This window comes from Lycium barbarum, chromosome 3, assembly GCF_019175385.1.
Source record: "Lycium barbarum isolate Lr01 chromosome 3, ASM1917538v2, whole genome shotgun sequence".
In the NCBI taxonomy this organism is placed as follows: domain Eukaryota; kingdom Viridiplantae; phylum Streptophyta; class Magnoliopsida; order Solanales; family Solanaceae; genus Lycium; species Lycium barbarum.
In genome coordinates this window covers 135,456,180-135,574,156 of record NC_083339.1, presented here as the reverse complement: position 1 = coordinate 135,574,156, position 117,977 = coordinate 135,456,180, and the positions used below count along the sequence as shown (strand labels likewise).

Here is a 117,977-nt window from a genome sequence, read left to right as displayed (position 1 = left end):
TCTTACAACCTTCCTAAACAATTTTACACTCTCAAACACTATTCCAAACTCAAATGCAGACATCTCACAGTCTTCATCATACCAAACGTTTTTGATTTTTTCTTCTGGAAGGTATATCTACTCCCCTAACAACATCTGCATCAAGTTTTTCATCACTGTTCTCAGTCCAACAATCACTTCTATCAATATATTCGTCATCTCCACCCAATTTCCCAGCATATTTGTTAGCTTTGTTTCTCCCAATATCCTCAAACCCCCTGTCTATACCACCAGCCTGTCCAACTGGTATTTCTTCGGTTGTTGTAGGCTTCTTCATCTGCTTTTTTTTTTTTGTTCTTCTTTCATTTCTAAAAGCTCTCAACTCCTCATCAACATCTGACCCATTTTCTGGTGGTATTTCTCCTAGATTCGAATCATTACTCATATAATCAGATATATTACCATCTACATCAATATCTATTAGGTTAGATGCCTCACCATCTTCACCTAGGTTAACACCCTTTTCAGCTAGGTTTGCAGGCTCATCATCCCCACCAACACTCTCTTTAGCTAGGTTAGCATCCTCACCACCCCGACCAACACTCTCTTCAGCTAGGTTAGTAGCCTCATCAGCCCTACCAACACCCTCTTTAGCTAAGTTAAGAGACTCACCAACACCAACACCCTCATTTAATGACCCAGTTTGACTATCACTAACTTCTGGACCAGTAAAAAAACCAGTAAGACCCTCACTGTCAATTAAAGCTTCATCCAATGAATGAAGGACAAATACTTCAAAGGTGTCCTCATGTTTTAAATCTTTTATTAGGTCCAGTAGATGTAGGTCAGTCTTAATCACATGGAATTGTTTAGTTTTTGCATCTTGGTAATAAAATCCATCGACTTGTAAACACTCAATTCTCTAATATAATAAAGTAGCTCTATTAGTGAAAATAGTCCTTTTCGATATATCTGCGGGCTGGTACACACTCTCTAACATAAGTGGGGACAAGAATGCAGGAAAAGGTCCCCTCATGGTCAATGTTGGTAATTATGGTCTCCTCCATGGTCAATTGTTAGTGTAACCCTGAAAATATAAAACAAAACATTATTATTTTACGGAATATACTTACACCACCCACCCACCAGCTCCAAAAAACTAAAAAGCAATACTTTAATGCTTAATCACTGAAATGGTAAGGAACTATTAGGAAAGGACGAAATATTCTCGAACACACAACCCCAAATATAGAAATAAAAAAGCCCTAACCTTGTAAACACACTTTATGAAACGATTATGAAATGATTAAGCAATAATTAGATGGATAATTGAGTTTAAGACACTTAAAATCAGTCGTTGCTTAGCCGTGAAATGAATTGTCGTTAGAGAGATTGGGTCGGGGAGAGAGAAATGATTTGGGATTATGTTGAACGATTAGGATTTAGGATTTTAAATTGACCCTTTTATTAATTTACCACATGGATTGGGCTTTTTTTTTTTTACAAAAAAAAATAAAATCAATATACCATGTGGATTTAATATTTACAAGTGAGAAGTAATAAATGGAAGTCTATTCCACATCAGTGGCACTTATATACACGCGCCTGAGTCTTAATACAAAATGGGAAAAAGTGCTTAATTGGTACAAATCCATAGTCGTTTAGGTGTTCAATTGGAAAAGATCTTAATTGAGGTGTCTAAATGGAATCTGCGAATAAGTTTAGGTTGTTGTCGATGACTTTGGCCTATTAAGAACAACATCAACATTACTTAAGTAGTGCAAATTTACTCACTAAATTAGAAAAAAGATAATATATCTAATCTTCTCCACTCAAAAAGCAGTATAATAAATACATATAAAAACACCGTAAATTCATTTTGTATTTCTTTTAATGGTACCGCAATTAAAACCTCTTTCTAAGCTAGAAGAGATAATATTGGAATTGTTATCACCAAATGCAATGGCAACAGATAAGAAAATAGCACACTCCTTAATAAGCCTTAATAAGTAAAAGTGGAGTGGACTTTTACTTATTCACTTTTGACTTTTCACGTTCTTTAAGAAACTGATTTTTTTTTCATGTATACACGTATGCACTTCAATTTTGATTCTCCGATACATTTATTTTCTTCCTACACTTTTACTTGTTCACTTTTGACTTTTCACGTTCTTTAAGAATTAATAAATAAAGTACTCTCCCCGTCCCATATTACTTGACCACATTATTAAAAATATATGTCCAAATTACTTGTCATTTACAAAATTAAGATAAAATTAATCAAATCTTCCCTATCTTACCCTCACCGTCCCATATTACTTGGCTACTGAATATATATTCTCTTCTCATGTATACACGTATCCACTTCAATTTTAATTTTCTGACACATTTATTTTCTCCGTACACTTTTACTTGTTCACTTTTGACTTTTCATGTTTTTTAAGAATTAATAAATGAAGTACTCGCTCCGTCTCATATTACTTGGTCATATTACTAAACTACTTTTTTATCTCACATGGACATATGACATAGTACTGAATGTTTATTCCCTTCTCATGTATACACATATGCACTTCAATTTTAACTCTCCAGCACATATTTATTTTCTCCATGCACTTTTAATTGTTTACTTTTGACTTTTCACGTTTTAAGAATTAATATTAATAAATGAAGTACTCCCTCCATCCCATATTACTTGGCCACATTATTGAAAATATATGTCCAAATTACTTATTCATTTACAAAATCAAGATAAAATTAATTAAATCTTTCCCATCTTATCCTCTCCCTCCCATATTACTTGGGCACATTACTAAAAATATATGTCCAAATTACTTGTTCATTTACAAAACCAAGATAAAATTAATTAAATCTTTCTCATCTTACCCTTAGTAATAAATGTTCTTGAAAATAGTCAATTTTGATTAGAATGTATTTATTGGAGAGAGATAGGGGTAAGATAGTAAAATAAATCTTTTATTTATGATTTCCTAAGGGGGTGCAAAAAGGAAAGTAGCAAGTAATATAGGACGGAGGGAGCATATATTTTACCATAATATTCATATGTATTGGTGTAAGTCTCAACAGCCTTGGAAAATGATTTGAAAATGAGTAATTAATGTGAAGGGTAAAATTAAATAAGAAGAAAAATTTCTTTCTCTTTATATGTTAACGTGGACAGGTAAAAGTGAATAGAGGGAGTGACTTTTATCCCCGTTTTCCTTCTTTGCCAATACTTTACTTATTTTACTCTCATTTGCATTATCTGATTATTGTTTCTTTACATTTATAAAATGTATTACTTTATATTTTCATTTCGGAATTAAAATTTGGTGATTTACAATTGTCATGACCCAACCGGAGGGTCATGACGGATACCCGGAGCTAACCTACTGAGCACCTCTTAATCATACTTCTCATATTCACATCTAGGTGGACCACATGGCTGACTCATCAATATCATAATCTATAAGAGCATGAATTCAAAAACATATTTATATACATTAGCAACTATGCCATATGTACGAGCCGATAAGGCTACCAAAATAAAATACAAAAATATGAACCGATAAGGATACTGAACATCTAACTGTGTACATCTGTCTATGAGCCTCTACAAAGAGTACAAAACATCATAAGGACGGGACAGGACCCCGTCATGCCCATATGTACACAAAAGAATAGTACCAACTAAACTGCTGCTCCGGATTAAATGGAACACCTATATGCAATCACTGATGAAGAAGCCTAGGGGTCCGATCGGTCTCCCTGTCTACCTGCGGGGATGTTATGTCCCGTGTTTTCGTATAATTGGAAATCGAGAAATAATTACGACTTGTGTGTTATAAGGACATAATTTGATTTTAGTGAATATGACTATGTTGGTTATGGAATCTTAAATGTTAAGACATCGGGGAAGGCCGAGGGTAAATTTGGAATTTCGGAAATTAGTTTCGGGAATTACAAAACGGGACTTTTCATGAATTGGGCCAAGAAAAAAATATGACACAAAGTTGAGGCCCAAAACTTGTGAAGTGGCCGGCCATATCCATGGCCCAAGCCTCTTCCTTAATGATCATGTGCTATGCACATGATCAATTATATGGATATATATCATCCTCACTTAGTAATTATCAAGATCAACTAACAAATTCAAGAACACCACAAAAAGGGGCATTCGGCCGAGACTAAGAAAAGAAGAAAAAAAAAATTCCCAAGCTTTGTTGTTGATCCAAAAATCTTAGTTTCTACATATTTGTGAAGTACTCAAGACCCTCTTCAACGGGGTATAATTAGTTTGGCACGAGAACCTCGTTTGCGACAAGTCGGAAATTCAAGAAAAGGTAAGAATTTTGCCCCTCTAATGTTATAGAATTGATATGAATATGTTAAGGATTGAGAATAGACGAGAATCCCGTAACTTTGATGTATATAGAAAGCCGTGAGTGTGTGTGTATATTGCATGTTGGCCGTGAGCCCTAGGAAGAAGAAAGTGATGTGAATTGATCTTGTTTAGTTTGTATAATGTGTCGTTGTGACCTTTGTGTCGTAAATGATTGATTGATGAATTGGATTGGTGTTGGAAAATGATTTCGGAACGTTATCGGAAAGTATATTCCTTTTGTATATTCGCGTATATCATTGTATATCTTTGATGCAAAAGACTTTAAATATGACTTATAGTTGATGTTAATGAATTCGGAATGAAACGGCGCAAGTTAGAACGTTCGTTGTAAGTTTTGGTGTTTTGGGAGAATTATGGAAAGTAATGGATTTTGGGCAATTTCGTGTATGGCTTGGAATGTATTTGGAATGTAATGGCATAATCTTGAATGAGTGAATGAATACAATAATATGGATATAGATTTGGAATTTTGAAGTTTGAATGAAAGATTTCCAACTTGTGTAGTAAGGTAGGCTTTTGAAGTTTGAATATGGTTTATATTGTTTGATGATGTTTGGGTTGTTGTTGTTGATGTATTTTGAGCCGAGCTAAGTCTCGGGGGTGTTAGATTTATAGGGGAAGTGCTGCCGAAATTGCGGTAGACAAAAATGAAGTTAAAGGCATTTTTAAGCCTAAGAATCTCAATTGGTAACTTTGACCATTTGCAGATTTCGGACGAAACGGGACTTGACTTTTGGGAGAGCGTAAGACGTCCGTAAGGTATGTAAAGCTTCCCACTCCTTCGTTTGGCATATCTTAGTATGATAGGCAAATATGAGAACTTCCGGAGCATTTCTGCTCCTCGAAACCCGATCCACAGAAAAGTTACTATTCATTCAATTCAATTGAAGCCTAAGGGCTCTATTTTGGCTAGAATGCCACCACTCGTCCAAAACCTATCGAAATGTGGTCGGGTAACTTAGAAATGATTATGTATGACCTTTGGCCTATAAACATTCGATAAATATGTTCGCCACCTCAATTTGACTCGAGGTGAGCCCGCTACCCCGATGTCACACCCCATTTTAACCGGGTCGATTTAGGAAGTATGACGTATTGGTGATTCCTGTTCTTTTGTTTTAAGGAGTCGCCACCTAATTAATTTAACGGTGAATTAGGACACCTGAATATTTAACTAAGGTAAAGTTAAAACTAAACCTCAATTAGTAGTCTGCTTAACCAATGTGATTCTAGGTAAGGGCTCTATATTATCCTAAAGGGAAGGGGTTAGGCATCCTTTAGAATCCGTTAACTTACGGTTATCCGACCAAACTTAGGTTAAGATAAGAAATAGTGACAAAAACTATAGTATTTTATATTGTATAAAAAATAGAATTTTTGCAAACAATGACGTGATGACTTTTCTAAATTTAACAGAGATGCTATGGCCCCCAACAAGTGGGATAGCTTTTAAAAAAATCATTTTTTGTAAACCATATGTGTTGGCATCCTTTATTTTCCAAAATGGAACTGGACAACTAAGTAATCATTTAAGGAAGTCCGGCAAATTAATATCTTTTGGTTGGAATATATCATATGCAAATGTTCAATGATCTTAAAACCTCAATTTGTTTCAAAACATGGTAAAAAGGGGTGTAAGATCTAAAATATTCCAGTGATGCAAAAAAAAAGGTATTGGATACTTCCTCTGGTTAGCCTTCCTTAAAGTCCAAGTTTTAAACAGAGGCTATATATTCATGTCATACTTAAGTGGAAAAAAAAAAATCAGCCTGTACTCGCTTAAAGATTAGTGGTTTTTTTTTAATGCTTCAGTTCTAGGACATTAAAACGTTATAGGCCTCATAATCTACCCTTTCTAAGTAGATAGTATTCTAGGCTATGTCCTAAGAGAACCAACATATTCAAGTCACACAAGTAAAAATAGTAAGATTATAACAGAACTGTATAAAGGAAAATTATGACGGATGTAGCTTCCTTGCCCTCATTCATTTTTTTTCAGATAGGAGAGAGAGAGGAAACGAGTAATGAGGGACAGAGGCTTCGTCGCCTCTTGTTCTGCTTGAAGGTACGGCAAGGGACGACGCAGATGGATGGAACGTAAAAATGCAGATTTTTCTTGACTATAGGTGATGCTGAGTCTCATTTGAGACCCGTTATAACTCCACGACATGCAAAACAAAGAAATGAAAAGAAGGATTAGAATAAGGAACTCTTATCTACAAGAGAATAAGTAAAAGAAGATAAAAAATAAGCATCACATCATCAAAGATAATAAATATACACTTATGAACCAAACTCGTTCTCGAAGTGTTCTGCTAGATACTCATTTTCCTTATATTTATCTTTTATATCAAAAGCACATTTTGCTACAAACAAGATATATTATTGGCCATAAGCATGAGAAAAATATTATTAAAACTAAATTAAGAAACCTCTTTAGTTTCTAACAGAAGTCTAATTCAAGCTTTTCTCTGATAAGCTTTTAACATCAACACTAATGTGAGTTTTTGAATCTCAAATCCAGTCAAGAAGAAAACTGAGTCTAGTACTACAGCATGCCTTTTGCAGAAGCTTTGTAACTCATCTCAAAATAGTATTAATCTTATCCTTCGTTGAAGATTAAACAAACATTAAGCACCACATCCTTTTCATAAAATAAAAAACTGTTTCTAACTTCTGAGTTATGTTCCCCTGATTCCAAAACAGACGAGGGAGTGATAGGCATATAATTATCATAGTCAGCTGCTATTCTAACAACAATACATAGAACCGAAAACTTTAAGATGCACAAATAGTACTACACATTCAAGAGAGACCAAATACACATTGTCGCTGGCGACTAACCAAACCTCTAACACTCTTTTCAACACAACTAAAAATAGAAGGAAAGCAAACAAAATGTAGAAAGGAAGAGCCAGCCCAAAAATAAGTCGCAAGTTTGAAACCTTTAGACTTACACCTTTATTAAAATGATCAGCCATTTCAAGCAAATAAAGGACAGCAAACAATTAATTTAAACACATTAGTTTCATAGGCAGAACATTCTCAGAACCTCATAATAATGGGTAAAGACTTTGGAAATCATACTAAACCATAATCATGCTTCCTTAAACAGTACAATGAAGAAGAAGAAAAAAAAGGGGAAGGAAACATTGTTGGACTTAGCTAGCTGATTTAAACTAATGACGAAAAACTCAACAGAAAGATCCTTCTAAACTTAGAACATTGAAACCTAATCTTTACTTCGAAAAAAGAACATTTGAACCTTTATGTAGTAATAACAACATTTAGACTCTCCTGATTGTTACTTAATCACATTCAAACCAGAATTTCGAGCAGATCAATTTACCCAAACAAACATTTTGAAAATAGAAGCAAACTTAAGAAAGATCAATGTGTAAGAACCGAATAATTTTGCATACCATATCTTAAGTTAAACGCATACTAAAGGGGAAGATCGACCTCTATCTTAACCAACAACAAATGTTTTCCAGAAAATAGTGTACGACTTCAAATGACGAGTGGATCCCCTCATTTTATCAAAACACTAAGAGAATAACTTAACCGAAAGCAAATTCATTCTCATATTGCCTTAAAGGAAAAAACAGATAGGAAAGAAAGAGCTGAAGACATTTGTTCAAGCCAGGGAGCAGACCAATTCGAGAACTTGACTAACTATACTAATAATAATTGTAAACTAAATGATCATGGTGACTGAATTTCGAATGGAAGATTCAACCTATTCGCATTCATATAAAATTACCAACTTGATAAGGTTTAACAATAGAAAGCCCATACATCAATTGTTAGCTTAACCTCTACCTAAAGCATGATATTTTAATCATAAGTCCTAAGTGAACTTTATAATATAGACCCAGAAAATCAGATTAGCAGCTACATTATCAACCATTTCAGATCAAAGCTTCAGGAAAAAACACACTCTTTAACTACTAAAGGCTAACTATTTAATAGACGACGAGAGCAGATTCAAATGAAAAAAGACTGGAACGTAAAAACTAAACTCATATGCAATCTGAAACTAAATCGTATCATGGGGCAGCTTATATTTTGAGTTAATCCTCTTAAACTAACTCACCTTTTAACAGACAAAAGGTACTAAAAGCTATAAATGGCTCACACTTCGCAAATTGGAAGAAAAGAGAAATAAGCTCAACAAAGGCGCAAACGATATATGCATCCATACAAAATCGCAACAAAGTTGAAGCAACCATCAAACAGACTAAACTCATGTTCCTATTGAAATTTAGACAGACAAACCTTAACTAACATGCTGGAATCTATAGAAAACTAACAAAATATATATATATATATATTAAACACGACGAACAGAACTAAAAGTAAAAGAGAACGAGAATTACGGACCTTTTTCGGGTGCAGCGAAGTGAGGCGAAGGTCTCCAATCTACACTCGATTACTATGAAATCTAAGCTTGAATCCACTCAGACCCGCCACGGTAACAAGGGCCAAAATAAAGATGATTTAGTATCTCAACTGAAACTCAAGGAATGTTTTTAGAGCGAAAAAAGAAGGTTGTTCTTCTCCTTTAAGGCGACTGGAAAACTTAAATTCTTGGGGGGATTTCGTGACCAGAAAAAGAAAACGAAACTCCAGATTCTTTGGGGTTTTCGACTTTGATCTTTAAAAAGTTTCTATGGCTAAAACAAATTTGTCATCCGCGTTCCACCTCTCCAAAAATCCCCCCCTTTTAACGATTCAACTAAACAACTCTTTATAGGTTTTTTTTTGGTTTTGTGCTGAAGAAAGGAAGAGAGGAGTGGGGCAAAGAGAAGTGGGGAGACAGAGGAGCGTGGGGGGACAAAGATGAGTGGAGAGAGGGAGATGAGGCGCGGTAGGGACGAGGAGCGTGGTGGGGTAGCGGTGTGGGGGTCGTCGGCGAGGTGGGGACGAGGAGCGTGGGAGTGGGGTAGCGGATCGGAAAAGAGGGGAGCGGCGGGGGTGAACGAGAAGAGGAGAGAGGCCGAGAGAAAAGAAAAGGAAAAGAAAAGTGAAGGGAAACCCTTTAGGGTTCCCTTATTCTGAAACGGGAATGGGCTGGACCCAGTCCATTTGTGGACTGGGTCAAATTTTGGACCGGGTATTAAAAGAATGGGCTAATGAATTAAAATCTGGACTGGTCTAAAAATTGGGATCAAAATATGGGCTAGTCAAAAACATTTATGAGTTGATTGGACTTTGATTCGGGGTCCGATAAATCAGAAATACGGACTGAGTGCACGAAATAACTTGTGTTAAAATATTGCTCGATATGAGATTATGCTCATTAATGCTCAGATAAAAAATGGCGTTGTAATAGCCGTGCAATAATATTTCGAAAATCCACAGTAAAATAAATACTATTATTTAATTATGCAAAGATAAATGCGATGTGTGTGCGTAACCTGGTAAAATGTCGAAATGATAAAAAAATTGTGAATTATAGTACTAATAATAATAATAATAATAATAATAATAATAATAATAATAATAATAATAGAATAATGAAGTGCCGGTATTGATAAGAGGCTAATAATTTAGTAAAAAATAAATATATATATTTTTTAATTTTCTAAAAATATTAGAAGCGTAAATAGGTATTTTGGAGGAGAGGCGGGACAAAATTGGGTGTCAACACGAAACGTCCTATTTGTCTTATTGGGCTATCTTTGTAAATAAAGTTTGACATGCTACTTTCAATTTTGGAACTTCCTCCTACGGGATATGTTTTGAATATTACGATGCGCTAAGTTACGTTTTGAGCTATACGTACTATTTTGGAAACGTCTTGTGAAATGAAACCTTATATCGACTAAGTATTCAATTATTTTGTATTATGAAATGACTTATGGGATTACTCTGTTTTGAAAGACTATTTTGAAGTATGATTTGCATTTGTTTGCTCACGACTCCGCTCGTGCCTTATTATGACTTCGTTCACCGGTTCCCGGGCCGGTTTTGATTCGTGCGCTTTATGATAATTCGGCCGTATGCTGTGTTACGGTTCCCGGGGCTTCGCCATAGGGCCGGGTTCTGTTTGGAGTTATGCTGTGATATGGCTCGTGATGCGATACGCTCACCTATGATTATGTTTGTGTTCGGGGATGTACGGGGATTTGAAACCTTCTGGTGTTATGCTGTGTGTGGCGCCAGCGTCGGTGTGGCGACCACGTTCCTAAGCGTTTGCATGATTTCGTTTGCATTATGTATACGTATATGTTTTTTATACGGATTTTGACATACCGATTTGTACTCCACTTTGTCATCTGGTTTGCTTCGGTTTTGATCCATACTTCTGTACTCCGTGCTTTACATACTCAGTACATATTTCGTACTGACCCCCTTTCTTCGGGGGCTGCGTTTTATGCCCGCAGGTGCAGATATCGGTGATCCTCCACAGTAGGCTTCACTCCTTGCTATTCTGGAGTACTCCTCTTCGATCTGGAGTCCACTATTGGTACAGACTCCTTTTGCTTGTATATATTCGGTATATTTGACTATTTGGGTACGGCGGGGCCCTGTCTCGCCATATGTCTTTGTTTTGAATTCGTAGAGGCCTGTAGTCATATATGTGGGGTGAGGGTCCTGTATATGTTGGTTTGATTTCGTTTTCTGGTCTTAAAGCGGTCTGTTTGTTATGATGGCCCCAAATGGCCCTTATGCTTATGTTTGCACTTTTGACCGGCGATATCTATTCCGCCGCTCAGTTTGTATTTGATATGGCATTTTGATTTGGTGCGACCGCTTAAGACATATTTTGATATAAATTACGTTCGCTATGATTTCGTAAAATTCGGAAATAAGTTTGGATTTGATAATGAACGTGCGATTCGGTCTGGGTACCCAGGTAGGGTGCCAGTCGCGGCCCATGGGGCTGGGTCGTGACAGGGGATGAACGCAGCGTCCCCGAACAAAAGGACGTCAGTACGAACAATGTACTGAGCATGTAAGACATGAATAACAACATGATGAAAGCATGAAGATAACATAAGATAAAGAGAGCAAGTTATACCTCTTAAGACGACTGTCATACATACTTAATCTTTCTCTAACGGAGATATTTCATACATATCCATACAATGATACTATACCTGGCCATATAGGCTCGGTGGTGTCCATACCCGGCCATAACAAGGCTCGGTGTTGTCCATTGATACGCCCAAATTACACCTTAAAAATCAGGAGTAAGCGGTCGTTGTCAAATATAGAACCCAACAAGGTTGGGGTCGAATCCCACAGAGAATACGATGAAGAAGAATACTTAATAAGTGTAACACCCAACTGTTAGTCTGTATTTTCAGGGGAAGGGAAATATAATAAAAGTTTGATTGTAGTTTGTTCATTAAAAACTGAGAATAGTTATAGAATGTAAACAATTGGTAAATGGGACTAAGGTTGTGGTTCAAATGGAAAATAATACGATTGGGTATCAATTCAACTTATTTATATGCCTAGGTGCGTTAAGCCAAGGTTTAAGTGATTCTTGCCAAAAGTTTTCCAACCAAATCAGCAAATTTCATACTAGGCTTTTCCAAGCCCTAGAATGTTTCCTTTAAGAGAACTCCCATGTAGCCTCAACTAGCTTTCCTATTCCTAGCTCAAGCTATTAGATCGATTTAATGACCCAAATTGTTGCTATTAACTCTTTTCCTAACCTCTACTTTCTTTTCCAAGCAAAGTAATGGTATTAAGGCACAAGTAATGTTGTACACCATCACAAGACATTAATGCTTGAAGAGTTAATAGAAAACACCACTAGCATATAAATGTAGTATGAATATGAAACTCAATCACATAATTAACACATTTGATACCACAACCTCAGTTGGAGGATTAGCTACTCATATTCATTAAAAGTGAAGTAATTAAGTACAATATATTCATAAATCTTACAAAGGTGTTGGATGGGGAAGATAACAAAAGCCAAAAGAATCTCTTAAATGCTTCACCAACCAACAATAAATGAACTCCACAAGAAGTGATGCTAAAACCTGCAGAATAATGAATCCAAAACCCTAGAAAATCTATTTATAGCATGTCCAAAACGGTAACAATTTCCAGACAAAAATGCCCCTGTGCATCAGGTGCGTCTCGCACTTGGTGTCGCAAGTGCAACATGCGAGTCGCATGTTGCACCAAATTATCGCATGTGTGACGATCTTCAGTCGTCTGTTGAGCAGCATATGCGACACCATATGCGATTCGCATGTGGTGTCGCATGTGGTGTCACACATGGTTTCTTCTTTAGCCTCTTTCTGTCAGCAGATGCTGCATCACATGCGATTCGCATGTAGCATATGCGACTCGCATGTGATGCCTTTGTTCAGTTTAGCTGGCTTTTTGCTTCATTTTCCTTCATTTTGCTTCAAGTTACTTCCGACACATGTTATTCTACAAATTGTCACAAAAACACGAGAAACGACATCAAAAGTACTTGGGGATGTGCAAAAGACTAAGTAGTTGGCGTCGAATATCGCGTAATTTCACGACTCATCAACACCCCCAAACTTGTACTTTTGCTTGTCCTCAAGCATTTAAAACAGAACTACAACATATGCCAATTGCTAGGTACTACAATGATGATCGTGATCAGTCAAAACATAGTTATTCAAAATACGAGTTCCCCTCCCTCTTGTTGCGAGACATGGTGCCTTTCCTCAAAAGGTGGGAATTAGCCAACTGCTGCATTTGATGACACAAGGTTACTCTATCTTTAAGAGAAATGGCTTCAAATGAAGCGCCAAGAAGTAGTTCTTTCGTTGAGCCTAGTAATTCGCATGCCCTCACAAAAAGACCAAAGAAAGTCCCACACACACATATTCACGAATAGCAACTGGGACAAAAGACGAATAAGGAGAGAAACACTCACAAAAAAATGTGGTGCCATAAGCTTGCCCTTTAAGTATTTCTCCACTAATGTAAACACACTTTGTTCAAAATCAATTAGGACTTGCGGGTCATAGTTAAGGTTAGGGGTTAAGGTGGGGTGAAATTTGGGTAAGAGTGACTTGACGTCTCCCTAAGCATTTTCGAGCACGCTCCCTTCACCTAATCCGTACCTTCTTCAGCGTTTAAGCATTATCCGCCAATTCCTGACTCCTTTTTCCATTATCGTTATTGCTTCTCTAGTTTCCCCACTTATTCCTTTCATCACAACCATTATTCACACCTTTGCGTTCACTGCTAAACCTACGATTTATGTGTACATATACACACCTTTCTTTACACAAATATCTACATATACTTTATTATTTTTTTTTATTTTTTATATAAAGCAAAGAAAGTTTGGACCAAAGCAAGTTAGCTTAAATCTCAAACAAACTCAAATACGCCAAATTGTTCCTCGGCAACGGCGCCATTTTTGATAACGTCCAAATACACTCCTCAAAGAGAAAGTGTACACGGTCGTATGCAATATATTTACCCAACTATGAGTCGGGGTCGATCCCACAGGGAACAATATGCTAGGCGATTAAGAAAGTAAGGAACTTTCACCAACTAAACTAAAGCCAAACGATAAATGATATTTTGGGTTTTTGATTAAGATTATAACTAATGCGGAAATGTAAACTAACCTAAAAAGCAAGTAAAATGATCAATGGCCACAAGCATGGATAATAGGAGATTACACTCAAGTAACGATCCAACGTATTTTACGATTTTACACCTAAGAGCGGGTTTGTGTTGATAGATAATGATATCTAAAATCTCATTGAAAGTCTTCCAACCAAATCAATGAATTTCACTCTAAGCTTTTCCAAGCCTTAGAGTGTGATATTAGGTACAATCAATTTAACCTCAAGTAACTATCCTCTTCCGAGCTCAAGTTATTAGATGAGTTTAATGACCCAAATTCTTGTTAATTAATCTTTCCCAACCTAGATTTCCTCTTCCAAGCTCAATCTAAGTAAATGGGTGAGTCCTAGGGTTAGCTAATCCCTTTGGAAGCATTCAAGAACGAGATTAATTAAATCAACAAAGACTCACTTCAATAGCAATAAGAATCATTCAATACATAAGCATAACAAGAGTTTCAAACCAAACTTTAATCAAGAATACTTTCATAAACGAGATTCAAGTTATGGAATAGAAAGCTACACACTTAGATATACAATACAAAGCAAGGAATTGAAGAAATGAATTAAAGGTTTAAGAAATACTCAACCAAATCTTCAAATCTTCAACCCCAAAGTGTGGTGTAAAAACTAGTCTCCAAACTTGATGAAAAAATGCCAAAGATAAATATTACAAACCCTAAAAGAGTATTTATATCATTCCAAAAAACGGGAACGAAATCTGGACCAAAATACCCTCTTGCACAACATGCTGCACCACATGCTATTCGCATGTTCAACATGCTAATCGCATGTGGTGCCAAAACCGTAGCATGTGGTGACATTTTCTCTGTCACCACATGCTGCACCACATGCTGCTCGCATGTGCGACATGCTACGCCATATGCTGCACTCTGCGAGTAACATATGGTGCCATTTTCACTGACAGCAGATGCTGCAGCAGATGCTGCTAGCATGTTCAACATGCTGCACCACATGCTATTAGCATGTGGTGCCAAAAACGTTGATTTGTTCTATTTTGGTCCGTTTTGGTCCGTTTTGCTCTGTTATGCTCTCCGGGCATCTTTTCCTACAAAACAACATAAAAACACAAAAAGTAACAACAAAAGTGCTTAAGGAGTCACAAAAGCTTAAGGAATTAGCGTCGAATATCGCGTAATTTCACGACTCATCATCCATACCCGGCCGTAACAGGGCTCGGTGTTGTCCATACCCAACTGCAGTGGTGTGCACAATAGATATCATACCCGGCTATCTAAGCTCGGTGTAAGAAATAGTTATATATATATATACATACATACATACACATAAATGGCATACATGGTAATCAACTACTTAATGTTCTCCTCCCAAGCTCGTAAATCTACATTGAAGAGGATTCATGCTAAGGTTAAGTCTTGAAAACACTCTTTAAGTTCAAACTAGTGTAACTAACGAGCCAGCGGAATTTGGGCAACATTTCCCCTATTTTATCGACTTCCACCAAATTACAAAACAACTCCCAATAACAATTACAACATCAATAGTTTTCATATTTAGGAGAATATATGCAATTTGCACCTAAAACAATCCAAAACTTCCTCTCAATTTTCATTCACAACCAACAACTCCAACACCACGTCCCATAACTTTTTCTACCACAATTTCCTTCACCTTTATGACTTATTAATCTCCAAATCAACTCAACAGAAGAAAGAAAGAGAGAACATACCTTAATCTTGAAGAACCCTAACTCCCCCAACCTTGTTTTGAACCAAGACCACCATAAAATTTAATTAAGAACAAATATCATCATCACTCAGGAGCTATATTAAGGTTAAGCTTGATTTTCACTTGAATTTGGCTTAGGAAGTGTATGGATGACTGGAGAGTGTAGATAGAACTTGAAGGATCTAGAAAGGTCTGATTTTTGGTAAAAATAAATGATCCAAATTGTGGGCCTTGTATTTATAAGTGGGAGAAACTTTCCATCGCCTGCGGTTCGACGGCCGGGTCGACGAACCGTTGACCGAGACGATTTATCAACTTGCACCGTCGAACTGCGGCAACCTCAGAATCTGGCAGAGTTTTTCGACGGTTGGGTCGACGGTTTGTCGACCAGTCGACGATCCATCGACCTGACCGTCGAGTTGCTCTGCTGCACGGCTCAGATTTTTCTAGTTTATTTCACCTCCAATCTTCCGATATTTGTTGTTCACAGCTTGAACTCCCGCATACGTGAATAATCGTGTAAAATCTATTACAACCTTGACAACAACCTCATTTGCTAACTTCACGTCAGCTATCTTACGGCGAAACTCAGTATGAGAAAATACGGGCTATAACAACGATATAACATATATCTTTCTAATTTTGATTTCTTTTTAACAATTCTTTTTATTTGTAATTGTTAATATAAAAAATTATAATGTAACTAATTTACCCCTTAATAACATATTTTTTTAATTAATTTAATAAAAATATTTTATTAGTTTTTCTTTTAAAAAATTCAATATATACAACATTGGTTCTTATGTTTGGATCTAAACAGTTAGTTAATTGAGATGAATATCAACCTGTCGGTATACATATAAGATATTAAGAATTTAAAAGAAAAAATTTAGAATCAAAATATTAATTTTCCCTCATATTCTTACTAATTTTCTTTTTCACATCGATGAACAACTTTCATTGTCATGACAATGAGAAAAAAGGCCGACTCTTTCCATCTCAAAGACTTAATTCCATTATATGGTTTTAATTTTAAACTCCATTTTTCAATTATAACTAAAGTGATGATACATAAAATACATTTTGTATATGTTGCTATATATAATAACAATTAGAATGTTTTTAAAGTTATTTACAAAATATAAACCTTGAAGAGTGACTAATTAAAGTGAATATATATGCACCGGCACATTTTTCTAGTTATGTGTAAAGTTAAAAAATTAGTGGGCCCTTGTTTAGAGAACTGATGCTTTCATAACTGGTGCAAATGTAGCGCATGAATGTATTTTCAAGTGAGAGCTCGAACAAAGCATTTATGCATGCTTTGGATCAATCCTATAGTGTCCGTCATTTATTCCTACACGATTGAAATCGTGGCTCAACACATTTTTTATTTTAATCCAGTTCCAAATTGAAGGAATCAACAAGCTTTGAGAAAGTGAAACAACCAGAGTTCTTGCCTCAATTAAAGGTAACTGAAAAAAAAATTATGGTTTAATTAATTTATATAATTAATATTTGTATGCACATATATGAATATTTTGTCTAGATATCTACTAAATTTTGTCTCAGTTATTTTGTAAATTTATAGACAAGGTGATGTGGCATCTCTTTATGGCCAGCACTATTGTTTAGTTTTCTTTTTGCATTTTTCAGCCATTCTTTCAATTAATTTTTTTGTTAAAAAAATAATCCATTATTAATAAAGAGACAATCGGTTACAGAATCCAAAAGTCATTATCAAAAGTTACAATTGTTACCTTTTAGGAATTGATTAACAATAAATCAAGTTTCAACTTCTCCAATTAAAGAGCATCCAATTTCTGTTCCGCAATGTTTCATTATTGAGCTTCTACGTGATAAGAGGACCTCTTACATGATATATGTTCCTCTCAGATTACTAAATGAAAATAACGGACAAACTCCTAAAATAAAATTAAGCCAAAAATAAGGGACTCTGACTTGAAACGAGTACAAGCAACCTCTAAGATCTCATCATTGCTCCCTGCACGTTATTGTGCATCAAATTGATTGCAAGGAATGCCAATATTTCAAGGGCCTGACCTTTATACTTCTCATATAATTGGTTGAGTTTCGTGTGGTTAGAGAAAATGGAAAGTGGAACTATTGGTGGTGGTCCTTATATGAGTGCCCCTTCAGAGGATGTGTGTGAAATTAATCGTTTTATGAAAAAATAGCATATGTCTTGATGCATTTTTATTCTAATAGATCTCCAATATTTCTTCAATTTGTTTTAGGAGAAACATACCTTTCCGCCGATATAAGTTAGTTTCATTTTGCCATAGTAATTCTTGTGGGATATTGATTTTCTTTGTTTTTTTTTTACCCCCGATCTTTCCGGAGAAAGGTTTGAGGCTACCACCCCTCCCCCCCCCCCAAGCCCCCACCCCCCTTTTTCTCTTTCTCTCGATATTTATCTCTTACTTTTCAGTATTTCTACAATTTTTATGCTTTATAGCACGATAATTTTATATTTTTGTGCATTTTTATCGTAAAGGTTCATTTTCTTGGTAGAAATATTCCTCCGCCTTTCTCAATACATGTGAATGGGTTAGGGGATAAAACTTTTAATTTTGACTATGCACATAGGTATATATTCTTAAAATAATTTAAAATAAAATCTACATGTTTAAAAAATCCAAAAAGAAGAAGAAGAAGAAGTCAACATAGCTAATGATTTATAATATTTAAAAATAATTGAGAAAATTATAGTAAAAACTTATTTGACTTTCCAAACAATAATATCTTCACACAATGAAAAGAGGGAGTATTTTAGCTAATGATTCATTTTATTTTATTTTGTAATTTCCATTTTCTTCCATTAAATCTATGACTTTATATTGGTAAGAAAAATATTTTTTAGACAGTACACTAGTATTTATAATCAATCCAAATTTATGATGTCTAAGCTGATCTCCAAGAAAACGAATTGTACTATGCTGATGAGTTTTTAAAATAAAATAAATAAAGGTCAAAGGAATACTCAGTGGGGCCCATGTTCAGAAAACTGGTACTCCCAAAGTAATTGCAGAAGCAACGCGTGGTACAAGATATTTAAGTGGGGCCTATCTTTTGTGAAGAGAAATAATACTGTGTCAGCGTGTTTCCTAATTGAGCACGTGAATTATTTTTCAAGTAGGGAATCAGAGGGCCTTGCCGTCATTTCGTATCAACGGGAAGCTCCTCGATGAACAATAAAGTAAAGTAAAGTAATAATAAGGGGTTAATATTACTTCACTCCCACTTTTGAAATAAAAAAATTATTGTTACGTTGCATTTTTCTTTTAAGAGAAGCAAAAAACGCTCATAAAATTAACATTTTTTATTTAATTTACAACTCCCTCACTCTTATTATGGAAAACTAGATGGCGTATTTGGATTATATAATGTATATATATATATAGTTGTGTATAATTGTAAAGATTTATGTATTGAGTAGTAATAGTATATATATATTTTATATTGCTAATAAACATATCTAAATTTGCACTGTCGATGCATATATATAGATGAACATTAATACATATACACAAATGGTATTTCTCTATTAAGTGGAATTATGTGAGCATGATAAAATAGTGAAAAGTAAAATGAGTGTAAAAGTGACACGTGGTCAAATACGTTTCTTGACCGTTTATATTTCGTCTTCTTGATGTTATTTCTCATTATTTGTGTGAGACATATGGGTCTAAACTTATACCCAAAGGTATAAGTTTTAAATCTGTTGGTTTTATGACTTCTTTAGCGGTTTTTGTGTTCAATTGAAATCGTTCTTTTTTTTTCCTGAATTTCTCTTCTTTAAATTTTTCTAAGCGTACGTTTACCATTTTCTAAAATTATTATCCTTATTTAAATGTCCTATTTTTTTTCTTCTTCACGTGAACCTCACCTTTTTTTTTTTTTTTTTTGCAATTGCCTCCTAATTCTTTACGTGAATCCCACCTTAATTTTTTTTTATCTCTACTATTATGGAAGAGTGATCCCTACCTTAATTTGTTTTTTTATTTGTACTATTACAAAAAAGTGGGGCCCAACTAATTTGTTTTTAAAAAAATTCTACTATTATAAAAGAGTGGGCCCCACTTTTTTAAAAAAAAAAATTTACTATTATAGAAGACCGTTTATATTTCGTCTTCTTGATGTTATTTCTCATTATTGGTGTGAGACGTATGTGACTAAACTTATTCCTAAAGGTATAAGTTTTAAATCTTTTGGTTTTACGATTTCTTTAACAATTTTTGTGTTCAATTTAAATCGCTATTGCTTTTTTCCCAAATTTTTCTTCTTTACATTTTCTCTAAGCGTACCTTTATCATTTTCTGAACTTATTATCATTATTTAATCCTATTTTTTTTCTGTTGCAATTGTCTCCTACTTCTTCACGGGGATCTCACCTTAATTTTTTTTTTTTTTCAATTATCTCCTAATTCTCCACGCGGACCCCACCTTAATTTTTTTAATCTCTATTATTATAGAAGAGTGAACCCCACCTTAAATTTTTTTTTTTTCATTCCTACTAGAAGATTGGGCCCATCTTAACTTTTTTTCTACAATTTTTATAATATTAAAAAAGATTGAGGCCTACCTTTTTTTTTTTTTTTTTTTTTAGTGACTGAAGACGAAATATATAGAAACTCATGTTTCTATATAGTACTAGATGGTGTATGCCCGTGCGCCCAACACTTTGAATTATAGGGTATCTATGTGTATGTAGTTGTATTTGGGTAGTGATAATATATATATATACTATGTTCAAAACACGATTAATATAACATTATAATTTGTGCTCCATATTCAAAACTTTATTATATTAGTGTTAATTTATTAATACTTTTTACAAGAGAAAACTTGTTTAAAAGGAAACTATTTTTCTCTCTTTGAGACAAAATAATAGCAATATTTAAGCACCAGTTGATACTTTGAATTTTAATTCGATTAATTTAAAGGTGTAAAATATTCTATTGTTAATGTATGTAGATTCAATACTTATTATTTTTTACCAAATTTTGATTTGGATAATTCTAATTCAAATTATTAAATTAATTTCACATGTTTAAAATGAAACAAAGTAGAAAATTGATTTTCTATTTAAACGAAGAATTACTATTTTTTAATTTTTGGTGAATATTCTTGGTTTAGCTCATTTTACTTGTTATGTTGTCTTTTGCACGTTTTTTTTAAGGAAACGTCAATTAGAATTATAATTTGACTAATTTACCTTATTTATTATTTGATCTCCATTTAATATTATTTTTTATTTTACGACATTAATCTCTTTTCACATTTATTAGAGTAAGAATAAAAATAAAAAAGTAATTAAATTCTACTTTATTTTAAAATATAAATATTTTAAGTATATTTATTTTAGTAAACATAACAAATAAATGACATGGCGGAATAGCAAATGCAACAGTTAAATATCTAGATTAGATCTCAGGCTAATATAAGAAAAGAAAGGAAATTGTATGGTTTAGCTACTTAACCTTTTGAAGAAAAACAATAATATGAGGTCCACATTTTTTGCTATACAATAATTTCATTTGCTCCCACTAATGGGTTGATACACATGTGGCAATGAATTCACCATTATTGACTTAATGAGGATACTTTGAGAATTACATGAATATTGTTTGATTTTTTAATATGGGGTGCATTTTTTTTTTTGATATTGTTTTTTTTTTTTTTAATATGGGGTCTAATTCTATTTTTTTTATATTGTTTGATTTTTTTAATATGGGATCCACTTTTTTATTTTTTGGAGGTGGTGGGTCCACTCTTTTTTTTTCTTTTTACATGAGTTGGAGGTGGCCGACGAAATCACCCCCAACTCATGCTTCTAATATAGTAAAAAAAAAAACCGTTTATATTTTGTCTTCTTGATGTTATTCCTCATTATTGGTGTGAGACGTATGTGTCTAAATTTATACTCAAATGTATAAGTTTTAAATCTTTTGGTTTTATGACTTCTTTAGCAATTTTTGTGTTCAATTTAAATCGTTATTTCCCGAACTTCTCTTCTTTACATTTTCTCTTAGCTTACCTTTATTATTTTCTGAACTTATTATCATTATTTAAATATCTTTTTTTTTTCTAACAATTGTCTCTTTCTTCTTCACGTGGACCCCATTTTAATTTTTTTGTCTCCTAATTCTTTACGCGGACCCCGCCTTAATTTTTTTTAATCTCTACTATTATAGAAGAGTGGGCCCCACCTTAAATTTGGTTTTTTTTTTCATTTCTACTATTATAGAAGATTGGGCCCCACCTTAAGTTTTTTTTAATTTTTTTTTTTTCTACTATTATAGAAGAGTGAAACCCATCTTAATTTTTTTCTTTTTTTAAATGAGTGACTGACGGCCAAACAATATAGAAACTCCTATTTCTATATAGTAGGAAAAAAATAAAAAATGATCTGCAATACTTGACGTCACTCCAAATATTGACTTTCGTTCTCGACACGAATTTTCTGGAAATATCATTGTCGCAATTTAGAATCTAGTCCATTAAATTGAAGCAACTCTAAAAGAAAATATGCTTTTGAAAATTCTACATAAGTCTTATTTAATCAGCTAAACAACTACAGTACTTTAAATGTTAAGTTTACCTGAGGAAAAATGGCTTGATTCGTAGTTCTCGTAAGGAAAGAGATTACTTATGCAATTATCATTTAAGACTCAAGAGATTACTTATGCAATTATCATTTAAGACTCAATTACATCGGGCAATGTAATCAAATCAGGAAATTACATCACACAGCATTAACCGCTTGCACGACGATTCTATACCTTACTCTTGTTATATGCTACGGATTTTTTTCTTGTTTGCAACTTAGAAGCTCAGCGGAATGAAGACATGCTCGTTCTTAATTTGACAAGTATAATAGTGGTTAATAGCATAAATACAGAATATATATGTTGTAAAATCGACAGTATTGGCCAGACTGCACTACTCATAAATTGACGTTGCATAGCTTTTAGATCTTCCAAAAGATCAAACGAGAAACGCAATTACAAACAAAAAATAACAGCAATAAGTTGCAAAAAAGAAAAATAGAGAGGAGACCATACAGTAAGTTCTATGACTAACAGTAAAAAGATCTATCGAATCATGTCACTTAAAATGTAACTACATGTAGCTCTCTATTATAAACATTAAATAGTAACTAATCTTTTTCATGGGTTAAGCCACACTGACCGTATAAAATATCTTTAAACTTCCGTGCATGAAACTTAAATCTATCACTAAAATGCTGCCATGATGAGAAGAATTTTATTGGTTTATGTAGTTGCCTCAACTCTCTGTAATCCGCCCAAGATCAAATACGCGGAAAGAAGAGAATATGAAAGGAAAGAACAACAATTGGCATCCTCATAATGAAGATGCCCTCAACAGAAGTCATGGAGCCAATCGCTCAATCCTCCACGCTGTCTTTCCATCAACTGTTTCCGGGATATAACGCAACCTGTATTAGTATAAACCGAACTTAGCCATAAATTATATGGGAAGAAGAGCAACTTAAAGTTTTAAAGAGGCAGATATGCTGAGTTTAATCGGGAAATCTCACCAAAGTGCAGTTCACATATAGAAACAGAGTCTTGGATACTTGGTAGTTTTAAAACTCTAGACAGTATTCACACACCTAACATATTGAGAATTTTGAGAAGCCATTTGCCTATGTCAGGTAATAAGTTGGAAAGTCGTTCACTACGGAGTGTTCAGTATATGAACTACTAAAGTTCCCCAGGTCCTGGATAATTAAATTCTCCCAAGTCTATGCTATGTTATTCATTCAGATTTATCTAAATTGTTTTAGTGTATTGCTAAACATTACATATCTCGTTTCCACTCCATTCTTATAGTTCTATATCACATTCCTCTTCTGAATGATGAGCTACCTAGTGAATTGCATCCCTAACATTTCCGTTACAAATAACAAAGGAAATCCGCCAAAACTGTATTTCTTCTGAGTTGGATATATTCCTAGCACAATAATGGAAGTCTTCGGAACAGACATCCGGGAGTCAATACCTGTCATGCAAGCGAGATTTCTGTCCTTGCCAAAATTCAAACATTTCAGGTTTAAGCCGGTAGCCTCCCCAGTGCTTTGGTTTGGGAATCACACTTCTGCAGATGAGACAAAATAGATTCTCAAGTCTTTACAAGGATATGGGAGTGAAATTGACGAGCATAAATTGCGAGGAAGGGAAATAACAAATTACTAAAATGGTCACATTACAGGAGACAGATTTTTTTTAATCATTTAGGAGACATAATTAGTTGGTTTTAATTATATAAGAACATGAAAATACTGAACTACATAATAGCACATACACCACAATAGGAACTGAACAATTGAACTAAGCTCATTAAGCACCATTTCTAAAGCCGAGCCTAAATTGAATCTGAGAGGGCTAAGTTTAAATTTGACGTCAGACCTCAGTAAAAGACAAGTCTGAGCTTTGTTAGGCTGGGACCCAAGTTGTTCCTACAGCTAAATACCAAAATGAAAAAAAAAATTGTTTTTTCTTTTAAACTGTTAAAGTTAAAAGGGAAAAAAAAAAATATATCGGTATTACTCTTTAGTTCTTTTCCCCTCCCTTCACAATCAATCTATTGATTTACGATTTTCAAATTAAATGTGGCTTACAATTTCAGAATAAATGTCATTAATCTTTAACAATTTAGCTATATAAATTTTCATTCTCAAGGCTGAGTTTTGGTTGGACCTACTGATGAAATCTAATTCGAGCTGTGTCTGAGCTGAGGCAGGCATAGATAAAAGAATCAATTGACAACCTAACTGTTCACATGCATTTCTACTTCCCACTGCCAAACAAAAAAGATTAATCTGCAGTTGAGATGAAGAAATTGTATGGGTAAAACCTTACACCGTGACTGGGAAGTTTAGAACGGAACATTTGGGATTCAACTTCCGTTAATTTCTTGATGCAGAATAAGGAAACTTATAAATCTATAAAAGGGTATGAGAACTCAACTTATGGATTTTATTTTTTCTTAGTTCTCATTCCCACTTCTGAATTTCCATTCCCTCTTTATGAATACTTTTTTATGGGGGTATTATTTGTAACTCATTTCCTATTTAGGCAGTTTGACGAAAATTATTCCTCAAGTTTCCTTTCAAAGGGATTGTGAATTTGAAGAGGAAATTTAATATATATCACATATTTCCTGAAGTACGGGAATGGATTACAAGAGGTAAATTTGAGCGGAAGTATGAGAACAGGATAAACCATGTTTTGAATCATGCAGATACAGAAACATCATAGCAATTAGCATTTGGATTCTTAACAATGGCATTCCGAGGCAGTTAATTAGTTAGACTAGAACTAACCCATCAGAGTATTTTGCCTCCAACTGTTTGTATTCGTCAAGGAGCACTTGCCTTCCCGGAATAACTGTGCTCTGAAGAAAAGAAGCAAGAGACAGATGTTTGCAAATTATATGGAAAAAAAAGAAAGAAAGAAAGTTACATAAAAAACAAAGTTAAAGAAACAATTTCAAGAATTAGATTAAGAAACTGGCGGACCTGCTGGCTAACTATGGCACCAATCTGACTTCCTCGAGGACGACTGTGAAAATATTGGTCAGATTCTTCATCTGGAACTTTTTGCACAGGCCCTTCGATTCTTACCTAGAGACCACACTGTTGTTTTAAGATTCATTCAGAAAAAAGAAAAAACGCCTTTTTTTATAATCCGTGCCAATAATTCATTAGCAGCAGGAGATACAACCAACAACAACAATAACATACCCAGTGAAATCCCACAATGTGGGGTCTGGGGATGGTAAAGTGTACTCAGACCTTACCCCTACCTTGGAAGGTAGGGAGGCAGTTTCTGAAAGACCCTCGGCTCAAGAGAAAGCATGGCCAAAAAAAAAAATGGTTAGATAAGGACAAGCAATTCAAAGCAATATGAGAATGAAAATAACGAAAGCGAAAAAGCCATGATAAAGCAAAGTGAGTGCTTAATATAAACTCTAGAAATTACAAAAAATACTTTCTTTTAGTCAGGCAGCCAACTAAAAGTCCAGAAAAGAAGGAATATCATATACATTGCCATGTTCCCCCAAAATGCTGAGAGATATAAACACTTGAAATTTAGTCTATGCTAACAATAGTAAACACGGGACTGATAGCCTCCTCCTAGTTGACTGCTTAAATCTTTCTCCTTGAAGGATAAGATCAAGATCACTGACAGATCATCAATTATAGATAGCTTAAGTCAGGCTATACCTGGCGATTCAAATCATCCCAGTAAAACAGGAGTGCGGCATGAGGATTTTCAGCTATTTGTTTAGCCTTGCCACCTTCATAATTGGTGTACCTGCACAGGGAAGACTCGATCTAAGAATGAAAAAACAAAGTACTATCTTCTGAATGACATTTAGTATGCACTACCATAGGAGAGAGCAGAACTAACCAGACAAAACCATCCTTGTCAAAACCTTTCAGCAATACAATCCTTGATGAACTTCAGTTAAAAAACAGTCATAAAATGCCATAAGTTTATGGTCCAAGTAAGAGATAAAAGAACTTATCTAAGCATTTAAACGAGAACCAACATATAAACAATTTGAAATGCTAATCAGAGATTCAGAATGAACCAATAATCTTACCAAATATCCCAATGATCTAGCTTTTTATTATGGTTGCAACTTACAAGTATCACAAAGCTGGTTTATATAGTTAAGAAATGAGAAAATTAGAGTCACTTGCCATTCAATGCAAATGTACAATATTCTATTTCCTTGGCAAGCAAAGGGCATTGGAAGGACAAGCAAGCAGAACCATTGCACACAAAGACAACAATTTTCCTACCTTCCAAATTAAAAAAAACAGCGAGAGAGAGAGAGCGACAACAGTTTTCCTTAAACACCCTGCTAATTCTCATATCAAAACTGTTGCTAGTTTCACAATTGAGTGTGAACCAAAACTGTCATATGAAAGTTCTCTTGAAGATATAGCTCTTATAGCAATTTCTTAATGATTAGATAATGCAAAAGAGGGGCGAGGGAAGAGGTAAAGTCTTAGAGTTGCATATTATTCAGCAGGCGTTTAGAAAATAAAATAAAATGAAATAATTTTTGCAAAAACCACATGAGACACTCACGGCTTGCCATCTTTGCCAGTAGTTGACAAGGCCATGGCATTTGGTTCCTTCAAGCCTGCCGCTATTGCATCATCAAACCACTTCTGGAACTGTGCAAAGACAAGATTGATCTAAGTATAAAGCAACAAGGGAATTTAGCAGTTAAACATAAAATCGCAGAGAAAATTCTAGAAACATGGGTTAGAATTAGTGACACCTGGAATATGGAAAACTATATATTAAGGTTACAAAGAAAAGAAAAGAAAAAAAAAAAAAGAAAAAAAAGAAAGAAGTTCTCAGTCATCATCCACTCTGCTTAACATAAATTCATACCTGATCAAAGGGGTCAGCGGTGACCTCCTCCTCAAGCAGCGCAGGAGAAATATAGTTCTCCCTCAGAGATGATATGTCAATTTTTGGAGGCTTTCCAATTCGGACACACATGGAAGTGCCAGGATATGCTGGTAATTGGAGATTAAATTTGTTTCTAATGGATGGTGGAACAAATCTGCCACCTAAAAAGTGGTGCGGGCCAGAAAACCTTTTGGCACACAACTTAGGGGCAGTTAGAGAAACCTAAATTCGAGAAAATTTACTTATTAGGTGGCTCAAAATTAAAGGAAAGTCAAAACAGCAAGGCTTTCCAGATATTAAATACAAACAAAAAACAGATACATACCAGCATGTCAGGTTTAATACCTTCACCACTTAGATCTCCTTCTTCGACGTGCCATCCAGACGGAATATCAATAGAGACGATGGCAGGTGATTTCTGATGCGTATCGTTATTAATCTTTAATGCCACCAGTCTCTGAATTAATTCGTCAAAAGGTGGCCTTGGGCTACCTGGAAAAGATTTTAGTTTTTTTATGGATCAATAGAAAGGATTATTATATGGCTAATGATATAAGCAGTTTCACCAGAATTCTTTACTGAAAAACCTCACTGCTCACATTCTTTTCCATGCTCAAAGGAATATAAAGTAAAGCAAGAGATACTTATCCATAAAACAAAGTAAATGACATGAACAAAAGAAATAGAAAGAAGATAAATGCAAGGCTTCCCAACCAAAAGATTCTAAAATTTGAGTAGTTACATGTTGAAGCTCAATGACAAAAAGATCTAAAGAAAAAACATACCATGGAACGAGAATCCAAACATTGCATCTACTAGAATGTCAAAGTTGTCAGACAAGTCCTTTGGCAAATCTTCCAATGACAAGAAAGGAACTGAGAGCGACTCGAGCTAGAAAAAAACATGTTGATGCATCAGAAAGATGAATAAGTGAAACTTTTAATGGATCTATGGACGATACATTGGCCATTCATAAAGTTGAACAAAAAATGATACCTGAGTTACCAAGCCACTATAAAGAGGCTTAGCAGTACGCTTAGGGTAACATATGAATGGCCTATAGCCAAAGTGATATAGATGACGAGCAGCTACAAGACCATCACCGCCATTGTTTCCAGGACCGCAAATAGTAAGAACACGACTGTACTCACTTGGTCGATAGACCTGTCAGAAGAATTAGAATCACTGGTGTAAAGCCTCAACGAGCTACCCCCAAAGGACCAAGATGGAAAAAGAGCAAAAGGCTGATAGTATTTGTCTATCAACCTATATTCCACTCAAAAATTGCTAAAATGGAAGAGAAATAAAGACAAAAGTTTTAATGTCTAATATGCAGGGGAAGAACAAATTATGAAAAATTCAAAAATACGACAAGCCAGTTAGGCAGATGCTACACAATTGCATTGTTTCCTTGCATCAAGATCTAACATAACCAAGATACTCAATCCAATACAACTGAAACAAACTGCTAGTCTATGAATCAAAATGCATCTTCAACCATATCAAAGTGTAATAATAGAAATAAAGGAGGTGATCAAATAAAGAATCTTTCTAGAAAAATTCTGCAAAGCAATTCCAATTACTGACCTCTGCAATTGCAGTGGCAACACTCAAGCCAGCCAATTCCTGCAATCAAAACCACAGAATCAAACACCATACCAGAAAATATCCCCTAATGGAAGTTAAAAAAATATTACTCCCTCTGTCTCAATTTATGTGATGCTTTTCGCTTCCCGAGATTCACAAGCGACAACATTTTAAGATATATTTTTTCACTAAATCGATGTGAGAAAAGTTGAACTCATACTTTTCACGTAGTTTTCAAATATACAAATTTTAATCTGAAAATATTAAATTAATCTAATCCAGTTTAGCTTCAAATTTTAGTAAATTGACTGTCGAAAAGCGAAAAAGTATCATATAAATTGTGACAGAGGGAGTACTGCAATTCTAGGGAAAAGAATTGAAAGAAAATGGAGAGGCTAACCATAAGTTGATCAACAGTAAAACCAAGAGGGCCCATAAGTATCTCATCAATTTCAGCAGCTTCTTGCTGGTTTAGGTACGAAATGGAGTCTGGGTTTTGCTGAATGCTATCCATTTTTGTTGCCATTCCTCTCACCGAACCCCAATATTTCCCACTGAATCCAATATTGGCTCTTAAACCCAACAACCTCTTTAACTCACAAGATTAAGCAAAGTAATTAATTCAATAGCTGACAGTTTTACACGTAGCGATATCAAGACCACACACGCGTATAAATAAAGAGAGAAAGAAAGAGAACTTACCGGAAGAAGAAGATGACGTGAAGTATTGATATTCTTGAAATTATGGACGGAATGAGCAGCAGGTGAAGAAGGAAGTAATGTTGCGGTGACAAGACATGACATTCTTTTGCCTTTGCGCAACAACGCAAGCATTTTATAAACCTCCCAATTCACAACTGTCAATTATGACATCGTGGCCTCTCTCGGTTTATTCTACTTCTTTCCAAATCTTGGCCACTTTTTTCCTGATTTTTTTATTAGTAAGTGGGAGTGTTTATCTTGGCCGCCTTATTTATTTCTTTTACACGTGAAACCACTAGATAAATAAATGGGAGCTCCGTTTAATTTATCGGAAAAATTTAGTACTATCTATTTTCTTTCTGTCAGTGGCCATGGAGTGGCCTATAATTTTTATAAAAATTAATAAAAGAGAAAAGATAGGAGAGGAGGACTCGAGGGTGAATGGAATTGTGATGCTTTAATTATTTATATGGTGAATAACCATGCAAACATTATTATAGTAATAAATAATATTATAGGAGTTATTTTGCGGTAATAATAGCACAAAAAATGTTATGTAGGGATGCGTAATTGAGGACATTTTTTACTTGGATATTCGTATGTCTAATCTCTCGTAATCTCAAGATGGATTTTTTATTTAAATATAAAATTCATTTACCATCTATGTGTTATGTATATCCCCTACCATACACTATTATTATAATTACGAACGTTTATATTTTACTTAACTATCAACTACGAAAGTTTGTCAAACGTATTCCACTTGAAAAGAAAAAAACTATAAAGAAAAGGTAAGCAACCTTGTTGACAACACATTATTGTGAAGTACACAATGCTGATCCAAGGAACTAATCGTCATTTTCTTCTTGGAATCGGGTTAAGAAGTATATCTGAAATATGGTAGAGTGAAATCTTCACCACCAGACGTCCTAATATTGTAATAAATTGGGATGAATTGCCATTATGAAAAAACTGAGATTACATGGGGGTTGGGGTGGGGGGAGAGACCAAAAAAAAAAAAAAAAAACTAAGAAAAAAGGAAAGAAACTAATGGTTTATTGCAGTATCTTACAAGGGGAAATTACAAATAAACAGTAAACTAGCTAATTGTTCTGTACTCAAATGTACCAACAATACTTACATAAACTAAATGGTAATACAAGCCTACGGGGAAGGAATCGGCTCAGTAGCAGAAGCAAAAGGGCACTGCCAAATTCATCTCATTGAGTTTAAAGTAAGATATCTTCATGGACACTCACATTAAGAGTCTTGTTGGGCAGGAAAATGCTGTTGATCACCACTACTTCATCCTCAACTGATACAGATTCACCTGATTCCAATATATTGATTTAGTTAAAAACCACTACAAAAGTTTAATGTTAACAATTTGTAAGCATAAGAACTGTAACAACTAGGAATCTGGGTATAAAAAAAAATACACTACCAAGAATTGTGACCCCGAGCTTTGTGTTGTAGTCTCCTGCTCCCTGAAATCAGTTTGATTTAAGCTTAGACACCTAATGTGAAGACTAGGACTGGAGAAAGCAAATGAAATACTGGAGGTGCTATTCAGCTAGCATGGAAATAGAACCCAAGAAAAAGGATTAGTACAGCCAATCTTAGGAATTCTCATTGAAGAGACCTGACTCCTTTAAAATTGATTTTGTTCACAGAATCTAGTGATCGACATGAGTTCTTACTGTCAAGCACAACATTTACTTCATCTCAATGAAGAAAAGAACTCTCTTCATTTAATACCTAGATTACACTCTTGGAACTAATTTAACATCATCGTTAATGAATAGCAAGTATATTGTCCAATTTTTTATCTGAAAAAGTACTTTCTCCAAAATATTTAACTCTACAGTTCTGAGGAAAGTGGTGTAGGTATGACAGCTCTTCCCTCTTCCTAAACTTCAAAGGAGAAACCAGCAGCCATTATGTATTGACAGGACAGACCAGCAGCCATTATGTATTGACAAGACAGACAACCTGACAAATCAAGAACGACTTATCTCCCATAGTTGGTCTGCCTGCAGAAACAACACAGATGTCATTAAATAGACTAACTATACTTCAGCATAAGTTATGTAGCTCACCAGAAAAAACCATCTTTATTTACTCCTTCCAATAATATCATTCGCGATGAACTGGGAAGAAGAAATACCACACAGTTAACATCAGGCGAAAAATCACTTGATTGCAAAACAGAATTGAGGTGTCCACCCTGTTATATTAACTTGCAGACCATGTAAAGACAAGAAAATAGAAGCTAGAAAGACTTACGGTTTTGCATCTTTCCCAGCTGTTGATAGGACCATATAACGGGGTTCTTTTGTGCCAGCAGCCAATGCATCCCCAAGCCACTTTTGAAACTGCAATCAAACTGGGGCTTTATTACAAAAAATATAAAGATACTGCAGTGCTTTTAAGAAAAGAAGTGTGCATACAATCTGGATTATGTGACAAATTTGCGACAAAATTACCACAAGAGAGTCAAAGATCCAAATATAATAGACGTCAGGTCTCTGCTTTTTATACAATCTCAACCTGAGCAATAGGATCTTCCTCCACCTCGAGATACAGAAGCTGCAAATATTCCTTTCTGTGCTGATAAGTTGGATGGTGGAAGATTTCCAATCCGAACACACATGGAAGTGCCGGGATATGATGGAAGTTTTAGCTTGAATTTGTCTATGATGGATTGTGGAACAAATCTTCCACCTAGAAAATGATGTGGGCCACAAAACATTTTGGCACACAATTTTGGAGCAGTCAAAGAGACCTACACAGTGAATGTCCAACGTTTTCTTTAGGTATTTCACTTGATTCTCAAAGGAAAAGCAGAGTTACCAATGAGACAAACGCATGATAACAATACAATGTGAGTACTTAACAACTGCATACGAGCATATCAGGTTCAATGCCTTCACCACAAACGTCTCCATCTTCCACATGCCATCCGGAAGGGACATCTACAGATATTATGACAGCTGCTTTCTCATGTGTACGCTGCTGGTTTCTTATGGAGACCAGCTTTCAGATGAGACTATCAAACGGTGGCCTTGGGTTGCCTGGAAAGAGTTAATATGCTCAAAAAGACATTCTAGCTAGCTCCAGGGCAAAATTATACTGACTATTCCATCTATGGACAGCCCTAAATAAGTAGAAGGAAAAGGTAAAAAAAAGAGAGGAAGGATACAAGGTCCCTAAGGAAACAAGAACCACAATATTAAGTGACGATAATGATCAAAGTCCTCAATAACAGCAAATTACTTCCAAAGCTGCATACACGCGTTTACGGTGGATAATCACTGATAAAACCAACTAAAGCAAAGAATTAGACTAAAAAGTTTGGTATTCAGCTATGCAGTTAAATAGCTTTCGATAGCAGTTTTTAGCCTCCACAGCGAAGAGACAAACTAATGGGAAGGTCAAATAGAAACTGAGAAAGGAAGTATTACCATGGAATGAGAATCCAAAAATTGCATCCACTATAATATCGAAGTCACTTGAAGGCTGCACAGATAGACGTTCCATCGGCAAGAATGGAACTGATAGTGATTCAAGCTACCAAAATTCTCACATCCATTAACATCTCAAATAAACTAGAAATATTGAGGTTCAAGAATTTCATGTCATATCCTTTACCTGAGTGACCAAACCAGCAAAAGGAGGTCTATTGGACTGTTTTGGATAACAAATGGAGGGCTTATAACCAAAGTGATGCAAGTGTCGAGCAGCGACAAGACCATCCCCGCCATTGTTTCCAGGACCACATATAACAAGCACACGAGTATATTCACTTGAACTATAGACCTGGAGAGATGACATGCATTTAGTCTTGTCAATCCCAAGGAGGAAATAAATAAAGAAGTAATACTTTCGCAGACCAAGAGATTGCTTGTTTATACCCTACATATGTTCTGTCTTTCCTATGAAGGCTTCACCTATCGTCGGTTCCAAATTCTCCCTAGGTTACTTTCTTTGATTATATCTTCATCAACTAACCCTCACACAAACAAATGATCTTTAACCGTGGCTTCTTTGAGACTGCACACATATGTTCTTATTCAATTAGGTGATAAATGGATTGCCACATGAAAACAGTTACGATTATCTAGTTTTATCGATAAGGACAAATTGTTTGCACACAATGATAATTTATCACAGGCAATAGCACGAGCAGAGGATTTCCAATATTGAACAACCACGATGTTTCTGATACATGATAATTAGATTAGTGGAATATTGGGATTAATTGTAATATCCACATCAGCTGATGAGTTGGCTAGTAGTTAAGGAGTTAGTTACCAAGTTAGTTACACTTAGCTGTCAAGAATTCTGTTAGGATACCACAGTTGATTAGGCTCAGCAGTTACCTTTCTCATTACATATAACCATGTACTTGTATTGATTGGATTCATTCATTGACTACTAAATATACAACTTACTTCTTCTTCTATATTTCTCATCTCTTCCATAATTACATCTGACTGTTTCACTCGAAAGTATTAATCTTTCCTGTCCAGTCTAAGAAATTCTCGAATTCATTTGTGATTCCTGGATTTCATCTATCATTGGTATCAAAGCTCATTGATTCTCGGCATCAATGGCGAAAGGAACTAGGTCAAATGGTGAAAACACAATTGAAACCACGACTGAAAGTGGAGATATGCGTGAATTGATGCAGAAATTGATTGCAGACATTGGGATTCTTACTGGTGAAGTTGCAAACTTAAAAAAACTGGATCAAACTGTTGCGAAATTGAAGGAACATCTTGAAGATGTTTCTCCAGTGGAGATGGAAGTAGGAACTTCAAGAGGGAGACAATTCACTGATGAGGATCCAAGGAACAAGAGTCCTGTACACCACAATCGTCAAGATGAAGGACAAAGGAACAATAATTCTATGAATTACCAGCGTCATCATCATGGAATAGCTAGGTATTCTAAATTAGATTTTCCAAAATTCTCGGGAGAAGATTTGAGATCATGGTTATTCAAAGTTGAGCAATTTTTCAACTTTGATGACATTCCCATGGATCAAAGAGTAGGATTGGCAGCAGTTCATCTGGAGGGAGAAGCAATACAATGGCATCAATCATTCATGAGGTACAGGCAATTTACTTACCCTCCTAGTTGGAATGAGTATATCATGGCATTAGTTGAAAGATTTGGGGCTGATTATGATGACCCAATGGAGGAAATTAAAAAGATAAAACAGACTGGTTCAGTAAAGGAATACCAAGCCATCTTTGAAAGTAAATTGACAAGGGTGAATTTATCTCAAGAAAATGCAATCAGTTGCTTTCTTGGAGGACTTACAGATGAATTGAATTTAGCTGTAAAATTGACTAATCCTACTACACTATCACAATTGTATAGAACTGCTAGGATGCAAGAGGCTTTCTTAGCTGCTCAAGCTAAAGCCTATAAACAGTTTCCTGCATATTCAACAAGTTCTGGTTCTGCATATAGAAGGAATAATGATCAAAGGGGTCAAAATAAGCCATTATTACCAACTCCTGGATTTGAGAATCAGTCAAGCAGTAAGGGAATTACCAGAAGAAGGTTGAGTGCTGAGGAGATGAATGAAAAAAGGGCACAAGGTCTGTGTTACTTCTGCACAGAAAAATATGTACCAGGGCATAAGTGCAAGAACCTTAAGCAATTGTATTTGTTAGAAGTGGAGGAAATGGATGAGGAACGCCTTCATGATGATGAAGGGCTAAGAGAAGAGACAGGAATGGAACTAGCTGAAGTAAACCAACCTATGGAGCAAATGGAAATATCTATACATGCTCTAAATGGATCATTGGGTTTTAGAACATTGAGGGTCACTGGTTATCATTCCAAAAGGCCATTACATATTTTGGTTGATACTGGAAGTTCTCATAACTTCATTGACCCTGAAATAGTAAAGCAGTTGGGGTGTTCAACTAGAACAACCATGCCACAGTTGGTATCTGCAGCAAATGGAAATGACATGAAAGTGGATAAGGTGTGTGAAATCACTTGGTTACTTCAAGGGGCTGAGTTCAGTGCTGAATTTCTGATACTACCATTAGGTTCTTGTGGGGTTGTATTGGGTGTTCAATGGTTGCTGACACTAGGGGACATCAAAATGAACTTCAACAAACTTACTATGGAGTTTATGTACAAAGGAAAAAGACATCTATTGAGAGGAGCAGGCAAACAAATTGTAACTCCAGGAGCAGGCAGACTTGATAGAATTTCAGGTAATGGTTCACAACTCTGCATGATTCAAGTAGTTCCTACTATGTGCTATGAACTGCATGGTCATGCCTTAGAATCCACACAAGATTCTAAGGAGGAACCTAGCTTAACTGAGTTATTAGAGGAGTTCAAGAGCTTGTTTGCTGAACCAACTCAGCTGCCACCTTCTAGAGGGGTTTTTGACCACATGATTGTATTACATGCTGGTACTGAGCCTATCAACAAGAGGCCTTATAGATATCCTTCGGTTAAAAAGGATATAATAGAAGGACTAGTGAAACAAATGGTGGATCAGGGTATTGTACAACCTAGCTGCAGTCCATTTGCATCTCCTGTAGTTTTGGTGGGCAAAAAGGATGGGAGTTGGAGACTTTGTGTTGATTATAGGGACTTGAACAAATATACTGTGAAGAATAAATTTCCTATCCCTATTGTGGAAGATCTATTGGATGAATTAGGTGGTTCTAAGATCTTCTCCAAGATAGATCTTAGGTCTGGTTATCACTAGCTAAGAATGGCAGTAGAAGATGTGCCTAAGACTGCTTTTAGAACACATTCAGGTCACTATGAATACTTGGTGATGCCTTTTGGGTTATCAAATGCTCCAGCAACATTTCAAGGCTTAATGAACACAGTTTTTCAGCCTTTTCTCAGGAAATATGTGTTAGTCTTTTTTGATGACATTCTGATCTATAGTCAGAATATTGATGAACATGTTGCCCATCTGAGGACTGTTTTTGTAGAAATGCAAAGACATCAGTTGTTTGCCAAACAAAGCAAGTGCTTCTTTGGAGTTAAAAAGATAGAATATTTGGGTCATTTTGTCTCTGAGGAAGGTGTTTCAATTGATCCTTAGAAAATCGCAGCTGTGAAGAACTGGCCAATTCCTACTACTCTCAAACAACTGAGAGGATTTCTTGTCTTAGCAGGGTACTATAGGAGATTTGTGCAAGGATTTGGGTTGATTAGTAGACCTTTAACTGATCTTTTAAAGAAAGATAGTTTTAAGTGGTCATCTGATGCTACTGTAGCTTTTGAACAACTGAAATTGGCTCTTATTCAAGTGCCTGTTTTAGCTTTACCAGATATGAACAAGATTTTTGTGGTAGAATCTGATGCTAGTGGCTATGGCATTGGTGCTGTCTTGATGCAACAGGGCCATCCAATTGCATTTCTCAGTAAAACATTGTCACCTAGACATGCTGCCATGTCTGTATATGATAGAGAGTTGTTGGCCATTGTTCATGCTGTGACCAAATGGTCTCAATACTTGTTGGGCCACAAATTCATTATCAGAACTGATCAAAGAGCTTTGAAGTTCCTTATGGAACAGAAAATTCACACCAATTCTCAACTCATGTGGTTTGACTAAACTCATGCCATTTGACTACACAATTGAATACAAGAAAGGCTCTGAAAACAAAGCAGCTGATGCTCTTTCTAGAGTAACTGGTTCTGAGATACTAGCATTGGTGATTTCTAATACAAGCTCTGACTTATTACAAGCTGTAGCTCAAAGTTGGGACACTGATTCTGAGGTGAAAGCAATTATTACTAAATTACAAGCTACTCCTAACTTGGTTTCACAGTTTACTTGGAGTAATGGTCAGTTGAGGAGAAAAGGAAGATTGGTGGTAGGTAAGGTGCATCAGTTAAGGCAAGACATCATAACTTTCTGGCATGCTTCTGCCAATGGGGGGCACTCAGGTGTTGAGGCTACTTTGAGAAGATTATTGACATTCTTCTATTGGAAAGGACTGAGGGAAGACGTAAAAAAAATTGTGCAGTGTTGTGACATTTGTCAGAGGAATAAGTCGGACTTAGCTGCTTATCCAGGGCTACTTCAACCTCTCCCCATTCCTGATGTAGTCTGGTCCCAGATAAGCATGGATTTCATTGATGGCCTTCCAAAATCCAATGTTTATGAGGTTATACTTGTGGTGGTAGATAGATTGAGCAAATATGCTCATTTCATTCCTTTGAAGCATCCCTATACTGCTCAGTCAGTAGCTAAGGCAATGTTAAATGAGGTGGTTAAACTACATGGTCTACCTGACAACATCACAACTGACAGAGATGCAGTTTTCCTGAGTTCGTTTTGGCAGGAACTGTTTTCAATACAAGGAGTTCAGCTCAACACTTCCTCAGCTTACCACCCTCAATCTGATGGGCAAACTGAGGTTGTAAATAGGTGCTTGGAGACTTACTTAAGGTGCTTTTGCGCAGATGATGCCACAAATTGGGTTGAGTGTTTAGCACTGGCTGAATATTGGTATAATACTTCTTATCACAGTTCTATCAAGACTACTCCTTATGAGGCATTATATGGGAGGCCACCACCATTGCATCTCCCATATCTTCCCTGGTGAATCTGCTTCAGTTGAGGTGGACAGTACCTTGGTGAGTAGAGAATTGAAGCTACAACTACTCAAACACCATCTAGCAAGAGCTCAACTTCGAATGAAGCAACAGGCTGATTCTCATAGGTCTGAGAGGAGTTTTGAAGTTGGAGATTGGGTGTACTTTAAGACGCAACCTTATCGGCAAGTCACAGTTGCCAATCAACCATTTCACAAGCTAGCTGCTAAGTATTATGGTCCTTTCCAAATTGCCAAAAAGTAGGATCAGTTGCTTACACTCTACTGTTTCCTGCTGCTGTGAAGATACATTCTACGGTCCATGTTTCCTTACTCAAAAGGTGTTATCATATTCCTGATCAGATTTCCTACCCTCCTGTGACTGATATTGCTAGCCCCTACTGCCCTAATCCGGAATGTGTGTTGCAAAGGCGGATGGTAAAGAAAGGAAATAAAGTTGTAGCTCAACTCTTGATTAAATGGGACGGACTTTCTGCGGATTGTGCCACTTGGGAGTTTGCAAATACTTTGAAGTTCAGGTTCCCAACTTTTGATCCTTGAGGTCAAGGATCTTTTCAGGCAGGGGAGTACTGATACATGATAATTAGATTAGTGGAATATTGGGATTAATTGTAATATCCACATCAGCTGATGAGTTGGCTAGTAGTTAAGGAGTTAGTTACCAAGTTAGTTACACTTAGCTGTCAAGAATTCTGTTAGGATACCACAGTTGATTAGGCTTAGCAGTTACCTTTCTCATTACATATAACCATGTACTTGTATTGATTGGATTCATTCATTGACTACTAAATATACAACTTACTTCTTCTTCTATATTTCTCATCTCTTCCATAATTACATCTGACTGTTTCACTCGAAAGTATTAATCTTTCCTGTCCAGTCTAAGAAATTCTCGAATTCATTTGTGATTCCTGGATTTCATCTATCAGTTTCACTACTAAAATCCACCCTCTGTCAAAAATACTGTTTTCCCACTGGTGCCATAGTTATAAATATATTATACTCAAGTATGCTACGAGAGCACTTACCTCTCCAATTGCAGAGGCAACACTCAAGCCTGCCAATTCCTGAACTCAAAAACAAATAAACCCAACTTAGGGATAAGTAGAGAAATTTAACAAGTAAGAAATCAAGATTGAGAAGACAAACCATGAGCTGATCCAGAGTAAAACCAAGAGGAACCATCAACAATTGATCAACTTCTATAGCTTCTTGCTGGCTCATAAATGAAATCTCCTCCCTGCTCTTGGCTTGCTGTTGTGACTGCATTAAGACAAAGTGGATCTTTTGAGCTTAAGAACACAAGAAAGAACTGATTTGTTCCTTTTACACTCTCTGGATTGTACTGGAATGATCCATCACAAAGTACAATTGCCATGAAGCTCAGACACCTGGAGACATTTCCTCTTTATTACACTCCCTCCCTTCAACTCTTCTTAAGAAAGTAGTATATTATTAGGAGTTTATTTGACTAAATTAACCTTATTAATTATAGTATACCTTAAAATTTTAATTTTGACTACTAGTACTGTTTACCCCGAAATTGGGAAACCAATTGAATTTGTACGCGGGTATAGGATATGTGCTTGGATCTTGATGTATATTTGATAGCGGAAAATAAGCGTGTGAGTATTTGGTAATAAAACGGCTAGGAACGGTGATTTGCTTAATTTGCTACGGACATGAACGTTTAGAAGCCATGTTGAATACTTAATGGAAGAAACACAACGTAAATGGAAACAAACGGCCTTGGCCGGATCAGATATTAAGAGAGAGATTGCATATATATTTTTCTATTGCAAGTGTTCTTGGAAAATAAAGAAGCCAACCCTTAAAAAGGAGGGGGATATGCCCTATTTATAGTGTGACTTCCATGGGTTTCATCCAATATGAATTAATAAAATAATAATAATAAGGGTAACTCCGCCAGTGTGAGCTCGCTCACATTGCCGGTCCCAAGCCCGGATAAAGGAGGAGGGTTGCCGAGGGTCAATCGGAAACAGCCTCCCTACCCAGGTAGGGGTAAGGCTGCGTACATCTTACCCTCCCCAGACCCCACTATTGTGGGATTACACTGGGTAGTGACCAAGGGCAGCTCTGCACGGATTTGGTGAGATTAGACTGACGGCGCCGTCTGACACACGCATGGTGGGTAGTTGACCATGACAGGACGCTACTGGCACGTGGCTCGCGTGTAACGGCCACACGGACCAACGGCCACGCGGACCAATGGCTACTCGGACCAACAGCCGTACGGACCAACGGCTATACGGACCAACAGCCGTACGGACCAACGACTATACGGACCAACGGCCATGAATGCTCGGGTCACCGGGCTTGGTCGTTCCAATGACGAAGAAGGCAGATCAGTCGGTCCCCTCGTTCCACCGGTTTGCCTCGCATTCGGTTTTTACCGTATACAGATAGCCCCACACTTCCCGGATCTCCGATCTATCGGAGTAACGGGGAGTGGATAACTTCTGAAACCGGTGGCCCTGTCAGCTCGTCGTTACCTTCTTATTTCTTCGTTTTGAATGTTTGCCATTATTTTTGTCATGATCGTTGGTCCGTTTTAGGACAGGTCGACTCATAGTCGTTAATTCTCCGTGCCCGTGGGACTTATCCGATGCTTCATAAGTTCAGATGTCTCCGAATTACGATAGGCATTTTCTTTAGGGTCGGTATTTTTTCAACCTTGGCAAAGTTTTTGATGTAGCAATCCCCGTTTTGGGGGAATTTGCCGAGCTTTGGCTTGGGTCATTGTGACCTTGTCGCCTTTATCGAATTTCGGGCACAATCCTCGATATAGAGTATGTGAGTGGGGCAGTGCCGGAATACGGCGGTTACCATCGGGGCGAAGTCCTTTTAACAGAAAGACACCCAAGATTTTGTTATACCAGCTTTTGATGACTTTGCGTTTGCAAAATGTTTGTACATATGAGAATTTTAATTCCTTCTGCCTTTGCTGTAGCAAATATACAACGGGACACGATTCGTTACGATCGTTTGGTCCTTACATCGAAGGCTATGGCCGGTGACCGGGCCTTAGCTTTGCCGTAGCAAATGCTAAATGGGACACGATTCATTATGATCGTTTGGTCCTTACATCGAAGGTTATGGCCGGTGACCGGGCCTTAGTTTTGCCGTAGCAAATACTAAATGGGACATGATTCATTATGATCGTTTGGTCCTTTCATCGACACCGAATGCAGAAGGTCCGGTTTTGGTTTTGCCGTAGCAAATATTGAGGGGACACGATTTATTTTGATCGTTTGGTCCTTACACCGAAACCTAATGCAGAAGGTCCGATCTTGATTTGTTGAGCTCCTCCGTTTTCCATTAACCGGGGTAAACCTCGATGTGGGTATAAGTCCCCTAGTGCTTATCCGAGCTGCAAAAATCAGGCGAGCGCTATCAAGCCCCCACTCGTAGGCCGTGACCCCGAGTTCCCGGCCGTTTGTCCTTATTTTGTTAAGTAACACGTTGTACTTGTTGCCTCATTAAAAACCTTGTCGAAAAACCCATTTTGGGACAAAACCGTACTAAGGAAAAGAGTGCAACACGCGTTTTCAGACCTAGATCCTAACTTTATCTGGTACTTGACTTCCTGCAAAAAGAAAAAGGTTAAACATGAGGTGTCCATACCTTAGCAGTAATATCCCTTCACATGAGCCACGTTCCGGTTGCTGCACAATCGCTGCCCGTCCACGGATTCCAGCTGACACGATCCTTTGCCCGTTACCTCGGTTATCTTGTACGGTCTTTCCCAGTTCTGAACCAGTTTTCCTCCGTTGGGATTCTTGGTGCTCAAGGTATCTTTCCGAAGCACCAAGTCCCCAACTTAGAAATATCAAAAATTGGTTCTCCGATTGTAGTACCTTCCCATTCTCTGCTTCTGGGTTGCAATACGGACCAACACGTTTTCGCGAAGTTCATCTGTGAGATCGAGTTTCACAGCCGTGGCCTCCTCGTTTGACTCCTCGGTGGTATACCTGAACTGGGGACTCGGCCCGTTTATCACCCCCGCCCGGAGAAATGACTCGGGCCATCCCTTGATTTTTCCGACCTGAAGCTTGGTTTTCGAGAGTATGGCCGATACCTTTCCCTAGATGGTCCGGCCTCCGGTTCGTAATTCTTTCGTGATCTCTCCGAGCTTTTGTTCATTTTTACGGGCCCCGGGGGAAGATCGAGTTGGTCATCCTATACCTGAATTTTTGACTCGTATCGGTTATGGACATCCGCTCAGGTCACAGCCTCGTATTCCAGCAAGCTTTCCTTTAATTTGAACGAAGCCGTCGAGCTCTGAACATTGAGCCCCTTTGTGAAAGCTTGTGCGGCCCATTCCTCCGGAACCGGGGGGAGCTCCATTCGTTCCCTTTGGAACCGGATGACAAATTCACGCAATAGCTCCTTGTCTCTTTGGGCTATACGGAAAATATCCGTCTTTCGAGCCTGCACCTTTTTGGCTCCGGCGTGTGCTTTTATGAAGGCATCGGCGAGCATTTCGAAAGAAGTGATTGAATGCTCGGGCAGATGATCGTACCAAGTCAATGCTCCTTTTGACAGAGTTTCCCCGAACTTTTTCAGCAACACGGATTCGATTTCATCATCTTCCATATCATTGCCTTTTATAGCACAGGTGTATGAGGTCACGTGTTCGTGAGGATGCCGTCATATTTTTGGATATCCGGCATTTTGAACCTCTTCGGGATCAATTTCGGAGCTACACTCGGAGGAAAAGGCCTTTGGATGTACCTCTTTGAATCCGGCCCTTTCAAAATAGGCGGAGCCCCCGGGATTTGATCCACCCGAGAGTTGTATGTCTCCACCCTTTTTTCGGTCGAGTCCACCCGCTTCGCCAACGTTTCGAGCATTCTCAGAACCTCGGTGGATGGACCAGCTCTGGAGCCATTGATTTCAACCATCCGTGCCTCATCTCTTCTGGGTTCAACAACACTCTTCGCCTTTTTCGGGGTCGTTTTACCCCTTCCGTTTTGCAGCTGGGCTATTACGATTCCCCGTTCGGCAATCGCCGCTCTCTGTTCCTGCAACATTTCAAAAATTAAACGCAAGTCAATATTATCATTCGGGGTATCCGGTTCTTTCCGGACTTGTGTCCCGGACAAAGTAATTGAATTGTTAGTATTTAAAGGGTCAGTGGGGTTTGGCGATCCTCATGGCCCGCTGCCTTCATTTTCGGCCACGATCTCGTTGTTGTTAACGTGACCAGATTGCCCACTGTTAGCCATTTGGTCCGTTTTTTCAGAGACGGACAGTAGATGTTTCTGATTTTGATGGGTAAGATAGAGATCAAGATCAAAGACCACAATTATCCTAGCCCCACGGTGGGCGCCAAACTGTTTACCCCGAAATTGGGAAACCAATTGAATTTGTACGCGGGTATAGGATATGTGCTTGGATCTTGATGTATATTTGATAGCGGAAAATAAGCGTGTGAGTATTTGGTAATAAAACGGCTAGTAACGGTGATTTGCTTAATTTGCTACGGACATGAACGTTTAGAAGCCATGTTGAATACTTAATGGAAGAAACACAACGTAAATGGAAACAAACGGCCTTGGCCGGATCAGATATTAAGAGAGAGATTGCATATATATTTTTCTATTGCAAGTGTTCTTGGAAAATAAAGAAGTCAACCCTTACAAAGGAGGGGGATATGCCCTATTTATAGTGTGACTTCCATGGGTTTCATCCAATATGAATTAATAAAATAATAATAATAAGGGCAGCTCTGCACGGATTTGGTGGGATTAGACTGACGGCGCCGTCTGACACACGCATGGTGGGTAGTTGACCATGACAGGACGCTACTGGCACGTGGCTCGCGTGTAACGGCCACACGGACCAACGGCTACTTGGACCAACAGCCGTACGGACCAACGGCTATACGGACCAACAGCCGTACGGACCAACGGCTATACGGACCAACGGCCACGAATGCTCGGGTCACCGGGCTTGGTCGTTCCAATGACGAAGAAGGCAGATCAGTCGGTCCCCTCGCTCCACCGGTTTGCCTCGCATCCGGTTTTTACCGTATACAAGTACCTTATGCAGTTATTTAATAATAAGACTAGTTTTAGCGTACGTACGTTGCAAGTATGTATTGGCGTCAATTAAAAAAATTATTTACAAAAAAGTGAATCATGTAAAATAGAAAACAACATTATATAGATGCATTCATTTAAATGAGAAAAAATGTTAACCAAATTTAGCTAAATCAATAAAGAAAAAGAAATCATGCCATACCGAAATCCTTAGACATATAATGCAAAAATTTGAATGGATAAAATTCTAAAATAAAATATTGATAAAAAAACATAAGTTCGAACATCACATACATTTAATCCCAATATTGATCAACCCATACATAGCTTCTTCCTACGCGTCTCACAAGTCACAAGAATATTATAATCAATTTGAATACCAAAATATATAGTCCATTGCTAATTTATGCTGATGTTTGACAAATGCCTGTTTCGTTTGTCCTTTCTTTGCACTTTTTAAGTTTCGTTTAATCTACTCCAGCATAAGTGTATTGACAATGAAAGTCCACTCCTTTAAGTATGTTTCTTTAAAAAAAAAAAATATGGGACTTGTCTTATTTTATTTTTATTTTCTTTTATGTTATTTTAATTTTATTGTATTTGATTATTGATATATATGCCTATGCTAATTTGTATAATTTGATCATATCTCCAAGCGAGTGATTTAAAAGCTGATGAGTTAAAAAAGAATCAGAGGGAGCATATATAAATTTTATGATAAGTAACAACCTTCCAAATTTCTTTTGACATTAAGGGGGTTGTCTTTTCTGGCATCATTGATTTTTTATGTTAACATTGATTTAAATAGTGGCCACAAAGCGATCAAGCTCCCATAGAGTCTCCGTGTCAATGTCGAGCTCACCATCTTGGGCTAAATGTTCATTCCTCTTCCTTATAATATGCACTAACTGCGGCATCTTCTCTTGCGGTAAACTTTGCAATCCAACGCCTAATTTATGCTTCTCCTCCATACTCATCTCTCTTTTATTCCGATCCTTGGCCCTCGGCTTACGTTGCTTTCCCATTGCAACAGCTGATTGACGCTTCGTTGACATAGGTAAAGAGCGTGTTGATGTACTCCAATGACTTTGCACCAAACTAGAAACAAATTTATGGTGTGTGAGGTATGCCGTGCCGTACTTGTGAGTTGTGTAAGGGTCTCCATTAACTGACAAGTGCTTGCAGGTCCCACTTCATTTTAACTTTTTCCTCTCGCTTCTCCCACCACCATTTCGTCAATTCACCCTCCTGATACCCCTCCGGCCATCACTTACTCCAAAGTCCAACCCCCTTAACTAATCTCTATTTTGCTAAGCTTAGACAAAAATAATTTATAATTTTAGTTTGTTTACACGAGCCATTTGATAGCACAAGACGACATGTACATTGAAAAGAATTACTAGTAATGTTCTGTAATTTGTATTTCCATAACTAATTAATTAAACAAGTAAAGTCATTCACAATGAATAAGATAATGATAAAAAGAAAAAAGTTGAATTTTAATTTTTAAGTTACATTTGAGCAATAATAAATATCCATTGAAGTAATTTTTCCGTCATTCCGCCGGTGCACAAAAGTACCATTATACCAAGTAGGGTATATAAAGAAAATTGATAAACCGGAAACAAATCGATAAATTGAGAAACAAATCAATAAGTTGAGTTAATTGAAAAATAATAATTGAGTGGTTTGATAATGAAGAAAAAAATCGATCATACTTAATTTGATTTGATTTTAACTTTAAAAAAAAGAAGTCAAACTAAGATAAATTAACCCAACATTATATATATTCATTTAATTTAAGCGAATCAATTACATCTCTGATGTTTTTGTTGTCCCTCGTAACAATCCATCTATTTTTAATCAAGTTTTTTCAAGTATATACATTTTATAAAGTTAAAAGAGCCCACCTTTTAGAAGTTGAAGCTCCCGTGCATGATATGAATTTTTTTCCTCCTTTTATTGTATTGTAATTGATAGTTTCGTGTGTAATTTTTTTTTTTAATTAAAATGAACTGCATTAGGGTATATGGTTGTATGAAATAGTATGGCATTTGCATCATATTTCATAAAAAAACAAATTAGTTTTGTTATAAATGTTTCTCATCGAACCAAGAAAAAAGCAAAAAAACCCTGATAGAAACTCTATTTTATTGATTTGATTTTGTTTATAGATATAAAAAGGAGAAAAGACTGTCCTCCCGAACTTGGCACGAAAACTCAGTTTAGCAATTAAACTTTATGAGCGTTTAAATATCCCCAAAGAACTTTCATCTTAATTAAATCCAACCTCAAATGCTGACGTGGCAAAAAAAAATTAAGAGAGTGAAGAATACAAAAAGGTAGACCCGCTGATATTATATATATATATATAATATACAATTAAAAAATAAAATAAAAATAACAACCCCCGCCCCAACCCAATCTTCCCCATTTTTTCAACCTCCTCCTTCACAATCCCCGATCCCCCTCTCTCGTTGCCACGCCCGACGCCGTCATCCCACCTGAAAACAACCACCACATCATTGATCCACCGTCTGACCACCCCCTAAAACCCCATCGTCACCGTGACCCACCATCACCTTCACCCACTGATCTCCATCACACCACCACTGCACCGCTACCATCGCCCATTAACCCCGACCAACAAACCACCATCTCCTTCACCCCAAACCAACCCATCTCCACCCTTAAGCCACCTCGTCACCACCCATCTTCACAACACCATCATTACCATCAATTCGGCTTAAAAAAAAAAAAAACCCTCCCACCATCCTTGCCTCCCTCTACTGAACCCCAATTTCTCCAAGTTTTTATTCAATACCCGTAAGGTTCCATCCTAATTCTCTTAATGGTTTTCCTTTTTTTTTTTTCTGTTGAAAATGGGTTAGTCTTTGACAATTGGAACTGTAAAATATTGATTATATAAGCTATTTGGTTGATGTGTTTTTCTTTAGTTGAGTAATGAAGAAATTGCAATGTTCAATAATGAAGAAATTGCACGAATTGCCCTTCAAATGGACTGGTGTGAGGCGAAAAGGGGGGGTGGGGTGTTTAAGAAGAAAGGGTGGTGGGTGGGTGCAGGTGGGTGGAAGTTAATGTTGGAAAAAATGTGATTTATGAATTTTAATAATTGATTAGGAATTAATTAACGTGAAAATATGATTAATAAAAGATTTTTTTTGACAAAGATAGAATTTTTCAGTTGGGTTGATTTAAGGAGGCGATGGTTATGGCGGCGGTGGTGGTTGCTATAAGTGTGGTGAGGATGAGGAGAAAGAAGAAAAAAGGGAAAAGGGAGAAAGAAGAAGAAAGAGAAGAAATAATAAAAGAAAAAAAAATGAAGGGTTGGTAATTTTTTACATGGCAATGATGTGGCAATGACACGGCAATGCAGGAGTGTACTACACCTCACATTGTGAGAGTGGTCTTATTTTTTTAGGGTGAAAAATAATTGAAACATATGTTCTTTAGGGGGTAAATAATTAGAAGTTAAGTTTAATTGCTAAATTGAGTTTTCGTGCCAAGTTCGGGGGGAAAATAATGTCTTTTCTCTATAAAAAAACTGACACAATTGTTTGATTTAATACATAAAATAACCTCATCAATCAAACCTATCTACACGTACCAAGCATCAAATGAAGAATATAAATATATGCATGAATATACAAAGAATTGGGTGGAAAAAAATATTATGACCAGAAAACTGATCAAGAAAATCAGACGATAGAAAAAATGAGAGTAAAAGAAATGGAAAAGAGGAGGCTGAAGAGTGAAGGTTGCGGTTGGAGACAGAAATAGTACTAAGGAGCCGTTTGGACATGATTTCAAATCATGGTTTGAAATCATATTTAGACATGCAAAATTGTATAGAAGCTCCGTTTAATTTATTAGTTAGTACTATCTATTTTCTTTCTGTCAAGTGGCCATGGAGTGGCTTATAATTTTAATAAAAAATAATAAAAGAGAAAAGATAGGAGGGGAGGACTCGAGGGTGGATGGAATTGTGATGCTTTAATTATTTATATGGTGAATAACCATGCAAAAATTATTATAGTAATAAATAATATTATAGGAGTTACTTTGCGGTAATAATAGCACAAAAAATGTTATGTAGGGATGCTTAATTAAGGACATTTTTTACCTGGATATTCGTATGTCTAATCTCTCGTAATCTCAAGATGGATTTTTTATTTAAAAATAAAATTCATTTACCATCTATTTGTTATGTATATCCTCTACCATTCACTATCATTATAATTACGAACGTTTATATTTTACTTAATTATCAACTACGAAAGTTTGTCAAACGTATTCCACGTGGTAATTGGAATCGGTGTAATTATTACCCTAGTAATTACATAGCCTAGTAATTACACAGTATTGTAATTACCACGACCTGTTTGTTTGTCACAACGTAATTACAGTGTAATTACAAGCGTGCTGTTTGGTTGCACATGTGTAATTACACGGTTAGTTTAATTTAAAAATAAAATTTCATTATAAAAAAATTAAAATTAATATTTAAAAAACATGAGCATATATAAATGATATTAAATTATTTATTTAATAATACATTTTTCTTGAAAATATGTTAATTAATAATCGTATATTTGTAACTAATATTGTAAAAAAATAATTGATATATAATTTCAAATTAATAATATTTTAATTGATTATAAAACTTAAAAGCATACCTTTTTTTCTGAGAATATCATGAGATTGGATGTTTGACAAAAAAAGAATATTTATAAATACAGCCATAACATTAGTCAAATGTTTGACAATAATTCTATCAACTGTAAGTGAAAAATAAACAGCATGCTGCGAAATAACAAGTCAATAGTACTAAAGCAAATATTTTTAAAATAAAAAATATAACTTAAATTCAAAATCCAAAAGAAAAAAAATTTAACATAATACTCTTATGTCAAATTCCAACGTTACATAAGTAAGTTTCAACGTAACATAAGTAAATACTCCTATAATTCAAAAGAAAGGGAAAATATAAGTCTATAACCGTTCACAACGAAATTCTACTTTAACAACTTTACTCATTATATACCAAGTTTGTCAATGACTCATTCTTTCTAATATTAAGATATGTAGTTTCAAATATTAGAATATTAACACGGTTATACTAAATGAATAAAATAAAAAACTGAAAAAAATACGAGCAATTACATGGAACCAAAAGAAGTAAAGGTTGAGAATGAGAAGAAAGAAAATGAAATATAAATACCATAAAAAGAAAAATATATTTTAAAAATAAAAATAATTTAAAAGTAAAAATAAAAAAGAAATTAAATAATAGAAATAAAAAATAAATAAGAAAAGAAAAGAAATTAAAATAAAGTAAAAAAGAAATTAAATGATAGAAATAAAAAGTAAATTAAAAAAGAAAAGAAATTTAAAAAAAAAAAAAACTAAAAAGTAACCCTATAATTACATGATGTAATTACACCCAATTCTCAGCCCCCTCTTGAGAATTGGAGAGTCTAATTACACCCTCTCAATTACACCCAATTCCCATCTAACTGTGTAATTATCTGATCAAACAAACAGGCCAAACTGTGTAATTACATCCAATTACACCCAATTCCAATTACCTGGGTGGCTTTCCAAACAGGCCCTAAAGAAAAGGTAAGCAACCTTGTTGACAACTCCATTATTGTGAAGTGCACAAAGTTGATCCCAGGTACTAATCTTTTTTTCTTCTTCTTGGAATCGGGTTAAGAAGTATCTGAAATATGGTAGAGTGAAATCTTCACCACCAGACGTCCTATATTCCTTTTAAGAAACTTAATAAATTGGGATGAATTGCCATTAAGAGAAAACTGAGATTACACGGGGTGAGCGACCAAAAATAAAACTAAGAAAAAGGAACGAAACTTATGGTTTATTGCAATATCTTACAAGGGAAAGTTACAAATAAACAGTAAACTAGCGAATTGTTCTGTACTCAAATGTACCAACAATACTTACATAAACTAAATGGTAATACAAGCCTACGGCGAAGGAATTGGCTCAGTAGCAGAAGCACAAGGGCACTGCCAAATTCATCTCATTGAGTTTAAAGTAAGATATCTTCATGGACACTCACATTAAGAGTCTTGTTGGGCAGGACAATGCTGTTGATAACCACTACTTCATCCTCAGCCGTTACAGATTCACCTGATTCCAATATATTGATTTAGTTAAAACACCACGACAAAGTTTAATGTTAACAATTTGTAAACATAAGAACTGTAACAACTAGGAATCTGGGAATAAAAAAATACACTACCAAGAATTGTGACCCCGAGCTTTGCGTTGTAGTCTCCTGCTCCCTGAAATCAGTTTGATTTAAGCTTAGACACCTAATGTGAAGACTAGGACTGGAGAAAGCAAATGAAATACTGGAGGTGCTATTCAGCTAGCATGGAATAGACCCCAAGAAAAAGGATTAGTACAGCCAATCTTAGGAATTCTCATTGAAGAGACCTAACTCTGAAATTGATTTTGTTCACAGAATCTAGTGATCAACATGAGTTCTTACTTTTTTTTTTTTTTTGTGACAATGATAACACACAACATGAGTTCTTACTGTCAAGCACAAAATTTACTTCATCTCAATGAAGAAAAGAACTCTCTTCATTTAATACCTAGATTACACACTTGGAACTAATTTAACATCATCATTACTGAATAGCAAGTATATTGTCCAATTTTGATCTGAAAAGGTACTTAGCCCCAACTAGAGATGGAATTCCAGAACCTAAACAACTCAGTTGAGAGCTCCGTGACTGGTTCAACGGAAGGTCAACCAATGATTGATAGGCCATTCCCTCCCTATCCGTCTCTTGATCCCTCATTCCACTAATCAGTAACACTCTCCAAAATATTTAAATCTACAGTTCTGATGAAAGTAGTGTAGTATGACAGCTCTTCCCTCTTCCCAAATTTCAAAGGAGAAACCAGCTGCCATTATGTATGGACAGGACAAACAAACTGACAAATTAAGAACGACTTTATCTCATGGTATATTTTTGGGGTGACAAGGCCAAAACATCTTTTTTTAGCAATGTATTTGATATATTAAACAAGAATATAGCCATCTCCATCACTTACCTGGACTCTTGACCATCTGCCGATTGAAGACTTCCAGCCAATAATTGCATGAATAACAACCGCATTTTCCTAGAAAATGAAACCCATGTTAAATTCAAGCAAATGTCATTGAAGTATCTCATGAGCTGTTAGTTTTTTTTTTTAAAAAAAAAGTATCTCATGAGCTGTGATGTAGTAAAGTGGTACCTTGACTTCAACATCATCAAGGATAATACAACTGATGAGCCTGGCACCAGCTCCAATACGAGCATTAGCAGAAATTGAAACATTTGGACCAATCTGTTCAACATTTTAACAGACAAGTCAATTCTAGGTGAAGGAAGGAGGTCATAAGAGCGTACAAAATCAGTGCAACTGGAATCAGAAGTGTCTGTGGCAATTAGTGATGTGAGAGAAAACAATGTGATAAATTTTTATGAGGCGTAGGATGGAAGCAAGCCAGAGCAATCAGAGCTAGCTCTTTTGATTAATAGTAGACGCCAAGCAGAAATCAGATTGATCTAATTACCTTAAACTGAAACAAAATTATAAGTTGCAGCTTTGTCAATGTAGAAAATGCTGCAATACATGACATAATTCATACCAAAGAATCAGATTCATTTAAAAAAAAAAATGACCTCAAGCTACCGTGTAGCAGACATGTACTAGTCAATACAGACTTGGCTAAGAGCCTATATGTGTACGAGTTACGACATACGGACACAGAGGCTGTTAATACTTGCAAACATAATTTTCGTCAATAAACAAGTAAACATATCCTTGCTGTTTTTCATATCATAAAAGTTATTGCAGTAAAATAAAGGGAAAAGGGTCAAATTTGCCCCTCTACTATGTGAAAAGGATCGATTTCACCCTCCGTTATACTTTTTGGCAATGGTGGTGGAAGGGAAGAAATGCTAGTGGTGGAAGAACATGTGGGCGGGAGGGGTAAAATGGGTTGGGGCGCTGAGGTGGCATGCCACATGGCCTCCACCTCATCAAAATATCAATGCCACGTTAGATTGGTTGTCCACCTTGGACACCCGTAACGGAAGAGGGGTATATTTGAACCATATAGTTAACAGTGGGGGTATATTTGAACCGATTGTATAACGGATGGTAAAATCGATCCTTTTCACATAGTAAAGGGGCAATTTGACCCTTTTCTCTAAAATAAATAACCATTAATCTCAATTAACCAACCAGAGATCTACAGCATAATATAATAATCGGAATACATTAGTTGTATGTGTATCTGAATATATCTACCTTTGCAGTTGGATGAACTTTAGCAGATGGATGGATATAAACGTCACCATTGATGGTTGCAGTCTTTGAGCCATCCCCACTTGCCAAAAGATGTGGTGAGGTGGAACTATATTGAGCCAGGTAGAGACCAGAGCATTTCAAAGACATTCTGCAAAAGAAATAAACCCACCTGTCACCTCAAATCTTGACATTTGAAATGGAAAATGGTATGATGAGCACTTTATGTGATTGGCATACCCTGGTGTTTTAATTTGTTCCCAGAAATCCATGGTTTCATAGGTATATAGCTGCTTCTTCCCTGCAAGAGGTGTCAAAATATCTTGATCCAACCGTACAAAGTCTATTGGAAGACTCCTGTCAAATAAGCTCGTATCAGGAAAGGAAAAGAAGGAAACAGACATCCTTTTCAGGTTCACCTGTAGCTTTAAACTTTGTTTTCCAATTCTAAGTATTACTCAATAGAAAGATTAACTTACTGCTCCTATTAAGAAGCATAAACCTCATTCGTGAATTCTACTAGAGCTGTGACTCAGAGACCCATAATCCAGCTCTAGTAACTGCACTATGGAGACCCCTACTTGACTATCTTTTGCTGAGAGTGCATCATCTAGAGCAGGTAATTTATTCGTATAATACTTGTGCAGAAAGAGCTTCTTTCAGGAGGTATATTATAAGACCAGGTAACAGGATTCAAGCTAGAGGTGTACAACCACACAGTTCAATTTTCATATGTTAGTGGCATTGTCTTGTTCAAACTAACTGCTAGCAGACCACGCTTCACCCAAAAAAAAAAAAAAAAGTGCTAGCAGACCACAGGAACATGCCATAATCAAATGGCTTAAGCTCTGGGTAAGTGTGGGCTTCAAAGATTTAAGACTGGTTTCAGTTTTGGTGGACTCCTCGCTGACGGTGAAGACAACAAGATATACACTTTGCCCTTTGAATAGCATTTACCAGTCAAGCAGTGAGCAGTAACCTAGCATTTACCAGTAAAGCAGTGAGCAGTAACCTCTTCCAGTTACAGCTCAAAATAACAGGTGACCTTGAGGGAACGTATGATAGTGTAGTAACATCATCCACATGAAATGAATTAAACTCAAAACAAACTATAATCATTATCATTCAGAAGATTTAGCAACTCTAAATCTGCTTATTATTCATTCTCCTCAACAACTTAAAGACGATAAGTATTTGACATTGCCCTAAGAAACTAAAGGTAAAAATTATATCAGCACCTAGAACCTCTGTCCTGAAAAGTGATTATCAGCTACTACAATTAAAAGCTTCACCCATTTCACCATCCACCAAACAAAATGCTGAGATAAATCAGTAAAATAAATGTTGAATCCGGATTGGACTGTCTGCCCTTAGAGATTCCTGATAGTGCCAACTAAGTGCGTGGAACTTGACAATAAAGAGAAAGAAGCAACCATGTTTTTTAAGCAATACTTAGAGTGTAAGTTCAGTGAGACATCCCAGGAGGTTGGCGTGGAAGTTAGGCTTGGTGCTCAGGCCATCCAAAAGAAAAGTAGTTTCATGGGCAAGTTCTACAGAGTGGTGGTTAGACCGGCTATGTTGTATGGGGCGGAGTGTTGGCCAGTTAAGATCTCTCACGTTCAAAAGATGAAAGTTGCCGAGATGAGAATGTTGAGATGGATGTGTGGGCACACTAGGAGCGACAGGATTAGAAATGAGGCTATTCGGGATAAGGTGGGAGTGGCCTCGGTGGAAGACAAGATGCGGGAAATGCGACTGAGATGGTTTGGGCATGTGAAGAGGAGAGACATAGATGCCCCAGTGCGGAGGTGTGAGAGGTTAGCCATGGATGGTTTCAGAAGAGGTAGGGGTAGGCCAAAGAAATATTGGGGAGAGGTGATTAGACAGGACATGACGCAGTTACAGCTTACCGAGGACATGACCTTAGATAGGAAGGTGTGGAGGACCCACATTAGGGTAGAAGGCTAGTATATAAGTCTCGTTATCTTTCCTTATTAGTAGGCGCATTAGCGCATTATAATTTCTTGTGCTTTGATTTATGTTATTATTTGCTACTTTCTGTACTTTGACTACTCTATTTTATCTGTGCCGCTTTCGTGATTTGTATTTCCATATCGCTTTGAATTCCTTGATTATCCTGTTTTACTGTGTCGCTTGCATTATTTCATTGCAATATCGTTTTAAATCTTTTAACCTTATCTGACCCCCTTTTTATGCTTCTATTGAGCCGAGGGTCTCTCGGAAACAGTCATCCTACCTTGGTAGGAGTAAGGTCTGCGTACATTATACCCTCCCCAGACCCCAAGATGTGGGATTTCACTGGGCTGTTGTTGTTGTTGTTGTTGTTGTTGATTAGAAGAATGAAAATCACACACTAAGAACCTCGATACCATTGTTTAGCTGCAAGAGTGATATCATAATAGAGGGCAATTGCAAATGAGATAACTATTCTCTTAAGGTAGCAGCAAAATGTCTATCACATGTAGTTGGACAGGGAAATTATACCTATTTACTGGCTGAAGAGCTTCAAAGCTGGATACACGCCTTAGGTTAGCTGCAAAAGAAGAGAAAATACTTCATAAAATCCCCCCATATAGTACTATTGCTTGAGACCAATCAATTTCAGCAATGCACTGCGTCAGTGTTCAAATCAGCCATTATGCTTTTAAGGTGAACACGGCACTAGAACAATGAGGTCAAAGGAAGAGATGGACCAAAAATCTCAGTTCTTTTAATGCATAATCAAGGGAATCTCTAGTTATGATGCATACACTAACCTCTGTCTTTCCTCTGAGTGGATACTCCTTGAATAGCATTGAAGATATCTGGTGTAAATACGTACACACCACAGTTAATGCGGTCACTCACCTGCATTGCAGTCATATTAGGCAAGAAACCATGGGTATAAACCTACACATTTCATAGTTTATGCAAGTAAAACTCCAAGAGTAAGTAAATGTTGGATCTGAACGTACAAAAGTTTCAGGTTTCTCTGTGTAATGCAACAGTTCGTTGGTAACGGGGTCAGCGACCAGTTCTCCAAATTCACTAGCTGTTTCAGCAGACACCTGCACATGCCATATGGAAACTCAAATAAGACTTTCAACATGCAGTAATCAGAATTATAGATGCTAATAAGCTATGAAATAGCCAATAGCAAGTGACTAGACAAACAATTCGAGAGTACTCTCATATACCTTGCTGACAAGAATAGTTCCAATTCCACCATATCTTCTATGAGCCTCTGCAAATTTGGAGCAAAGCAGAAGGTAAAACTTGGGAAAATCAAACTCTAAATCACTGCAGTGCTCTTTATTGATGAGACGTTGAACAAAAGGGAGACGAGAGGGAAAAAAAAAGTGTGAACGAAGTATAAAGAGGGAAAGAAAGAGTCATATACCAAGCATCTCAGGCAGTGGAAAACTACAGCAAACGTCACAGTTCAGCAAAAATATATGTGACTGCCAGGTAAAATAAAATAACCACGTTAACAGTTATAACTATAGCTAAGTATGATGAGGCAGTAGCCCCACTTAATTCTGTAGTTAGTTATTCAGAGAAATTTATACATGATCATCACAAGAATACAATCAAGAAGAGTGAAGATTCAAACCGGGCTGTCTTCCATAATTAGATCCCTGAAGTTGTAAAGGCCTCCAGCTGAACCATGTGGTTTGTCCTCCTTCAGGTATCTATTAACAATAAGTTCAATAGAAACATCACATCAATGAGCTCCCATATTGAGAAGTTCAGCAATTCAATGCACGGATGAGCAGGAAAGTAATGTAACCTGACAGGAATTCTTAGTTCATTCGAGATTGAGGAAACATATATCGCAAATTCACGCTCCTCATAGAAGCCAACAAGGTAGATCTGCGCTAGGTTTGGAATCTGAAAAACCCATGGTACATAAGTTATTAGTTTAATGCATAAAAGTTTGGACTTTGCCCACCCCATTCATCAATGAATGCAAGAATACTGAATACAGCTTGTGTTACAACTTAGAACACCAAATGTCTATAACAATCTTTTGGCATTAGTACAAAGAAAGCATTACCTTTTTACAGGCAGAGATCGGATGATGAACCATTGGTTGTCCAGCTAATGGAAAAAGTGGCTTTGGGATATTCAATGACAATGGACGAAATCGTGTACCTGTTAATACACATTGCTAAGGAATCAATTGAAAATTGATAGGAAACAAGAACAGGGCTGCGATCTGAATTCACAAGATTTGAACTTTATTAAAAAAAAAAAAATGAAATGAAACGAATCAAGAATTCCCTTTATTCCCAGATTCCAAACAGTGATATGGAAGTGCTAAACTGGAATCAAAATGCATACCTTTGTTTTTATCCAAAAACTAATACTACTAAGTATTTTCAAATAATTGAAACGAAATGAATCAAGGAATTGAAAAGAAATTGGATGGTAGTGCTAAACTTGAATGAAAATGCATACCTTTGGTTGGTCCACCGACCATGATCACAGCCACAACTTTCTCCTCAGAACTTCCCATTTCTATTGAAATCAGATCTCAAAACACGGAATTAAAGCTTAGCCCAAATCAGCAGCTCCAATTGTTTAACTTTAAAATGAACACAATTTCCCCTACACACATTCACGTGATCTCTCTCAAAAGGGAAACTCAATTATTACAAGACAGAAACCTGAAAGTGACACTGCCGACAAAAGATGAAGCAGAACAAGAAAATTGTAAGAGTAGATGCGTGTGGCGGACGAGATAGAAAGAGAGGGATATGAATACTGTAAAAATGGAGATGAAGAGATGCAGTGAAAAAGAAAGGACATATAAGCAATGGGTGGATTATATGCGACAAATACAAATAATTGGGTACGAAGTTTCGACCTCTGTGTTTTCACACGCCTTCATCACTCTCTCAACAGGTGAAGTATAGAATTATTTGTATTTGTTTATTTGTGTCTTCATTATAAAGTTTAATTTTAGGTATAGTACTATCTTTTATTTTTTTAACAGATGAAGTTCAGCTAGTATAGACAAAATTGTGATAAATGGATCTTGAAAGCATATTCTTACTTACCCAAGAGAAAAACCTTTTTTTTTTTTTCAAAAGGAAGAAGATATTCTTTATTTAGTTAGAAATTTCAACCACCAAGATTTTCTGGTATTTATAAAGACTTCCACGCAATGAGGGTGAGTTGAATTTTCTATATTTTTTCTTTTTCCTCTTCTGCAACTCAAGTAGAATTTTCTTAAAAAAAAAATAATATAGGATTTCAACATCAGACGAGGGAGCAGCCTTAGAAGCTAAGACAAAAGGCTAGGCTAAGACAAAAGGCTGATATATTTCTTCTTTTTTCTAGTATATATATGTGTCCGAGAGAGACGAACACAGCAACAATAAATTTTACAAAAAGTTGTCTGAGTTGTACATTAAATTTAGACTTATTTCAATTGTACTTGGTTTCTTTCCCTTTTTCCGGTTGTGGGTCCACTTTATTTAACAAGTACTACTACTTGGTTTGCCACCTATTCTCCTACACGTGTATTTCACTTTTACGTTATCATATTTCTTTACTTCTTCACTTCATTTATTACTCTATTATAGAAAGGACATGAAATTGTACTCTAAGCAGGAACTAACATGTGTATATTTCAGAAGTTTAACATTAATTTCACCTCTTGTGTGTTTACATTTTTAAGTCCTCACGTGTCCGCAGTGTCTCAATTATCCTTTCATTTGGGAATATACTCCTCAATCTCAATTTAAGTGTCTATGTTTGACTAGATACAGAGTTTAAGAAATAAACATTGCGAGAAATAAATTCTTACCAAATATATAGACGTAGTTAGAGGCAAACACAAAAGTTATCAGATTTTCTAATGTCTATTCTACGTATTTCTGTGACTTTGGCCCTTGTGTTAATCAATTGCAAGAAAAAAAGTAAATCTGCGTCTTGAACAACTATTTTCCTCTTCCTTTTACCCTTGTTATGCGGTTGTTTTCTTTTGGCCTTGAATTCTGAATTCATTTTAAAGTTTTTACATTTTAGTTTCGGTCTTATGCGGAAATTTGAATTTCTTTTTTATTTAGTTATTGAACTGTACTTAGTGCAATTATAAATACATTGATGTTACATCAAACACCTCTATTAGTATAATGCAACAATAGTAAGCATGTGAAATTGTACTCTAAGCAGGAATTAACATGTGTACATTTCAGAAGGTTAACATTAATTCTACCTCTTATGTGTTTACTTTTTAAGTCCCCACGTGTTCGCAATATCTTAATTGTCCTTTCATTTGACTTATACTCCCTCTGTCTCAATTTAAGTGTCTAAGTTTGACTAGACACGAAGTTTAAGAAATAAGATAGACTTTTGAATCTTGTGGTTTTAAATTAAAAATGTGTATAATATAATAAAATATCATTTGAATCTTGTTATTATAAACTTGACATGTAGGATATTTGAATTGTCAACTTACTAAATATAAAAAGAGGCGAACATAACCAAAATAAGATAAATTTTAACAACAATTGAGAAATTAAAGGAGAAAATAAGAGGAAAAGAAACAAAACATGGAGACTCACTAAGGAGAATCGCGGTATTCTTTGCAAAATATACAAACCATAAAGACTAATTAAAGTGAGCAACCAAATTAATCATGTTAAGGCCTCGTGTATCGCACGGGCATAGTTTGCTAGTTTTCTTTAGAATAGGTAGAGAGTGAATTGAATTCTATAGTCATCAGGTCCACGTGCTGAAAGTTCCTCTACCTACCTTGGTTATTAAGGGTGTGTTCGGTATGAATGAAAACATTTTTTAATTTTCTCATATTCGTTTGATTAAAAATTTTGAAAAATATTTTCTTTAGGAAAACAAGTTCCACAATAATGAGGAAAATGACTTTCCTAATCAAAGTAGGAAAAATAAGCCCACAATTGACATTTCACCAACCACCAAACGCCAACAAGTCCCACAACCCCACACACCCTTCCCCACCCACCCCAAATTTTTTTAAATATATTTTTTTTGGATTTTCTACAGCACCCATCCCCCCCCCCCCCCCCCCCCCCGCAACACACACCCAAAAAAAAAATTGTTTGGTTTTTACACTACCCACCCCACCACCCCCTCGAAAAAAATTATTTTTTGTCAAAATAAAAGTTTTGGATTTTTTTTTCCAACAACTCCCCACCCACCTCCTCGCATCCACCCCCATCCCCGCACCAACACCCCCTCCAAAAAAATTAATTATTTTTAAAATAAAAAGTTTTGAAAAGTTTTTTTTTTATATTTTGATTTTCTACGACACCCCCCCCCCCACCCACTCCCCAACACCCCACCACTCCTCCAAAATAAAAAACTTTTTTTCAAAAAGGTTTTGAGAAAATTTTATTTTTTGATTTTCTACATCCCCTTATCCCCTCCCGAATTTTTTACTTCATATTTAATTTTACTCTTATAAAAATTTATAAAAATGAAAAGTTTGCTAATTTGGCGTGGGGTGGGTGGTGAGGGTGGTGGGGGTGGATAAGAAAAAAAAATCAATTTTTTGTAAAAGTTAAATAAAATATATGAAATAGAAAATTTGGGAGAGGGTAGGTGGGTGAGAGGGTTGGATAGAGAGGTGGTGTAGGGTAGGGTGAGGTTGGGGGGGTGAAGATGAAGTGGTTGGAGAGTAGTGGTTGGGTGTGGGGGGGGGGGGGGGGAGGGGGGATTTGGTTTGGAGGTGGGCGGTGGGTGTGGGTGTGGGGGTGGGATTTGGTTGGGGGCGTGGAGGGTGGGTGAAGGGGTTGGTGTGGTATGAGGTGGTGGGGTTGGTGGGGGCATGAGTGGCATTTTCCGAAAAAAATTCTACCAACCAAACAAACATGAGAAAATAAGTAAGAAATTCACTTATTTTTCACTACCCAACCGAACACGAGAAAATAAGTAGAAATTCATTTATTTTTCAAGAACAAATTTTCTTGAAAAATATTTTCCTCCATACCAAACACACCCTAAATTTCTTTGGGAATTAAGAGATATTTGTACTGCTCTAGTAATTTATCTGAAAGAGTGATGGGAAAAAAACGTAGTTATGATATTGACACTAAATAGTAAATTAAAAATTAGAAAACAAACTCCAATTTTCTCTTTTTATTTTATAATAATTTATGAATTTAAGTAAGCAACTTCTTTTATCTCCTCTTCTTCTTATTAACTAGATGAAGGAATGGCAGTGCGCTGCACGGGCCCAATAATTTTAATTTCAATATAATTTATTTACGTTTCGATTACTACTGCAGTTACTAATATTTATGTTATTGTTATATCTATTAAAGATAATTTTATATTTTCTTATTTTAATTCTATCTTTATGTTGCATGCACTTGATAGGAGTTCATATACTTTTGACCAATAAAAATAACATTGGAAGCATCTCTACTTCCACATATATTAATTTTTTAAATTTTCAATTTCAGATTATATATATATATATATATATTTTTTTTAAACTCCAAATCTGAATTGTGAAAGCAACTAATATATCAATTTTCTTCTATTCTTTTTTTTTCTTTGGATGTTCCTCGCTTATTTAGTTTTAGTTTTGTTGTTCCTTCTTTTACTCTTCGAATATATTTACTCTTATTTTTCGCTATTTACATATACTTTTCTCCTTTCCTTTTTAACTTCTCAACTTTTTCCTGATACTCTCCCATTTAACAGTCTAACATAAATATCGCGGAAAAAATAGTTTTCTCACTTTAAACTTGTATTTTCTTTAAAGAGTGCAAGTTATAATTTTAATATAAATAAAATATTAATGAACTTAAAATACTTTTATTCCAAGAAATACGTTTTTTGTACCAAAAGGAATTTCACTTTCTGATATGTAGAAATAATTTTAACCTCAAAGTTCAAACTTCTCATTTTATCTTTAATACGATGATTTACAGACACACAAATATGTATGACATGTTTTAAGCCATAAATCTCAAGTGTTTTTTTCTTAAACTTTATGTCTTGTCAAATTTGGTGCCACATAAATTGAGACGGACAGAGTACTAATAATGTTGTAATGCTATAATCTAATTTTTCCAATAGAATAAAATAAAAAGAGCTAAATTTACAATAAAATTCAAGAATATACAAATAAATAAGAAGTTAAATTCAATATTTTAGGAAATTAAATTAACTTTGCTAATGAATCTAACAAAGTATCATAAGTATTAATAGAAATCATACATTGTAGGAGTAAATGTTAATAACCAAACAGAAATCCAATTTCTTTCAAACGTTAAGTTAAGAATGGTAACAGAAGTTCTGTGCGAGAAAACTTGCCAATGAAAAGCGAAACAGTTGAAAAAGAGACCCCTCGACTTCTTTCATGCCACGTAGAGCAATTACAAAGTGGCTTTTGAAAGAGTGATGGATAATGAGATCAACACAATGGCAGTTTAGAGCTCGTTTGGATTGGCTTATAAATTGCTTATAAGCTGTTTTCAGCTTTTTTGAGTGTTGGACTGACCAGCTTAAAATCATTTTGTGCTTAAAATAAGTTCAAAAAAATAATTGAGCCCATTTGACTTAACTTATCTAAAGCAGCTTATAAGCTAACAGCTTATAAGTAAAAAAAAATAAGTTAGATTACCCCAATTTATTTATTTTAATTTATAAGCTGTTTGGAGCTTATAGGCATAAGCCCATCCAAACAGACTCTTAGTCAAGGCACAGAAATATTTATATTTTAGCTACAGTAAGATTCCTTTTTGACAAATCATATTGCTCCATTTTCATTGAAATGGCCAAAATACCCTCAAAATGTCTAAGCAGACATGTTGACCTCCTGTGTGCTAACTCCCTCTTCTAATGTAGCTAAAAAAAATAACATCCAACGGCAACATGTTAATCTATCTTTGGTCAACACATCATCACTTATGACGGAAAAACGTGTATATATATATATATATATATATATATATATATATATATATATATATATATATATATATATATATTACTACTATTAAGAAACATGGGTTGGGGCTCCTTTTTGTGGGGCCCCCATGAAAAAAAATATTTTGAGCCCCATATTAAGCAGCCCATAAAAAAAAACAAAATTGTAAAAAAAAAATTATAGGCCCCATATATATTAAATAACAACTAATATTAAAAAAAATTGTGGGCCTCATATTAAACACCAATCAATATTAAAAAAAAAAACTGGAACCCATCACATCCAAACTCACTGAAAAAAAAAGTGGATCCCATATTAACAAAATTAAGCAATATTAAAAAAAAAGTGAATCCCATATTAAAAAAAAACAAACAATGTTTAAAAAAAATGTGGGCCCCATATTAAACACCATGCGTATTCATAGCAAACGCTAATATAATAAAGTTTTAAATACGGAGCACAAACTACAATGTTATATTAATCGTGTTTTGAACATAGTTTCCCATATTGACAAAATCAAGCAATATATAAAAAATAAAAATAAAAAGTGAATCCCATATTAAAAAAACAAACAATGTTAAAAAAAAGTGTGGGCCCCATATTAAACACCATGCGTATTCGTAGCAAACACTAATATAATAAAGTTTTAAATACGGAACACAAATTACAATGTTATATTAATTGTGTTTTGAACATAGTTTCCCATATTGACAAAATCAAGCAATATATATATATAAAAAAAAGTGAATCTCATATTAAAAAAATAAACAGTGTCAAAAAAAAAAGTGCACACTTTGTATTCTTAGCAAACACTAATATAATAAAGTTTTAGATACGGAGCACAAATTACAATGTTATATCAATCGTGTTTTGAACATAGTATATATATATATATATATATATATATATATATATATATATATATATATATATATATATATATATATTATATGCATAAAAATAGTGCAAACTAATAATGTCCAAAAGGGCGAGCCCCATACTAAACAACACCAGGCAATATTAAAAAAATTATAAAAAAAAACTATATAAAGCATGGGTTTAGACGCATGCTTCATCGTCCGCTGTCCCTTAAAAAAAAGGGTGGGCCCCATACTAAATAACATCGAGCAATAAAAAAAAAAAGTGAAACTCATCACATCCAAACTCACGGGAACAAAAAAGTGGACCCTATAGTAACAGAATCAAGCAATATTAAAAAAACAAAAAAGTGAATCCCATATTAATAAAACAAACAATGTTAATAAACAAATGCTTAGAAAATCAAACAATTAAATCAACGGAAAAGGTCCAAAAATACCCCTGAACTATTGAAAAAGGCTCATAAATACCCTCCTTCCACCTTTTGGTCTAAAAATATCCTTAAGGTTTGTTTTTGGCTCAAATATACCCCTCAAACTAACAAAGTTAAAGTTAACTCTTTTAAAAAGCCAAATGTCATTTTGTGATTAGACATATATATTATTTAATTTAAAAATTAAAAAATATGAACAAAACTGATTTTTTTTTTTGCATTTTCTGAATTAATCAACGAAATATGTTTTTTTTTTGCATTTCGTGAATAAAAAAACGAAATAGAAAATTATAATTCTTTTTTGCATTTCATGTATTGAAAAATGAAATAGGATAAAAAAATTAATTTTGTTCATATAAAAACAAAATTGAAAAATATATTTTGTCCAATTTTCCAATTTCGTTTTTATATGAACGAAAATAATTTTTTTTTATCCTATTTCGTTTTTTAATACACGAAATGCAAAAAACAATTATAATTTCCTATTTCGTTTTTTTATTCACGAAATGCAAAAAAAAAACATATTTCGTTGATTAATTCACGAAATGCAAAAAAAAAAAAACAGTTTCGTTCATATTTTTAAATTTTTTAGTTTTTAATTTTTAAGTTTCCACACAATTTTTTTTTTTAAAAAAATATGTAAATTACGGAATTTTATTATTGGCAATTTTTTTTTTAAATCTGGAATTTTAAATTACTGGAAATTTATTATTGGCAATTTTTTTTTTAAAATTTGGATTTTTTTTTAAATTACGGAATTTTATTATTGACCAATTACAAATTGCCATTTGGCTTTTTAAAAGAGTTAATTTTAACTTGTTAGTTTGAGGGGTATATTTGAGCCAAAAACAAACCTTAAGGGTATTTTTAGACCTAAAAGGTGGATGGAAGGGTATTTTTAGACCAAAAGGTGGAAGAAGGGTATTTATGAGCCTTTTTCAATAGTTCAGGGGTATTTTTGGACCTTTTCCGTTAAATCAATAATGATGAACTCATTGCCACATGCATATCAACCCATTAGTGGGAGCAAATGAAATTATTGTACAACAACATACTTAAAATACTCATATATTAAAATAAGATAGAATTTAATTACTTTTTCATTTTTTCCTTACTCTAATAAATGTGAAAAAAATTGTGGGCCCCATATTAAACAGTATGCGTATTTTTAGCAAACACTAATATAATAAAGTTTTAAATACGGAGCACAAACTACAATGTTATATTAATCGTTTTTTGAACATAGTATCCCATATTGACAAAATCAAGAAATATATATATAAAAAAAAAAAAGTGAATCTCATATTAAAAAAATAAACAATGTCAAAAAAAAGTGCAGACTTTGTATTCTTAGCAAACACTAATATAATAAAGTTTTAGATACGGAGCACAAATTACAATGTTATATCAATCGTGTTTTGAACATAGTATATATTATATGCATAAAAATAGAGCAAACTAATAATGTCCAAAAGGGTGGGTCCCATACTAAACAACACCAAGCAATATAAAAAATAAAAATAAAAATAAAAGAAGAAACTATATAAAGCATGGGTTTAGATCCATGCTTCATCGTCCGTTGTCCCTTAAAAAAAAGGGTGGGCCCCATACTAAATAACACCGAGCAATAAAAAAAAGGAAGAAAAAAAAGTGGAACTCACCACATCCAACTCACGGGAAAAAAAAAGTGGACCCCATATTAACAGAATCAAGCAATATTAAAAAAAAAAGTGAATCCCATATTAATAAAACAAACAATGTTAAAAAACAAATGCTTAGAAAATCAAACAATTAAATCAATAATGATGGACTCATTGTCATATGCGTATCAACCCATTAGTGGGAGTAAATGAAATTATTGTACAGCAACATACTTAAAATACTCATGAAAAAAAAATGGACCCATATTAAAAAAAAAAAAAACGTGCACCCCATATACTAAAAAATCAAACAATATTCATGTAATTCCCAAAGTATCCCCATCAAGTCAATAATAGTGGATTCATTGCCACATGCATATTAACCCATTAGTGAGAGCAAATGAAATTATTGCACAGCAAAAAACATGGACCTCATATTATTACTTTTCTTCAAAATATTTAATTGCTGTATTTGCTATTCCGCCATGTCATTTATTTATTATGTTTACTAAAATAAATATACTTAAAATATATATATTTAAAAATAAAATAATTAATAAGGTAAATTAGTGAAATTCTAATTCTAATTGACGTTTTCTTAAAAAACATGTAAAAAACAACATGACAAGTAAAATGAGTTAAACAAAAAATATTTACTAAAAATTAAAAAATAGAAGTTCTTCATTTAAATAGAAAATCAAATTTCTACTTCGTTTAATCTTAAACATATAAAATTAATATAACAATTTGAATTAGAATTATCCAAATCAAATTTTGATAAAAAAAATTATATGTATTACTTTACTATTACTACTATATAGAAGAGCCAGTTTATAGAGGCAACATTGTCATCCGTGTTCGGTCCTATTTTTTTATTTAAGACTAAAAATAACCCTTTGTGGTCCCACCCACTTTTTTATTTAAGGCAAAAAAATGACGTTTTATACTTTATATTACCAACTCTTCTAAAAAGTAGATAGAAATACTTTATTATATTTCTATTTTTCTACTATATAGAAGCATCGGTTTACCCATGCTTCGTCGACAGTCACTTTTAAAAAAAAAAAAAACTGGACCCCACCCTCCCCAAACTCATGAAAAAAAGTGGACCCACCCTCTTCAAACTCATGAAAAAAAAATGGACCCCATATTAAAAAAAAAAAACAACGTCAAAAAAAAAAAAGTGCATGCCATATACTAAAAAATCAAACAATATTCATATAATTCCCAAAGTATCCCCATCAAGTCAATAATAGTGGATTCATTGCTACATGCATATTAACGCATTAGTGAGAGCAAATGAAATTATTGCATAGCAAAAAACATGGACCTCATATTATTACTTTTCTTCAAAATATTTAATTGCTGTATTTTCTATTCCGCCATGTCATTTATTTATTATGTTTACTAAAATAAATATACTTAAAATATATATATCTACTTTGTTTCGTTTCAAACATATAAAATTAATTTATTAATTTGAATTAGAACTATCCAAATCAAAATTTGATAAAAAATAATAAGTATTTTACACTTTTAAATCAATCGAATTAAAATTGAAAGTATCAACTGATGCTTAAATATTGCTATTATTTTATCTCAAAGACAAGAAAATAGTTTTCTTTTAAACAAATCTTCTCTTTTAAAAAGTATTAATAAATTTTCGTAGCAAACACGAATAAAATAAAGTTTTGTCGTCCTCACATTCCAAATTTAAGAATTGTGATTGGTTGATGATTACACGCGGCTGCTACTGCACTTTCTTGGCCTATCTCACTTTTAACACTCAATTCCTTCTATTCAATCTATTTCACGTGGGGTGGGGCCCTGCAACTTTTTGTGAATCTTTTTTAGCCCCTGACTCCCTCTAATTTATATTGTATGATATTTTTAGTTTTTATATTAGTTCAAAATAAATAGTTTTACATAATTAAGAAGAAATTAAAATAGCTATTTTTCTTCTTTCAAATTTATTCTTATTTAAATAAATTATTTTTTACATAATCAATGAATTATATTAAATTGGTATTATTTAATTAAGAATAATTTAGTGAAAACGCTTTCTACTCTAAGTGTAAGTAAAATTTTAAGGGGTGTGTCCGAGCAAAAAACACCATATCATATAAATCGAGTATTAGATTACCATTTACATTATATTTCATTATATATTTTCATAAAATTTAGGTAACTGTGGAGCCACATTTTCATTTCTAACGTAAGTATTTATTAGATCTTACTAATTACTCTCTCTTCATTTCAATTTATGTGGACTTTTCACCAAGAGTTAATTTAATTAAACTTTTAAGCTAAATTAAATTAGATCAACTTAATACTTTGAATTAAAATTAAGATATTTAAAAACTATACAAAAAGTACTATTCTCTCTGTCTCAATTTAAGTCTCTTAATTTGACTAGGCACGAAATATAATAAATATAGAGATTTTTGAATTTTGTGGTCCTAAATTAAAGATGTGTATAATGTACTAAATTATCCTTTCAATCTTATTGTTATAAACTTGTCATGTAAGATGTTTGAATTGTCAACTTACCAAATATAGAAATAGACACTTTTTTAGACTAACCAAAAAGGAAAGTAAGATACTTTTTTTTAAAAAAATAAAGTCCACTAGGCATTTTGGTGCCTAGGGCTAATTTTATTAATTTTCTCAAAGAAACTCCAAAAATTCTTTACAAATATAGCCAAAGGCTAATAATAAGAGCAAATTAAACTAATGACCAAATTAAGACTTATAGTTTGTCTTAACTTGATACTACAAATTGCAAAAGAATTAATTAAAAGAAGTGAAGTAAAAGTGAAAAATGAAATAAATAACTTGATCTTGAGCAGCTGATGATCCAATCATCCGAACCTTGCCTAAGCACACTACATTCTCCAAATATTGATAATTTCTCAGTGGGATAAGCATCCCGGGGTGCTAATACCACCCACTAAGAAAAAAACAATAAATAGATCATGAGTGCAACTTTGTAGTTCAAGCAGTCCCAAATATCACCATATACCATGTATACCACTGGTATATCTGTGTTTATCAATCTGAAAAAGCTGTTGTTCATATACCAACTACAACCTGTAGACTGTTGTAGTAACTCTTCCTGAATTCCCAAACAATAGCTTTGTTTCTTTTTGCTCCAGTGATGCAGACTGAACAGAACCAAGTATCAATCTGCCATCTATTGGTTTTCCAGGTTGCTGTAAGCAGCACTTGTGCCACAGCAGTGGTGCACAAAATTAGCAGCAGCTTCATCCCTGGCCGTCTTTTGTTGTCCACTAGACCTTTTAATAGACTTCCTGTTAGTCCCTTCTGCTGTCGTGTCATCCGATTGTTATTGTGAATCCATGCTGAACCTGCACTGTCCTTGCTAAAGTACCTGCAAAACAGAAACCAATGTGAGTAGAAAGTACCATCATGTTCTCTTCCCATAGTACTTGAACCTTTTTAGGTGTTGCATTTATGATGCTTGTACCCATCATTACTGTGTAGTTGCACATCATTTAGCAGTCAGCTTCTGAACCACCAAGCTCATATTAGGTGCTGCATTTATGATGCTTGTACCCATCAGTACTGTGCAGTTGCACATCATTTAGCAGCCAGCTTCTCTGAACCACCAAGCTTGCTGATGTACTTGTTTTTCCATCTAACATGATTTGGACATTGCCAAAAACTTCCCTCCACACTACCAGCACCAATCAAACCCCTCCAACCTTCTCTGGCCATTCTATTTATTTTTTGCCACCTTGAGTTCCATGCTAAACCAACTGAGATACTACATAGACTACTGAAGCTCATGCCCATCAAATATGCTGTAAGACTAAGCACCTCATCAAAGCAATTGATGCAGTTATTGTCCACTCTGCAACATCTTGTGTTTGACCCCCAGTTTTTTCAGTATGTATCTAATATTGAGGATTCTGCAGCACGAATTATTCATAAAATTTCCCAACCTTCAGCAACCATCAGGAGCCTGCACACCAGCAAACACCTCCAACCTTCTTTGCAGAATCTCCTCTTTTTTTTCTTTTTTTTTTTTAATAAAATTCCCTCCTGGTGTACAGCAGCAGCAAAATTGCTGTATTTATTCACACCTTATGCCTATTAGTCTCCCAAAAACACCTTGTGCTAGAAGAAACCAATTACCCACACTGTTGGCCCATGATGCACCAAGCATGCACCAAATTATGAGGGACCAACTCTGTAAACTGCTGCTGTTCCAAGTGTCCCAATTCTCTACACTGCTGCTGCTACTTTGCACAACCTGCAATTTTGAAACAAAACCAAACCTGCCAGTGTTGTAACCATCAGCTCAGCAGCTGTTATGAACCTGGAGTTGCACTATATTAACATGTCCTCTACTAGTATAATCCCAGATGTACCAACTCCCTTCCCATATTTCTCTTCTTCACAATCAGACCAGGTTCTGATGTATATTCGAAACCAGCAAACATTTCCAACCTTCTCTGCTTATATATATATATATATATATATATATATATATATATATATTTTCTTGTGAGCTGCTGTTTACCAACTGCTACCCATAGCATTGATTTTTCCAGGCTCTCCACCCAAAACAGTTGTAAATGAATGGTTCCATTAATCTGTATCTTCCCATCAAGCGTTTCAACCAAAAATACCTTATTTACCATTTTGCCCCTGATCATGAAAAATCAGTCTTGATATTCCAAACCCTCAGGTTCTCCATATAACATATTTTAAAATGACTGTATACATCATTATCCATCATCCTAATTGACTTTCCGACCTGAAAAACCATATTTCCCATTTTGGCCCTCATTAAGAAATACCAATGAATTCCACCCTCCTCCTACTTATTGTCAAGTTATCAGTATAATGGGCATCTAATGCCAATGCCACACTGATATCCTGTCAATAGGCACTCCAACATTCATCAATATCTCTTTTGAGTTCTAATTCTCAAATAGGGACACTGCAACTTGTCACTATTGAGAATCTTTCTTCCTATTGGATCCAGATCTATAAAGGAATTCGCAATCACCTCCCCATGATCGAGGGCATAATTAGCCAAGTGATCAGCTAATTGATTGCCCTCTCTCATGATATGCAACACCTGGACATCAGCATTATCAATAATCTCCAAAATCTCCTCTACAACAAAGGCTATATTCCAAGGGGGTTTCCACTGCCTCTCCAAAATGTTTTTCAACAAGAGTGAATCAGTCTCCAATATGAAAGAATACACATGTTGAGAAAGACAATATCTTGCAGCTTCAAGAAGTGCCATAGCCTCAGATTCAGTGTTAGTATTGTCCTCCATTTCTTTAGCTTTTGCATAAACCAAGTTACATGTATCATCCCTTACACAGAATGCATATGAGCTTCGACCTGGGTTGCCCCTAGTAGCACCATCAGTGTTGCATTTCAAGCAACCTTCAAAAGGCAGTTTCCACCACACCTTAGTCACCTGCAACCTTGGAACATAATTTTCCAGAATTCTCAAAATTTCAGGTCACCTGTGAGGGACATTTTTGATACTTGGCTTCCTCAATCTCACAAAATGTTGAATATTAGTTGAGGCCTGATAAATGACTCTACTAATTGACACCTTGTCCCTATGCTTGTCACCATTTCTCTTCTTCCACAACTCCCAAACAATGATAGAAGAGATGGCATAAAGGATTGGTTCTATCCTTGGTATTACATCAGCGGTCCACCACTTTGTAATAACTTGGTGCAAATGCATGCCATCTATATTTATACCTGCAGCACCACAAAAATAAGACCATGCTTTTTGAGCAGTTTCACATCTCAAGAAAATATGGGGGACAGTTTCTTCTTTGGGATTAGCACAACACATACACATAGAAGGCATGTGATATCCCCAACTTCTAATAACATCATCCAAAGGCACTTTAAAATGCCACACCCTCCACATTAAGAAAGAAATCTTGAATGGCAACCCTTTCACCCAAATCTTCTTGTACACATCCCTCTTTTCACCTCTGCTTCTTATAAATTCCCATGCTGACTTAACGGTGAAATCACCTTGAGTTTCCAGAATCCACCAAGGTTTGTCAAGTTCATCACCCTTAGCTGGAGGCTGCAATTCTTTAAGAATGTAATCTGCATATTCTTCAGGAAGGTTATTTCTGATTGCTTGTTCACGTCATCTGCCTTCTGTGACTACATCAGACATGTTATTAATCTCTTCATTACAATAGAAATCAGAAGGTGTTAGAAAATAAAGAGGTCCCAAACTAGTCCAATTATCAAACCAAAACAAAGATGACCCCATTCTAAGTTGCCACCATATCTGATGATCAATTAAGTCCCTTGCTTGAAGCATTTTCCTCCAAATGTGTGAACCTTGTTTCCATGGCACAAGTATGGGGTTGTTTTTCTTTAAGTACTTGTTGCTCATGAAAGAACTCCATAGTGATGGTTTGGTTCTAAAGTTCCACCATAACTTAGCAAACAATGCCATGGATATATCCCTAAGCGATCTAAAACCCAAACCACCCTCATCACAAGGCAGGCAAGCAGTATCCCAACCTGTCCAATGCTTGCTCCTCTCACCAACAGTGTTGCTCCAGAAAAATTGAGCAAATATCTTGTGCAATTTCTTAATCACAAAGGACGGTGGGTCAACAGCGGCCAACAAATGCATAGGCATGGCTTGTAACACATGCTTCAACAGAATTGCCCTTCCACCAAATGACAATAGCTTCCCTTTCCACCCTTGCAATATGTTTCTCACCTTTGCTATAAGTTCCGAATAGAAAGACATCCTGCTCCTTGCATAATAAATGGGACAACCAAGATATATCACAGGAAATTCCTTCCTTGCAATGCCAGTAACCCGTTCTACCTTCTGAAATATCTCCTCATCAACCCTATCATGCAAATAAACTGAAATTTTGGCCTTGTTGATCAACTGCCCAGAAGCTTGTTCATATTCAGTCAAAACATTCATGATCAAACCCAATGAAATCTCACATGACGAGGAAAATATTATAGTATCATCTGCATACGCAAGGTGGTTAATTTTTGGACTCCATTTAGGCAAACCAAACCCAGTGAACCACAAATTGCTATGCAAAACATTCAAACCCCTTGTTAATACTTCAACAGCTAATATGAACAAAGTAGGCGACAAAGGATCCCCTTGCTTAACACCCCTAGTAGAGTGAAAGAAACCATGAGGCTGGCCGTTAATAAGTACCGAATACCAATTATTTCCCACAATTTCATAAATCAGACTTATAAACTGTTCACAAAATCCCATTTTCCTCAAAACATTTGTAAGAAAAATCCATGACAACCTATCATAGGCCTTTGTCATATCCAATTTCATCACAACATTAGGAACAATAGCATTGGCATTCTTCTTGCCTTTATTAGTTTTGAGTCTGATATCAGTGATTATTTCCTGTGTCAATAAAATATTCTCCACAATGCTTCTACCCCTCACAAATCCTGCTTGATTCTGTGATATCAAATTCGGCAACAAATGGACCATTCTCTCATGTACCACTCTGGAAAAAACCTTGTTCACAAAGTTACTCAGACTAATAGACCTCATATCACTAAAAGTCTGAACATCTTTCTTTTTTGGTAACAACACAAGATTTGTATGAGTTATATACCTGGGCAATTCATAGCCTCTAAAGAAATCCCAAACCATGTTGAAAATATCGTCGCCAATAATATCCCAACATGTTTGGGAAAAGAGACCTATAAAACCATCAGGACCACCTGCACTTGCATTATTTAAACCAAAAACAGTTTGTTTCACCTCTTCTTTCGTAGGAACAGCATCCAGTTCTTGATTCTGCTCAATACTAATCATAGACGGAACATGTTTCAGGATATCAAACTGTGTAGGAACCACAGTTTCATGAAATTGTGCCTAGAAATATCTAATTGCCTCCTCTGCTATGTCCTGCTCATTATCGATCCATTGACCAGCACTATTTTGAATTCTCTTCAGCTGCAACATCTTTCTTCTGCCATTTACATGTGCATGGAAAAATTTTGAGTTCTTATCACCATCTTGAAACCAGCTCATGCCTGCTTTCTGTTTCCAGAACTCTTCTTCCAAATGTAGTACCCTTGTAAGTTCCGCCTGCACCTTCATAAACTTTTCCCTATTGGCAAATGAAGGATCAGCTTCAAAAAGTGCTTCATGAGCCTTAATAACTTCTTCCAATTTGGTTATCTGCTGAAATATATCACCATAAGTAGCTTTACTCCAAACTGATAAAACTTTCTTCAATTTTTTCAACTTCACATTGAATGTCATAAAGGAATTAGCAATCACATATGTTGTCCAGTTTTCCTTTACAACATCAAGAAAAGTAACATGCTTGGTCCAAAAGTTTAAAAATTTGAAAGATTTTTTAAACTGTTGGACTTGTTGCTTGCATTCTAGTAACAAAGGAGAGTGATCTGAGCCAAGCTTGATCAAATGAGTGATTTCCAATCCTAGAAACAGCTGCTGAAACTCAAAATTACCCAAGCATCTATCCAACCTTTTGAATACCCAGTCATCTGCCTCTCTGCCATTCCACCATGTAAAGACACTTCCCTTATACCCCAAATCAGTAAGATTACAAGTTTGAATACAATGCCTGAAATCTTCAACTTCATTAAGAGACACCGGTAGGCCACCATACTTCTCCTCCTCATCAGTGATAACATTAAAGTCACCCCCAACTAACCATGGAATTGTCATATCAGAAGCAAGATTATACAGAGAATCCCAAAGTTCGATTCTTTTAATTCTATCACACTTAGCATAGACCAAGGTGACAACCATCTCCATTTCCATATCCCAGTTGAATAACTTCAGTGTAAGCTGCTGAACAGTGTCCATCAAGACTGTTACTTCATATTCTTCATCAAAAAAGGCCCAAATTTTGCCAGAAATATTGCAAATAGCAGTCTCTAGCCCCAACCTTCTTCTGTAACTTTCCATCTTGTAGGCTTGTTGAAATGGCTCCATCAATCCTACAAGAAAGAATTTGTGTTTTGTATGCATTGTTAAAAGCCTTTTTTGTATTCACTGATCTAATATTCCATATTAGTGCATTCATCACCACATATGGGATTTAGAATTTGTCCTCCTCGTTGTCACCCCTGAAAAATGAGGTGCACTATCTTTTGCAACTTTCCTCTTTGCTTTCCCAGGCCCTTTTTCTATATGTCTAGGGGAAATATCACTTTCTCTTGCAGTATTTAAAAAATTCTGAGCAGTCGATTCTTCATCCATATCTATTCTAGCCTGTTCTCTATTTGGAATTGCTACTTACAAGTCTGCAACATTATCTATAGCTTTTTGTTCATCTTTAGCACCAGAATGAGCTTGAATTCCAGATTCTACACCAACAGTCTGATCTTGAGATTCATCAATATCATTCCCATCCAGGCTATACTGCTGCATGCTATCTGAAACCTTGTCACCATGCACCTTAACACCATGCTTTTCCTTTCCATGCGACTGCACCAGCTTAGAACCACACTCCAATTTTTTCCCACTGCCTTTGTTTCGTGGTACTATAGCAACTGTTTGGTTGCTCTGTATATGATCTCTAGCTGTTGGAGTCCCCTGTTGACTCTCCTGTACTTTGAGTGCATTAGGATTTGCACTAACTGCCTGCTGATCAAGAAATTCATTGGTTTTTTTGGCTGGGAAGTTATCCACCTCTTCACTACATGTATTCTCTTCCTGAACCTTAGTATCGACATTTTTTATTTTCTCTTCTGTAGCATGCCTCTTACCACCATGTTTAGCACCTGCCTGAATGTTGTTTGCTGCATTTGGGATATCCACTTCCTCATCATGTATTACCTTGTCAAACATTGCATGATCCTGCTGTGCAGATTCCTCACTAACTGCTCTATCTCGTTGAATTTCCTTTTCTTCATTATTCTCTTCAATTTGTTCACTCCAAAGTTTTCTCTCCTCAGTAGGACCATAACTATTTGATGGAATATGAGAAGATTCTTTGTCAGTAAAAACACTTTGCACCCATTGCTTAGTTTGAATTGGTGAATTCCGCCTTTTGCCTAGAGTATAAACAGGTGCATCAACATTAAGGGGCTTCTCCACTCCCTTATTCCCATCATCAATTAATGCCGCCACATCAGAGGAAGGTACCAATGTATTGACCTGCTTCCCGATGCTATTTCCTACATTTGGAATCTCTGGAACTTCCACAACTGGAGTATTAATAGCAGAATTAACTGCTGCTACCATCAGCTGTTTGTCGTCATCAACAACCCCTTCCTCTAGCTCTTCATCAACACCATCTAATGCATCAAATTTATTGGCAACTTGAACAGTGCCGAACTATTTTCCTACACTCTGCGGACCATTTACTTCAAGTGCTGGCAAGGCCAGATTCAACTGCTTGTTTCCATTAATATTCTGTTGTTTCTTACCTTTGTTAGGTTGCCATTTGTATAAGTCTTTCACATTGCCAACCACTTTCCCACTCTCCAACACCTTAATCACATGGTTCCTATTTCTATAATTTGCTTGCTTAAATTGTGCTTGCCTTGTAATATTTCTGCTTGTACCTAGTTCCTGCACCTTATTTGTAACAACCGCCTGCTTGCCTTTATCCTCTGCAACATGAACCTGCACTTCCTTCTCCTCACCCTGTCCTCCTTCTTCAATTTCTTTTTCAGGAAGCAATTCTGGGTGAATTTTCCAACATGTTTCTTCGTCGTGACCTTGCAGGCAACACTCTTTACAATACTTCGGTGTGAAATCATATTGTATCTTCACCCACTTGGTTTTAACTTCTCCAGTAGCACTATTAACAACTTGAATAGCCACTCGCTTAGGATGTTCCCTCAATAAATCAACCTCCACCTTGACTCGAGCACAACTTGGTCGTGTCTTATTTTTAGTAGCCAAATCTAATGTTAGTGGCGTACCTACTGCTGCAGCCATTGAGAAAAATTGAGATTGACCAAAATAATTTGGTGCTAAAGTTGGAAAGGAAATCCATGCAATTGCAATGCTCGTCTCCTTCGACGGATCAAACCATGGGTCCCATTTGAGTGTTCGCATTGGGTAGTACCATTGTGATTCCTTAATCCAAACCGCAGGGTTCGACATGAGAGTTACGTAATCTTCAAACAATTTACACCGAATTAAAATGTGTCTATTACACAGCAAACCAATTGTAACTTCTGATTTTAGTTCACACTGCCTAGCAAGATTAGTACGTAGAAATTGCATGTCGGGCACTCCGTACGTAAACTTACCAACAACTGCAAATTGTAATTCCTCTTGAATGATCATATGATTAATTTCTTCCATAGAATATTGAATTGTTGGTTCCCCATGCATATAAACGATGGGTTTTAAAGGAATTGGTGGAACCACTTCGCCACTGCTAGAAGTATTGGCAGTGGTTGATATGCCACTGCTGTTAACGTTAAGAGCTGCTGGCTGCAGCAGTTTCGAAAAATCAAGTGGTGGAGCAGCAGTAGTTCCGCCATTATTAACCAGTGCATGGGAACTGGATGCTTTAAAATGCATGGGAATTGTATGTTTCATCTTATTTAAGGGTAGGTTAGGAGGGACAACCTCAGTGGGAGGCTGCCCATTGGCCGGAGAGGCCATGAACGGCCCAAAAAATCCTGTCTCCGGCAAGGGTTTCACGTCTCCAGGAGAGAGAAGCTCTCAAGGGTTTAATGAGTAAGTTTTATTTAGATAAAGTAAGATACTTAAATTTGGATGTTTGGAGTATAAATTACACTTTTAAGCGAGGATTAATATTTTTAAACATAAACTATATATGAAGAACTAAATTGATTCTTGAGGTTCATATAATGAATTTAGTTTTTTCCTTAATTTCGTCTAAAAGTAAGCTTAAATCACCACATTTAAGTAAAACAAAATCTTGCAGCATGAAATAAAAATTTAATAAATATAAAAAATCTATTTCTATTTATAAATAAAGAAACTATATACTCACAAATTCATAAATAGGTCAATATTTTTTAGTTTGCGATTTTCACCGAGTTGTAATAATTTTATATAATTTAGATCATGTTGCTTTACAAAATGTCAAGTCTCTTATATCTCTTTTGTATTTGATAATTCTCCTGCCAAACTTCCTTCCTCATAAATATTTTTTTGTTTAATAATTATGAAGACTTATCAACAATACATGTTTAACATGCCACTGAATTATATTAATTATGCGGGAAAAAGATATGATACAGATTATACTTCCTTTATTAAAATATTATTTCCTCCGTTTTAATTTGTCTGTTTGGTTTTGAATTTACATGAAGTTTAAGAAGACTTTTGAAATCTTGTTGTCTTAAGCTAAAGATATGCAGTATGTACCAAAATGCTCTTTAATCTTATCGTCTTAACCATGTCATTTAGAAAATTGGAGTGAATACTATTTTGGGAAAACAACACCCAACCAGAGGCGGATCCAGGATTTGAAGTTTCCGGGTGCCATGCGTCATTCAATCAATTTGGGCTTCGGGTCGGATTATTCGTCTTTTCGAACTTTGATTCGGGTTATTCGTCTTTTCCGATGAAACATTTATTTATAGCAATATACAGAAGAGAAAAGCATAAAACTTTCAATAATATTACTAATATCATAAATATCCATCATTCATTTACAATTGTCCTTGATGAGGTTTCATCTTCTGAAAATGATCAATGACGACATCATTACGTACATTTGTGAATACATCACGCTCTGTGTAACAAACTAAACAATCATTCAAATATTGATCACCAATGCTATTTCGCACTTCATTTTTGATCCGCTTCATGGATGATAATGCTCTCTCCACAGTTGCGGTAGCAACAGGTAAGATCAGAGTTAATTTCACAAGTAAATAAACAAGTGAATAAGTATCCACAAGATTTGCCTCAACTAATGCTTTTGCCAAATCACGAATTCCTTGCAAGTGGGAGAACTTGGGATTACCACTTCGCATATGAAATATGAAAGTATCGAGTTGGTAACTCAAATCTCGAATCTGTAGTTCATCAAACTCATCTGGGTAACACTTTGCTAAAGTCATGATTCTACCTTTATCAAAATTAGCAAAAGAATTGATAGGATTCAAGCTACCCAGCCCAAGAAGCAAATCACTACTCACTACTCACTACATCAAAGCGATCATTAAGCTCTTGAAGTTGCACATCAATCACAGCACAAAAGATTTCAATACGCAAGTGGTGTGAATAAGAAACACCAGAAGACTTACGCTTTGACTTTCCAGGAAAATAAGACTCATCTAACTTGGGAATCAAAATATCTTGTGCATCACAAAATGAGGAAACATCATCCAACAAAGGCCTCCATCCAGTTTCCCTCATATGTTGCAATCTTTCTTTTGCAATGTTAAGAAACTCCACGGCATTAATAATATCTTGATCCTTTTTTTGTAAAATTTTGCTCAACTCATTTGACATTGCTAACACTTTCAACATCAAGTGAAGCATAAAAACAAACTTGAATGTTTTAATCTCAGTCAAAAGATATTTTGCTTGATTTCTATCACTTGAGGTGGAACCTTCATGTTTAATCACTTCAAGCACATGAGCAATAGTTGAGAAAATAATAATAAAGTTATCTAATGTTTTGAAATGTGATCCCCAACGAGTATCACCTGGTCTTTGAAGTCCGCGCATTTGATTTAGTCCTCGTCCAGTATGAACTTCACCTGATTCAAGTAACTGCTCCAACTTTTCAGCTTGATGATGATGAATCAAATCTCTACGCTTAAAAGATCCTCCAACAACATTCAACACATTAGTAACATGATCAAAGAAGTCTTCAACATCCCCATGTTTTTTAGCAATAGCTACAAGTGTTAATTGCAATTGATGAGCAAAACAATGAATGTAATATGCCGATGGACTATCTTTCATAATCAAAGTTTTGAGACCATTTATCTCTCCTCTCATATTACTAGCTCCATCATAACCTTGCCCACGTATTTTGGACGGACTTAGTGAGTGATTAGAAAGCAAAGAGTAGATTTCCTTCTTTAACGAGCATGCCGATGTATCACTAACATGCACTAGACCGATAAATCGTTCTACCACCTCACCATTCTTATCAACATACCGCAACACAACAACCATTTGTTCTTTGTGTGAGATATCTTTGGACTCATCCACTAATATACCAAAGTAATCTCCATTCAAGTCTCCAATTATAGCTTTCACCGTTTCTTTTGCACAAGCGTGGACAATATCTTTTTGGATCATAGGACAAGTCAAAGTATCATTTTGTGGAGCATTTTCTAATATCACTTTTCCCACATCCGGATGTTTATCCCCGTGCCATCGCAAAAATCCTAAAAAGAAGCCTTGATTTGTTGAAGATTCACTTTCATCATGACCTCGAAAAGGCAACCCATAGTGCAAAAGAAGTCTTGCCACATCAATTGAGGCTTTCAAACGCATTCGATAATCATTTTTTTCCTTCTCGGAATGCTTTTCAAGAACAACTTGAATTGATTGATGATGATTTGACAAATCTAGCATCTTCTTGAAACATTTATCATGGACACTATTAACCTCACCAACATGCAAACGGAACCTTTCAAGAGCCCTATTCCAACTCCTTAAACCATTTTTCGTATAAAACTCACCCGCAATTCCATGTACAAATTCATTTTTGAACAAATAACAACATAGGCAATATGCAGCATCTTTCTTCATGCTATACGCCAACCAATTAGAATGTGGACCTTTGTACCAACTTGAAACAAATTGACGACCTCTATTTCCTATTTGAGTTGTAGGAAATTTTTTCAGTAAAGGTTGACAAGGTCCTGTTTGAATATAATGTCTCCTCACTTCATCCCGAATTCGAGGGTTATATTCAGCAATAGGTATCCTTTCTCTTGGATCAGCTTCAAGCGATCCTAAATCGAGCACATCTATAAGTTGAGAACGATTGACATCCATACTAGAACTCGGTTGAGAACAATTAAATTTTGTGAGAAATTTATCCATCTTCAAAGAATCAAAACACTTCCCTACAAAATGAAAGTTCAATTCACCTCACAATTTGAAGTAAAGCACCACAAATTTTGAAAGTAAAATGGAGATTTGGGTAGAATTTGGATACTGTTTTTTTTTTTTTGCTGAAAAGTCCTGAAATAGTGAATCTGAACTGCCAAAAATGGAGTTTTTAGTACAAAACCCAAATATTGTTTTGATTAAAGGTCCATAAAATATGTGAATTTCTATTGCAAAAATGAAGTAGCTAAAAACTGAGAAACTATTTTGACAAGAAGCAGCTAAAAATGACTCTCAATAGGGGAGTAGTGAAAAAACGACGACATTTTGTTGTTAAGGAGTAGGTAGCGGTGCTGGTTTATTAATCCATCATCAGCGCAAATTATGCAAGAAATGAATTTTTGTGCACAACCCAGATGCTATTTTGCTTTAAAATAAACAAAAAATTACGAATTTTGAAAGTAAAATGGAGATTTGGGTAGAATTTTGATACTTTTTTTTTTTTTGCTGAAAAGTCCTGAAATAGTGAATCTGAACTGCAAAAAATGAAGCAATATGCCAACTTCTTTACAAAAATGTACATACCCACAAGCAAAATTACACTTTTATACATAACTCTACAAAAAGCACAAGCAAGATTACAACTTTTCTATAAAACAGTACACACCCACAAGAAAAATTACAACTTTTATACATAAATGTACAAAACCCACAAGCAAGATTACAATTTTAACACAAAAAAGCATTTTTGTAAGAAAAAAAACTCAAAAGAAATCAAGAAAGAAAGATGAAAAGATCCTTACAATGGGTCAATGGAGGAAGCTGTCGAATGGGATTGGCTTTGGAGCAATGAAAAGGGTTTGTTTAGTTGATGAGAATTGAGAAGAGAGGGTTTGTTTCTTTGAAGAGAATTGAGAAGAGAGAGAGATGGTTTGTGTCTTTTTTTTAATGAGAAGGAAGAGAGTGAAAGTTCTATTTTTAACTTTAAGAAATAAACAAGTCAAGGATTAATAAATTAAATTAAGTTAATAAAGATTGCTACTGCTCATTGTGTCTGTTGAGCAGCACTGCAACACGGGTTAAATTTTTTTTAAAAATTATGCAGCCGTTGGGGCTCGATCCCGCGACCAGAGAGTAGAAATTAAAGCCTCTGTCCACTGGCACCAGCAGGTTACTTTGTAGTGGGGGTGCCACTTTAAATATTTGTACATAGCTTCTGCATATTACATATATATACATAGAGTTTCGGGTGAGGCTTGCGGGTGGCGTGGCACCCCCCGACCCTTAATAGATCTGCCCCTGCACCCAACACCCCTAAAGTATAAAATATTTACCCACCCATGCCCCTCTTAAAGTAATTTTGCTTCTACCCCGACCGACCGACAATATTTACCTGACATACCCCTTCTTCCATGATACCGTCACAGTATATTTATATATCATGATGGTATCATGGAGGACTAAGAGAAGGACTGAAACAACCCTCTATGATACCATCTCAGTATATTTATATATCACGATGGTATCATGGTCCTGAGGAGTGTCTCGTTGAAGGACTGAAGCAGTCATCCATGATACCATCACACTCTATGTATATAAGACGATAGTATCATAAAGTGTCTCGTTGAAGGACTGAAGCAGTCATCCATGAACTGAAGCAGTTTTTCATGATACCATCTCAATATATTTATATACCATGTTGGTATCATAATTTTGGGGGCATCTAGGATAAATAGTTTTGAGTTTTTCAGGGGGTACGAAAGTAATGGGGGCATGGGAGGGTAATTATTTCGGTTTGAGAGGGCACGCACGTTCTTTCCCATACTATTTTTATAGAGATAAGGGTCAAAAACACACCCCAACTATCAATTTTTTTTTTGAGTTTCACACCTAAACTATCAGAAGATTGAGAAAATTACCTAAACTATCACTATCACTATCTAGTTTGCAAAACACACCTCAAACTATTCTTGAATGGCATGTGATCTACACTCACCATTTTATATAAATATATTGCCAAGTGTTGTCCACGTGGATAAATAATGTCACAATGGCACCTACATGGAAATTAAAAAAAAACTATTTGTTTAAAAAAAATTGAAAAATAATAATTTTTGTAAAAAAATATCAAAATTATAGAAAATAGTTTAAAAAATGGAAAAGTTTTTTTTTTAAAGAAAACAAGATAACTGATTATTTAGTTTTCACATTTAAAAAAAAATCAACTTTTCCATTTTTTAAATCATTTTTTTCTGAGTTTCTAAATTTTTTGATTTTTTTTACAAAAATTATTATTTTTTATTAAAAATCCAGATTTTTTTAAATGCTGATTTTTTTCTTAAAAAAAATATACAGTATTGTTTATAAAAAAATATTATTTGTTAATTTCCATGTAGGTGCCACCATAGCATTACTTATGCCATGTGGACAATTTTTTTAAGAAAATTTCAACTTCACTTGCCTTTTGGAGAGTGAGTTCAAACATTTAGTTCAGGTGTATTTTGCAAACTAGATAGTAATAGTTTAGGTAGATTTCTCAACCTTATGATGGTTTAGTATGAAGCTAAAAAAAAGTGATAGTTAGGGTGTGTTTTTTACCCTTATCTCATTTTTATATCATGAGTTTGGGCCCGGGCTTAACACGGGCCTGATAACGTCCAAATCCCCTCCTCAAAGAGAAAGTGTACACGGTCGTCGCAATATAATTTACCCAACTATGAGTCGGGGTCGATCCCACAGGGAACAATATACTAGGCGATTTAAACAAGTAAGGAATTATCACCAACTAAGCTAAGGCAAACACTTTCTCAATATTTGATTTTTTATTTAAAAACTAACAGAGATAAAATTAACTAGAAAGCGGGTAAAATGATCAATGGCCACAACTTTGGATACAAAGGAAATTACACTCAAGCAACGATCCAATGTATTTCATGATTTTACAACTAAGAGAAGGTTTATGTTAATAGATAATGGTTTCTACAATCTCATTGAAAGTCTTCCAACCAAATCAATGAATTTCACTCTAAGCTTTTCCAAGCCTTAGAGTGTGATATCAAGCACAACCAATTGAATCTCAAGTAACTTTCCTATTCCTAGCTCAAGTTATTAGATGGGTTTAATGACCCAAATTCTTGTTAATTAATCTTTCCCAACCTAGATTTCCTCTTCCGAGCTCAATTAAAGTAAATGGGCGAGTCTTAGGGTTAGCTAATCCCTTAAGAAACATTAAAGAACAAGATTAATTAAATCAACAAAGACCCACTTCAATAGCAATAAAAATCATTCAATATATAAGCAAAACAAGAGTTTCATCCAATACTTTAATCATAGAATATTTCCATAAACAAGATTCAAGTGAAGAAAATAAATACTACACACTTAGATATACAATACAAAGCAAGGAATTGAAGAAATGAATTAAAGGTTTAAGAAATGCTCAACCAAATCTTCAAATCTTCAACCCCAAAGTGTGGTGTAGGAACCTAGTCTCCAAAACTTTTATGAAATGGCCAAAGATAATGTTTTACAAACTCTAAAAGAGTATTTATAACATTCCAAAACGGGAACAAATTGTGGACAAAAATGCCCTACGTGCAGCACATGCTGCAGTAAGTGCTACTCGCAGGCACAACATGCTGCAGCAAGTGCTACTCGCAGGTGCTGCATGCACAACATGCTGCAGCAAGTGCTGCTCGCATGCACAACATGTTGCAGCAAGTGCTGCTAGCATGTGCTGCCAGAAAGTGCTGCTTGTTCTATTTTGCTCCGTTTTGCTCCGTAATGCTCTCCGGGTATCTTATCCTACAAAACGACATAAATACACAAAAAGTAACAACAAAAGTGCTTGAAGAGTTAAAAAAGCTTAAGAAATTAGAATCGAATATCCCGTAATTTCACAGCACATCAACACCCCCAACTTAAAGTCTTTGCTTGTCCTCAAGCAAATCAAAACAAAAATCTCAATGAAGATCCACTTTAATCACAAAAACATAACTTTGGTTGGTACCAAAAATTAGGCTACAAGCATGTGAAATTTCAATCAAATAACTCCCTCATTTCAAAATACAATTTCAAGAATGCAATAGAGATTTAAAACCATCAAGCAACAACACTCAAGCCTCAATAGGTGACTCAAAACCACTAGCTTACTAGATATGCTCAGTTGACTCAACTTGGAATTTTTCAACATTGCCAATCTATCGTAATTCATATGCCCTCACAAGAAAGAATGTCCCAAAATCACTATATTCACAACAACAACGCAAGGGACAAATACACAAAGTCACTCACACTCAACAAAGAAATTCTTGTGCTAACAAATATCACACCATAAGCTTGCCCTTATTTTCATTCATCACTAACTCAAGAACATTCGGTTGGAGATCACATAAGGACTTTTTAAGCTTGTAATGTAGGCTTTGGGAAGGGTATGATAAGTATTTGGGATATAAGTGACTACACCCTCCTTGAGCACTACACAATACCTTCTTTTTCCGCTTTCCTCTTCATTTCAAAACATCACTCCTTCCTTTGCATACTAGTTTCCCCAATTTTCATAACTTCTTTTTGTGCAACCATTTTCTTGATTTCTAATGTTTTTGTTCTTTTCCAATTCATTTTTCACAAAGATACATTTTTTTGCACAAAAAGTTTGCAACCTTTTTGTATTTTTCAAATTTTCTTCCTTTCTTTTGACTTTTCCACAACACCAACCTTCACCACTTTTCAAGAAACACTAACACTCCCAACTTAGACTTTTGGCCTCAAATTCACAATTTCACGTTCAAGGAGGGAAAGGTTCAAAAAAAGAGAATTTCATCAAGAAGGTTAAAGGCTTGTAAGGTGGTAATCAAAGAAAAGGTCATAGGCTCAAATGGGGTTACTAGTGATATTATTTATGCAATGGTTGGCTAGAAAGTCTAAAGAGGCTTTTTCAAAAATCACAAAGATAGCCTAAGGTCATCTCTCCAACCAACATAATCAAACTTAGCATTGAAAGACTAATCAGGCAAGTTCTAGATGATAAAAGTAAACACAAGAATTATTCAACAAACACTGACCACACATGGCATATGAACTAGTCAAGATGGATCAATTTCACTTCCTAAGCAAGAACAACTAGAGCAATGTCTCATAATCCAAAGTAAACACAACTAGTAGGTACAGAGTCACCAAATGAGCCAAAAAGTTGTCACAAAGATCATTCTTTCCTATGCACCTTGCTTTTTAACTAACGCAAAACAATTTAGAGGGGTATTTGCATTTCAATATTTCACATGCAAGAGACTAACTCTATTAGTACCAAACAAGCTAAGATTTTTCACATTTTTCCTCAAAGGAGCACCTACACCTAAACTACTAGACTAATGAAAGAAGCTAAGAAAGAAAATAAAATAATAAGAGTGACTAATCCACAACATGTCAAAAGAATGAAATTTTCAAAAATTTGAGCGAGTTCCAAAATATAATGTGCTACCACATGCCACCCCCAACTACAAACATTGCAGTGTCCTCGCTGCACATAATCAAAACAAAACATAAAATAGTTTGAGGGGTAATAATTTTTTTTTTTACTGTCACGACCTGCGACTTGCAGGCATAACCTGCGAATCGCAGGTGATGTCACCTGATTTTTTTTTTTTTGGCAAGTGGAACTATATTTCAGCAGCAGCTATTGGTTTGTGGCTGCTCAGAAAACCCGACCTGCTCAAAACAATTCCAAAAATTCTAAAACTTTGTAGATTAGTCAAAAACAATAAAATAAACTATTCAAAAAAATAAAATTTCAAAAACGAGTTAAAATTTTGAAAACGATGGGTTGCCTCCCACCAAGCGCTTAAGTTAACGTCGCGGCACGACAGTTACCTTTACCACTTTTCCCTCCACTTGGAGGATATGAATTTTCGCCCAACTTTGAATCAAGATTATGATGACGCTCATGGAGCGGTGGTAGAAAAGCAAAGAGGCCAACTCTTGAGTCTCCCATTTTGCACTTCTTGGCTCGTAAGTGAGGCATGCCATTTTGTCTTCTTGCCATAGCAAACTTCAAAATGAAAACGCTTTGATCTTCATCTCCAAAATTCTCCATAGGCTTGGTTGGTTCAACTTCCATATCATTCACCAAGCACAACGTTGAAAAATAACTAGAATGAGGTCCAACACGCTCAAATTCCAAATTTGCATGAATTTTGACATCCTCGCCCAAAAATGAACTAGAGTCTTCAAAAATTATTTTATGAACTTTTTTATGCAACTCTAGTATCATTTCTTCAGCTTCGGCATCATTCACTATTTTTGGGTTGGTAGGCTGGCAATTTACCATTAACTCATGAAAATCGATCTTGACCTCTTCTTCATTGGAAACTAACTCAAAACTACAATCCATGGCCCTTTGATATTGAGCATCACATGCCTCAATCTTTGCATTCAATTCGGCCTCCAATATTTGGATAACAATTTCAAGTAGCTCCACTTCTTAATTTTGCTCAACATGCATTTTTAGAAATTCTTCCACCATCCGTGAAATGCATTCACGGTGATCCCCATAGGCTTCAAGTTGTTGAGCTTGATTCATTAGCCAATCTTGGCTCAAAATTTCCATCTTGTCAAGTTTTTCTTCATGTTGAACTTCTTTCCACAATTTGGTCAAGACTTGCCCATAGTTTTTATTCCTCCCCATTATGCTTTTCAAAATTTCCTCAACTTCTTCTTTTTGAGAATTGAATATTTCTTCATCAATATTTTGCTTTTCTTCAAGTTGAACCATTTCCTCACTTTCACAACTTTCGTTGTGGTCACAAGAATTTTCGAGCTCATCTTTCAAATTTGAAATCTCTTCTTCAACCAATTCATTTTGAGGAGTAGACACTTCCATGACAATTGAGGAATTGACATCCTCAAATGAATCATTCATTCTTTTCATAGCTTCTCCATTTTCTAAAATGGATTGTTGGACGAGCTTTCGCTCTTCCTCCATTTTAGCTTCTCGATCTAAGTATGTTTGGAGCATTGCCATGATGCCTTCAAATTCGACACTTTGTCCTTCACTTGCCATGTCATTATCTCTGTCAAACTCAAAAACACAACTAGCATTTTCGTTAGAACAACTTGGGGGAAGGGAAGCTAAATAATTGGGACAATCACCCCAATGTCCACCTTGACCACCATATATATTAAAAATATTCGCATCATAGGATTGAGGCGGTGCACACATCTCTCTCCCGGGAGCATTTTCACAATCTTTCCAAAAGTGGGGTCCTCCACAATATGGACACGGGTCATCAATGGATTGCAACCATCAAACCCATTTTCATTCCAAGATGCCATAAAGACAAAAGTAAAAATAAAATAAAAACTAAACACAAAACACACAAAAAAAAAATCACAAACACATTTTCACAAATATTCACTAGTTTGGACCCAAGCAAGTAAGCTAAAATCCCAAACCAACCCAAATATGCCAAATTGTTCCCCGGCAACGACACCAAAATTGATAACGTCCAAATCCACTCCTCAAAGAGAAAGTGTACACGGTCGTCGCAATATAATTTACCCAACTATGATTCGGGGTCGATCCCACAGGGAACAATATACTAGGCGATTTAAACAAGTAAGGAATTATCACCAACTAAGCTAAGGCAAACACTTTATCAATATTTGATTTTTGATTTAAAAACTAACAGAGATAAAACTAACTAGAAAGCAGGTAAAATGATCAATGGCCACAAGTTTGGATACAAAGAAAATTACACTCAAGTAACGATCCAATGTACTTCATGATTTTACAACTAAGAGCAGGTTTATGTTAATAGATAATGGTTTCTACAATCTCATTGAAAGTCTTCCAACCAAATCAATGAATTTCACTCTAAGCTTTTCCAAGCCTTAGAGTGTGCTATCAAGCACAACCAATTGAATCTCAAGTAACTTTCCTATTCCTAGATCAAGTTATTAGATGGGTTTAATGACCCAAATTCTTGTTAATTAATCTTTCCCAACCTAGATTTCCTCTTCCGAGCTCAATCAAAGTAAATGGGCGAGTCTTAGGGTTAGCTAATCCCATAAGAAACATTAAAGAACAAGATTAATTAAATCAACAAAGACCCACTTCAATAGCAATAAAAATCATTCAATATATAAGCAGAACAAGAGTTTCATCCAACACTTTAATCATAGAATATTTCCATAAATAAGATTCAAGTGAAGAAAATAAATACTACACACTTAGATATACAATACAAAGCAAGGAATTGAAGAAATGAATTAAAGGTTTAAGAAATGCTCAACCAAATCTTCAAATCTTCAACCCCAAAGTGTGGCGTAGGAACCTAGTCTCCAAAACTTGTATGAAATGGCCAAAGATAATGTTTTACAAACCCTAAAAGAGTATTTATAACATTCCAAAACGGGAACAAATTGTGGACAAAAATGCCCTACGTGCAGCACATGCTGCAGCAAGTGCTACTCGCAGGCACAACATACTGCAGCAAGTGCTACTCGCAGGTGCTGCATGCACAACATGTTGAAGCAAGTGCTGCTCGCATGCACAACATGCTGCAGCAAGTGCTACTCGCAGGTGCTGCATGCACAACATGCTGCAGCAAGTGCTGCTAGCATGTGCTGCCAGAAAGTACTGCTTGTTCTATTTTTGCTCTATTTTGCTCCGTAATGCTCTCCGGGCATCTTATCTTACAAAACGACATAAATACACAAAAAGTAACAACAAAAGTGCTTGAAGAGTTAAAAAGCTTAAGAAATTAGCATCGAATATCCCGTAATTTCACGGCACATCAGGGCCTCATGTAACTAGTATTAAATTAGATACAAACATGCTACTACTTAGTTTGTATATAATTCACAATCATTGGTTATTACCTCTTTTCATGTCTTATTGCCCCAAAAGGGCAACTCACAAAATCTGAAGATTTAATATATACAATCAGGTTATTTTCTCCTAAATTTCCATGGTTGGCTTTTGTTTATCCTTTGCATGTGGCTATGCCTAGTGCTATTTCCCTTTTGTGAACTGCTCAGTGCATTGCGTGTAGTTTATATTACTCTCTAAACCTTTCTTCCATAAAATGTTGCTAGAAGTAAATCCAAGTTGACAAGTTCACATCTTCATAAACTCACATTTCACCAAATTATAATAGTTGTATCATTATCCCAACTGGGCGTTCACTCCCACCATGCTATCTAAATTACCCCTAATGTTTATTTGGTAGCAAGATATTTCATGATTAAGTTTGAATTAAATTTATATCGTGTTTGGTAGACGTGTCAACCAAACACAGTAAACACATTATTAATTTAATCCCAACTTAATCCTCGATATCCCATCAAACTAGGAATTAGTTAATCCCACTTCCTAGGTGGGATAAATTAGTCCAAGGACTATAATCCCTAAATAATTTAGTCCGCGAACAAAACGACCCTTAAGCTTTACTCCACCTATGAAACTAAGGGAAATCCCCTTTTATTCAGGATGTTGCACCAATTACAGAACACTATTCTAAATTAAAGATTTGACACTTGGCTCTTAAAGATGAAATGAACAGAAGAGGAAGGCAAAACATCAGTGAAAAATGCAATCCATAATTTGTCCCATCAAACAGATTTATTAGACTTGATGATAACAAACAACACTAGTTCTACACTAGATTAAGTTTCATCTCTACTTCATCATTCACATGTTCCTTGACCACTTAACAATTTCACAGCTTTGAAGGAGACTTGTAAAAAGTCCATGGTTCATCGGAGATGTATACTGAGTCACCTGCTTAATGTTTAGGTAGTTCTCAAGACTCCTGTGAGAAAGAGGAGCGAGCAAAATATCACTTATCAGCTGTAAAACATGCCAATATCCCCCTCTAGTTACTCCTCTAGTTTGGTAATACTACAACCACAGTTTTTACCTTCATAGTGGATTGCTTTTCTACAACATAGCTGATTCCAGAAAGAGAATTTTAAGCAGCAGAAAAGAAAAGAGATGGATGTGAAGGGAAAGTGAGATAATTGCTAAGCCACTTAAATGTTATTCAAGATGGTACCAATATCAACCAATGAGTGCTTGCGAGCAATTGATCCAGACAATCCCTGACTGAAAAGCCTGCAAAGTTCAATTAAGAAAAGGTCATCCCTGATTTTGCAGAAGTAGTACCTTTTGGTAAGGGTAAAAGTTGTTTTTAGCAATTGGGAAACTACTCTCACCTTTCTGAAACGTTCACACCTATCAAGGTCTTTTGACAAAATAGCAGCACCCAAACCATACCTAATAGAGCAAAAAGTGTAAAATAAGCAAAGAGAATGTTTGTAAAATAATAGAACCATATATCTGAAGTCTAGCCAACTCACTTAGTATCATTTGCTAGCTCAATGGCGTCCTCTCCAGTTTTAAATGTTTTGACATAAAGAACAGGTCCAAATACCTCCTCTTTCCAGATTTCCATGGACGTATCAACATCAGTAATGATTGTCGGTTGAATGTAATATCCTTTCTTTAAGTGTTGCAATTCAATGGAGAATTAAGTCACAATCTAACAGATTGATAAATACAGCACCTGAATACTTTCACCCCGAAGTATTTCTTACCGGAGGTCGTTCGCCACCATAAAGGGTGGTTGCACCTTCATTTTTGGCTGTTGAGATGAACTTCATGACCTTCTCATAAGAAGTAATGAACCAAAGTTTTAGAAGACAAACCATGAGCTGGTCCAGAGTAAAACCAAGAGGACCCATCAATATGCGATCAATTTGTATAGCCTCTTGCTGGCTCACATATGATATCTTCTCCCTGCTCTCCATGCTTTTGGCTTGACTGCGTTAAGAGACAAAGGGTCTTTTAATTTAAGCTTAAGAACGCAAGAAAGGATACTGGTTTTTTTCCTGTACACTCTCTGGTGGGTACTGGAATAACTGCCATGAAGCTCAGAAATTTTTAAAAGAGATTTCCTCTTTAGTACTACTAGTGGAGGTGGCCCGGGCTTCGCCCAAGCCCAACATGAACGATGTTACATTGTTTTGTTATACATTAGAAGATAAATCTATAGTGACAAGATGTATGACGACCTAAAATTTGTTATCGGTTTAAACCTCGAAAATATTTATGAACAAAATATTATATAACTGCATCTTATTTTCACCTATTGTGGTATGCATCATTGACTCTTTTTTGTTAGGCATTTGTTTAATCATCCCATTTAAATGTTAGCGCATCAAGCAAATATTTGAGGGGACCCACCTTGTCATGATGAACATAGGCTCTTCATTTGAAATTTGTGGTTTTAAAATAAGTTAGTATAAATTTATGTGGTAATAAATCATCTCATTGAGAGTAAAATGAATAACCAATAAATATTATTAATCCTAAATATATGTGTGCATAGTCACATAATCTGGAAAATTTCATATTCCAATCACCCATATTTTCCATCATAACCCTCTCTTTAGCCCTGTAACAAAACAGTCTTACTAACATAACGACCCAGCTTGTCTTTTACCAAATCTTGAATTTCCCAGATCCTGAGGTAAGGTTGTGAAATATTCTATCCTTAAACTTTCTAGCTACTAACTTAGAATTACACATCTTGTTCTTATTTAAGGGAATACACTTGTGAATAGGATGGTAGTTCCTCACCATAAAATCACCTAAATCTCTGTCAAGTTTAGCATACATCAACCACTTACACTTCTTATTTTTACACTTAACCCTCACCCTATGGCTTTCATTTTGTCTAGCCTTCAATTGTCTCCTATACTTTACAACATAATCTGCTACAACCTTCCTAAATAGTTTTACACTCTCAAACACCATTCCAAGCTCAAATACAGACACCTCACAGTCTTCATCATGCCTATATTTTTTTCTTTTTCTTCTAGAAGGTAGATCTACTCCCCTAACAGCATCTGCATCAAGCTCTTCATCACTGTCCTCGCTCCAACAATCACTACTATCAATATATTCCTTATCTCCACCCAGTTTCCTAGCATATTTGTTAGCCTTATTTCTCCGAATATCCTCAAACCCTCTATCTATACCACCAGCCTGTTCAATTGGTATTTCTTCAGTTGCTGCAGGCTTCTTCATCTGTTGTTTTGTTCTTCTTTCATTTATGAAAGCTCTTAACTCCTCATCAACATTTGACCTATCTTCTGGTGGTATTTCTCTTAGATCTGAATCACTACTCACATAATCAGATATATTACCATCTACATCAACATCTACTAAGTTAGATGCCTCACCATCTTCTCCAAAGTTAACACCGTCTTCGGCTAGGTTGGTGCCGAGATGTGAGGTGCAGGTGGTGATGATCACCCTGGGGTATGTGCTAGCGCCCTTGATAGGAACTCCAGAACCAGCCAATATTCATGAAAACCCAGGTCGGTCGATCCTCCAATCATCGGACTGGAGGTATGGATAACCGAGGTGAAGATGGTGAGGCATCTAACCTATTAGATGTTGATGTAGATGGTAATATATCTAATTATATGAGTAGTGATTCAGATCTAAGAGAAATAACACTAGAAGATGGGTCAGCTGTTGATGAGGAGTTGAGACCTTTTAGAAATAAAAGAAGAACAAAAAAAAAAATAGAACAAGAAGCCTACAAGAACTGAAGAAATACCAATTAGATAGGCTAGTGGTATAGATAGAGGGTTTGAAGATATTGGGAGAAACAAGGTTAACAAATATGCTAGGAAACTGGTCGGAGATGAGGAATATATTGATAGCAGTGATTGTTGGAGTGAGGACAGTGATGGAGAGCTTGATGCAGATGTTGTTAGGGGAGTAGATCTACCTTCTAGAAGAAAAAACAAAAAAGTTAGGTATGATGAAGAATGTTAGGTGTCTTGATCTTGGAATGGTGTTTGAAAGTGAAAAACTGTTTAGGAAAGGTTGTTGCAGATTATGCTGTAGAGTATAGGAGAAAGTTAAAAGCTAGACCAAATTAAAGCCATATTGTGAGGGCTAAGTGTAAAAATAAGAAGTGTAAGTGGTTGCTGTATGCTAAACTTGACAGAGATTCAGGTGATGTTATGGTGAGGAACTACCATCCTATTCACAAGTGTATTCCCTTAAACAAGAACAAGATGTGTAATTCTAAGTTAATAGCTAGAAAGTTTAAGGATAGAATTACAACCTTACATAAGGATGTGGGAAATTCAAGATTTGGTAAGAGACAAGCTGGGTCTTTATGTTAGTAAGACTGCTTGTTACAGGGCTAAAGAGAGGGTTATAATGGAAAATACGGGTGATTGGAATCTGAAATTTTTCAGATTATGTGACTATGCACACATGATATTTAGGATTAATAATATTTATCGTTTATTTATTTTACTCTCAATGAGATGATTTACTACTACATAAATTTATACTAACTTATTTTAAAACCACAAATTTCAAATGAAGAGCCCATGTTCATCATGACAAGTTAGGTCCCCTCAAATATTTGCTTGATGTGCCAGCATCTAAATGGGATGATTAAAAAAATGCCTAACAAAAAAGAGTCAATGATGCATACCACAATAGGTGAAAATAAGATGCAGTTATATAATATTTTGTTCATAAATATTTTCGAGGTTTAAACCGATAACAAATTTTAGGTTGTCATACATCTTGTCACTATAGATTTATCTTCTAATGTATAACAAAACAATGTAACATCGTTCATGTTGGGATTGGGCGAAGCCCAGGCTACCCCCACTAGTAGTACGTAATAAAGAGGAAATCTCTTTTTAAAATTTCTAAGCTTTATGGCAGTTATTCCAGTACCCACCAGAGAGTGTACAGGAAAAAAACCAGTATCCTTTCTTGCGTTCTTAAGCTTAAATTAAAAGACCCTTTGTCTCTTAACGCAGTCAAGCCAAAAGCATGGAGAGCAGGGAGAAGATATCATATGTGAGCCAACAAGAGGCTATACATATTGATCGCATATTGATGGGTCCTCTTGGTTTTACTCTGGACCAGCTCATGGTTTGTCTTCTGAAACTTTGGTTCATTACTTCTTATGAGAAGGTCATGAAGTTCATCTCAACAGCCAAAAATGAAGGTGCAACCACCCTTTATGGTGGCGAACGGCCTCCGGTAAGAAATACTTCGGGGTGAAAGTATTCAGGTGCTGTATTTATCAATCTGTTGGATTGTGACTTAATTCTCCATTGAATTGCAACACTTAAAGAAAGGATATTACATTTAACCGACAATCATTACTGATGTTGATATGTCCATGGAAATCTGGAAAGAGGAGGTATTTGGACCTGTTCTTTGTGTCAAAACATTTAAAACTGGAGAGGACGCCATTGAGCTAGCAAATGATACTAAGTGAGTTGGCTAGACTTCAGATATATGGTTCTGTTTGTTACTGTTATTTTACAAACATTCTCTTTGCTTATTTTACACTTTTTGCTCTATTAGGTATGGTTTGGGTACTGTTATTTTGTCAAAAGACCTTGATAGGTGTGAATGTTTCACAAAGGTGAGAGTAGTTTCCCAATTGCTCAAAAACATCTTTTATCCTTACCAAAAGGTACTGCTTCTACAAAATCAAGGATGACCTCTTCTTAATTGAACTTTGCAGGCTTTTCAGTCAGGGAGTGTCTGGATCAACTGCTCGCATCCATGATTTTGGCTGCCTCCATGGGGCGGTAAAAAGCGTAGTGGATTTGGACACAAACTTAGGGAATGGTAAGCACTCATTGGTTGATTTTGGTACTATCTTGAATAACATTTTGTTAGTAATCTGTATCTGAAAAAAATAAAATTAAACAGAATCTGAAAAAATTTCAAAATGCGAAAACCAGAAACTGTTTAATCTCATTGGAAGATATATTTCAAAACTAAACCGTCATTCATAACTTTGTTTGATCTCTTTGAACCTAGCTCTTAGGATCTCCAGTCTGCTAGGTAGAGTTACCGCCATGATGACTTGTCCTAAGCCTCAAACCCATTCCCTTCGATGATCTTTCAACTGCCTCACTAGATAGGCCTTTTGTAAGTGGATCCGACGTGTTATCTCTTGACTTTACGTAATCAATAGTGATAACACCACTAGAGAGTAGTTGTCTAACGGTATTGTGTCTTTGTCGTATGTGACGAGATTTTCCATTATACATAACGCTCTCTGCCCTACCTATTGCTGCTTGGCTATCACAATGTATACATATAGGTGCCAAAGGTTTGGGCTAAAATGTAATATCTTCCAAAAAATTCCGGAGCCATTCAGCTTCTTCGCCGGCCTTGTCTAAAGCTATAAATTCAGATTCCATTGTAGAGCGGCGATACATGTCTATTTGGATGATTTTCAAGACACTGCTCCTCCACCAATGGTGAAAACATATCCACTTGTGGATTTAACTTCAGATGATCCGGTGATCCAATTTGCATCACTATATCCATAGTTTTTGGTGTGTTTTAAATACCCCAGAACTCGTTTCATTGCCATCCAATGGATTTGATTGGGATTGACTGTGAGCCGACTTAGCTTACTAATATCACATGCTATATCTGGTCCTGTACAATTCATGATATACATCAAACTTCCTAAAACTCGTGCATAGTCCAATTGCGAATCACTTTCACCTTCATTCTTTTGAAGTGTAAAGCTTACATCAATTGGAGTCTTTGCAACATTGAAAATCAAATACTTGAACTTGTCAAGTACCCTTTCAATATAATGAGACTGTAATAATGCTAGACCTTATGGAGTTTTATGAATCCTAATTCCTAAGATCAAATCAGTAACTCCTAAGTCTTTCATGTCAAATTTGCTAGCAAGCATACGCTTAGTAGCATTTGCGTCGGCAATGTCTCTACTCATTATCAACATGTCATCAACATATAAACAAACAATAACTTTATGATTTGAAGTGTTTTTAATGTAAACACATTTGTCACACTCATTGATCTTGAATCCATTTGCCAACATTGTTTGGTCAAATTTTGCATGTCATTGTTTGGGTGCTTGTTTTAGTCCATAAAGAGACTTAACAAGTTTGCACACTTTTCTCTCTTTACAAGGAACCACGAACCCTTCAGGTTGTTCCATGTAAATTTCTTCCTCCAAGTCTCCATTTAATAAAGTTGTCTTAATATTCATTTGATGGATTTGAAGACCATGTACTGCCACTAGTGCTATTAACATCTGAATGGATGTTATCCTTGTCACCGGAGAGTATGTGTCAAAATAATCAGGACCTTCTTTTTTTCTATAGCCTTTAACAATAAGTCTTTCCTTATATTTGTCAATAGTGCCATCAACTTTCATTTTTCTTTTAAAAATCCATTTCGAACCTGAGGGTTTATGTCCGGGAGGAAAATCAACCAATTCTCATGTATGGTTATTCAAGATTTATTCAATCTCACTATTGACTGTCTCTTTCCAAATGGTGAATCTGAAGAAGATATGGCTTCTTTAAATATATGAGGCTCATTTTCAAGCAAAAACGTCACAAAATCCAGTCCAAAGGAAGTAAATGTCCTTTGGCGTTAGCTCCGCCTTGGATCCTCATTACTTGGTGTATTTTTCTTTGATTCTTCCTGTGGTCGTTTAGATCTTTCATTGGACGACTCACATTCCTGTTTATACGGATAAATATTTTCAAAAAATTCAGCATTATCTGATTCAATTACCGTATTAACATGGATGTCGGGATTTTCAGATTTGTAAACCAAAAATCGACATGCTTTGCTGTTGGTAGCATATCCAATGAAAACACAATCCACGGGTTTTAGTCCTATTTTGACCCTTTTAGGTATAGGAACTTGAACTTTACCTTAGCACCCCCACACTTTGAAATATTTCAAGTTGGGTTTTCTTCCTTTCCATTCTTCATATGGAATAGATTGTGTTTTTCTGTGGGGCACTCTGTTGAGTATTCGGTTAGCTGTAAGGAGAGCTTCCCCCCACAAGTTCTGCGGCAAACCGGAACTTATTAATAAAGCATTCATCATTTCTTTTAATGTTCGGTTTGTCCTTTCCGCAATTCCATTGGATTGTGGTGTGTAAGGGGTAGTAGTTTGATGGATAATTTCATATTCTAAACATATCTCTGCAAAAGGAGATTCATACTCTCCATCCCTATCACTTCTTATCATTTTTATCTTTTTATTCAATTGATTTTCAACCTCACTTTTGTATTGCTTAAATGTTTCAATTACTTCATTCTTATTATTAAGCATATAAACATAACAATATCGAGTGCAATCGTCAATAAAAGTTATGAAATACTTTTTCCCACCACGAGATGGTTCTAACTTCATATCACAAATGTCTGTATGAATTAAGTCTAAAGGATTGGAATTCCTCTCAATAGACTTATAACGATGTTTAACAAACTTAGATTCAACACATATTTGACATTTTAATTTATTACACTCGAATTTAGGCAATACTTCTAAATTAATCAATTTTCGCAAGGTTTTGTGGTTGACATGTCCTAAACGAACATGCCATAAATCATTTGACTCCAACAAATAAGACGAAGCTAGAAATTTATTAATATTGTCAACAACTATTACATTGTGTTGAAAAGGTCCTCTGTGAGGTAGCCCTTTCCAATGTACATATCATCTTTGCTTACAACAAACTTGTTCGAAACAAAAACACATATATCACCATTCTTAACTAAAAGTGAAGTTGAAACTAAATTCTTCCTAATTGTGGGAACATGTAGAACGTTGCTAAGCGTCAACACCTTATCGGAAGTCATCGTTAAGAATATCTTCTCATATCCTTCAACTTTGGCTATTGCAGTATTTCCCATGGAAAGCTCTTCTTCGGGTCCCACTAGAGCATACGTAGCAAATGTTTCTTTGACAGCACAAACATGTCGAGTGGCGCCAGAGTCAATCCACCACTCTATTGGGTTTCCAACTAAATTGCATTCCGTGAGTATAACGCATATATCATCAATTTCATCATCTTTTCCCACCATGTTGGCCTGATCTTTTTTCTTATTTTTCTTAGGGTCCCAACAATCTGGAGCCTTATGTCCAGCTTTTCCACAATTATAGCAGTTTGCCTTTGAATTTTTTCTTGTTTTGTTCCTTCCTCTGTCCTGAAGGCTTTTTTCTTTTCTTGTTCTTTGGAGCAGCTTCCTCAACGATGTTTGCTCCCATAATAGTTGAATTTCCATGCGACTTCCTTTCAGCCGTTTTATTATCCTCCTCGATCTTCAAGAGAATTACTAGATCTTCCAGTGACATTTACTTGCGCTTGTATTTGAGATAGTTTTTGAAGTCTCTCCACGAAGAAGGCAACTTCTCAATTACAGGAGCCACTTGAAATGCCTTATTAACTACCATACCTTCAGCAATAAGGTCACGAAAAAGTACTTGGAGTTCTTGAACTTAGGTTCCAATAGTCTTACTGTCTACCATTTTATAGTCTAGAAACTTGGCAACCACAAATTTTTTCAGGCATGCATCTTCGGTTTTATACTTCTTTTCAAGTGCAATCCACAATTCCTTTGAAGTCTTAGCAAAATTGTAGACGTTGTACAAATCATCCTCTAAAGCACTGAGGATATAACCTTTGCACAAGAAATTCGAATGCTTCCATGCCTCAACAAACAATGAAGTGCTGATTTTCAGGCATTCCTTCTTCAGGTACAGAAGGGTCTTCGTTTGTGAACTTCTGCATACTAAGAGTGGTCAACCAAAAGAATATTCTTGCTGCCAACCTTTGAAGTTAATTCCAGAAAATTTTCCTGGTTTTTTTGTCGGTGCGATGACATGTGCAGTAGTTGAATGGCTTGACGAGGCAACATTCGTCGTCGCCACAGTTGCCGCCGCAACAGTCGCTATTGCATCAGTCTCCATTGGAGTAGAGGCACTAACATCCTTTTCTATTGCCATTTTTCCTTATCTCTGTCAATAGTTGACAAACAATTTAATTAATGGCAAACAAAAAACAGAACAGTAAACAGTGAAGGTATATATGTTCAAACTGTTCCACTCTATTTCACAAGTAAACGATGAAGTTTTTATGTTCTTCAAATCGTATCACTATTATGAACTTTAATAATCCAACGAAGTTTTTGTGTTCTTCAAGTTGGGCTAGAAAAATTCCAATGGAGTAGAAAACCAGAAGGTTTTAATCTCCAGAAACAGAATACAGATTAATATATATATAAGTAATTTCCTTAAGATTGTTAGTAATCTGTATCTGAGAAAACAAACTTAAACAGAATCTGAAAAAAATTCAGAATGCGAAAAACAGAAACTGAAGAATAAGAATAGTATTTGAAAATATATTTAGGAATCAAATCGAGCCCACTGAATGCACAGTGTGTCCTTAAGGAAATTATTCCCCTCAATGTACCCGAGGTTGTGGAATATATCCTCCCAGGATAGAACGATTTACTCACCGGTGTATCGGTATAGAAAACTCCGGCGAACTGCGAACCACTCGACAGCAGTAAAGCACACATAAACTTTAAGAGAATGCAAGAAGTTTAGAAAGTCAGAAAAATCTAAGTATCAGTAGGAATTTATAGCCAGGTGTGCGGATCCGGGTCATGATTTGAATAATTAATTAATAATTAAATAATGATTAATAATTAAAATTAAAGAAAATTTGGTCCAAAAAGATTATCAATCAATCAGATCATGAGGACGGCGCGAGGGGAGACCCTCTTCTTAATCCTTTAGCAACTAGAAGAAATGCTATTACATGTAAGCACAAGAACTTCCCTTTCCATCACTAATGTGTGAGAAATGCTTCATCCATAAAGCAAAGGGAATAATTCAAACATTTCATTTTCCCCTCCATTTCTCTTCCCTCCATTTCCCATTAATAACACATTAATGCCATTACACATTAATGCCCAACACATTTAAGTGGCTTAACAATTACCTCACTTTCCCTTCACATCCATCTTGTTTCTTTTCTGCCGCTTAAAATTCTCTTTCTGGAATTAGCTATGCTGTAGAAAAGCAATCCACTATGAAGGTAAAAACTGTGGTCGTAGTATTACCACACTAAAGGAGTAACTAGAGGGGGATATTGGCAAGTTATACAGCTGATAAGTGATATTTTGCTCGCTCTTCTTTCTCGCAGGAGTCTTGAGAACTACCTAAACATTAAGCAGGTGACTCAGTATGGATCTCTGACGAACCATGGGCTTTTTACAAGTCTCCTTCAAAGCTGTGAAACTTTTAAGTGGTCAAGGAACATGTGAATGATGAAGTAGAGATGAAACTTGATCTAGTGTAGAGCTAGTGTTGTTTGTTATCATCAAGTCTAATAAATCTGTTTGACGGGACAAAATATGGATTGCATTTTTCACTGGTGTTTTGCCTTCCTCTTCTGTTCATTTCATCTTTAAGAGCCAAGTGTCAAATCTTTAATTTGGAATAGTGTCCTGTAATTGTTGCAGGATCCTGAATAAAAGGGGATTTCCCTTAGTTTCATAGGTGGAATAAAGCTTAAGAGTCGTTTGGTTCGCGGACTAAATTATTCCGGAATTATAGTTTTTGGACTAATTTATCCCACCTGGGAAGTGGGATTAACTAATTCCAAGTTTGATGGGATATCGAGGATTAAGTTGGAATTAAATTAATAATGTGTTTATTGTGTTTGGTTGACCCGTCTACCAAACACGATATAAATTTAATTCAAACTTAATCATGAAATATCCTGCTACCAAATAAACATTAGGGGTAAGTTAGATAGCATGGTGGGAGTGAACGCCCAATTGGGATAATGATACAACTATTATAATTTGGTGAAATGTGAGTTTATGAAGATCTGAACATGTCAACTTGGATTTACTTCTAGCAACATTTTATGGAAGAAAGGTTTAGGGAGTAATATAAACTACACGCAATGCACTGAGCAGTTCACAGAAGGGAAATAGCATTAGGCATAGCCACCTACAAAGGATAAACAAAAGCCAATCATGGAAATTTTGGAGAAAATAACCTGATTTTATGTATAAATCTTCATATTTTGTGAGTTGCCCTTTTGGGGGCAATAAGACATGAAAAGGGCTAATAACCAATGATTGTGAATTATATACAAACTAAGTAGTAGCATGTTTGTATCTAATATACGTTTTTCCATCATAAGTGATGATGTGATGACCAATGATAGATTACCATGTTGCTGTTGGATGTTATTTTTTTTCCCTACTTAGACATTTTGAGGGTATTTTGGTCATTTCAATGAAAATGGAGCAATATGATTTGTCAAAAAGGAATCTTCCTATAGCTACAATATAAATATTTGTGTGCCTTGACTAAACTACCATTGTGCTGATCACTCTTTTAAAAGCCACTTTGTAATTGCTCTACGTGGCATGAAAGAAGTCGAGGGGTCTTTTTTTTGTTTCGCTTTTCATTGGCCAAGTTTTCCCACACAGAACTTCTGTTACCATTATTTATTTTTCTAACCATTGTTTAGTTGTATTATTATTATTCTTAACTTAACGTTTGAAAGAAATTGGATTTCTGTTTGGTTATTAACATTTACTCCTACAATGTATGATCTCTATTAATACTTATGATACTTTGTTAGATTCATTAGCGAAGATAATTTAATTTCCTAAAATATTGAATTTAACTTCTTATTTATTTGTATATTCTTGAAATTTTAAATTGTAAATTTAGCTCTTTTTATTTTATTTTATAGGAAAAATTAGATTATAGCATTACAACATTATTAATACTCTGTCCCTCTTAATTTATGTGGGACCAAACTTGACAAAACATAAAGTTTAAGAAAAAAACACTTGAGATTTATGGCTTAAAACATGTCACACATATTTGTGTATCTGTAAATCATCATATTAAAGGTAAAATGAGAAGTTTGAACTTTGAGGTTAAAATTATTTCTACATATCAAAAAGTGAAATTCCTTTTGCTACAAAAAACGTATTTCTTGGAATAAAAGTATTTTAAGTTCATTAATATTTTATTTATATTAAAATTGTAACTTGCACTTTTTAAATAAAATACAAGTTTAAAGTGAGAAAACTATTTTTCCACGATATTTATGTTAGACTGTTAAATGGGAGAGTATTAGGAAAAAATAAAGAGAAGCTAAAAAAGAAAAGGAGAAAAGCATATGTAAATCGCGAAAAATAAGAGTAGAACGTATTCGAAGAGTAAAAGAAGGAACAACAAAACTAAAACTAAATAAGCGAGGAACATCCAAAGAAAAAAAACGGATAGAAGAAAATTGATATATTAGCTGCTTTCACGGTTCAGATTTGGAGTTAAAATTAAAAAAAAAAAATATATAATCTGAAATTGAAAATTTAGAGAATTAATATATATGAAAGTAAAGATGCTTCCAATGTTGTTTTTATTGTTCAGAAGTATATGAACTCCTATCAAGTGCATGCAACATAAAGATAGAATTAAATTAAGAAAATATAAAATTATCTTTAATAGATATAACAATAAAAATAAATATTAGGAACTGCAGTAATAATCGAAACGTAAATGAATTATATTAAAATTAAAATTATTGGGCCAAGAAAAAGAGGAGATAAAAGAAGTTGCTTACTTAAATTCGTAAATTATTATAAAATAAAAAGAGAAAATTGAAGTCAAATCTCACACTTTTTTATTTTAACTGTTTGTTTTCTGTTTTTTAATTTGCTATTTAGTGTCAATATCATAACTACGTTTTTTTCCCATCATTCTTTCAGATAAATTACTAGAGCAGTACAAATATCTCTTTCTTTCCCAAAGAAATTTAGGGTGTGTTTGGTATGGAGGAAAATATTTTTCAAGAAAATGTGTTCTTGGAAAATAAATGAATTTCTATTTATTTTCTCATGTTCGGTTGGGTAGTGAAAAATAAGTGAATTTCTTACTTATTTTCTCATTTTCGATTGGGTAGTGAAAAATATTATTTATTTTCTCATGTTCGGTTGATTGGTAGAAAATATTTTTCAGAAAATGCCACTCACACCCCCACCAACCCCACCACCTCATACCACACCAACTCCTCCACCCCCCAACCAAATCCCACCCCTACACCCATGCCCTAACCAAATCACCCCCCCCCCCTCCAACCACTTCATCTTCACCCACCCCTACCCCACACCACCACCCACCCCCAACCTCACCCTACCTCGCACCACCGCTCTATCCAACCCTCCCACCCACCTACCCCCTCCCAAATTTTCTATTTTATATTTTATTTAACTTTTATAAAAAATGGAATTTTTTTTCTTATCCACCCCCGCCACCCACGCCCGAACTACAACCCACCCTCACTGCCCACCTCACACCAAATTAGCAAACTTTTCATTTTTATAAATTTTTATAAGGGTAAAATTAAATATGAAATAGAAAATTCGAGAGGGGATAAGGGGGTGCAGGCGGGGGTGGGGGTGTATAAAATCAAAAAAGAAAATTTTCTCAAAACATTTTTGATTTTTTTTTTTGGAGGGAATGGTGGGGTGTTGGGGGTTGTCGTAGAAAATCAAAATAAAAAAAGAATCAAAACTTTTTATTTTTTTTTTAAAATTGATTTATTTGGAGGGGGTGTTGGGGCGAGGAGGGGGGTGGGGAGTCGTAGAAAAAAAATTCCAAAACTTTTATTTTTATTATAAATTATTTTTTTGGAGGGGGTGGTGGGCTGTTGGGGTGGGGGTGGGGGTGGGGGTGGGTTGTGTAAAAAACCAAACAAAAAAAAAATTTAACCTTTTTTTCAGGAAAAAATAATTTTTTTTGGCCGGGGGGGGGGGGGGGGGCTTGGGGGTGTGGGGGAGGATGAGTGGTGTAGAAAATCCAAAAAAAAAAAAAACTTTTTTTTTTAAAAAAATCCCAACATGATTAATTTGGTTACACACTTTAGTTAGTCTTTATGGTTTTTATATTTTACAAAGGATATCGCGATTCTCCTTAGTGAGTCTCTATCTTTTGTTTCTTTTCCTCTTATTTTCCCTCTTAATTTCTCAATTGTTATTAAAATTTGCTTTATTTTGTTACATCCGCCTCTTTTAATATTTAATAAGTTGACAATTCAAATATCCTACATGCTAAGTTTATAATCACAAGATTCAAAACTCTATCTTTATTTCTTAAACTCCGTGTCTAGTCAAACTTAGACACTTAAATTGAGACAGAGGGAATATATGCCAAATGAAGGAAATGAAAGGATAATTAAGACACTACGTTAGATCTAATTAACAAAGATGTAGAATAAACTCACCAAAATTAATAGCAAAACTCTAATTTAAACCAGAAAAATTAAAAGAAAATCTCAAATTCAGAGTACCAATTATATGAACCATCAAGAAGCCCAGTGAAAAATCAGATCGAGTGAGTGAAGACCAGAGAAGTAGAAGAAAGGATGAGAGACCACCGGAATAGCGAAGAAGAAAGACATTACTCACTTTAGTTAGTCTTTATGGTTTGTATATTTTGCAAAGGATACCGCGATTCTCCTTTCTCCATATTTTGTCTCTTTCCCTCTTATTTTTCAGCTTAATTTCTCAATTGTTGTTAAAATTTGTCTTATTTTGATTATGTCCGCCTCTTTTTATATTTAGTAAGTTGACAATTCAAATATCCTACATATCAAGTTCACTATGCCCATGCGATGCACAGGGCCCAACGTGATTAATTTGGTTACTCACTTCAGTTAGTATTTATGGTTTATATATTTTGTAAAGGATACCGCGATTTTCCTTAGTGAATCTCCATATTTTGTTTATTTTCCTCTTATTTTTCTCCTTAATTTCTCAATTGTTGTTAAAATTTATCTTATTTTGGTTATGTCCGCCTGTATTTATAGTTAGTAAGTTGACAATTCAAATATCCTACATGTCAAGTTTATAATCACAAGATTCAAAAGATATTTTATTATATTATACATATTTTTAATTTAGAACCACAAGTTTTAAAAGTTTATCTTTATTTCTTAAACTCCGAGTCTAGTCAAACTTAGACACTTAAATTGAGACATAGGGAGTATATGTCAAATGAAGAAAATAAAAGGACAATTGAGACACCGTGAACACGTGTTTCAATTAACCATTAATCTCAATTAACCAACCAGAGATCTATAGCATAATATAATAATCAGAATACATTAGTTGTACGTGTATCTGAATACCTTTGCAGTTGGATGAGCTTTAGCAGATGCATGGATATAAACGTCACCACTGATGGTTGCAGTCCTTGAGCCATCCCCACTTGCCAAGAGATGTGGTGAGTGTTGTAAATTGTTGTATAAAACACGAAAATAGTAAGAAATTCTTGAAAGCTTGAGGCGTGTCGTAGACACTGCCCTTAAGGATAATTCGCCCGGTGTAGATATATCTCTTAAGATTCAGCAAGCTCTTCTAGTATCAAACTAGGAACCAGAATCTAACAAAGATTTCACAATTGAATTACCCAGCAAAAGAATATAAGAAGAACTAGGAAAATGGCTTTTTGTATCTATTTCAACAAAGAGAGAGATTCAATTTATAGTCTTAGATAGATGAACGTTGTGGCTGTTAAAGAGTAAAGCCACTAACGTCATTATATAATTAATGATTAACGTCATTATATAATTAATGATAGGTAAAGAGTCAAAACTCAGTATACCATATAGACGCTAGTCATCAGTTATAAATCACCAAATGAATGCCTTTTAAGTCAAAACATTTGCATCAAATGTTTACTGAAACGTAAAAGCAAACATTAAAATAATAGTATTCATTTTGAGATATTAAATTAATGAGCCCGGAACTTTTGTAACCCAAAAATAAAATATTAGAACCAAAATAATCCATTAAAAAAAAAGAAATCAAAATAGGCTTCACGCACAGAATCTGTGCGTAAAAGGACCTAAGTGTAAATTTATACTTAAGTTCTTTTACGCACAGATTCCCTCAAATAAAACGTCCCCTTCTTCCCCACCACTGGTCCCCCGATTCAAAAAAGAAAAAAAAAATCAGCCATTAAAAGTCGCGTTCCGAGGTCCCACACGATCAAAAACATCGTTTTCTTGTTGATTTCCAAACCGAAAGTCAATATTTTTGGTATATTGAAGTCTAGGAACAAGTTTCTTCGCAATAAAGCGGCGTATAAGTCAATTTAAAAATTCAAAATGAAAGCTTCAATCTAGGTATTTTACTACGATTTTTTTATTACATTATTAACCTAAGCATTATTATTGTGTATTATTTGCGGATATCGACAAAAAAAAAAAAACTTTTACGCACTTTTTTTGTGTGCAAAATGGGGGCCGTTTCCACTGCCATGGACAGCCCCTTTTTTCAGTTTTTTTTTTTTTAAAATTTGCTAATTGTTTATTTAGTATTTGTAAATTGTTAGTTTAACGAGTTAAGTATTTGTTAATTGTTAGATTAGTTATTTCAATTGTTAGGCTAGCTAATTATTTATTTAGTTTTTGTTAAGCCAATTGTTTATTTGTTAATTGTTTGATTAGTTAGTTAATTGTTTATTTATTAATTATATGCTAATTTTTTGCTAGCCAATTGTTAATTTTTTGATTTGTTAATTATTAATCTTTATATCTTTAATTGTTAATTTATTTATTTGCTAATTAGAAATTGAAAATCTTTAGTGTAGGATTCAATCATTTGTATAATTTCTCGATAAAAGATTACATAACTAATACTGCGTATTAAAGATTAATTAAAAAAATAATGATTAATTTAAAATGCGTAAAAAAATATACCACTTTAATCCTTTCTTCATGTATTAATGATTAATTTAAAATGCCTAAAACAAATAGGACACCTCCATGGAGCGGGGGCCCTTCGACAATAGAGGGGTACTTTATCTACAACATGAGCATAGATCCCAGTATGTATGGGATACACCGGTATCCTATAGTAGAGTGGTCCGTACTCGTTCGGGGGAGTCATCATGGGGTATTCTAGAGGTTATTCCCCCACATCCTCGTGGCATAGATATACTATGTCGAGGCGGTAACTATCGGTGCATCGAGGTTGGTCGGCTTGTGCACGATAGGGCTCTAGTGACGGAGTGGAGCCTCCGCAGATGCTGCTGTATCGCCAGGAGATGACTAGGCTCACTGATTTCGTGCCTCAGCAGAGGGCTATACGCGGACAGAGTCGGTTGTTGTGGTCCTCCCTCCATGCTCACTTGCGCCTCGTAGATCTGCAGGATCCGATTGACGAGGCGACGCCTCAGGCTGATGTTGACCTACGTGCTCGCTTATATCTTCTCATCATGTTCCCGAATACGTGGGTGCGGATATGAGCATGAGGTATCTGCTCTATATTGAGGATCTAGACCAGCTGGGATGTTACAGTTGGGGCGCCGCTATCCTGGCTTACATGTACAGAGGATTTGATCGAGCCTCTATGGGCGAGAGGCTTGAGTTCGCTGCATTTAGCCCTCTTCTTCAGGTAATATATTTAAGTGTATGTAATAAAACACTAAATATATTTTTTCGAAACGACGACTGATAAATAATTTTTTTGATGGCTATGATAGATATGGGTGTGGACTAGGTTGAGACCTTTTCAGCCTATAGCTGACTATGTTGATGAGGATATGCCATACGCGTGGAGATGGTCGCGAGGCTTATCTCGAGGTGTGGAGACGCACCATGTCATTCTCCCGTTTAGGGATCAGTTAGACCGCATGACGGCATCCGAGGTAAGTTTTTTTTATTTAATATTAGTTTATTATTTTTGTTAGTCTTTTATTGTTAACTAGTTGAATTATTTTTATAGGCTTTCATATGGACGCCGTATGATAAGATTTTGGGTCAGCTGCCGGCGTTTTGTAGGGCTGGTGAGCACATGTGGATGGCACGGTGTCCATTGATCCATATGGACATCGTTGAGCATCACGCGCCCGACTGCGTGTTACTACAGTTTGGGCATGTACAGAACATACCTGCGGCTACGCGTTGGGAGCACGCCCACTATACCAGGGACGAGCGTTCGATCGGCAATGCGGCATGGCGGTAGAGTATGCGCCAGGAAGTCAATGCATGGAATGCGAGGATGACGACTCTAGCGGCGGTCGGACATAATACTCTGGTCCATGAGTATATGACGCGGTACATGTAGATCACTCGCACCTTGATTGCTAACCCCTCGACGCCTCGTCCTGATGTCCAAGGATATTGTTACACCTCGAAAAAATTTTCGTTGGTACGCAAGCGAATGAACTAGTGGTGAGTACGAGTGTATGATGTTCCATGAGTAAGAAATGACGTTTGATGACCCTAGGCGAGATTTCAAAGGTATCCGAAGAAAGACGAGAAAATTGGCTAAGATAAGGCAAGGAATGAGGTGAGCAATGCATGTAAGTGGGTGTGGGTGATTAGAATGAAAAGTCTAAGAAAAACGAGAAGTTGCAGATTTGCAACTGGCCAGGTGGTCGTAAAGTGTTATACAGACCGTAAAATGGTATACGGTCCGTAAACTAGCAGGTCGTAAACTGGCATGCAAGACTTCAACTTTCTGCCAGTCGAGGAAATGGTAAAATACGACCTGGAATACGGACCGTAAAGTGATTTACGACCCGTAAACCATGGTCGTAAATCACCATGCAAGCAGCCTAAGTTTCTGGTTCTGATATGGTTAAATACGCCCGTGATGGACGGTCCGTAAACTGGAGGACGGGTCGTAAACTCAGTTTACGACCACTGTACACTTCAACACAGATTTGCAAGTTATTAAATAAGGGAACCAAGACTTATTTTATTTCATTACAACATCACACTCCCTTCTCTCTAAAACCTCTCTCTCCATTTATTATACAAGTTTTCAAGAATATTTGAGGATCAACAACATAAAAACAAGTGAATCAAGAGTAAGGAAACCATCAAAGATCATTCAAGTCAAGAAATACAAATGGAGATAAACTAGGGTTTTGCTCAAGGTGGAGTATTATCAACTAAAGCTTGTTCCTACAACATCTAAGGTAAGATTCATGATATTTACATGATGTTTAAGGTATTGGAGAGTTAAAATACATGGAATTGTAGAAATATGGTAAAATGGGTTATGAATGATGAATAGTGACATTTTGAGGGATAGTTTGAATTGAATCATGAATGTTGTTGTGTTGTGATATGAATGTGCTATAAATGGTATTAAGATCATGAACTAGACACTTTAGACGAATGGACGAAGTTGGGTGTTATGACCATGAATATGGGTGAATTAGAAGCAAGTTGAGAAATCTAAATAATGTGGATAATGTGAATGACTAATGGCCATTGTTATGATATTAATGAAGGTAGAAACGCTAACATTGGAAGGGAACATGCAAGTGTAGAATAGTCCGAAGAAAAGGTATGTAAGGCTAACCCTTCTTTCATAAGGCATGGTTTCTTGGCCAAATTCCTAATTCCTCTATATGAGTATGTTGTCTTCAAGTGGTTGATATTCCGAGCTCATAAGCTCATGACCCTCAATATTTACTACGATTGTACTACACTCCTCATATGACGAGTAAGCCTATAATGTAGACGTAACGATAATGATGATGATAGTAACGATAATGATATTAATAATGATGTTAAAGGTGCCTATGGGCTAGTATACTTATATGTGCCTATGAAGGGCTATATATAATGAGACCCCGAGCTTATAACGCCGGGTAGAATATATGTATATGAATATGTACAGAGTATGTATACGATTACAAAACGCGTGCACACCTCTGCAGATGGTACGGATAACCCTGAAGCCTTGGTAGGGCCAGGTAGGAGCAACCTTGAGCCTTGGTTGGCCAAGCATGTATGAAACACCGAACTTACGTGGTCGGGTATGCTATGAGATTACTACGTATATGATATGACTATGTGTATAATATGAATATGAATGTGACAAGATTATGTATATGAATACGAGCACAAATATGGTACGGTTACTATTATGGAATACGGATGACGATGTATGTATACAAGTACGTATGAGAATGGGAAATTCCTATGAAATGCAAGCAAGTGCCACGATGGTGATATTATTGTCTCCTCTCCTATGCTACTTCATATGTTGTTTATCATGTTTCTATATCGATGTTGATCATACCTTACATACTCAGTACATTCTTCGTACTGACGTCCTTTTGTTTGTGGACGCTGCGTCATGCCCGCAGGTGCACAGGGAGACAGACTTGATCCATAGCTGCTTATTCTGAGATTGCATAGTAGAGCTCCATTTCCTCCGGAGCCAAAGCTTTGGGTACTTATTCTTTTGTGTACATAATTATGGGCATAGCGGGGTCCTGTCCCGCTCATGTGTTATGACATACTTTTCTTAGAGGCTCGTATTCACGTGTATATGGTTAGATATGTCTGGCCTTGTCGTCCTATATTTTGTATATCATTTTGATAGCCTTGTCGGCTCATGTACGTTGATGCGGCAGAAATGCCAATTATGATATAAAGGTAATATCGCCCAAAGGGGCTAGTTTGATGAATGCAAGGAAATGTATGTTTAATTATGTGGCTCACCTAAATGTAAGCATAAGAGTAGGTATAAAGGGGGTGCCCGAGTGGGCTAGCACTGGGTGCTCGTCGCGACCCCTAGTCGGGTCGTGACAGATATGCATCACTCTCAAGAGCGTATGAGGCGCTGGTAAGTTTTATTAGTCTTAACTTAATCCATCGTCTTATTATGTATTACTTTACGAATTTATTCAATTCTTAAAATTTGCAAATATATGCAGCTATGGATGACTCTGATCATAAGCCATGAGAGCATTCCCCTTACGGAGTCCCCCGAGCCCGAGATAGCGACATATGCAGCACGGATAGTTCAGCTTACCGACACTGGTATGACACGGGCACAGGAGTGGCATCGTATCGATGAGGATGTTCCAGAGCCTGCTCTAGAGCCTACACCAGAGGGTGTTCCAGATGGTGTTCCAGAGGGTGGTAGGGCTGGCAGAGGTCTAGTAGATGAGCCTGACGATATAACCCGTCAGGCTCCGTCGGCTACAGATATCCCGTCGACTTCTTCTTCCAAGCCGTCGACTTCACAAAGACCTGGATATAGGCTAGAGATGTTCGTACATTATGATCCTTGGTCATCATTCCACAGGTGCTAGTTAGTGATCTACATGTGGGAGACGGACATGAGGACTTAGACTTGGAGATTATTTTCGATGAGTACTTTCTTCGTCCTACAGCCAGGCCTACGGCGCCATCTACATCTCCGGCTCCGCGGGCCGCTCAGGAGCCCTCTCACATGCCATCTCATGAGCCCGTCGACACACAGGTTTATTTTCTTACAATAAAATAATGTATTAATTAATTATTTTATTAATCTAAACTAAATTATTTACATGTCCCGTTGACCCGTCTCCTCTTGTTCAGATTGACCCGTCTCTACCTCCAGCTAAATCTCCGGGTCCCGCTCAGGAGACCGTTGAGGAGCCAGCTAAGGAGCCCTCTGACCAGTCATCTCAGGAGGCCGACGACACACAGGTTTGTTTTTTTACAATGAAATAATTTATTAAATAATTGTTTATATGTTATTTTATGTTTAGTTTATGATAAATCTAAATTAAATTGTTTATATGTTATTTCAGGTTCATTCTTCTGCTCCTGTGGTCCAGTCTCCTTCGATTGAGTCATCTCCTGAGGCTACTACGGTTTCGACCGCCGCTGTCTCCCACAGAAAGCATATTTTCACCTAGGGCCTGAATAAGGGAAGAAAAGATGATCATGGCATAAATCATCATGTCATTAAGAGGAGGGGAGCGGATCCTGATGATAGTGAGGGTGGTGGGGTTGGCCATAGGCCTTAGGAGATTGTGTATTTGTAAATAAAATGTACATTTTATGTTAATATTATATATATTTTTGGGTATTAATTTTTTAATGATAATTGGTTATTTTAGTATTTATTGTCGATTAATAATAACTCGTGCGGCGTCCTAGATTAATTAGAACCCTATAAAATATGACAATTAAACTTAAAGATAACAAGTTTTCAAACTTACTTCGGAGCAATTTACAACCCCTAAAACGACGATCCAAACATATATGTATACTTGATGTAATGAGACGACATTATTGTACGCTAAAAAAAATTAAGTTATATATAAAATAATTATATTCCGACGTTTTGAAACGTGACTAATCTTCAGTCAAAGTACGGAAAAAAAAACTTAAAGATAACAAGTTTCCAAACTTACTTCGGAGCACTTTATAACCACTAAAATGACGATCCAACCATATATGTATATCTGATGTAATGGGCCGACATTATTGTACGCTAAAAAAGATATTAAGTTCTATATAAAATATTTATATTCTGGAGTTTAGAAACGTGACAAATCTTCGGTCAAAGTATGAAAAAAAAAATTGAGTGATTGTCAAATTACAAAGGCTGGAAGAAGGAAGGGGACGTGTTATTTCAGTACTTTTACGCACAGAATCTGTGCGTAAAAGAACTTAAGTGTAAATGTACACTTTGGTCTTTTTACGCACAGATTCTGTGCGTGAAGCCTATTTTGATTTCTTTTTTAATGGATTATTTTGATTCCAAAATTTTATTTTTGCGTTATAAAAATTCCAGATTCTAAATTAATTGTTTTTTCTTAACAGTGAGGTAGAACTATATTGAGCCAGGTAGAGACCAGAGCATTTCAAAGACATTCTGCAAAAGAAATAAACCCACCTGTCACCTCAAATCTTGACATTTGAAATGGAAAATGGTATGATGAGCACTTTATGTGATTGGCATACCCTGGTGTTTTAATTTGTTCCCAGAAATCCATGGTTTCATAGGTATATAGCTGCTTCTTCCCTGCAAGAGGTGTCAAAATATCTTGATCCAACCGTACAAAGTCTGTTGGAAGACTCCTGTCAAATAAGCTCGTATCAGGAAAGGAAAAGAAGGAAACAGACATCCTTTTCAGGTTCACCGGTAGCTTTAAACTTTGTTTTCCAATACTAAGTATTACTCAATAGAAAGATTAACTTTAATGCTCCTATTAAGAAACATAAACCTCATTCATAAATTCTACTAGAGTTGTGACTCAGAGACCCATAATCCAGCTCTAGTAACTGCACTATGGAGACCCCTACTTGACTATCTTTTGCTGAGAGTGCATCACCTAGAGCGGGTGATTTATTAGTATGATCCTTGTGCAGAAAGAGCTTCTTTCAGGAGGTTATTATAAGATCAGGTAACAGGATTCAAGCTAGAGGTGTACAACCACACAGTTCAATTTTCATATTGAAATCAGATCTCAAAACACGGAATTATAACTTAGCCAAAATCAGCAACTCCAATTGTTTAACTTTAAAATGAACACAATATCCCCTACACACATTCACGTGATATCAAAAGGGAAACTCAATTATTACAAGACAAAAACCTGAAAGTGACACTACCTCTGTGTTTTCGCATGGCTTCATCACACTCTCCCAACAGGTGAAGTACAGAATTATTTTGTACATTTGTTTATTTGTGTCTTCATCATAAAATCTAATGTAAGGTATACTACTATCTTTTACGGAGTATTTTTTTAACAGATAGAAGTCCAGCTAATATAGACAAAATTGTGATAAATGGATCTGGAAAGCATAATCTTTTTTTTAAAAAGAAGATATTCTTTAGTTAGAAATTTCAACCACCATAAAGACTTCCACGCAATGAGGGTGAGTTGAATTTTCTATATTTTTCTTTTTCCTCTTCGGCAACTCAAATAAAATTTTCTTAAAAAAAAAGAAAAAAGAAAAAAAAAAGGGATTTCAACATCAGACGAGCGAGCAGCCGTAGAAGCTAAGACAAAAGGATGATATATTTCTTCTTTTTTCTAAGTATATATAAGTGTCCAAGAGGGACGGACACAGCAACAACGAATTGTACAAAAAGTTGTCTGAATTGTATACTAAATTTGGACTTATTTCAATTGTATTTGATTTCTTTCCTTTTTTCCAGTTGTGGGTCCACTTCATTTAATAAGTACTACTACTTGGTTTGCCACCTATTCTCCTACACATGTATTCCACTTTTACGTTTTCATATTTTTTTTACTTCTACACTTCATTTTATTAATATATTATAGAAAACACATGAAATTGTACTCTAAGCAGGGGCTAACATGTTACAATCTATATCTATATATATAAAAAAGGAGAGGTACAAGCAATGTGGTTAAGCTAAGTGGCAAGCTAATAACAAGCCACTTGGCAATTTTAAGACAAAGTTAATGAGAATTAGGACAAAGATTTTTATAATTATTATCAAATTCCTTAATTGATGAATTAATTAATTTTATAACTGAAAATAAAGTTTTAATTTTTTAATATAAAGTTAGCATAATGACCTAAAACAACTACTCATCTTTATCATTAGCATCGTAATTTTAGGACTTTTCAAATTCAAACTATCTCTTTCAATAAGCCAATTAATGACATTTTATCTAATGACCTAAAACAACTACTCATCTTTATCATTAGCATCGTAATTTTAGGACTTTTCAAATTCAAACTATAATTGAATAAAAAGATAAATCTGAAAATTTCAACAATAAAGCTTATCTAAGCTTAAATACATCAAGCTTATCTAAGCCTAAATATATGGAACTTATCTAAACAAATATCAGCACAGAAACATTCTCATACATGCACCTATTAACTTTTGCTTTGTTAATTAACGGAAAGAAAAGAAAAATAATGAATGCAAGTTAATCTTAAAGATAAAGATGAGATATTATCGGCAGATACTACTCCTACTAATGTACTAGCTAATTATTGACATAAATATGGAGATTTTTGAATATAACATTTTTGAATAAGAATTTATTAGTTTTTTTAGTTTAAATGGATTATTATATTATGGTTAATTTTAAATTTAATAGAAAGATAATTTGTTTGAGTTGTTTATGGTTAGTTTGTGAATTTGAATTTTCAGATAAGAATATGCTTCTTCTGATAAAGTATAACTAAGTTTGTGGTTTTAACGGATAACAAATAAGTTTTTTTTTTTTTTTGTTTAACAAAAAAAAGCAATGGTCATAAAATCAACTCTAAGTATCAGTTTTACAAGAGATGGAAAAACCATGCTAATACTTTCATGGAAAATGCCAAATTAAATTGCAACGTAACAGAATATCCCATTAACTTTTTTTTTCTTTCTCTTTTGTTATTATTAAAACTGAAAAAAGGAAGCTAATTCATTAGATAAGTACATTTTTTATCCAATCTTATGTATATCAGAAAAGAGTCACGTAAGCACATCAAATTAAACTTCTAAAATAAAGCTTATTAATAAATGTTCTTATATATAGATTTTTAATTAAAAAATAAAAGATAAAGCATCATGTGAATAAGACTATGTTGCTGAAATAATAAAAGATAAAATCAGAAGTAAAAACAAAAAATGAAAAAAAAATCAAACAAAGTTTAATAAATATGGTGAATTTCTCACGTAGGAAACATAAAATAAATGTGGCAGAAACCTATCCTTTTATGTTAGAAAATAAAGTTTATAAATATATAAAGAAAGAAAAGAAGGTAAATGGAAAAAAAAAACAGAGGAAAAAACGTACGGAAAAGGTAAAACAAGGATAAGGAATAGTAACTACATCTTCTTCTGTTTCGTATGAATATTTTGAATTGATCTCGTGAGATAAAAGATATCTTAGAAATCTATCTTCTTAAACACACATTATATTATTTTTTAAAATTATCTCTAACAAATTGATATGATAGTTGAATTCAAACAAAATTTGAGTTGGAATAAAGTTCCAACTTCTTAACCTCTTATATATATACCCCTTGAGTAATACATAATATTAGATGTTCACCTCTTTTGTTATTAATCGCTAGCTATATTTGTGAATTTATATTTACCGCATTTCTCCTATTCTTTATTTTCAAAGATTTCTTCTATGTTAACGTTTTCATTTTCTATGCGCAGATGGTGATAGTCGTATTACGGGATATGACGACATAAAAATGATATCCTTTTAATTTTCTTTTATTGTATTAGGATGAACAAAAGGTTTCTTATTATTTGTTATGATTTTTTCCATATTCCTGCTTAAGGTTGATAAGCGTTTTTTTTCTTCCTTTGAACCAATAGGTGCAATATGAACTAGATAATCAGATACAATTAATGGTGATAGAGGTTGACTATACTCTGCAAGGATACAACAGAACTGGAAGCTTGGCGCAAGGACCAAAAAAGAAGAATTGTATAGTAATAAGTTCATGCCTTCGTCAACCATTATGCACTTGCAGGTTTGTACCAACTTTTCTAATAAACAAAAATTATCATGATAGCAAAAAATTTATGATTATTTGGGTATATTAGTTATATACAAGTTAATTAATTTATATTTACCAAAGTCAAGTAAAATTTTAGATATGTTCTTTAGGTACGTTCATATATTTATAATGAATATGATAAAATCTTGAACATATATTTCCGCATATCAAAATTTATACACACAAGAAATACAATATATTACAAATTTCTAAAAAAACAAAAAACAAAAAAAAAATCATAGTAGGGAAACTCAAATATTTATTCTGAAAATAGAAGATAACGAAATTTTAATTTTTTTATTGCACTTGATACTAATTTATTCAAAATAATGATAGATCATATGGAAAATGATTTTAAAAAAACTTAAGTTTTTATAATTAGTACGAATTCAGAGATGCAATTCATAATTTTTTGTTGAATTATTTGGATTATAGGTAGAATATTAATTGGGAATAAACTGCTAATTATAAAATAGTTGGAAAAATATAGTATATGCTTCTATTGTTTACCAGTATATGATTTTTTTTGTTATAGTGCATTCATGTTAAAGAAAGAGTAAATAAGCAACTTCTTAAATTTGAATATAAGTAAATGGATGAGTTTTTTGTCCCTTAGATTTGCTTTTTTGCATATTGAGAATTGCACAATGAAGCATTATTGACGAAGTATGCGCGCGCGCGTGTGTATATATATAATGAGCATATGAAATTAAGATGTATTGAAACTGAAACATCTAGAAATAAAGTAGAGATGTTATATTAAGTTTAAAAAAATTGAGGTGATGAGAAAAATATTAAATAACATACAAACTATGAAATATCATATATCATACTAATATTCTTTGATCATGTAAGCATATGAATGACAAAATAAAATTATATGAATTTAGGTGTGTGTGTGGGGGGGGGGGGGGGGGGGGGAGGGGGAGGGGTCGTGACTTCAAAAAACTCTACAGGAATAATTTGTTTCATATTCCACTTAATAATTAACCTATTTGCTCTCTAAATTAGTTGCAAGATAGCTTCTACATTTCTTAACTTTTATGTTAAACGGTAGTTTTCATAATCTCCTTTTGTTTAATTTTTAATTTCATTTATATGCACTAGCATAAATTTTTATATCTTTTCAACCATTATATCGGTTACAGTAATGGATGAGTGATTTTCTTAAAAATATTAATGCAAAAACAATGTCCCTACTTATTGATTATACGTAAAAATGTTAAATAGAGAAAATTGATTAAAATACAGCAGCAACATATGTTCAACGAGAGTGGGAGTTTGGGGTGGGAGGAGGGGGGGGGGGGGTAGAGATAAATGAGGTTATTTATCCTATTAATTAATTTTAAGAATATAATAGAATAAATAAATAATATAGTGA

General features: G+C 35.3%; 4 protein-coding genes, 1 long non-coding RNA gene and 2 pseudogenes across 5 annotated transcripts; 1 reads left to right on the top strand and 6 right to left on the bottom strand.

The window, feature by feature from the left end:
• Positions 1 to 22,769: 22,769 nt before the first annotated feature.
• On the bottom strand, positions 22,770 to 29,721 carry LOC132632763 (pyridoxine/pyridoxamine 5'-phosphate oxidase 1, chloroplastic-like). The gene is made up of 14 exons (XM_060348829.1): positions 29,460 to 29,721; positions 29,158 to 29,346; positions 28,758 to 28,796; positions 28,167 to 28,334; positions 27,956 to 28,061; positions 27,496 to 27,662; positions 27,150 to 27,392; positions 26,838 to 26,926; positions 26,148 to 26,198; positions 25,961 to 26,051; positions 25,253 to 25,357; positions 25,058 to 25,128; positions 23,734 to 23,829; positions 22,770 to 23,167 (listed from the first exon to the last, which is right to left on the bottom strand). Exons 1-14 carry the CDS (start codon positions 29,589 to 29,591, stop codon positions 23,101 to 23,103), a joined length of 1,614 nt encoding a protein of 537 aa, XP_060204812.1. The 5' UTR covers positions 29,592 to 29,721; the 3' UTR covers positions 22,770 to 23,100.
• A 758-nt stretch (positions 29,722 to 30,479) lies between these two features.
• Positions 30,480 to 39,496, bottom strand: LOC132632761 (pyridoxine/pyridoxamine 5'-phosphate oxidase 1, chloroplastic-like; annotated as a pseudogene).
• A 10,513-nt stretch (positions 39,497 to 50,009) lies between these two features.
• On the bottom strand, positions 50,010 to 57,477 carry LOC132632760 (uncharacterized). Its single transcript, XM_060348828.1, has 15 exons — positions 56,959 to 57,477; positions 56,555 to 56,652; positions 56,288 to 56,388; positions 56,111 to 56,189; positions 55,898 to 55,958; positions 55,695 to 55,741; positions 55,473 to 55,565; positions 55,275 to 55,365; positions 55,003 to 55,051; positions 52,738 to 52,854; positions 52,501 to 52,648; positions 51,439 to 51,531; positions 51,253 to 51,321; positions 50,429 to 50,471; positions 50,010 to 50,316 (listed from the first exon to the last, which is right to left on the bottom strand). The coding sequence occupies exons 1-15, from the start codon at positions 57,014 to 57,016 to the stop codon at positions 50,216 to 50,218; spliced, it is 1,248 nt and encodes a 415-aa protein (XP_060204811.1). The 5' UTR covers positions 57,017 to 57,477; the 3' UTR covers positions 50,010 to 50,215.
• Positions 57,478 to 78,034: 20,557 nt separating this feature from the next.
• LOC132631417 (uncharacterized) lies at positions 78,035 to 78,448 on the bottom strand. The gene has a single exon (XM_060346992.1). The coding sequence runs from the start codon at positions 78,446 to 78,448 to the stop codon at positions 78,035 to 78,037; it is 414 nt and encodes a 137-aa protein (XP_060202975.1).
• A 70-nt stretch (positions 78,449 to 78,518) lies between these two features.
• Positions 78,519 to 80,348, bottom strand: LOC132631416 (uncharacterized). Its single transcript, XM_060346991.1, has one exon. The coding sequence runs from the start codon at positions 80,346 to 80,348 to the stop codon at positions 78,519 to 78,521; it is 1,830 nt and encodes a 609-aa protein (XP_060202974.1).
• A 14,034-nt stretch (positions 80,349 to 94,382) lies between these two features.
• Positions 94,383 to 100,754, top strand: LOC132634243 (aminoaldehyde dehydrogenase 2-like; annotated as a pseudogene).
• Positions 100,755 to 112,707: 11,953 nt separating this feature from the next.
• Positions 112,708 to 113,912, bottom strand: LOC132632759 (uncharacterized). Its single transcript, XR_009579463.1, has 3 exons — positions 113,714 to 113,912; positions 113,063 to 113,179; positions 112,708 to 112,973 (listed from the first exon to the last, which is right to left on the bottom strand). It is a non-coding gene; the product is annotated as an uncharacterized LOC132632759 (long non-coding RNA).
• Between the last annotated feature and the right edge of the window lie 4,065 nt (positions 113,913 to 117,977).

Bases quoted from the DNA above. Each gene is read 5' to 3' on its own strand.
- LOC132632763 (XM_060348829.1), bottom strand. From the start codon at position 29,591: ATGCTTGCGTTGTTGCGCAAAGGCAAAAGAATGTCATGTCTTGTCACC. The intron at 29,347-29,459 runs GTAAGTTCTCTT...TGTGAGTTAAAG, and splicing joins CACGTCATCTTCTTCTTCCG to AGGTTGTTGGGTTTAAGAGC. The intron at 27,663-27,955 runs GTATGTTTTTTC...AATCTTTTCCAG, and splicing joins GTTTGGATTCTCGTTCCATG to GTAGCCCAAGGCCACCTTTT.
- LOC132632760 (XM_060348828.1), bottom strand. From the start codon at position 57,016: ATGGGAAGTTCTGAGGAGAAAGTTGTGGCTGTGATCATGGTCGGTGGA. The intron at 55,959-56,110 runs GTTTGAATCTTC...TTTACCTGGCAG, and splicing joins TAATTATGGAAGACAGCCCG to TCACATATATTTTTGCTGAA. The intron at 52,649-52,737 runs GTATGCCAATCA...TTTCTTTTGCAG, and splicing joins GAACAAATTAAAACACCAGG to AATGTCTTTGAAATGCTCTG.
- LOC132631417 (XM_060346992.1), bottom strand. From the start codon at position 78,448: ATGACTTTAGCAAAGTGTTACCCAGATGAGTTTGATGAACTACAGATT.
- LOC132631416 (XM_060346991.1), bottom strand. From the start codon at position 80,348: ATGGATGTCAATCGTTCTCAACTTATAGATGTGCTCGATTTAGGATCG.